The sequence below is a fragment of the Triturus cristatus genome, chromosome 8 (genome assembly GCF_964204655.1).
Source record: "Triturus cristatus chromosome 8, aTriCri1.1, whole genome shotgun sequence".
Classification (NCBI taxonomy): domain Eukaryota; kingdom Metazoa; phylum Chordata; class Amphibia; order Caudata; family Salamandridae; genus Triturus; species Triturus cristatus.
This window is the reverse complement of record NC_140591.1, coordinates 777362613-777506791: the sequence shown is the minus strand read 5'-3', so window position 1 is coordinate 777506791 and position 144179 is coordinate 777362613. Positions and strand designations below refer to the sequence as shown.

General features: G+C 42.7%; 1 protein-coding gene across 4 annotated transcripts; it reads left to right on the top strand.

Moving 5' to 3' along the window:
- The first annotated feature begins 26156 nt into the window (after positions 1 to 26156).
- On the top strand, positions 26157 to 142329 carry AP1S2 (adaptor related protein complex 1 subunit sigma 2). Of its 4 annotated transcripts, none has more exons than XR_014967785.1 (6): positions 26157 to 26275; positions 27970 to 28148; positions 34782 to 34890; positions 37081 to 37218; positions 59466 to 59564; positions 138728 to 142329. XR_014967785.1 is itself a non-coding variant. In XM_085622223.1 (5 exons), the coding sequence occupies exons 1-5, from the start codon at positions 26249 to 26251 to the stop codon at positions 138773 to 138775; spliced, it is 501 nt and encodes a 166-aa protein (XP_085478349.1). In that variant the 5' UTR covers positions 26157 to 26248; the 3' UTR covers positions 138776 to 142329. The 4 variants fall into 4 exon arrangements, 2 of the variants coding, with proteins under 2 accessions (XP_085478349.1, XP_085478350.1); XR_014967786.1 differs by lacking the exon at positions 138728 to 142329 and adding an exon at positions 95246 to 96144; XM_085622223.1 differs by lacking the exon at positions 59466 to 59564.
- The last annotated feature ends 1850 nt before the right edge of the window (positions 142330 to 144179 follow it).

The window sequence follows — 144179 nt, the reverse complement described above, 5'->3', positions numbered from 1 at the left end:
AGCGAGGGTCACCCCAGGGAGGCTGCTGCGGACGGTGAGTGATGCAGGGCGGGAGCAGTGCCGCCACAATGCCAGAAGCATTTCCGGCAGCCACTAATTAGGTTCCACAGACGAGGATGAACAGCTTATGTATTTACAGCTCCCCGCCATGCTGGAATCAAAGCAGGGTCATGCGGCAACATCAACCACCCTTCTCTTGAGACAGGGTTGACCCACCCACCCTCCTTCCTTGCACTATGCACCAGCCCAGTACTTTCTGTGCCCGCTGCCACAGCGCCCCTAGAGCCCAGTCGTGGTGTTCCACGCCAGCGGTGCACCCCTCTACCTACTTCTGGAGGCTAACAAGTGTTGCCCTGGACCTCTAATTCACCAGGGCAGCTGCTTCTTACCTCTGGATGTGACTTTGTTGTTGCCCATGTCCAAGCTCAAGTATAAGTCCATATGCAAACTCCTATTCTCTGAGGCTGTCTCTAGGGTCATGCTGCCAGACGCTAAGGAAGCAGAAGACATGGTGCAAGCACCGCCATCTTTGTTGTCTTCAGCTACTAACACTCTGGTTTGTGAGCTCTCTGATATCAAAGTTCCCATGAATTCTCCTTTTTCATAATTGTTTATTCCACTGCTAGTCTCCCGGGTCGATTTATGTACCTTGACTGTTTTGTCTTGGATGGGGCGGCCAGTGGCTGGGGTTTTGAGGTTAGTGTTCGAATTACCCTAGGCAGCAACTATGTGGGTGTGGGACTGCTTCCGTATGTACACTGTCAATTTATGAACCAGGGCCCACAGCTCAGGATCAGCGGCTTTCCTCTGACCCAAGTCTACAGCTTTTGTTGATTCCACTCCTCAGATATTGGGGTAGAGACGGCAGGAGACACATGCATCTCTGGGTTCTAGTTTAGTCGTACTCCTCCCTGTCAGAAGACTTGGTGTGGGCATCTGGGATGGTTACTAGTTCTCCCCTGGTTCCTGACTTCGGGTCCCTTCCTCCCCTTGGTACACCCCCCTTTTCCCTTCCCCCCGCCGAATCCTTACACATGTCCTTCTCACAACCCAGCTCAACCTGTGATTTGCGGATAGCCTCCCTTAAAATGAATGGCCTGACTCATTATAGTAAAAGGCAGTTAATCCTCTCTTTTCTGCGGATGCACTACCCTGATGTCACATTAGTCAGGAAGCACACCAGTCCCCCGCAGGGCACGACCAGAAATTGGGCGGTGCGGTGATACACGCCAGTAAGACACAGGGTTCCCCCACCTGACTACACCCATGGCACAGAGGAAGAGTGGGGTGGCCAGTCTGTTTCATAGATCTCTGGTGCTTCGCACAGTGTGGACATGTAGCAACCCCATGTGTAGATATGTCTTTGCCAAGATCCATATCTGCACTGAGGTCTTGATCATGGGCTCCGTATATGCCTCAGTAGGTGACAAGGTTGACTGCCTTTCCACATTTAACAAACTCCTGATTTCATTTTTAATGGCCAGGGTACTCCTGCGGTGGGGGTGTAACCTTCACAAATCTGGGAATCGCACTGTCCAACAGCCCTAGAACAGATTCCTTCTATCTGACATTATAGCTGACCATGCAATGACAGATCCCTGGCGCATGACACACCCGAGTGACAGGGATTACACTTTCACCTCTTGTGTCCATGCCACACGTTCCCATATTGACTACTTGCTGCTCTCTGTCAGACTGCTTTGTAACCTAGTGGCTGCCCTGAATAGTACATCTGACCATGGCCGTGTGTTGCTCGACCTTGACCTCCGTCTCCTGCAACCCCACCAGGCATACTGGCATATGAGCGCCACACGGTACAAAGCCCCTGAGGACAAGCGTCAGTTGCGCCACAGACTGAGTTGCTATTTGGAGGTGAACGCTAGATCCATCTCCTCCGCACAGGTACTCTGGGAGGCCGGAAAGGCCTCACTGACAGGAGATTTAATGAGCCATTCGGCGGCGTTCAAGTGATGTTGCGAGGCAAAATGCAAGTGGTTGACAGACATCACTCTTTGCCTGACTCTGGCATATAATTCTTTGCCAAGCCCCACCCTTCTTATGGAACTGCTTGGCACCAAGTACGATATGAACTCTCATTACACTGTGCAAGCAGACTCGACAATTTTCACTTGCGGCAGTGTCATTACGAGAGGAGGGAAAAGGCTGTAGGGTTATAGGTGGTGCAGTTGCATCAGTCGCAGTCACACGCAATGATACAGGCCATCAGTTCTGCATGTGATGTGCTCCTCACTGACCTGCACAACATATTGCAGGAATAGGCCACTTTTTACAAGACCCTCTACTCCTCAACAAAGCCGGAACATGCTGCCGTGGAACAGGCATTTCTGGCGGGCCTTACCCAACTGGTCCTGTCACAAGTTCAGGCACAGTCACTAGGTGCTGACATTAGCAATGAAGAAATTGCACAGGCCACTGACAAAATAGTGACTATGAAGGCCCTGGGAGACACTGGTTTTCTGATTGAATTCTACATAATCACTAAACCCCTCATACTGCCTTTTTTGTGCAAACTGTTCAGGGAGATCTCCACCATCACAGTTCCTCTCGTGAAATTCAATAGGGCGCGGATTTTCTTGATTTCCCAAACCAGGCCGAGACCCGCTTCAATGCGCCAACTATTACCTGATATTCCTCATAAATGCAGGTATGAAGATTATGGTGAAGGTTTTGGGCAAAAGACTCAAGGTCTATATTTTACTATTGATCCATCCCTCACAGGTTGGGTTTGTGCCTAATCACACTTCAGCGAATCATCTGAGGACGCTCTCCCAGCTATTGTGGCAGGAGCGACAGGACGAAGATGAGAAGGTGCTTGTCTCTCTTGACGACAAGAATGCGTTTGACCGGGTAGAGTGGCCATACCTGTTTTGGGTGATGGAGGTCATGGGCCTAGGGGATGCGTACATTGCTAAAGTACAGTGACTTTACACTGCTCCTATGGCCTCAGTGACCTGTGGGGTCTTTTCACCCCTCTTTTGTTGCTGTCCGTCTCAGTACAAGGCAGGGGTGCCCACTCTTCCTGCTGTTATTTTTTCTGGCGGCTAAAATATGCAGTGAACCTGGTATACATGGGATAGTTATGCCTGTGGATGAGAGGAAAGCGTTCTTTTACACGGATGATATCTTTGCGGTCCTCTCCAGCACCCTTAAATCGATCCCAGCTCTCATACAGGATATTAAGTCATTTTCTGCCTTCTCAGGACAACTTATAAATTGGTTGAAGTGTCAGGCCCTGCCTATGACTCTGGTGAATATGGTTGCATCGCTGAGGGGAGCGCCGTTCACATGGCCAAATAAATGTCTGAAATATCTGAGAGTGTACCTTAGTGGCGATCCATCTTAGGTGGTGCGTGATAGCATCGCCCCAATTATAGACCAGGTATGGGCGGAATTCACCTCCTGGCTGGCTTTGCATCTATCTCTATGGGGCTAAGTTCAAATTATTAAAATGAACATGATGCAGAGATTTAATTACATATTTGGGATGCTTCTTCTGAAAATATCCAGCAGCATGTTTGGGAGAGTGGCCGGATGATAGGGACTTTTTTGTGGGATGGGGCACAGGCCTTGTCACAAGACCGCTACACTACAAGCTAAAAGTACCACAGGGGAGCTACGACTTCCCCAAGCAGAGTCTTACTGGTTGTCATTGGAGTTGTTACATGCATTGCAGATGCGGAAGCCGGCTAATCAGACACCTACGTAGGACTTACACAGCTCTTTCCATGGGCCATGGTTTATCCACTAGCCTGGGCAACCCAAATATACATGCCACAACTATGCATTGTGTCGTACTCATCATCTGCTTTGCTTACCACGCCCACTCCATCTTAAGGCGCCACTATGGCGGAACAGGAATATTAAGATTGGAGTTGAAGAGGTTGACTGGTCGCAGTGGAGGAACAAGGGGATTCGTCATGTGAATGACCTGGTTCGGGACGGTGTACTGGTCCCCTTTGCGGATCCCAAATACGATCATGGGATTCTTCAATTGCACTACTGGCAGTATCGACAGCTCACACATAGTCTTCAGCAAACATTGGGTGACCCCCTGCAATATAGCGCCTGACCCCCTGTTGCAGTATATTCTGACCTTAAAAGAATTTAGGAACACTATGGCGGGTGTGTACGCCACCCTGACGGAAAACCTTTTCTCACGCCCTACTTCTCCTATTTTGCGCTGTTGGTGGCAACACAAGGTGAAGGAGAAGAGTGTGAAAGACACACACACATATACAAGACATCCTCGACAACAATCGTCAAGTGCTGATGCCATGGGCTCGAGTTGAGCAATGAAAAGGGCAACTGCCACCACAAAATAGTGCCAGGAGATAGGGGAAAAAGAAAGAGCCATGGTAAACAACAAATAACAAAACCTCAACTCGACCAGCAAGAACGGCCAAGTTCATGCAACCAAGAACAAAAAAAAGGCCCCTTCAAGACTGCAAGAGGGGAACTGCAAGAAATACATCCCCGAAAGAGTGAGCTGCACAATAAAGAACAATACATAAACATGTGGTGGAAATGAACTGTCATACAACGGTGATGAGTACAGGCCCCAGCTAGGCCCGCAGGACACAAGGGTTCGCTCTCCTGTAAAGAAATCTATAAGGAAGTTGGCACGGAAACTGCAAAGTACAAAGACACAATTTATTAACCCTTAAGGGTGGTCCTACAATCCATACAATACCCTTCAGTATTGCATAGAGTAGCACAAAGAACTTGCATACACGGTCCCCTTTTATACACAACAGAGGGGCTCATAAGTGGGAGGATACGACATGAGACGAGGAATGTTACCTTTTATGGACATTTGCAATACAAGATCGATATGTGGGCGGAGCTGACACACTCCTTAAGCCCGCGAAAACATGGTCAAGCAAGGACTAACTGATAACAGATGTGGTCAAGTCTGGGCATGCGCCAGACGGACAAAGGAACTATTTATAGACTGTTACTAGGCAGATTACAAGAGCAACTGACACAAAGATAAGACTCTTCTCGTGCTGAGCACGTGGAGACATGACAATACAAAATGGAGTCCAGACTTCAGTCAACATAACAAAAGGGGCATGTGCAAGCAGAAGAATTCATGTCTTTAGTAAATGCTTAATCACATCGAAGTTGCTATTTACAACAGACGACCCTTTCAGCATTTACTGAAGACATCCGGCTTGTTAGAATAATCATCATATATATCAATTATCATCATCTCTTCTACTTCCTTAGCTAAATGTTTCTGATAAGTAACATTGGCAATAGCTTTCTTATCGGGGATACAAAATGATACACATACGGAACAGAGCAAGGGACCACATTGAACACAGATACAGCAAGAAAACAGAACTGCTATAATTATACAGAGACCAGTCAAAACCTTCCAACCCCAAGCAGTGATCAATGCCCAGAACCATCCAGAAAAGGACCAAGTGCCGTTTTCTGTATGGATTTCAGCTGCAATTTTATGCAACCTGTTAATTGCATTATAGACTGAAGGTGTGTGGTCAGGAATAAACACACAGCAACTGCTTCCGATAATTTTACAAGCTCCACCTCGATCAGCTAACATAACATCTAACACCATACGATTCTGCAATGCAACAATTCTGGTAATCTGTAATTCTTCTGTAAGATTCCCAAGAGCAGCAGCGGTTTGGTTTGTCACAGCCTCTACCACTCGTGTTAATCTTCGAACTTTCCTACTATTTAGGGCAGCTCCAACGAAGAAAAACAATCCTAGATTGAAGTCGATATACTGCTGTAAACTGGTGTCAGTCTGATCCACATCATCAATTGATAAAGTACGTTTATACCTATTTACAGTCACATTATTTAACAACTTTAAAATCCTTATGATAGGATGCAGGTGCCAGAAATACAGGAGGTAACAAAAATGATACATAACATACTCCAGACCAACCGGCTGGCAAACGATAATAACCTTTAGTTCCACACACAAAGTACGTATTATGGGATGCTAGGAAAGTACTGTTATTCAATCCATCGATGTTTAATATGGTAATACAATCGCTAACACCGACGGGAATATAACCCACACTTTGGACACACAGGTCCGCTTGAGCTTGTGCCACTTGAATCACAAATTTATCTTTTCCCACAGTGTCTCTGGTGTTCGTAAAAACATAAGGAATCGATTCATTGTCTGGTCGATACTCTTCCCATTCCCAAATTGTCCCATTCGCTTGCGGATATCCATCTTTATCCTGATGACATTCTTTATTGAGTCTGAAGAGTAATCGTCCCACTGTGGGTTTCCGAGTGGCAAAAAGCAAAGTGTACCATGCTCTACAAGAGCCATTATGAGAGAAAGGAAGAGGTATGAATGGCGTTCCTCTTTTCTTCTGATGAGCTGGCATCATACCACATATCCAACAGTTCGTAGCATTGGTGGCAACATGGGTATGATGTAACATCTGGATGAAAGTGTTATTCAAATAGGACTGACGATGCTTCAATTCTTGATACGGAAGGGTATAGAAATAGTGCTCCGCAGGCACTGGAGTGGTCAACACAAGCAACTCTCGGGCAGGAGTCACATCCTCCACAAACCATGTGGTTATCCCAACAATAGCTACTGTGAGCATAAAACCTGTTGCACAAAGGATCTTCTTTTTCTCCATGTCAAAATAGAAAGTCAATATCTTCCTGAAACAAAAGGTTTGTCAGAACTCTTCCCCTTGGGCAGCGGTCGATTTCTTCGCCAACGGGCCAAGACGGGTGTCGCTACACTAATGCAGGGCTGATCCCCCCCCCCTTGCCTCATTGGCTCTCCGTTTCACTAACCCAAGGGCCGTTCTGACAACATGTCCCGATACTGAAGGATTCACTTTCTTGGCCTCAGATGATATCGCCTTCCTCCCGGAGTCACGTGGTCCGGAAAGAGCTCCTCAGCGTCGTTCGATTCCACAGCACGACCTTTCTCTGTGGTCAGAATCTCTCGTTGATCGGTCAATACAGCGGGCTCCACCAATCCGGGCGGTACTTTGCGGCAGTGCAGGGAATGGATCCAATTCTTTCTGTTGGAAACTCGCACAGCCGTCCTCGTTGCCAGCAAGACTTGCTCAGGGCCAACCCATCTCGGCTCCAGGCTGTTCGTCCTGTCAAAGATTTTCAGCATGACATAGTCTCCAGGCCGGAGACTATGTCCTTCGCCGGTGGACCGATCAGGGAGCGCCTCCCGGACCTGTTGATGAATGGAAACCAAGTTATCCGTTAACTGTGCCAGATAATCATTCATCATTACACAAGGTACATCATACACAGTCTTAGGTTTTGGTGGACCCCAAATATTCATTGGACGCCCAAAGACAATCTCATACGGTGTAAGACCGATTCGAGAGTGCGGTACCGATCTAATTGACAACAATGCCAGCGGTAAAGCATCTGGCCAAGTCAAAGACGTTGAAGCTTGAATTTTAGCGATCTTGAGCTTCAGTGTACCATTATACTTCTCGACTAGTCCTGCAGATTGAGGGTGGAATACTGCGTGGAACTTCTGGGTGATGCCTAGACCCTTCAGAACATACTTTATAACATCCGCTATAAAGTGGGGCCCGTTATCACTCCACAGAAGTCTACAAACGCCATATCGAGGGAAGAACTCCTTCAACAGCATCTTAGCGGTAGTCATTGCAGTATTGTCTTTCGTAGGGTAGGCCTCAACCCATTTGCTAAAGGCACACACCACTACTAGAACATACTTCAAATTGTTACAACGCTCGAGCTGAATGTAATCCATCTGTAAAACCTCAAAGGGTGCAGTAGGCGTTACGAACCCTCCTGCTGGGGTCCGAGTCCCCTTTCCTGGGTTGTACCTCAGGCAGATCATACAGGTCTGCACCACCCTCTTTGCCGTGCTAGCAATCTCTGGATGCTCCCAGACTTGAGTAAGCAATTTTACAATTGCGGAAGCTCCAACATGTGCTAGCCCATGTGCCATCTGAACCATAGGTTGTACAAAAGCTGTGGGTAATTTCCATCGATCCATCTGCTTATTTCTCCAGCAACCCTCATCATCCAATTCTCCCTCACTGGACCATTGCTCCCGTTCTTTATCAGAAGCGGTCCTCTGTATTTCTCGCACTTCTTCCTTCGCATCATGCCATCTTTCTACTTGTGACTTTACTACATACATGGCAGTAGCACCGGGCTGCATCGCAGTCTCCCGCGCCACCCGGTCTGCTAACGCATTCCCTTCTCCAACTTTATCGACTACTTTCCTATGGGCGCTACATTTAATGATAGCAATTTTCTTCGGATATGTCAATGCAGTTAAAAGATTATGAACTAACTCCCCATGCATTATTTGTACTCCATGCGACGTTAAGAACCCTCTTTCCTTCCAGAGCAGGCCGAAATCGTGCGCTACTCCGAAGGCATAGCGGCTATCTGTATAAACATTCACACACAATCCTGTACTGAGCTCACATGCTCGTGTTAATGCTATCAGTTCCGCTGCTTGAGCTGATTTCTGTGGTATGCGTGCTGTCTCCACTATTGTTTGCAATGTGGTAATCGCATACGCTGCTGAAGCCGTACCATCTGGTAGCTTCAGGCATGACCCATCCACCCACAGTTCTCCATCTACATCTGAAAAGGGCGTATCCTGAAGATCAATACGACCCTTTGTTTGTTCCTCGGTCACAAGGATACAATCATGTGCTTCTCGTGCCTCAGACCGAGTCTCGGGGTATGGTAACAATGTGGCAGGATTTAACGTCACGCACCTCTTCAACGTAATATGAGGAGCCAAAAGCGTCAGCTCATATCCCGTTAAACGGGCACTAGTCAAATGCTGCGTCTTTGTCTGATTAAGCAGGGCATCAACAGCATGGGGGACTAATACCAACAGCTTATGAGATAACACAATTCCCTCGCTCTGGCGTATTGACACAGCTGTCGCCGCGACCGAGCGAAAACAACCAGGCAATGCTCGGGCAACAGGATCAAGTACAGCCGAAAAATATGCACAAGGGCGCTGCTTGTCGCCGTGCATCTGCACTAAAACCGATAATGCACATCCATCTTTCTCATGCACATACAGCAAAAAAGGCTTGGTATAATCGGGAGTCCCTAACACTGGTGCTGAACAGAGGGCCTGTCGCAGTTTCTGAAAGGCAGTGTCACACTCATTCGTCCAAGGGAGCGGGATAGGTGTATCTTTTGTCAAAAGGGCTAACAATGGCTTGGCTATGTACGAAAACCCTAATATCCACTGCCTGCAAAAAGAAACAAGACCCAAAAATGCGCGCACGTCCTTCTGCGTGGACGGCGTCGGTGTATCCAGAATCACTTGAACACGATCTGGTGTGAGTGAACGTCCCTCCTTAGACAAAAGGTGACCTAGATAAGTCACCTTTGGTCTACAGAATTGCAACTTTTTCCGAGAAACTTTGTGATTGTGGGATGCCAAAAAGGAAAGCAAGGACAACGTACTCGTTTCACACAACTCCGGGGTGTCAGCCGCCAGCAAGATGTCATCAACATATTGAATGAGGGCGACACCCTCGGGCAGAACAAAGGAGTCCAATTGTCTTTTCAAAGCTTGACTGTAGATACTAGGGCTTTCCGTATAGCCCTGAGGTATTCTGCAAAATCGGTAAGACCTATTATTGAGAGTGAACCCAAAAAGGTATCGACTATCGGGATGAATGGGAATTGAAAAGAAGGCATTTTTCAAATCAATAACTGAAAACGTGGTCGCCGTAGGCGGGACCAAAGTAAGCAACGTCGTGATATCCGAAACACTGGGTACTGAGGTATCACGATCTTGTTTACTTCTCTCAAATCAATGATAAACCGATAGACTTTGGCATCCGTATCCTTTTTCAGAATGGGTAGAATCGGGCTATTACAAACATTATAGGGAACTTCTTCCACCACTCCCACCTTGATCAAATCCTGCACAATCTGTATAAGAGCCTCTTCCCCCTCCTGCGAAATACGATACTGGGGAAGGCGTGGTAACACCGCCCCCTCCTGGACACTAATGTGAACAGGCGGAATCACCATCTGTCCCACATCAGTATCCGAGGTGGCCCACAGAGCACGGGGGAGGGCAGCTAACACAGCATCTTCTGTAACCACACACATCCGTTCAGACAGGGGGTAATTGTCATTCAATATCACCCGCACTCCAGCAGGGGAACACCGGATCGTAGCTCTGAAGTGCTTCAGCATATCAAGGCCCATAATATTATCCGGCGTGTTCGGAGCTAACAAAAACGGACAGGGTGCAGAAAAGGAATTAACCTGAAATGTGAGGGGCTGCGAAAGAGGGCTTCGGGAGAGTGTTCCATCAAACCCTACCGATGTAACCATTAAGCCAGATGGGGGAGCCCTCGGAACCAATTGTTTAGACAGCGCACTACGAGTCGCTCCTGTGTCCACTAGAAACTGATCAGTGGAGCCCAAAACCTCAGCTGATACGTAAGGACCCCTCTGATCGACTGGCACCTCAACTGATTCTAACCCCCATCCAACGCATTCCTATGCATGCTGAGAATCATGGTACCCAGAACGGTCAATTCCCGACACTTGATACTGATTTTGTCGATCAAAAACATTAGACCTATCTCGTTGCTGCCCAGCAAGGTCAAAACGAGCGTGATCATTAGAATTCCCTCTAAAATTCGAGAAACCCCCTCTACCTCTCGGGCCACCCTGATTGTGTCCCTGACTGTGTCCCTGCCGCGAAGCATGCAACGCTGGGCAATCTCTGGCCCAGTGCCCCGATTGCTTACAATACGCACATTGATTCCTATTTAGATCAGATCGGCCCGAGGGAGGACCATAAAATCCTCCCCTACCTCTATTTACACCCCGTCGGGGCGGACCATATACTTGCGCTAACATCACCTTCGTTTTTAAATCCTTCGATTTCTTTTCCTCCTGCCCCTTCGCTTCTAGCTCCTGGCGCTCATAGTACTGAGCTATAGTCAGGAGGGCTGTCGGGGTCGTAGTGGACCAAGAACTTTCACTCGCTTTGAGGCGAGCTGCAATTGCCGGTAATAAATTCGCCACATATTTGTCAGCAAAAAGGTGCCGACCCGTATCATCCGTAAGAGACTGACCACTAAAATCATGGAACGTCTCTTCAAAGCGCGTAAAGAAATCTGCAACTGATTCATCGGTTTTCTGCTTGCACGAGGCTAGCATATTCCAGTCAATCTTTTTAGGAGGAATGATGGTCTTCAACTTAGTCAGAATAGCAGCGGGGAGATCTAAGATAATCTGAGGTGGTTTCTGCGCGGGCTTTCTCTCCCTATCCTCATCCTCAAGTTCAGACCATCGAGCCTTAAAAGTGGCAACATCATCCACCTTCCGCACGGATCGCCACATATCTGGTGGTAGAATAAGCCCAAAGAACAAATCGATATCTGCTAAGGTCATAATACAAGAATTCAAGGCCCCCTCGACTTCTTCGTAAAAGGCCGCTGGATTCTTGCGGGGATCAGGCAACGCATTCTTTAATGCCATGACGTCAGCCCTGTGCCAGGGAGTATAAACCCAATTGTACACAAAATATCCCTTAGCATCGGCGGAGGTAATATCCGAGCTAGTCCCCGCTCCTTTAGGAGGAACATACAAAGGCGCCGCCTCGCGCATTGGTTTAGCATGCACTGGATCGCTCTTATCTGATTGAGAGGTGGATGAATGGCCGCCTCCGGTACGCGAATCCGACCGCTTTTCCTCCTCAAGGTGTTGGCGCGCTTTCTCTTTAAGGTCTGCTGCCGCATCCCGCAACGCAAACAGTCGCCGAACCGCCTCAGGCGCCTTAGAGGGAGAGAAAACACCATTACGCAATGCTTTAGAATCTAATACCACATCAGCAGGTTCAAAGACACTGGAATATTTCCGAAAGGCAGCAATCACTTCATCAGAAAAGTGTCCCAAGAAATACAACCTTTCTCTATCCTGCCACGACTCCCAAGAAGCCAACAGTTCATCAAGGGATAACTTGCCCTTACATGCACGATAGGAAAACTGTCGAAGCTCACCCATTCGCTCAGCCGATAACATAGACCGCGTGTCTACCTTACTCGAACCCGATCCAGAATCTTGTGGCCTCGGGGCAGACGCGCCAACATAAGGAGGTGGAGAACGATCTAATAAATAAAAAATCATCGTCATGATTATTAAGGACAGGATAGAGTGGCTGGCGGACAGCATATTGACCCGAGACTTGTAACCTATGTTCTTTCTCTTGTTTCTCCGTCTGTTCTCTTTCCTCCCGACGCTTTGCTTCCTGCGCTCTCACATGATCATTCTTTCGTTGCTCTTTATCAAACAGCGCTTTCTCGCGTTTCTCTCGCTCACGCACTTCCTTCACCCATAGTCGCACACATTCAAACATGTCTTGACGCGCACGCCGTTTACACATACACTGTTCCACATACTCAATCTTACGTATATCAAACGACCCATACAACGGCCACCGTAACTCAGGATCCTTTTTGGTATAATTCCTCCATACTGCGCTGTACATTATGGAGGAAAGACCATGCTTCACATACATATCCCTATTAGGAGTCCCCTCTGGGGGAGCTGGAGCAGATTCCTCGAGGTTTAACCGGTTTCCAAAGCAGCAGCACCACTTACGGAGTGCGCTAAAAGCAGGCATGCTCAAAAATAATGCAGAATATGCAGTATTATCAAAAAAATGGCACTTAAACGTTGTGCTGTTCAAAGTTACACAGTTCCGGAGAAATATCTCCACATTACCTGCCTATATGTGTTGCAACGCATATATTCTCACAATAATCAATACAAGATATGACCGGTCATCACAAATCAAACTCAAATAGCCAACCCAGGCTTCAAAAACTCGGAGCAAGTACCGTACAACGGTTCTTACCAATCAAGAGTCCAGATTCCAACTGCCAAGCTCCGAAATTCGCCCAAACGGCTGTCACGGCAGAACCGACAGAAGAGGTCTCAGTCGAGGACCGGCGCCACCCAGATGGTCAGCTCGGAAGGGAAGGAAGAAAAACCTCGGGATGCCAGGACTAAAGTGCCTCTGGCAGTGATCACATCCCCGGCCAAATTCCTCACCTTCGTCGCGACCAATCCTTCGAGCATCCGAGTCGCCGATGAGCCCCACGTGACGGGCGCCAATTGATGAGTACAGGCCCCAGCTAGGCCCGCAGGACACAAGGGTTCGCTCTCCTGTAAAGAAATCTATAAGGAAGTTGGCACGGAAACTGCAAAGTACAAAGACACAATTTATTAACCCTTAAGGATGGTCCTACAATCCATACAATACCCTTCAGTATTGCATAGAGTAGCACAAAGAACTTGCATACACGGTCCCCTTTTATACACAACAGAGGGGCTCATAAGTGGGAGGATACGACATGAGACGAGGAATGTTACCTTTTATGGACATTTGCAATACAAGATCGATATGTGGGCGGAGCTGACACACTCCTTAAGCCCGCGAAAACATGGTCAAGCAAGGACTAACTGATAACAGATGTGGTCAAGTCTGGGCATGCGCCAGACGGACAAAGGAACTATTTATAGACTGTTACTAGGCAGATTACAAGAGCAACTGACACAAAGATAAGACTCTTCTCGTGCTGAGCACGTGGAGACATGACAATACAAAATGGAGTCCAGACTTCAGTCAACATAACAAAAGGGGCATGTGCAAGCAGAAGAATTCATGTCTTTAGTAAATGCTTAATCACATTGAAGTTGCTATTTACAACAACGGGAGCATTGATAAGTAGAGACAACAGCTCAGCTATATGAGTAATGATAGCTGCAAGTATAAAAAAACTCCTAGACATTGTAGGTTTCAAAGAAGTATATTTGGGTGGATTGCAGTAGGTATGAGTGCAGTAGATCAGGGTAGATTGGGGTAGAGTGAACGGAGGTAGAATAGAATGGGGTTAATTGGAGAACAGTGGAGTGGATCTGGGTAGATTAGAGTGGGATGAGGTGGAGTGGGGCAGATTGGAGTGGAGTACTTGGAGTTTGGTAGACTTGGTGGATTAGAGCAGGGTAGATTGGAAAGGAGTGGGGTAGATTGGTGAAACAGTGGAGTGGGGTATGCTGGGGTAGATTGGAGGGGAGTAATTTGAAGTGGGGTAGATTTGAGTGGAATAGGGTAGGTTGGAGTGGAGTTGAGTGTGGTATAGTGGAGTGAAGTAGATTGTAGTGGAGTAGATTGAGCTAGACTGGAGTGGGGTATATTAGGGTGGAGTGGGTTTGATTGGAGTGGAGTGGGCTAGATTGGAGTGGAGTGTGTTAGATTGGAGTGGGGCATGGTACAAGTTTAGTAGGATTGATTGGAGTGAAGTGAAGTGGGGTAGCTTGGGGTAGAGTGCAGCGTGGTAGATGGGGTAGAGTGGAGTGGGCTACAGTGGAGTAAGGTAGGGCTGATTGGACTGGAGTAGAGTGGGGGTAGATTAAGGTGGAAGGGGGTACAATAGAGTGGAGTAGAGTAGGGGTAGATTATGGTGGAATGGGGTATAATGGGAGTGTAGTAGATTGGGTGGATTACAGTATGGTAGATTGGAGTGTAGTAAATTGCAGTGAAGTAGAGTAAGGTAGATTGGGTTGCGTTATATTGGAGTGGAGTGGGATTGATCCAGCGGGTTACCAACCTCAGGTACTCCAACACATTAACTCACCTGGGCCCATAAACACACACACAATCACATAGGCTAGTAAATACCGCTGTGGGTCAATTTTACTATGTTTTATGAGATTAGTTACCTGTAAAAATGTAACTAATCTTTCACTGATCAAAAGGTTCATTCCTCTGGTCGATGGACCTATTAGTTGGAACTAGTTGATGGTGAAATGACATCAGGGTTATTTATATTCCTTACCAATCTGAAATAACCACAGACTCAGGAGAAGTTTTAAATGTTTATCTAGTTAATTCATGTGAGCCGAACAAGAATACAGTACAAACTCCGTTTCATCAGGGAAGAAAAGTCAATTAATTCTTTACTCTGTCACCTATATTAAATTAATATTTCACAATGGCAGTACTTCAGAAAAGAGAGGATAGAGAGAGAAGTACAATGACATACTACACATAATTTATAGTTACCTAGAATGGTGTGGAAACCAACCCCTTGGCCAAGGAGCTGGGAGGGTTCCCTGGGGAAGATCAGGCTACAAAGACTCAAGACAGGATTACAGGACAGGATAGATGACCTCTTCTAGATCCGACGCCTGCGTCACACCCCTCTCTGATACTATCTTCCTCCTCGATTCTTCTGCGCTCTTCTTCTAATTCTTTGCCTTACTTCCCTCCTCGATTCTTCCGCGATCTTCTTCTAATTGTTTAAGTTCAAGCTCTAAGTTCTGCAATTTGACTCTTCTTCAGTATTCGATCAGCTCTCGGAAAGCATCCCGGTCTCTCAGCATCTCAGCAACACGATCATAACTAACTAACTAAACTACCTCAATTATACCTTTCTAATGGCATGTACCACCCCTTAATGTTTCAACTTTATGAAATTCCTAATTCTGATTGGTCAGGGAAGGGAGTATGATCATTACACCATTCTAAGTTTAATAATTTTCTTTAGTTCTTTGTTCAATGTTCCCGCCCATTAATTTATTTTCCCAAGCTTTATTTCCCACCACCATTCACATCTTTATCAACAATTTGTATACATGTGGCTTTATACTTGTTCAAATTTCAGGATGTGCATCAGGTTCCCAGGACATGTTGCGAATGTGGCCTTGGACGAGTTTCAAGTACACCATCATGGCTCTGGCTGGTGGTTACTACGCCTGCGTGAGGAGTCACGTGCCGCACAAACGTTAGCATCATTCCGAGGCCCAAATACAAACTAGTATAGAGGTCAAAAGGAAACATATTAAATTCAAATAAAATGATTTCACTGTATACCACCTATCTCTACTCTAACCCGATTTACTTATAATAGCTCTCCCCGCATTAGCATTTAGTAATTAGCATGTTTTAGTTTCGGCAAAGCAGATGCCTAGCATGTGAGTTTACAAGCGGCCATTTTGAAAGCGTTTGCGCAGGTGCAGGAAATTCCCTCCAAGCGAAAGACTCGTCATACTGCGGTGATGTAGTTGCCGCACGTGCAGTACAGTTTCCAGCGTTAGCAGCCATTTTAAGTCTCACTCGGGTTATTTGTTAGTAAACCACGTATGCAAGCTTCATCTGGCTAAAAATTTAATGAGGTGCATGTTAATTTACACAAAACTTTGTTAGTACAGGGTTATGAGTTATATGAGAGGATTGCATCCGAGGACGTCTCTTTTATACAAGTCCTTGCTCCATCAGGATAGAATGCAGTAGGGTAGAATGGAGTGGAGGGGGGTAGAGTGGAGGTGTGTGGAGTGGCATGGCGAGCCTTGTCGTAGAAATTCTTTTTCTAGAGTGTCTTGGAGTGGGATGGCTAGAGTGGAAGGGCATAGAGAGGAGCAGAATGTTGTACAGTGAAGTGGTGTAGAGCGTTGTAGAGAGTAGTGGAAAGTGGAGTGGCATAGTGTCATGTCATGTTATGTTATGGGGGATTTGTAGAGCGCACGTTCCCCAACAGGTCTCTTGGTGCTGGGTAGTTTTTTTTCCCTTTGGAGGCACTGTATTTGATAAGTCCATGTCATCCTAAGTGGGAAAGGTATGAGCAGACATGAGTCCTGTACACACTGTGCCACTGAATTTAAGTTAGCCTGGCTGATGAAGGGTGATACTCCAATACGGATTCCAGAATGCTTGCTTCCAGTCCATGTAGGATCTGACCTGACAGTACGGGCTGAACTGTTCCCATGGGGAGCTTGGCCAAGACTGATTTGCACATGGTTGGGTCCAAACTGGGGTGGCGCGGTGGTGGACAAAACAATGGTTTAAGACGTGGCCACAAGCGATTGCCAGTGGCTGATATTAATTCAAGCACTCCATCCATCACATGATTGTTTTTGCATTTGCTGCCCTAAGTGCGCCCGGTATTCCAAACGTGGGTCCTGGGCTCACTCCGCCAGTGGATTCAAGCTTGCCAGGGAGGACCTGGTCTGGCAGTTCAGACTGGACCTTTCTTATGAGGCACAGGGTCACACTGGGGTGGCATTGTAGAATGGTGGGCAAAACAAACTATGATTGGGATGCGGCCTGAATGATTTCCAGTGGCTGAGATTAATTTAAGAATTTCATCCATCACCTTGTTGTTTTTGCGTCCGGACCAACAGTAAGTGATGGACAGGCTACAACCACCGTATAGTAAACAATATATATTGCAGGGACAGCAAAACTGCTGTCAGCACTGGAGACCTAAAAGTAGGGAGGGGATGACCCATTAAGACATCAGGATGTGTGCACACTCCTAAAGCCCATACATTCTTTTGGGGGCCCTGGGGCATACAGCGTCAACATGGCAAGCGGGGTGGATTACACATTTTTCACATATTTGTGTGAGGAAAAGTTACGGAGTTTGCAAAGATCCACAATACTCCTACCGCACAGTGGTACCATAAGTGAATGTTTTAACGGAATGATGCTTTATATGTATGACTTCTTAATTTTTTTATTATGTTTGTAGTTTTACATTGTACTAAATTGGCACTAGGACACTAGAATGCTTTACATGAGTATCAGATTACATTTTTAAAAAGTCGGTTTCATTTTTATTAGAGTTTTTGGAGTCATGGAGATTAAGTAATTTCAAAATTTGTTTACAGAATACAAAGAAAACAACTCTGGCTCTTAAAACACAACTGTTGGGATCTTTACATAGTGCTTCATACAAAACTTATAAAGTGCTTTTGAAAAGATGTTTCTATTGCCCAAATTAATGGTACTCAGTTTATCAAACTTTGAAAAATGGAATGCTGATTGTGCCCTGCAGGATTTGAATATGCAATTCCTCTTTCTCACCGTTTAACTTATTATAATATATATAATATTATATGTAATACATATATATATAAATATATATATATAAATATATATATATATATATATATATATATATATATATATATATATATATATATATATATATTATCTACTGGCGGTCGCCAGTAGATAGTTATAGTTAGGACCGTGTTTCCATAGGAAATCCGCAACATTCTATTTGGAATAACTTTGGCGCCGGTCGACAAATCCTCGCGAAATTTTTAAAACTAATGGGGCGCTACGCTCCGCTCCTACCCTGAAAGTCTCGGGGAGATTCGTCAAGCGGGGGCTGAGAAAAAAGGGGGGTCCCAAAACGCGTTTTCCCCATGCATTTTCCCATAGGACCTTTAGTCCGAGCTACAGCCCGAACGGCTGAACAGAATTACTTGAAATTTGGCAGAGAGGTAGTCCTCAGGTCAAGGATGTGCCTTTTGTAGGTCTGGTGTAAATCTGTTCAGTAGGTCCTGAGAAAATAGCATTTAAATCAATATATATATCTGTAAGCGCGCTCCGTGCGCTTACCGTAAGCTTACTGTACGCGTACGGTGCCGTGCGCGAGCTCAATTCTGATTGGTGGTTACATGACTGTAAACATTCGAATCGGTCGAAATCAGGAAGTGTCGGCCGCCATTTTCTGTCTCTCGCACTGAGAAACAAAGGTGGGGAACGTGAAAAGGGGGCAACGAAGAGAGTTGCAGACCCCCTAGTGTGTGTCAGGGGGTCCAAGAAGGACCCAAAAGTACGAAAAATACATTTAATAATTTTTTAAAAAAATCGCGGAGTGCGCGTACGGTAAGCTTACCGTACGCGCACGGGAAAAAAAAATAAAAAAAATAAATAAAGAAGTAACAATCACATTTATCAAATAAATTAAAGGACCCACAAGGGAGAAAAAAACAAATGTTACTGTGTAAAAAAAGGCGAGGCGCGCATGGCATGGACTGCGCAACGTGGGCGCTCGGTGCGCGAAGCGCACCGAGTGCCCACAGCGCGCGCACGGTGCGCGAAGAGCCCCGTGCGCGCAGGGTGTGCGCACAGTGAAAAACCAGAAAAAAAAATAAAAAATAAATACATAACTTAGCATTTAAAAAACCGTACAAATTCACTGAAAAAACCATAGGTTTCACACACGTTATAGTTAGGAATTATCATTTACAAAACCTTGCAAATTCACATAAAAAACCATAGGTTTCACACATGTTATAGTTAGCTGTACATTTCACTCGTAAAAAACCAATGAAATTCCACGTTATAGTTAGATCAGGTAACTATAACTTGCGCGACCGCAATCCACAATGTGTAATTTCAGATGTCATCATTGATGTCATGAGTGATGTCACTGACCATGTCATGAGTGATGTAATATGTGACGTCATCAGCAGTTTATTGTGGGCGCGCAAGTTATAGTTACCTGATCTAACTATAACGTGGAATTTCATTGTTTTTTTACGAGTGAAATGTACAGCTAACTATAACATGTGTGAAACCTATGGTTTTTTATGTGAATTTTATATATATATATATATATATCACTTAAAAAAACATAGGTTTCACACATGTTATAGTTAGGTGGATATTTCACTCGTAAAAAACCAATGAAATTCCCCCGTTATAGTTAGTTCAGATAACTATAACTCGCGCGCCCGCAATCCACTGCTCATGACGTCACATATTACATCACTCATGACATGGTCAGTGGCATCACTCATGACATCACTGATGACATCATCCTTGTGATAGAGTGGCGGTCGCGCGAGTTATAGTTATCTGAACTAACTATAACGGGGGAATTTCATTGGTTTTTTACGAGTGAAATATCCACCTAACTATAACATGTGTGAAACCTATGGTTTTTTAAGTGAATTTGCAAGGTTTTTTAAATGCTAATTCCTAACTATAACGTGTGTGAAACCTATGGTTTTTTTCAGTGAATTTGTACGTTTTTTTAAATGCTAATTTATTTAGGTATTCTAATTTTTTTTATATATTTATTTTACAATAAACTACGTATTAAAAATTGTTTGTTTTTTTGGGGGGGTTTCACCGTGCGCGCACCCCCGCGATTTAAAAAAAAAAAAATTTTTTTTTGCCTTCGGGGTCCTTCAGGGACCCCCTGACAAAGGCTAGAGGGTCAGGAACTCTCTACCCTGCCCCCTTTTCACGTTCGCCACCTTCCTTTTTCACTCTCGCACTGAAAACAAACAAAATGGCGGCCGACACTTCCTGATTTCGACCGATTCGAACGTTGACTAACATGTAACCACCAATCAGAATTACGCTTGCGCACGTTAGGGTGCTCGCACGGTGCTTGCACGGTGTGCGCACGGTGCGCACACGGTGCGCGCGTATAGATATTGATATGCTTTTAAATGCTAATTTTCTCAGGAAATACTGAACAGATTTACACCAGACCTGCAAAAGGCACTTCCTTGACCTTATGGCTACCTCTCTGCCAAATTTCAAGTAATTCTGTTCAGCCGTTCGGGCTGTAGCTGCGTCTAAAGGTCCTATGGAAAAATGCATGGGGAAAACGCGTTTTGGGACCCCCCTTTTTTCTCGGTCCCCGCTTGACGAATCACCCCGAGACTTTCAGGGTAGGAGCTGAACGGAGCGCCCCATTAGTTTGGAAAATTTCGCATTTCCCTCATAAAAAACCAATGAAATTCCCCCATTATAGTTAGTGCAGGCAACTATAACTCACGCGACCGCAATCCTCTGCTGATGACGTCAGATATTACATCACTGTATTTAGACACTTATTTACCCATGTCTTCTTCCATTCATCTTTAGCTATACATATATTACATATTTTTTTTTTCAGAAAGACACATATGTCATCATTGATGTAATATCTGACGTCATCAGCAGAGGATTGCGGTCGCGTAAGTTATAGTTGCCTGCACTAACTATAATGGGGGAATTTCATTGGTTTTTTATGAGGGAAATGCCCAGCTAACTATAACATGTGTGAAATCTATGGTTTTTTCAGTGAATTTGCAAGGTTTTTTATATGCTAATTCCTAACTATAACGTGTGTGAAACCTATTGTTTTTTCAGTGAATTTTATGTATTTATTAATATATTTTTTTAAACAAAAATTTTTCACGGCGCGCCCACTATACGCAGTTCGTGCTGTGCGCGCTCGGAGCGCTTCGCGCCCAAGGGCCAAATACATTTTTTTTTCTATAAATCACGGAGTGCGCGCACGCTGCGCGAACTTCGCAGAATTTTTTCCGTTTGGCTGGTGCACGCAGGGTGCGCGCACTCGGCGATTTTTCGAAAGAAAAATAAAAAAAAAATTGGCCCTTGGGGGTCCTTCTGGGACCCCCTGACCATGGCTAGGGGGTCAGGAACTGTCCACCCTGCCCCCTTTTCACGTTCTCCACATTTGTTTTTCACCCCCTCAGAGTGCGAGAGACAAAATGGCGGCCGACACTTCCTGGTTTCGACCGATTCGAATGTTTACTAAGATCTAACAACCAATCAGAATTGCGCTCGCGCACGGCAAGGTGCGCGCACCCAGCGCGCACGGTGCGCGCGTACAGATATATATATTGATTTAAATGCTATTTTCTCTGGAAATACTGAACAGATTTACACCAAACCTGCAAAAGGCACTTCATGGACCTTATGGCTACCTCTCTGCCAAATTTCACGTAATTCTGTTCAGCCGTTCGGGCTGTAGCTGCGACTAAAGTCCCTATGGAAAAATCCATGGGGAAAACGTGTTTTGGGACCCCCCCTTTTTCTCGGCCCCCGCTTGACGAATCACCCCGAGACTTTCAGGGTAGGAGCGGAGCGGAGCGCCCCATTCGTTTTGAAAATTTCGCGAGGATTCGTCAATCGGCGCCAAAGTTATTCAAAATAGAATTTTGAGATTTCCTATGGAAACTCGGTCCTAACTATAACTATCTACTGGCGACCGCCAGTAGATAATATATATATATATACATATATATATATTCACTGAAAAAACCATAGGTTTCATGCACGTTATAGTTAGGAATTGGCATTTAAAAAACCTTAGAAATTCACTAAAAAAAACATAGGTTTCAGGGGCGTTATAGTTAGCTGGACATTTCCCTCGTACAAAACCCTAGAAATTCCCCCGTTATAGTTAGTTCAGCTAACTATAACTCATGCCCCCGCAATGCACTGCTGATGACGTCACATATTCCATCACTCATGACATGGTCAGTGACATCACTGATGGCATCACTGATGACATCTCAAATGACATCACTGATGACATCACTGATGACATCATCCATGTGATAAATTAGTGCATCTTCTCACACCCTAATATAACCTTTGATACACCGACTCAAAATTTCAGACGGCCATTCTCAAAACCATAGATACTCCAATACCAATAATTACATACCCACTCATTGACTTTTAAGTCTACCCACACATCCACTCACTCACCTGTACAGTCACTCATACTTACAGTCACTCAGTACAGGACTATCATATGCATTTATACAACTATATAGACACTAACACACCGCCAATCATCCATAGAGGTACTCACACACCTAGTCAGTCATGCCAATAATTAATCACACACCCATTTACTCACCTATGCAGTTATACACACACAAGTTCACTTACTCATAAAAATAGTACCACATTCTTACACTCTTATACAATTACTGATACAAGCACACACTCATCCATACAGCCACTCTCACAATCACACACTCTCACATATAGCCAGTTATATACTCTTACACACATATATACTGCCTTTCACATATGTAGTTACTCACACATGTACCACTGAGATATACATTCAATCACTAACACACCCATGCATACACTCACCCAACCATACAGTCCATTACGGATGCACTCTTAAAACCATGCACCCATAGAATCAACCAATCACACATCTATGCACAGAGTCACACACACCCCACCCACACAAACACTCAGGCACCCATACAGATACTCAGACAACCAATCAATAACCCATATAGGCACTCATATAGCTATTCACAAAACCATGCAGCCACTTATGCAACAACAGAAAGACAGATACAGACATTCACACAGTTTAGTCACTAGTCTGCAGTAAGATACGTTTAATGACTCACTTATAGAGTCAGTCACGCACCTACAAAATAATCCATTCACACACCTATACACCCACTCATTCTTCCATAGGCCTTTCCCTATATATATATTAAACATATTTAAAGTTTACAGAAACACAAACTCACTGGATGACGTCATCAGTGATGTGATTTGCGATGTCATCAGTGATGTCACTGACCATGTCATGAGTGATGTAATATGTGACATCATCAGCAGTGCATTGCGGGGGCGTGAGTTATAGTTAGCTGAACTAACTATAACGGGGGAATTTCTAGGGTTTTGTACGAGGGAAATGTCCAGCTAACTATAACGCCCCTGAAACCTATGGTTTTTTTAGTGAATTTCTAAGGTTTTTTAAATGCCAATTCCTAACTATAACGTGCATGAAACCTATGGTTTTTTCAGTGAATTTCAAAGGTTTTTTAGATGCTAATTCCTATCTATAACTTATCTCTAAAGCTATGATGTTTAATGATTTTCATTGGATTTCTAAATTTTTCTATTTCAGTGAGTCAATTCCTTTAATTATGTTTTTTTAAATATTTTTTTTCACCATTTTTTAACTTATTTTTTCAATGAATTCTTTTAAAAATTAAAAATAATATTTGTTTTTAATGTTTTTGTAATAAACATTGTAAAAAAACTTAAAATATTTTTTAATATTTTTTAAAATACCTTATAAACTATATTTTCAATACTTTATTATTAATTTTTTTCATTTTTCCTTGGATCCGCGCACCCAACGCGTTAGGAACCGCGCACCCTACGCGTGAGAAACCGTGCACCCAACGCGTTAGGATGGCGACTCCTAATTTTACCGTAAAAAAAAAAAATAGCCCCTATCACTAATTTTCATTATCCCCGGGGACCCCATCCCCCGGGGCTTATAAAAAAACATTGGAGACCGTGGGGGGAGCCCCAACGCCCCCACGGTCCCAGCCGGCTCCCCGCGTCCTTTGGGAGCCGGCATTGGTTTTTCACATGGGGAGCTGCTGATATGCAGCTCCCCGTGTGGAAAAGCAATATCGTTTGGGTTTTGAAAGAGAGAGCAGGCTTTCCTGCTCTTTCTTTCAAAATCCTAACGAAGTTTGCTATGGGAGGGCGGGAGACTCCCGCCCTCTCATAGCAAAGAACAGTGTCCTGGGGGTGAGCACCCCAGCACAGTTTAGGAACCGGCCCTGGGGGGTGGCGGTCCCCAGGGCCCTCGAGGGCTCCAGGATGGGGGCCACGCAGCCCCCCTCCCCCATTAATTTATAAAGATTTTGCCCCCGGGATTTGGCCCACCCAGGGGCTAATTATTAACAAAGCGCGGAAGCCCGCGCTTCGGGTTTTTTTTTTTGCCCGGATCCGCGCTCCCTGCGCGCATTTCGACGGTTAAAAAAAAAAAAAGGGGGTGGCCCCAGGGGGTCCTTCTGGGACCCACTAAGCAACACTAGAGGGTCAGAGTATTTCTACCCTGCCCCCTTTACATCTTTCACACACTTATTTCCCTTACTTAATCAGCCTCGCTTCTACTGAGGCACAAAATGGCTGCCAACAGTTTCTGGTTTCAAATGTAGACAGACACTTGACAGCCAATTAGCATTCAGCGCGTGATCGGGAGGGTGCGCGCTCAGTTTGCAGAGGGTGCGCTTAGGGTGCGCGGATCCTCCAAGGCCATAGATATATCTATCTTTTTTACTCTAATTTTCTCAGGAACTACTGAACGGATCTACACCATTTATGCAAAAGGCACGAGTCTGAACTGAGGACTACCTCTTTGCCAAATTTGGTGTAATTCCGTTCAGCAGTTCGGGCTGTACCTGCGTCAACAGGTCCTATGGGAAATTGCATGGGGAAAACGCGTTTTGGGACCCCCTTTTTTCTCAGCCCCCGCTTGACGAATCACCACAAAACTTTCAGGATAGGAGCAGACCGGAGCTGGCCAAAAGTTTGGAAAATTTCGCAAAGATTCGTCAACCGGCACCAGGCTTATTGGGAATAGAATGTTGCGGATTTCCTATGGAAAATAGGTCCTAACTATAACTACCTACTGGCGACCGCCAGTAGGTAATATATATATATGTACATACATGTGTATTTGTGTTATTATTTAACCAAAAACTGTTTCTTATGTTTAAATAATACTTTAAACCCAAAGAATTCGTGAAACAAGCATTTTCCTTTCACATCTGCATATGTTATATTACAAAAATACAGTTAAACATATTGCTTAAAACCAGGCGCGCAACACCCATTGGACTCAAAGGGCTTCAGCCCCCCCCCCCCCCCCCGCCCGTCGTGTGTGGCAGCCAAGGGATGTGACAGCTTCCCAGGCACACACACAGCTGCACCCGAGCACTTCACAGGTCTTTAAAAGACCATTTGCATGTTAATGAGGTCTTGCTGTTGTTTCACCCCTTCTAAGAGCCCCTGCAGCTCCACTCTGCCTATTGCTTAGATTCAGCCCCCCCCCCCCGAAATCAGCTCCACTCTGCCAATTGCTTAGATTCAGCCCCCCCCCCCCCCCGAAATTTTTTCTTAGCCCCCTCCGAAACTTGGCTCTAGTTGCGCCTCTGCTTAAAACAGTGGGGCATATTAACAAGGACGGCGTTAACATTATCGCTGGTTTAGAGGCAGAAAACTGCCGCTAAACCGGCAATAAGGGGGCTTGATAATATGCTCTGGAGAATTCCCATAGAAACCCATGTTCACACCAGAACATGGGCTTCTATGGGAATTCCAAAGAGCATATTATCAAGCCCCTTATCGCCGCTTTACCGGCAGTTTTCTGCCGCTGAAGCAGCGATAATTTTTAACGCCATCCTTGATAATATGCCCCAGTATTTCTGAACCTCTTCGCGCATTCCTAGACATCCACTCTGCCTATTGCTTAAAGATTCAGCCCCCCCCCCCCCCCCCGCCCTCCGAAATCAGCTCCACTCTGCCTATTGCTTAAAGATTCAGCCCCCACCCCCCGAAATTTGGCTCTAGTTGCGCCTCCGCTTAAAACAGCATTTCTGAACCTCTTCGCACATTCCATAACATCTCGGAGAGGTATAGACAGACGGACAGACACAAACAGACTGGTAGCAGGCAGCGGTATTTTAAGCTTCCGCTCCGCCATCTCTGCGTGTGACGTCAGCGCGTCCTCGCCTCTCTTCGTCAGCACCGCCTTCTCTTTCTAGTCAGTCGCAGTCGCAGTCCGTCAGCCGCAGTCGCGGTCTCCGTCCGTCAATGGTCAGTGGAGGAGAAGCACCAAAGGTTAGTGGAGAAGCTGATATGGATAGAAAGCTTCAGTGCTTGGTTGAACAACAGGGTGTGTGCTTTGCTCAGTGATCTACCGCACTTATCTTGCTTTGCACAGGATTTGTAGGTAGATCCTTGTATCATGCTTTTTCCTTTGTTACCTTGAGCATCTTGCTTCGAGGGAGAATTATTGAGGTGAAACGAGTGGACAGTACTGCTCAGATATATTGTAAAGGCGGCGGCTGCTGCTGCTTTAATCGTTTCACTAAAACTTTATTTTGCATACCTTGCCGCTGCCTTTCTAAGGGGACATTTTTACTTTTTGATATGTATATTCCTCCTCACCGTCCCGACATACATAAAATAATACCCCAGCAGCCCTATCAAGAAAAACAATCCCAGCCAGCATGATTCGAGACTTCTCTATCATTAGTTGAGCACTGTTTATGCAGGTTGTGAAAATCGGTGATTGACCAAACATTTTGCTCTCACCTCAACCCAAAAACGGGGGTGTCTAATGAATATGAGTTCATGCAACTGTTGAAACTAGGCTCTCATCACACTACCCGGAGTGTTGCTCACCTGCCAATCTGTTCCATTATCTTAACCTCTTCTGTTTTTCTCCATACTTAATAACAGTATATCGTTACTTTATATTTCCTTGTCGTAAAAGCTTTAAACTTTAAGCATTTCAGTTCTACTTTTCCAAATGCAATGTCCTCTTTTTGCCCCAACCATCCTCCCTAACTTCTAATTGTTTTGGTGAATGCTACACACTGTCTGCACACTATCTAATGCTGTCATTTCCACATTGGCTTTCACTCCGAGTATTTCCGTGTCAATTTTTTGCTATTCTTTTGATTGCTTCATACCTCCTTTTTTTTGTTATGTACTTCAAAACGAGTTCTGCATTATGCATCACTGTCCTGCTGGAAATGTCGGCATAGAGGTTGAAGATGTAAAGTTCGAAGATGTGGAGCCCGAAGTTTGATTTCTTCGCTTACCAGTTGGATCTAATTTGAGGCACTTTGACAGGAAGTGTGAGAAATGAAGAAGCTCACTCTTCTGTTTGCTTAAGTTTCTGGAACTAACAGTCGCTCTACTTGGAAGTCTCCACGTTTACACCATTACTTCCACCTAGTTCTTACAGCCATTACATTTTGCTATGTTTACTGGAAGAAGAATCCACTAATTGCATCACCTGTTACATCCCAGCCCGTCCAATTGACCCGCAAACCTAATGTTTCCTCACCACTGTAAATCTCCTTTACCATTCAGGCTGAAGTCTGGTAACGTTCCCTCCTCCCAATACACCTATGTTGCGCTCTTCCTATTAAATGAATGGGTTTTATCTCCCTGAGCACCTTAAAATTGGGATTAAAAAATCACCTCCTTCAAACAGAAGATTCTCCTATCTCAATATCCTTCACTGCCAGTCAGGTGAACAGAGTGCATCATACATACCCCAGGATTTTATTAGATGTTTAAGGTACAGTGTAGCACCTTTAATAATTTTGTGATGTCTCACTCCTCACTAATATTCTTTTTTGTTAATTATTCATTTTAAGGTTCCTAGGTATGACTTGATGTAACCTCGTTGCACCATTTCAGTTTGACAATCTCTGTAAATCAATGGACAGAAATACAAACCATCCTTATTTGTCTTTACCAAAATGTGTTGATCTCTCACTTTTTGTTTCACTGATCAGATGCAGTTCATGCTGCTTTTCAGCCGGCAAGGCAAGCTGCGGCTCCAGAAATGGTATGTGCCATTGTCAGATAAAGAGAAGAAAAAGATCACCCGGGAGCTGGTGCAGACCGTATTAGCCCGCAAGCCTAAAATGTGCAGTTTTTTGGAATGGAGAGACTTAAAAATTGTATATAAAAGGTAATTGGCGCCTCATTTTTAAAGCTGCATCAGACTGTCTTGGGTTAAGGGAGAGAAAACCAAAGTAATGCTTTCGCTGCCAAAAATACCAGAGTAACCAAATGATTGTTTCAAATTGATTAATATTGCAAATTAGGAAGGTATAAGATCTTTCGACTATGCAATATTGTTAGATGTGCATTGTGACCTGTTGGGCACATCCTGTAGGATTCGGCTACATCATCTGAAATGTCTATTGGTTCCTGTGGTATTGTTTACATTTTTCTGCTTGAATGTCCTTACTTCAAAGTGTTTAAGAATTGTCTACACAGTTAAAGACTTGTAGGCACAGGAAATGGAGCCCCCTTCTTTTTTATTATCTTTACAGTAACACATCAAGCTTTATTTTGTTAATGAAGACCATGTACAGAGCTGTTCAGAAGGTAACACGTGGGCTGTTTCTGGATATCCAGTTTTTTTATTGCTATCTCCCATGATTGTGGGTCACATTACACCTAACAAAAAATGGAGCTGAGTAGTTAGTGTTGCATAAAGATTCAAATTTTGGTGAAACTGTCAGCCCAGGTAACTTCTGCCATGGCGAATGTATGACGTTACAATGCATACATTCACAACGCGGTTTTTACATCGTGTTTGTTACAATGCAAGTCTTTACAACGACTTATGCTGGACTTAGGAATAGTATGATTTACTATTCCAACTTTAGCCAACAGGTGTTGGAATAGTAAATCATACTATTCTTTAGTTTAGAGCGCCATCCAGAGCGAGTCGTTGTAACTCCCGCGATGTAAACATACCACGGTGTAATGACCGCGTTGTACATGTTGTTCTCCCTGACTATGTAATATATTCTTGCAAGGAACCAGCCCGCGTACATACAGAGCTCTGTTGGTTCCCATCTAGGGTTATGCTTTAGAAGTACGCACAAGTTTAGTGAAAATAGGGTATATTTTTATCTTGGGACAAAAAGGCTGCCTTCTTTTTGGGGCAAGTCCATATAGTAATTTGCCGTTCCTCTCTCCAAGATACTTGGTGGCTTTAGCAGTGATGCAGATTTAGCACAAGGAAGTGTAGTGGTGACTACTTCACCAGTCAAAGGTCACTTTCAAAGTAGTAAAGCAAAAAAACTCCGTACTTGGGTTTATAGAAAATAATCAGCCTTTACTTGGCGCAGATATGGTGCTGACATTTAATATCGTCAGGGTCTTCACCGAGGCAAAGCTCACTAGTCATTGACAGGTTTACAAGCAGTTTTGTTTTCCATTGAGATTTTTACATCATGCTTTGACTCCCCTTTCTAAACTGTCATTCACTCTTTAATGCATGGTTAGCTGATTTATAACACTGATCCGCGGGTAAGAAAGTTTAGTGGAAGGTGGGTATTGCACACAGGAATGGGTGTAAACCATTGGGGGCATGGGTTCACATTCTGAAAAGTGCCAGCTTGCATTTTCTTCCAAGGTGGGCAAAGTAAGTTCCAACTAGCTAGATAATAGTAATACTTGTTATACCTAATTCTGTAAAGCCACTGGGCCTTAGTCACAAACACTATGGAAAAATAAGTACTATTGCATTTTTATTACTAAATTTTTTTAATTTGAGGTAATTACTGCATGAATATTTAGTTTTTTTTTCTTTTCTGTAGTACCACAAAAACTTCTGAATGCAGTTGGTTAAAGAAAATTATAAAAAGGTGAAAGTGCTAAGGTACATGTGGATATTGGTTCATGAAGGAGGCCTCCCTGGCATGTCCATATTGGTTGATGTAGCTGTGATTGGGGTAGATACCTGGCGGCCATTAGCCTAGCATGTGTAGTGAAGGGTGCGGATGAGTTCTTACACCGTGGCTCTGTCCCAACCGTATCACTAGTACTCTGTCATAAAATCACAGTTCAAAAGGTCGATTCTTTTAATAGATTAGTTTTCAGCATCTTTTTCGAGAGGTGAGAGAGTTTAGTAAGATCGATGGATTAAGAGTGTTTCAGAACACAATGGTATGTTGGCATATGCTGCTATCCCAGACCCCTTTTGAGAACTCTTTATTCTTTGTGCACAATGCTTATACTTGATCAGTGAAGCCACCGATAGCCAATGAATTGGTCTTTAGTGAAGAATTAATGTGGTAAAAATTTTCTTCAGATTAAGGATAGATTTTGCAGTCTCCAAACTTCCTATTCAGATAATTTGAGAGGCATCAGCCCAGTTTATCGCCAATATAAGCAACTGTGTCCGCTCCAACCTGTGGTTCCAGTGAATTATAATACAGCTACACATTGGTCCCTATGACAACTGTGCTGATGGAGTTTTGGGCAGAATGGTTAATTATTGTATGTCAGATTTCTTACGTGGCAGGATGTGCTGTTCCCAGCAAAATTGGGTATTGAAATAGTTTGTTGCATTACAATTTAATAAGTTCTCCCTTATTCAGTGTTTAAGTGACAAGGCTCTTATTGATTTTGTTGTGCATTCCAACCGCCTTTTCCAGGCTAAGATTGATTTGTGCATTATCTGCATATATCCGAAATTTCAGCTGATGTTGCTTGAGTAATTGGGCCAGTGGTCACATTTAGATGTTGAATAGGTGTCTTTTAAAATACATGGGTATTTGTCATATAGTCCTAAAATTCCTTTTCAAGAGTAGCTGCCGCTTATCTCCTGCGGTCTTTCAGTTGTGTTTTACGTTGGAAAGAATAAACTAGCTTTTATTTGAGCGCTAAATACATTTGTAAATAAGGAGCATATCAGCAACACACGGCGATAAATATCGCAAAGCGCGCTTAGCCCTTTTATATTTATCGCTGCCTATCGCTGTAATTTATCGCCCGGATAACGCGTTATTAACAACGTGTTACTCCAGGGCGATACATTTTACATCAAAAGTGGCGTTATGTTGGAATATTGCTGTTAAACCAGCGATATTCCCATAACGATAGAAGAAACCTTGATGATAAGGAGATGTGGATTCAGCCACTGAATCCACCTCCCATTCCCTAGATAGGGTAGTCATGAAAAATAGCAGACTTAAACTACCGGCGATAACAGCGGTTAACTCTGTATTTTACATCGCTTTGGGTGTCCTGGGCCGTATTGTAAATACGGAGTAGGGCAGTTGGACATCATTTTCCCTTAGTTTTTGCAGGGAACGCCTACTTTGCATCTCATTAGAGATGCGAGGCGTGAACTAAACAGGAGCTGAATCAAGGAAACACGTGATAGCGTGTCCTTGTAAATAATGAAATATAATTATCGCCGCTTTTCGCCCAAAAACGGACGATAAAGCATGATAATTACTTCGCCAGCCCTTGTTGATGTGCCCCCATGTTCTAAGAATATGAGTTAAAGGTGTAGTGGAAAGTCTGAAGAGGAGCAAATTCAATTTCACAGTCTCCAAACCACACACACACAAATAACTGAATTCAATAAAAAAAAAGTATCCTTTCTTGTTTGATTATACCAAGAGTTTGAGACATGAAACTATAATTGAAGCTATTAAGTCTGGAATGCTGTAGTGAGATTCGGTTTTTGATAATGGTGGGTGTGCTCAGTTCTCTCTGGCACCTGTGTTGTCTATTATATTCAAGACACTGCACTGCGTACCTTGTTAGAAGTTAATGTACAAGACCTGTGACTTACTTTGGGGCATATTATCAAGACAGGCGATAAAATTATCGCCGCTTTAGCGGCAGAAAACTGCCGCTAAAACGGCGTTAATGGGCTTGATAATATGCTCTATGGAATTCCAATTGAAGCCCAGGTTAGATGTAAAGGACATCTAACCTAAGCTTCAATTTAAATTCCATAGAGCATATTATCAAGCCCATTATCGCCGTTTTAGCGGCAGTTTTCTGCCGCTAAAGCGGCGATAATTTAATCGCCTGTCTTGATAATAGGCCCCCAAGATGGTTTCTGAGAAACTGACCTTTGCCACAAAATCCTTGTTGGCACTCCAGTATTTGCAGTTGAGGTAGTTCATTGTGTTTTCAATCAGTGGTTGAGACATCTTTGTTTCTGTTTTTTTAAAGGGCAACGGTGGGGGCATATCAGCAACAACTGGCGATAATTATCGCTAAGCGCACTTAGCGCTAGGATAATTATCGCCGGCTAACGTGGATTTTTATCGCTGAGATAGCGTGCTATTAGCAACGCTTATCTCAAAAGCGATAAAAATCCTAACGCTAACTGCCTAACGTGAGATTGTCGCTGGAAACCCAGCGATAATCTCACGAAATGTGGCGTTAGCTTGTTGATAGGGCTTCCCAAACTTAGCCATGATATCCACCTTCCATAGGATATCATGGCTAAGTCAGTCCTGAAGCAGGTGTAAGGAAAGTAGCGATAACCGGGGTTATCGCTACTTTTCTTGCAGCTATGTTTCGCTTGATGATAGGAGAAATGTCGCTTAGCGACTTTTCTCCTGTCAGGTCAGGAACTCCCACTTTGCATCTCATTAGAGATGCAAAGCTGGGCGTTAGGAATTTGTGCGCTAATGCAAGGTTTCACGCGTTAGCGTGACCTTGCTAATTAGGCGATAAGTATCGCCGCTTTTCGACCGAAAACGTCCGCAAAAGCAGCGATAATTTTCTATCCCCGCCTTGTAGATATGCCCCATGGTTCTGCTGAATCTGAATGGTCCACCCAGCCATAAAGCCCTCCTTACTTTTCTTGATGCATGGTCCAGGTCTGGTGTATGTGTAGCCATTCGGTGTGCTTAGTGCAACCCTTGTTTGCATTTCAGTAGTCTTCTCTTTGGTCATGGACTTTTATTTGTTGATTGGCCGCTGTCTGTTTGCTGCAAGGGGATGGGTGGCCTTTTGAGATTGCCTGTTTAACTGGTCTTTATTGTCAGACATCTGACACCGGCTTGCTTACCTTCCTGTTCACCAGTCTGCCCACACACGAAATGTTGTGCAATGCAACATTTTCGACTCGTACTGCTGTGAACATAATTCTAAAGTCTTATGTTTATGAAATGCTCCTTCAGTCAGTCAAATTGATGGTGCATTCTACTTCTCAGGAACGATGCCTACACCCCACCATTGTATTGTGACAAGAGGGTTGCACAGGATGGGGAAAAATGGAAGCTGAATCAGATTTGTGGCACACTGGCAGCCTGGTAGAAAGTTAGAACCAAATATAACTTAGCAGCTGAACAATTGTGACTGAGCGCTGGGTTAGTCTCGTGATCCTAGACAGGAATTAATTCGGGCTCTGTGCTGCCTTCTCAGTTGGATTACCTCAAGTGGTTCTAATTGCACAGTCGGTCTTATTTTGTGTTTCGACATGCCCAATCTGCTAATTGTTTTCTGTTACAAATGATTCAACTCCTAGTTTTCTCTGGCCTTTATCCAAAGCACCTTGTTCGTACATTATTTTGCTACACTGTTGCGACATCCTCTGGTTTAAGACTTTGCAGGCAAAATGTGTAAACACCATGGGGGCAGATTTATGTTTCCTGGCGCATCCCTGCAAATCAGCAGGGATGCGCCAGGAAAGATGCGTCACGAAAGTTTACCCTTGCGCCACGATAGATGCGCCGCATTTACAATGCAGCGCATCGTGGCGCAAGGATAAACCGATGCGTGACGCATCTGATGGCGGAAGGTTGGCGCATTGCTGGAGTTGCGTCGCAAGCGCGACGCAGCTCCAGCAAGGCTCGGGGGTGCCCTATCGTTACAATGCTGCGTCAATCCTTACGCCTGCTTCAAGCAGGCGCAGGGTTTTGACCCAGCATGGCCGGAAAAGTGACTGAGTGAAATCTTGTAGATTTCACTCAGCCACTTTTCGGAGGCGTTCCTGCGCCGGTACGCCCCCCCCCCCCGTGCAGGTGTGCCCACATGTGGCGCAAGCTTTACAACGTGACGCATCTCCCTAGATGCGTCACGTTGTAAATGGGGCGCAACATGGCGCAGGGTTTACGCCGCCGCTGTGTCACAAAAGTGACGCAACTGCGGCGTAAAAGTGGCGCAAGTCCGATATAAATCTGCCCCCATATTTGAAAAACTTGATGTATTATAAAGCAGTTTACTTGCTGAAGGAGCAACAGCTACGTAGGACGTTATGAACTGATGAATAGCGAGAACTAACTTTGTGTGCCTCGATTTAAATACACATTTGTCAGTAACTACTGCTGGCATTGCAGGTGTCCATCATTCACTGAGACAGCATTGTGGCAAATTACGACTTGGATTTGTCACATGTAATTTGATGTGGTCGACTTGGTGATAACACATTTAAACTATCAGCGAATTGTTCTAAATGCTACTGACTGCCTACATTTTATGTATGTTTTCTCTGCCAATTTCGGCATCAATCATTGCTGTTTAAAGCCAGTTCTGACTCACAGGAATGTGACCAATTGTAGGATGCACAGATGTGCTTTTCTGTAATCAGTATGGGATATTAAATCTGCCAAATTAGTTATTTGTAGTTTGCCGTTCTGCAAAGGAAACAAATCTTTGCTCCTCTTCATGTATACAAAAATACAATAAAGTTGTATCAAAACTAAAATAGTCAAAAACCCATCACGCGGAAACACTGTTTTGCAAGAGATACACTTATTTTTGTGTGCCATGGCCGGTACATGAATTAAAATTCTGTCTTTAATCGTAATTTTCGTGTGTGTGCTTTTTGCAGGTATGCAAGCCTCTACTTCTGTTGTGCAATCGAAGATCAGGATAACGAGTTGATTACACTAGAAATAATTCATCGTTATGTGGAACTTTTAGACAAATATTTTGGCAGCGTAAGTGCATTGTCATTTCACCTATTTCTGCAACAATGGTGTATGTTTGTACACAAGCAACGTAACTGTAAATAAACATTTGTATTTAAAACTTTTTTTTTTTCTTCTTTTTTTTGGCTCAGACATCCACCCGCAAATAAAACCAGTTTATGAAAGGCTGCGTGGGTGTATCCAGGGCACACTGCTCTGAAATGCTTGTTGCTTTTTTCATTTCTATGGCAAAGATAAATAACATACCCTGAATTGTGGCTTCTCATATGGCCAGAAATCGGACATCTATTTCACCAATGATTCGCATGAGAGTTCACTTCTGGATTTACGATGATGGTGGTGATGAAGATTAGGGCAGTGAAGAATGCACTTTTTAATTAAATGAATAGAAAACTGGCTCTTACGCCTTTAATGGAGGAACAAGCTGTTTTCTGGCATAAATCGTAGCAAGAGGTGTTTGAGGTTCTCGCCAGAGCCTGAACGGTAATGGCGTTCTTTCACATGCAGATTCTGTTAGTTGAAGCCCTGTTTGCACTGCTGGAACTAACCGTCCTTACCATTAAGCAGCCGATTTGGACCAGAGGATGTTGGAACATTAGATTAAGCCAACAGGGCAAAAGTTACCTCTGCATGCAAAAGAGTAGTAGGGCTATTAAAAGCTGGGAGAGAAAGCACACTGTCTCTCGAGTAAAAGGGGCAATCTTTTTAGTTTGTGAGTTTTTATGTACCACTCCAGAAGTTTTCTGAAAGAAAGGACCTTGAAGTAGGAGCTGTTTGAGGGTGAATTCTGCATTGGTTGGTAATGGTTGTTGGAAAGTAAAGGCCTTTAATTACCACTTTTCCTGTTGCTGACCCTATGAGATAAGAAGTGTATAAAGTGTGCAAATCGAGTTCATCTTTTCAGCAGTGGCCCGTGCAGGTAAGGGAGGTGAGGCCGGGTTGGGAGGGGGATTCAACAGACGACCACTAGAGAAAATTATGTAATAAATGTTTCCGCGTCTGTCAAAATCCCCCACCCGGCTGCACCCATCTTACCTGCACGGGCCACCGTTGCTTCTTGCATACAGCTAGATTGTGGGTTGAGAAAACTCATCTGCACTGGATCATGGACATGGACCTACAATTTGCTTCTCATCAGGGCAGAACAGGCCGTAATGGGCAGTTGGCTGTCAGGTTGGGGGTCGGTTTTAGACCCGGGGCGGGGGGGGGGGGGCTTTTTGCTAGCACCAGGCCTCCCACCCTCGCGCTGGCCGAGCTCTTTGCCAGGGCCGATTTCGGTTCTCAGTCCGGCCCTTCTTCACATGCATGTCCTTCAATACACAGGCTTCTGGGGGGAGACGGGATATGGGGATGTGGCATCGTGGGTTACATTTCCTGCCGCTACTACAGGAACACTGAAATTTCAATGCATCTGATTTATTGAAGGTGGGTGATATATTTCTGTTCACATTTATAAAGTGTTACTCATACACTTTTTTCCTCTTTTTTTAGCACCTTCTTTTTGTACCCTCTTTCTCTCCCCCCCCCCCCCACCCCCCCTTCTGCCTCCATTCTCACCTTTCTCTTTCTCTCTTGTATTTTCTCTGTCTCTCTGTCTCTCTGTCTCTCTCTCTCTCTCTCTCTCTCTCTCTCTCTCTCTCTCTCTCTCTCCTTACCGTGCATATGAATTCCCCAGTTAGGTATTTACTGCCTTGCCTTGCTTTTCTTATCTTGTAAGCCCGTGTAGACTATAGTTAACATTTTTGATTGGACATTTGCTCATTCGGAAAGATAGTTTCATCTTTGCACCCACTCGCTAGCAGTGACCAACCCATAAGTCAGTGGCGAGCACAGTCCGAGGCAAAGAGCTAGGCAATACTTTTTCATCCTTTTTCTCCTGGCTGAGTGACAGTCTGATCGCTGTCACAGGCACATCAGCAGCAACATTCCTAGTGGGGTAGTTGGCCAAACTCGATTGTCTGGAGGAAGGGACTGCAACAGGAAAGCGATTCATAAGCGCACGATTGTGTGGAGAGGAAAATTCTCTTGTCACAGTTAATGAAAAGGAAATAAGTTCACCTGTGCCTTTTGAACAAAAGTTAAATAAAACGTGACGATCAGCTGAGTAATGTGAAATTCATCCAATGATGTAAACGTGAAGGATTTTAACATGAAAAAATGATGGCACACTGACCTCATTCGTTTTTTTTTTCCCCTCAGGTTTGCGAGCTCGATATCATCTTTAACTTTGAGAAGGCCTATTTCATTTTGGATGAGTTTCTGCTTGGAGGAGAAGTTCAGGAGACCTCCAAGAAAAATGTTCTCAAAGCTATTGAGCAGGCGGACCTCTTACAGGAGGTAAGAACGGGACTTCTTCGACCTAAGCACGCAAGCATGCAGTGCTCTGGTCAAAGACAGCTCTGTCCTCTCCTCTCCACCCTGCTACTTCATGATAGATGTGGCTTTTTTTGCATGCCTAGCATGTCTTGTTTTTGTCTCGTTCTGTTTATTTGTGATGTGTGCTGTACCACATAACTACAATTATTTTATTAGTTTTGTATTTAATGTGTTTGTCTTTGCTGGCTTGCTTAATGGCGTCATCTTTCTTTCGAAATCTTGTTTCCTGTTTCAACATCTCTGCTGTAGCTTTGTACGCTGTTTTTTTCCTACCGCAGATCACCGTTTCCTTTCTCCCCTTTCTGTTTTCCATGTTTAGCCCCTCCACCACCTGTTGAATTGATGACTGTATTCAGTTTTGCTTTTTTTTTGTCATAAATCTGATGCTGTGTGCTTCTTTACTGTTTCATTGCTGAAATCCAGAAGGTAGACTCTCTTCTTTGAGGCTTTTTCCAGGTATAGTTAATTAACACTAACCCTTCTAAGACTCTGTATCTAGTTGTGTAGGTAATATACCAAATTAGATTACATTTGCCAGCACTAAGTGTTTTGTGTAGCTCGTAGAAAATTAATTTATGCCTTTCAAAATAGAAAACGATGATACTTATCCTAACTTGCCCCCGTATGATAATGTAGTAGCCCAGTTCGTAACCTCTTTACATGTTGTTGCATTTGTTGCTGGACTGTGCGTACTCCCCATTCCCCCCCCAAGAATTTGCCTTGAGACTGTCTACACCTCTATTCTCATCAGGCCGGCAGACATCTTCCTCATAGGCGTCCAAAAGTAAACTACCATTTTATGTAGGTTGCGTATAGTGTCCTACAGTGACCATTAAACATGTTAATCCTAGTGCATTTACCATCCATAAATAAAGGGTGTCTAATTCACATTGCACAGTGCCCAGGACATAAAGTTTAGGGTCAAGGGCAGTAGGTTCTCATGCTTATTTTGCCTTTGGACAAGTAGGCCCAGGGCAGTAGGTTCTCATGCTTATTTTGCCTTTGGACAAGTAGGCCCAGCCCCCTGAAGCACAAACCCATTTAGCTGCCAGTTTGCAGTATAGATCTGTGAAAGGATTATCTGCAACTTGCGCAAGATGTGTAGTGTAATTTTTACATGTATATGGTTTAAATATGTATATATGATACATTAATGCAAAGCCTTTAGTATGAAGGCTAACGCTGTAAGGAAATGCAGTGAGCTCATTTTGCAGAACTGACAGTGGTTCTGGCACAAAACTAACAATCTGAGGCTACTTATAATGCTCCCTGATTACAGGCAGCAGCCTGACCGCAGGATTTGTAGTTCTTTTTCCAACTTAAAAGAAGCGTTTTGATAAATTTTTGTGCAACTTTAAATACCGTTTCTCTGAGTAATCTTTTAGTAAAAATGTGTTTGATTCGTTCAATATATAATATATGTGTATATATATATATATATATATATATATATATATATATATATATATATTTTTTTTTTTTAAACCCGATTTACAGTTCAGTTCATTTAGTCTTTATTCGATTAAAAATCATAAAAGACACAGCATCACAAATATATAAGCCACATCAATAAATTAAATAAAATGGTATTAAATACACCAAGACTAATGTAATAACAGTAGATCAATAATCACAGTATACTCTCATAAAACCCAATAATAGCTTTTAAGTTTGCAGATGATTCCTCCTTATAACCCAGCACGTGGACCAGAACTTCGCCATAGCAACCACAATCACCTCCTTGGTATCACACTTAAAGATACGCAGAGCTGTTTGCGCTGAACTTATGCCTAACTGTTTACACAGGGGCTTGATCCATTTCATGCGGGGAGCTCTATATGCTGGGCAAACAAATAGCACATGCGGAATAGTCTCAGGAAACCATGGGCAACAGTGACAGGAGGTATCCGTGTTTGAAGCCTGATAATTGCCCCATTTTTTTGTAAACATTTTTAGGGGTAAACATCCAACTCTAAATTGATGGTACAACTTCCTGTCAACGGTTCCAATAATAATGTCCCAATAGGGTTCCAATGAATAATCAACCTTATTTACAGATAATTAGTGCAAAGTCATTAGGGGCAACATGAAAATAAGGGGCCTAATTCTTAAAGCCACGAAATTGCATATGCCGATATTTCCTTGTATTCGTGCAGATTTTTTAACTTTCAGAAATTTGCAAACGTTTAATGAAGTATTACTGAAAACAATTCTCCTAGAAAACTTTTATGGTTTCCTTTTTGCATAAGCAAATGCATATACATTTCCACAGGTTCAAATCCCAGATGATCCACTAAGCCTTTCTTCCTTCCAAGATCAACAACATGAGTATTGTTAATCTGGGTAACAATAAACGCGCTTTTTCTACACCCCTCCCACCTTTTTTCCCACCCTGGGAAACCTATCTCCTCATGCCCATGTCAGGAGAAAATTTCCAACCTTTTCTAGTGTGGGAGGAAATTGGAGAGGAGTTGGTGAATACCTTTTAACATGCAGTTCGCTAAAACTGACCAAACTAGCGAACTGTATAGCCTCATTTGCCCAGGCATTTGTCCTCCTGCCTTGCAATGTAATGAATGGTCTCTTTTAATTACTTTTGATACTGCGGGGGGGCGTGCAGTGCGACTAATCCGCACAGACAGCCGGGTTGAAACTCCTGTTTTTACACTTACTGTGGTTTATGAAGATGGGGCCAGAATCCACCACCATTAAGATATTTAAAACACAGTGGCCTGATTGGTGCCTTCAGCTGAGTAAACCAAGCAAGAAACATACCTTGTCAATTGGGTACCCTCTGTAAGAGAGATCCGTCACCTGACAAGCACGTGGCTGCATAGCTACAAGGAATCTGGTTCCAGAACATGAAATGTAGACATTTTTACCGAATTAAAATAGTGCTAGCCAAACAACCGAAAAACAAATGTATATAGAAATGAGGCAGATCACACATGTTCATATTCAAGTGTGCTCTATGGTGCAGCTTTGTAAATTCGCCCTAGCTTGCAATTTTTCATAAGTGGAATACATTTTGTTTGTGTAAGGATAAGGTTGTGTGCCAGATTGTTACTTTTTAAAAATTATTTACAAATATTATTTTTCTTCAAGAGGTCTAGTATATGGTTGTAAACCCTGAGTTCTCTCTCCCTGCATGCCTTGATTTCTTTCTCCTTTTGTCTTCTTAATACGATGTTCTCCATATCTTAGTGTATTTGATATTTTTCTTCCCTGTTCCAGTCATTGCTTCTCACTTCCTACCCCATATTATTTATACATTTCAGTGTCCAATGTTGCTTCTGTATAGGCCTTCACATTTGACATTCTGTTGTGTATGGCAGGACTCCAACCTTAATATCTATTTTGACGCAATCAGGTTATGTTCTATAAAGCATATGTGTTGCACATTCAGATTTTTTTTTATTAGACTACAGAGTGTAAAATGTAACTTTATCTTAATAATTTAATTTACCAAAACACTCTTTAACAAGGGACACCATCATGTTAAAATCCACCTTCCAGGTGCTTGACCTTATTAAAACTTGTGTGGAAATTGAATGAATAATCATTGAGCTACATATGCACCTTCATGGCATAAAAACGACATATCTGTAGTCTTTACAGATTGGAGCATGGGTATATAGTAGTAATCAGTCCACCAGTTCTTCTTTTTAATCTGTTTTCATTACCCTTTCCTTGATACAGAAACATATTCACTCTTCAATGAAAAAGAGTGATGTTTTACAGTTGCATTCTTTTCGGACAAGGCAATGCAACACATTTCGATTTGGTTAGTGTAATCAGTTGCTTTATGAATAGGAAGTGTAATCCTACAACATGGAATTTGCTTTAAGCATATGTTGTTTAGATCTTTCTCATTGTTGGATTGGGCATGACAGAACTCTGTAGGTTACTGTAACTTTTCCAGCCTCTTGACGTCATAGGGCTCGGCATGCTTTGATTTCTTTCTCCTTTTAAACAGCAATCCAAGCATGCAGTCTGGCGCACAACGAAATCCTTCTACAAAAACTCTTATTCCACTTACGAAGTATTGTAGGCTAGGGTGGATTTTCAAAGCTGCACCATAAAGTATAATTTATTATGAACATGTATGATCTGTATTATTTAATATATATTTGCTTTTTGTTTGATTGGTTTTCATTGTTTTAATTAGTTCCAAATGTCTGCATTTCATGTTCTGCAATCGGATTGCTTTCATTTAGCCTTTATAATGTTTGTGCAGCTGTATGTCTGGGGGCATTAGATGTCACAATCATTTTAATCACTTACCACCCCCTTTCCCCTTTAACATGACCTTTGTTTTTATGCTTGCAACCCCCAACACAATCCTTTTTTATTTCTTATAAAGCATAGATTCCTTCTCGTTGAGTATGTAGACAGCGCATATCTTTCCATTGTTGTCTGGGCCACCCCAAGATGGTTGCTTGTTTTGGCCAAGAATAGTCCTGCATGCACCCTCAACTAAAGATATGAGCGATACCTGCCCTAAAATATTTAAGACCAAGACTTACTAAAAAAATGAGCCAGGGTGCTTATTTTAAAGCAGAAGTTGTGCTCTGTAAATACCTCATTCATTTGCTGCACCATTCAAATTGTGACCCTAGTGCCTGCAAGGTAACTGTACTTGTGACTGCTTGTTTAGTAGTGAAGCATAGCAATAATCTGTGTTCAGTGGGTTTCCTAGTCCTCTTGGCCCCTGTGCCACTGCATGTGCTGCAACATTCAAATCATGCCCCTAGTGCTTGCAAGGTAACTGCATTTGTGAATTCTTGTTTAGTACTAAAATATAGCACTAATTGGTGGGTTTCCTAGACCTTTCCATTGTTGTCTGCGCCACTCAAAGATGGTTGCTTGTTTTGGCCAAAAATACGGCCACATGCACCCTCTCATCTAAAGATATGAAAGGTAATTGCACTAAAATATTTAAGACTATGATTAGACAGGACGCTTGTACTGAAGTAGCAGTTGTGCTCTATAAATGCCTCATTCATTTGAGATGGCTCACTTTGAACGCATGGAGTGCTGGACTTCACTCTCTGATTATCTTCTTGTGTAAGAAATGAAGGAAGGAATAATATTTGTATACCCTTCAGTAGATCTTTTTATTTTCTCTCTGACTCCTATTCATAGGAAAAGGAAGCAGCTACTTTTTCAAAATCCAAAGAAGGGACCCCCTTCACTTATTAAGTTATCAATGCAAGCTTATGACCGGGGTGAAAAAGACAACAAAATACAAAGGGGTCCTACTAGCCTGAACTACTTTTTCATAAGGAATAATCTGATCGTAAACCGATCCAGACCAACTCTCTATTTATTTCACAAATTTCTTTTAAAAAAACCAAAAGGTTTTAATAGTCTTTTTCGACAAATTTATAGTTAGCCTCTGTGTACAATTATAACATTTTCATACATCATTTTAATATAACTACATCTGTTTTTAAGTATTTACATTCATTTTTCCTAGTTAAACGCATTTTACACCATAAATTATCAAGTGCCCCTATAAAGCCTCCTCTTTCACACGCTCATCTAACACCCCGTTCAAACCACACATTCATCATACAGCAGTCCAGAAAAAATTAACATCCCCCCCATACACCGGCGAAATCTCTTCTCCCCTGGTGTAGTGTAGAAGACTGGACACACCAGCAGTCAATGCACGTTTTGTTGGTTCCGCAATTGTTCTACCACCTTCTGCAGGACTATATTAACTTTAAGTAAATAAAAGGAGGGCCAAACGATGAAATTCTCACATATATTTGATCAGCAGAGAGGCTTGATACTTCATATCTACCCACAAGTGAAGAATGATCTTAATCATTTATCCTTAGTCACCGAGCCTTCCTACTGGTTAAAGGGGTAACCTTCACTTTGGTTTCCACTTGGGATGCCCGCAAGCAGAATGAAATAATCTTCACTTTTGATTCAAACTCTTTTGTCTCCCAGGGAGTGTGAGCTTGATCCAACCAACAGATATCCTTTTACCCCAAACTTATAACACCTGCCTGCAACTTCTTCCACACCGCAGTCGTGGACTTTCATGCCACAGTCTCATACCTGTTGGCGCTCTGGCTAGTAGGACCCAATTGCATTTCATTTAGTTAGTAGTTGCTTACCACTGCAAGTAACTAGACTTTACCAAAACCAATATACTGTGTGACTAACTCTGCACAGCCATCCAAGGTGAGTTACCTTCAACTGAAGGGGGTAGGGTAAGTGCAGCTTGTGGGGCGGCAGGGCCCTTGATACTCTAAGCCTGTGAGGTCCGCTGACTATAATAGCAACATCTGTACACGCTGGTCCAAGGGCACATGTTTACTGTAATTCCATATGTGCATATATTTGCAATGTGTTTACTACAAATGCCAATAAAAAGAATTTTCCCCCCCAAAAAAGTGCAGCTTGTGGGGCTGTGATTCTCCAGTGTGGAGCCCCTTCTAAGACTCAAGAAGCTGTTTCTGCGGCTGACAGTTCTGCACTAGCTTTGTGGGCATTATAGAACTACTTTGCTACATCCTGAAAGCTATAATATTAAGTCGGTGGCTCGACATAGCCATTTGTCAAATGCCTTGGCTCTGCATATATTACAAGAGTGCTCGCAGCAGTCCGCTAAAGTTGCCAAAAGCCACATGCTAAGAAGGCTGCTTGCTCCTCAGCAGAGTCCTGAGTATGTGCACTGTCATTGAAGATTGTCGCCTCCCAGATTATGGGTCCTATCTGCCTCAAAGCAGTCTTTTTGTCATCCTACTGCCAACCTCTAACACAAGTTTGCAGCTATATTTGCTTCTTCGCATTCTCTTCAACACTTCTAGTCTTTAGCTTGGACATGGAGTGATCACTAAGCTCAAAGCAGCTGTTTAATGAGCATTGTTTCATCCTGGCATGCCCTCTTAATGGTTTCCAGTGAGAGTCTTGAACACCATCCTCTTTGTTGTCAATGGATGCTTTACATTCATGACACACTTTTCCTAAAGTATACACTGTTTTTTAGAAAAGTTGTAATCCGAGGTAGAAATTCAGGGGGCTGTCGCCAGATGATTATAATTAATCATCTGACAGTTTGCCATTGAACCCTATAATAACGTATGATGTTTTTGCTTCCGGGTGAATACAGAGTTAAAAATTCCTTTGCACAGTGTCGGATTGCATAAGTATGGAACATTTAACTGGAAATGTGGGCCCTTGTGTAACGTCTACCCCTGATTTTAGTTTATTCCTGAAACATTGTATTTACACTGATTGCCAGTCATACTATTGGTATCATTAGTGGTCAAAGTTGCTTACCTTCCCCCCCCATAAAACTTGTGGTGACCAGTTGGCTACCCCACCCACGGTTCTGTAATGATGTTAATAAGAAATTAATGTTTGGATATTGGGTGAATCCGACTAATAATGCACTCATTAGGTAACAAGCGTTTAACCCATCAATCTACTGTGGAGGAATGTGATGGATAACAGAAAGGAAAGATGGAGGAGAGGAAAGCACTCTCTTTATCTTTAACATCTTATCCAGGAAAATGATTATTGGATAGACGTGCCAATAGGATTTCTTTTGCAATTTGGCACTTGAAGCTTCCACTGTCCATCTATGGAATTTTGGAGGACGCGTATATTTCCAGCATCTAGTAATTGCTGAAGGCTGTGCAGCTTGAGTTCATATCTCCCTATTCTAAAACCGTGCTTGCAGCATTTTTCCACAAACTAGTTTTCTCTAATAAGCCGGCCTTTAAATCGTGTTCTTATCTTGTCACTTTTGCTTGGTATTCAAAGACCGAGGTCAAATGTCCGGCTGTGTTTTCTTGGTAGCCTGGTGTGTGTTTTGTTGTTGCTTTCGACTGATTTCAAAGTGAGAGTGTTAACAGGAAAGGGAATGCAGCGAAATTTCTCCACGGAGTCTGCTTGTGCCCCTTTATTTTTTGTTTTTTTTTTACTTTTGAGCTACCTGTTTGAGATGGCTATCTCGTTCTATAGTTGCACCCGATATTTGCACTTTTTTTTTGGTAAAATACCTCTTTGAGTCTATTTTGTGAAACTGCCTTTTTAGGAAAAAAGTACAAAACCTGATGTCACTCTCAGCGTCAGCCTAACATATGGTAATCTTGGCCAATATACACTGTTTATGGCCCATTCGCTGTCAAGTACAAGATAAGATCTTTTCACAGGAAAGAGCCAGCCACATTATAAGACATTTTAACAATTCCCGATTTTCACTTTCATGTGTAAAGCATATGTTTTATTTATGACATCTGTAGCAACTCGTTTTGTAAAGCTGTATAAGTTTAAAGGCACTTTTTATGAAAGCTTTTGTGTGTGTTTAGCTACACAATAATTATGTATTCTGTCTGCAACTGTGCATTTTTCAGAACAGACCTATTGTTGGATATAAACTATTTCCTCACTTTTCCATGCAGGCATTGGGGTCATGATTTCAATGGTGCAGTGGCACAGGGGTCAAAAGGTCTATGAAACCCACTGAAAACCAATTATTGGTATATTTTACTACTAAACAAGCAGTCACAAGTGCAACTACCTTGCAGGCACTAGGGTCGGGCATTTGCATCTTAGCTAAAATAAATATTAGCAAAGCCAATAAATCTCACTTAGAAAAGACCTATTGAAATCTCACGTAGAAAAGACCTATTGAATTTGCCAATGCTTGTTCTTTTATCCTCTATTGGACTGAAAGTTGTTAACCGTAGCTCCAGTTGTGTAATAGGTAAATGAACATCATGAACCATATATACTTGCTACAGTAAAGGCATATTATGACCTTTAATTAAGCAGCAGCCCTTTGCCTGTGCGTGTCCCCTTTAATTCCCTGAATGTAATCTTGGAGGCTCTTAGAGCAAATATACCAGTGCCCCCTGATTCTGATCTCTAAGTTAGAAGCTCCTATTATCTTTATCGAAGAGAGCGCAATTTATGAATGTGTATTATTGGGTTGTATTTCTTGTTTTCTTTTGCTATGCGGTAGATCTTTGATGTTCAATGAAACAATGCACTTGTTTCTTACCCATTTAAAAACTGAGTTATTTATGTTAATAGCTTTAAGAGCTAATATCTGCTTTCTTAATGAGGACATTACCTTGTCTCCTTTTTTTTTTTTTATTGTATTACACACCCCAGTGTACCCTCTAGTAGCTAAACTGCTCTCCTTTTCCCCCTAAACCCAGCCTCCTCCTTTCCCAGGTGTGAAACGTTTCCTTTCTGCTTTTTTCCTGTTATGTCAGTGCTCATTTCATGTGTTCTGACTGTAAGTATTGTTTGATGGTGGATGGCTCCTGTGTGGGTTCCCTGTACCTTTCTTTGCATTTATTTAGAAAGAACGTTACAAGACTACTTTGCAATCAATCTCATTTCCCCATCAAACATTTGCTAAGAACATTCTTGAGATGTAACTTCCTCTTTTGGGGTCTTACTGGAGACTTCGCCGTTTGTCACCTTATTTATTCCCTTGCTCTTGTGTAGGAATACAGGTTTTAGATCTGCCACTTTTTTTGTTACATAATACCTAGTCCAGACTTGTTGACATCTGCCACTGTGAAATGTAAGACTCCTTTGTTTGCTCATGTACTTATTACTACAGATAGGTGAATATTTTATGGATGAAACCGGAAGAGCTTCACCATTTTCGTCCGTGCCAATAATTACACCATTGCCAAATTGCATTCTTACATTTGCTTTTAATCCAAGATCTGGTGCACGTTCTTCAAAACCAGAATCTTCTGTTTCCTAGAACCAAGCAAAATGAGAATGTCATTTTGGACAAATGCCGTCAGGCGTCCAGAAAGACCAATAAATACATCTTGTATGAAGGTTACTGGGCATTCTAGTCAAATGTGGTTATTGGCATACCAGTGGTATGACACACGTGGCTTGATGGTATCTGAATTTAGGCCCTTTTGTTGAACCTTTCTTTGAACAGGTCTTTGGATGGTGCTACTCTGACAAAAGTCAACAATATTACAAGGATTTTGAGGCACAAACTAACACTACAAATGCAGTGGAGTCTTAAACCAAAGAAATAGATTTCTTAAATAGAAATTTAGGTGGGGCAAAGGATTTTTTCCAGCGTTCCAAAGCTGATAATGGATGTAATGCCAGATTAGACTAGGACTTTTTCTTCTCCCTTGAAACGGACTTTTAAAGGCAAGAATTGGTTTCAGGAGGTGATTCCTACCTAGCTGTAGCCACTGTAAGAGAAGGTACCTTCTCAGTCCCTCTCCCCCAATGCAGTATGTTAGACAGTTTGCATTCCAGACACCTTCACAGAATGTAGAACCAGCAACTAAATGAGTTCTAGGCACAATGGATCTGGCACTCATTCAGCAGTGTTAGAAAAAGCCCCCTTAAATAAACCAATGTTCCATGTCTCGGGCAAGCTACATCCGGCACTACTACAATAGTCAAGAAATATCCTTTCAGCCGTGGCAGGTTATAAATACTCTATCTAAAATATTCAGTTCCACCTTATATGTTCTGAAAATATCGTCCTGCCAAGAAAGGAGCAGGCTCAGAAAAATAACTATCCAAGAAAACTGATCATGCTGCTGTTGCAGTTCATAGACTGTTAGTTTGCCTTTAGAACATTCAGTTTATGTGATCCGTCTTTTCCATCCGTCATCTTACGTAACAAATGTTTTTATTACGTACATGGCTTATGCATTTTGCTCGGTTGTCTTGAGATGATGCTATTAAAGGAGGCTTGTAAAAAACAACTAATTAACTTCAATCAGATGATACTGTCTATCTTTCTCTCATCCTTTTGAGTTTTCACTTTTGTGAAAACCGACTCTTAAGATTTATTCCTAAGATGTGAGTTTCTAGGCTGCTGTTTGAATCTGTTCAAGGCCTTCTACAGCACACAAGCTGTAATCGGTAAAGCAAATGCAGCTCTGTTTGAAGTAGTGCCTCAGAGCATGTTTTCAGCCTTCTAGTACACGGTGTTAACAATGGCAAATAACATAGCAATGGTGAGTTTCAAGCTACTGGGTTATCATTCCATGGAATCAGCCTGTCAACCACTTTGCCACATAAAGAAAAGTAAAGTGCACACTCTTAGAATGACCTTTTAAAAGTTTGTTCTAGAGGTAGGTCAAACAAGAGGTAGTAAAAACCATTAGCTGTGAGAAGGGTTGCTCTGCAACGATTAAAACAAAAACAAAAATCAGGTCCATTGTCTGAGGAAAGAAGTCCTTATTGAACATTGAGTTGGACACCTCTGTCACTTACACTCAACATATTTTATGATCTTCTTTTGTGAAGCTACCCAGTAGACAAGATCTATTGTTGGGTAGGAAGGCGGTGCAATGGCTGTTAGCGTTGCACAGAATTACTTTGTTGCGAAGAGTCAGAACCAATTGTTCCCGAATCTGTGGTGCTAAAAAGTTTTCTACTTGAACACTGAAACTTAGTTGTTCGCTTTTTAACCTGTCATATTTTTAACTTGCCATATTTGCACATCGGGACACTTGGAGGCGCTGTTTTGGTCAGCACTCCAGTGTTTGTGGGTCTCCTCTATTAAATGAGACCTGCTATGCGGAATCACTGCTGGCGCGCAAGCCCGTCTGTGGCAGGGACCCTGCTTCTTCCCAAGAAAGTAAGATCTCTTGCAAGCAACGTTGTTTACAATCTATCTGTTTAATGAGCTGAGATTTTACTTGTAAACTCTGCTCATTCACCCATCTTCCCGTCGCAAGGCTTCTATCAAAACACAAAACCCTTTGTTTCTGCAAAATGTTTTTACTCCACTGCTGGTCACTACCAAAACATTCTTCTGAACTTCTCTCTTTTTTAGAAGAGGAGCAACCGGACACTATATTTTTTACAGATGCTTGTCTACACAACAAATCCGGCCCTGATCTTGTGCAGACCCTCTCCCTTGGCTATGACATTCAGCGAAGAGATCGCGAATGCAAGAAGGCTGGATGTTTCGCTAATATTTTGAGATACCTTCAAATGCCTCATTAAACCAGACTTGGTAACAGACTGTCAAAGTATTACTATCGCAATCACTTTCTCCTCCACCTGTATCTTGTCCGGGATCATAATATATGGACCACCAGGAGACCATGGAAAAGTCTTCAATCTCTCCCTGAAATCGCCGCCAATCTTGCCAGTTTCTCCCCAATTTCCCCCTTCTAGGGGATTTGAACTTACATCTTGATGAACTACTAAATCCCCATGCCTCTAGTCTTCAAGATTTCGCAGCCATTCAGCTAATAAAAAGAGGAATAGGCTCTACACAATGTAAGGGGCAACTACCTGATCCTATTTTTTTTCCCAATGATAAAAAAAGCTGAGTCTTGGACCCTATTCCAGTGCCTTGGTCTGATCATTACCTGATCCCAATTATCTACGATAGGGAGGCACAACCCTCGCATTTCAGAACGTAACTGGTCAGAACTATTGGTGGAACAATGGAACCAAGCCCTTTGAGACTGTAAGCCTACCCTAGATTCCAATCTTACCTTAACTAATGAAAAATTGTACTCACAAGATTGAATCTTCTCTGGATCTAGTTATTCTTAAGAAAATCGGTAACAAGCGAGTTAAAGAGAAAATGTCACCTTGGTATTCCCGTAAGCTCCGCAACCTGAAACAGAACTGCACAAGAGCGGAAAGGAAATGGTGTATAGATTATGTAGAGTTAGGCATACAGGGAAACTATAAAACTCTATCGGACAGAAATTAAAAAAGCACAAGCACTTTATTTCGAAGAAGGAAATCAACCACGCCGCCAACTCCCCTTGTGAAATCTTTTAAATCGCTAAAAGTTTACTTAAGCCTCCTTCTCCAGATACATCATTAGATGCCACGCCAGCTCGTTGTAACGAACTTGCCGAGATTTTTTTCACCAAAAAATACAAGATATTTACAACAGATTTGACTATTCTTTTTCTTCTGGCAGTCCTCCAACCGATGAGAATATTCCACCTTATTCTAATCATTTGTTGGAGGAATTTCCCTCTTTCAACTATGATAAGCTCATAGAAATCGTATCTGAAGTAAAATCAGGCTCCCCATCTGACCCGGCATCTCCACTTTTTCTAATTAAGGCTGCTGAAGTAGTGTCCCTAGCTTTGCTTGAGCTCCATTACCACTAGCCAAGATCCCTTACCTTGGAAACGGGCCATGGTTAAAGCCCAATTTGGACCCGGAGATTCTAGGCAATTATGGTCCCATCTTCCAGGGTTAAGTAAAATTCCAGAAAAAAATGTCAATCTGACTTTATCGAAGTTCCTAGAAAATCATCATTTATTTCACCCCACCCAGACAGGATTCCGACCTCTTCATGGCACGGAAACTGCTCTTCTTACAGTGGTCGAGTAATCTAAGAGACCCCTCGATCAAGGAGGATCAGTCGCCATTATTATTCTCGACCTGAGCTCCATATTTGATACATTAAACTATAACCTTCTTATAAAAAAGACTCTGGAATGTCGGAGTTATGGAATGTGCGATCACCTGGATACAGTCCTTCTTGGAAGACCAGACCTTCCAGGTTTTTAAAGGAGGCAACATCTCAGACCACCTTCCGCTTAGATTTAGAGTGCCTCAGGGCTCATCGTTGAGCCCTGCCTTGCTCAATATCTATATGAAACCTCTTGCAGATATTGTTTTACCTTACTTGATCAATATAGTCACGTGTGCCAATGATATCCAACTGGTTTTCTCCTTGAATCGCAACTAGAATACCCCATCATTTTCTCCTGATTTATGTCTAGGAAAAGTGGCAAAATGGATGGAATAGACTCTTCTCAAGCTTAACTGAGACAAAACCGAGCTGACGATCTTGGGCAATAACCTTAACCCAAAGCTGCCATTGACATCGCCAATCTACCTGGGCCCTGCTCCTTCTCCTAAATATACTATCAAAAGCCTTGGTATGTAGATAGAAAAATCCCTTAAACGTGACCAACAAGGAGTGAATCTGGCAGCTATATGCTACGCATGCTTGAAATGATTCGCAAAATTCTCCCTCTTCTAGCATTTACTGCTAAGAGACTGATGGTCCAAGCTCTTGTTCTTTCATGCCTGGACTACAGGAACTCCCTCTATCTAGGGGCCCCAAAGACCACTACACGGAAACTGCAAATAACACAAAATTGTACTCTTCGGTTGCAGCTCAATATTCCCAGAGCCCAATCGGGCAGCCAAGCATTGAAAATCCTACACTGGCTGCCTGTGGCTGAAAGAATGAACATCTCCCCTTTCGGAAATTGCTTTAAACCGGATTGTACCGGAACATCTCACTATAACCAATAAGCCATATCTCACCTGTTCTTCTCTGTAATACTTATAGCGCTGGGATGCCTTCGGGTAGCCATGCTCTCTACAAGTGCTTCATAATAAGAATAATTTTCCGTCTTTTGTTCTACTGGAGCAGGGCACTGGTCTTCATTTGTCTATTCTAAACTGATGGTTTTGCGGTACAGGTGAAGTGAGTTGTGGAAGGCGTTCCTTGAGTGTGCAAACCTACAAATTGTTCATAGGCAGTGTTTGGCAAATCCTGATAAACCCTCGGGCTAAGCAATTTGGAGATATTAGTCAAATGTTCTTAAATTGACCTCCACTAACATACCCAGCAATGGAGGTAGTAGTCTCTTTTTGGATCTTGACAAGCAGTCAAGGCCTCAAAGAATGAATTGGAATGAGTCCAGGTATGATGCCACACAATTATAACAGTTTCCTATAAAGGTATGAATGTCCATCCAGAGTTGTGGGTTTTTCTGAAAATACATCTTTAATAATATATCAGAATATATAAATGCATTTCCAGTAAAAGGCAAATGGGAATTTCAAAGAGCGTATAAGTTACAATACACAATAAGAACATTAGTGCAGCACACTTCACTAATGTAACCAGGGCCGGTAGATAGGATCTTATATACTCTTTTATCACTAGATCCTGAACACTGGAATACTCCAAAACAATAAAAAGCACAAATGTAGCATAATGCAGTCCCTGTTAAAACATGGACTGGTTTATATAATGTTTGCAACCAGACACTGTAGAATTGAAGACCACAGTTCTTTTGACAAACATTCTTTTGTTTTGAGTTTGCAAACCTTTCCCATTTACGTTCCTGGTGATTGCAGACACTAAAAACCGCTAAAACATACCAACAAATACAGGAGAAACTCTTACTTTGGTGCTTCAATGATACAACCTTTAACAAAAAAATACAGTGGTACATTGGCTCTGAAGGGACTTATTCAGCACACAAATAAGTTGGTGTACTGGTTCAGCAGCTTTCCACAATTAATTAATGGGTATTATGAATTACTTATTAAGTCTGTGGGCAGTTACCGTGCCACCTTAACTGATCTGATGTTTGAATACGTACCTTGAGAATCAGTGTACCAGTATAAGTAATTTACCCAAGGTTCACTGTGGTATTACAGGGTACCCCTGTATGAAATGAGTCTTTTTGGCCAGAGCTTGCTTGTTACTGTGTTATATGCATCTGAATCATGGGCACATTATAAGGGAGTCATCAATAGATTGTTACTGTTTTGAACATTAACGCAATATGAAGCACCCAAGTGTTTGCTTGGTAGGATTAAGATAGATGCAGCATAAGCGTTAACATATTTGCTCATTCGGGATCCTGTTTTAAATGCTGACCATGAGAAACACCAGAGTTTTGGTTTGAGGGATCCCTCAGGACCAGGGGCCCCACAAACTGATGCCAAAAACAAAGGTAAATGGGGAACTTGCAGGGATGAGGAGAAAATACCAGAGATGCCACAGATGCACAGATTGTTGGACTTTCATCTTTAAATAGTACCAAAAGCTGCTACATCAAAACCTACAACGGCAAGTGTGCATTTCTTGACGGGTGCAATCTTTGATAATGTTTTATTGTCATTGCTGCCATAATAGTAACGTTTTGTTAGTTTAGTAGGCATTGAGTTTTCCAAAACTTTTAGCTGTCATGGTGGTCAGACTAGCGACTGGAATTACCTCTACTATTCAGAAGCTGTAATGGTATTTCGAAGAATTTTTTTTTTCTGAATTGTATACCGTCTGACAAAAACGTGCTTCAGGTTTAAATCCATTTTAAAAGCTGCAAAAACAAGACTACAAGAGAAGCATTCATCTCTTCAGACATGGAAGGAACCTGCTGCTGCATTATTGGAGTTTTAGAGAGCCCTTTGTTTTTGCACTGTGCCTACAGATTTGCTATTGTGATACTTGGCGCATTGGTCTAACTGCGTAATCTGTGTGTTGCAATGAATAACACTTTCTTCTCCCCTTGGTTCTAAGTGAAAAGCTTGGTTTGGTGGATGACACTTATAAATGTCAGCACCGTAGTTGATGCAATGAGACTCCTGTGGCAGAATTTACATTTTGTACATTGTTTATATTGATTCTGTCCGTTTCAGGCTTCTGTCCAGATCGAGAGTACTTGTATTTACTGAATAGAATATGGGAACAGGACAGGGGGGTGGGCACATGTCTAGCACATAGTCTGCGGGGGCAGTCGGATCCGTTCCCACTTCATAATTGTGCTAATGCTACATCCCTTTCTAAATTTCACATGGTGATCACATTCCTTTCCCAAAGTATCCGCAGACTAAGCCCTCCCACAGTCTAATTACACTTGTAACTTGTCGAGCGTTTCCTAGGCAAATAAGTGCTGTTGGAATGTCTTGAAGTTAATTAAAGTTAATTACCTCTGCTTCCTGGGCTCGTGAAATGAAGAAAGTCCTATTTGGCAGATCGCTGTATTTGCTAAAAAAAAAAAAGTCTTATGTTCTTTTGAGAGTGCCATGGCACGCTTCTGACCACTATGATTTGAAACCTAAATACAGTATACTTTTTTGAAACGGTAGTTATGCTCGTACACCTCAAATGTCCTGACAAGACCAGGAAGAATAACCTACAACAGTGGTTAACTTTTTTTTTTATTTCAAATCGTTTTTGAGTTTTCAAGAAAAGAACAAATAAATAAAGATAAACACAATGATGAGATAATAACCAAAGGCAAAATGACCGAGTATTGACAAATCAGGAGAAAGAAACAAATGTAAAAAGAAACAAACAATTTTTGACCGCTGTGAACTGCTACTTAATCTTTACAGGAATCCAAAGACCCCCCCACTGAATCATTACTGGAACAGAGGACCCCAGAGTAAGCAATTTAGATGATTTAACCCTCAAAATAACACACAAAAATACAGAATCCATTTTAAATCTTTATTTTGGTAACAAGTCATAAAAGTACGATAAGACATGGTATAAAATTACAAAAACATTAAAATCCAGCAAGCTTACACCAAAAAGGGCGGAAAAAACAGTTTAAAATAGACCAGCATCCTAAAAAATCAGTACAGCCTTAACATTTAATAAACTCCGTAAAAGGGGTCACTAGAATGACCACAACGTCTCAAAGTTCTAGTGCATGAGGGGGAGCAGAGTTGATGGGAACACACTGTGCTTTTGTGATATAAAGTCCCGCATTTGGCTTGGACATCCTGCTCCTAGTCTTCATCATCAGGAGGCATCAGGAGACTGTAAACACAAAGCTTTGTCTCGTGTCGTATCTCCGAATACAATGGGCCTCAACGTGTTTTTTAACCCCTAAAATCCGGCATACTGAGAGTATCCATTTTTCCCTCCCCTTCATGTAAGTTGAACAGAAGAACAATGCATGCTCCACAGGTTCCTTACTGGCACCACAGTACCTGTCCTGCTCATGTGGCCGACCATCCGGAGGTGAAGGAGAGCAAGGGAAGGGTGCCGTAGCGAAACTGAAGATAGTTTCCTAGCTACCGCAGGTTCAGTCTTATCAAGGAACTGCTGTGCTTTAAACTCCTTCACAAAAAGGAAATTGCCAGGCAGGGGGGTGGCCTAAAGAGGGTTGTGACTACATTAGGTTCATTATATGCTGATCATAATTGGCTTTCATGGTGTTCTTACTAATGGACCCAGCTGTCATCGGGTTATCCCACAAAATGCCATTTCCCGACTTTACCAGTGTGTCTCTGATGCACCGTATCCACAGGATTTTGCCAGAACCTGACCCACCCAAAATTTCTTCCAACCCCTGGCGTTATGTTATAAGTTCGGGGTAGCCCAGAGCCTCTAACAATAGAACATTGGTCTCAAACTTATCCCTTATGAGATCGGCTGAATACCCATATCCAGCCTGAATGAAAGCAAAGGGGTGCTAACAGGGAGACCTGTCAACCAGCGCAGAAATCGGTTTTCCACTAGAGTAAGGGCTGCTTATGGCCCCAGAGCTCCACCTCTTAGCGGGCAGCCCCCATGGCCTGTTTAAACATTTGAAGCGCTGTTGTAATTGGACGGAATTTGAATTTATTCTGCACTTTTAACTCCCACCCCTCCCCCAGTATGTTGCTCGAGTTTAAGTCTACCTATTAATATGACAACACCAGTCCAACTGCTCAGTGAGGATCAATCTTGGGTGCTCAAAAGTGTGCACGGTAAAGAGCCTTAACCCCTTAGATGCGCATGACGGAGCGGTTCAGTCATGCGCATCGATTGCGCTGTGCGGATGACGGAACTGCTCCGTCATGGCCCCGCCCGCGCACGAACCCTTCAGCACAGCACGGTAATCCGCGCCGCGCTGAAGGGGTTAAGTCATGGATTGAGTCTGGTGGTGCCAAAGGGGTTGAGAACCATGTATTTTGTTTTTGTGATGTTGATTTCCAGTCCCATATTGTTGCAAAAAGTTGCAAAACTGTCTAGAATCCTCTGCAGCCCCTTTGGTGATTTGGATATTATTAAGAACAGTCCGCAAATATCAGGACAGGAACCCTGATGCATGCGAGACTTGGGATCTTCCTCGCACCCATTCAAACGCTCAGTCAGACCATTAAAATAAATTGTAAAAAGGGTGGGGGCTAAGACTCAACCGTCTCTGACCCCTCTTGTGACGGGAAAGCGATCTGTCAGCTCGTCTAGTTAACCACACCTCACCTGGGCATAATTGTGCTCATGGAGTCTTATGATGTTAGCCAGTAGATTTTTAGGGACCTTCATATCGGCCAGCACCTGCCGGAGTGTGAGCCTCAGGACCAGGTCAAATGCTTAGCGGAGATCTACATACAACCTTCCACCTCCCAGAACCATCATCTTCCAGAAAAGCATTTGCAGGCGAAAGGCCTGATCCAGTGTGCTGGTGCTGTTCATAAAGCCAGCCTGTAAGGTGGGGGTGGGGTGGGGTCATCACTTCCACAGCAGCTAGCCATTCTTGTAACCTTCCTAGGAGGGTTCTGCCGAGAGCAGTCAATAAGACTTATGGGCCTATAATTAAATGAAAGTGATGGACATCCTTTTTTTGTGTAAGGGAACAATTTCAGACCCCAGCCAAGTATGCGGAATGGAAGCTCCCTTCAAATATAGCATTAAAAAGAACTGTAAAATAGGGACCTCAAACGACCATCTCACTGCAATAAAGATTGTCCGGAATTTTATCAGAACCTGGAGCCTTGTTAGGAACGATCTTAAGGATTGCAAATCTGACTCCTTGTAGTGTAATGCTAGGAAGTCCCTCTCTGTCGTGCTTGTCTCCGGTCCACTAAGGTGTCACAACTAGGAGCTGCCGAAGAGGAACTAGCCTCTCCAATTAGAGTATAGGCTAGAAAAATGTGTGACCCACTCTGCAGCAGAGACATTGGTTTGCACATTGCGGAATCCCTCTGCAGAACCTGTTGACGCCAAGTTCCTAAAGGACTGCTGGTCTCCCTTTTGCACAGCATCTAAAAGTTCTTCCCACTTCACGGACTCCCACTCCCTTTTAACATGGCATATGGGCCTCTTATATGCAGCCCTCCTAGTTTTAATCTAATTCCAGTAATTGTGCTTTATGGCTTGCATCATTGCAGCCCTGGCCCGCCTACAGCAAAGATTAAACCATATTGGAGGAGACTGCCTCCCTACAGCCTTTTTGGTTCCCACTTAGAAGATTCCAGTTGCTATTCAAATTAAATCCAACCTCCCAGTATTCTGAAGGCCACTCTTCCACTACAAACCTGCTATCAATATGCAAATGGCTCCTAGTCTTTCAGCCATTTAACTTCAGCACATTGATCTTACTGGTGGGCAGAGATCCACTAGGCTGGCCACTTGATGTTTGACCATTAATGGATCCCTGTGTATGTTTATGCAATGTAAAATCTTGGAGCTAACATTACCTGACCTATGTCTTGTTCCAAAGAAAAGAAATGCAGCTTAGATGAACTCTTTAATCTGAGATTAATGTAGAGAATATTAAATTTTCAGGATGTCCACTGATCTTTTCTTAGTACTCTCTGGAATTGGTTATGCAAGCTTTAATTACCTGGGACTTTGACAGACCTGTTCCGCAGCATCTCCAAAAATTCTAACTTCTTCCTTTTGTTGCTGCACCTCATTTGACATGATGCTTATCTCTGACTCTTTAGGTCTGGCATTAACTAAGACTTTTTGATTTTACTAAAATGATATCCTATTTACTTGCGTTTTGGCACTTTTAGACCGCATTCTTCATCCAAAGGAAACTTACAGTTTGCTCCATGTAACTTATGTGACTCGATTCTTCCTTCTCCCACTGTTTGCTCTCCTTTGAGGTAGTCTACAGCATGCCACACTTCTTCCTGCAGCCCAGGAAAATTGGACTGCAGTGGCGAATCACTTGACAAAAATCTTAATTATGTTTTGCCCTGCCTGTCTTTGTTACACTTGTTACATCCGAGGGAGAGTCCCTCCTTTGAGATGGGTAACCGTCCTCACACCTTTATATGAGTGTCTTTTATTATTTACTGAGCCCTCCTCCTGCGTTTGCTCGGATTGCTCTCCTCACCCTGCTGAGCTTTTTTTTAAAATATTCTGGTGTTTTTATGGAGAATATCATGCCAGCTAGTGTTTGGAAGGAGGAAACCATGTACCGTGAGAAAGTAAAGCAACATTCAACGTGATGATTATAGTAAGTGATTTAGTGCACCACTTCATGTTAATTTCTAGTCCCATTCTTCGTACTTGAAAATTTTCCAAAGATCCTTTAATATCTGACATCCCAATGCTCAAGAAGACCAAAGCCAGATCCTGAAATCTGACTAGAGGCAATGATTGACCTCTCCCGGAATATGCAGACTCTGGTACTGCAAGATCAGAATTGATTGAGCAGTTGATGAAGGTGTATGTGAAAGCACTTAGGATCTGAAGACCTGTCTAAGACTGATTATTCTACCAGCTTGACTCCCATCTACCCCACGCCTGCAGTGTCATCACAATGGCAACTAAGCTGTTGACAGCTTGCACATTAATCGGGTTACTTCTATTCGTCCCTGTCCTCCAGAATGATACAAAATGTTTTGCGTGAAGGTTGCTTAGGTATTCCGAGATGTAGTGTAAAATGGAAGCTCAATGTTTCTAAGAGTTTAAAAAGCCTAATAATTAATTTAGCATAATGGTATTAGTGTAGAGCTTTTTTTTTTTTTTACTTCTCAGGAACTTTATGCAAATATCATATTTACATGGTCAGAGCAGAGTGTTTGCAAGGCAAAAGAAGGCTCTTAACATGAATCTTAACTAGTAAGAGTTACATATTGAGCGGTATCACTGTAAAGGGAATTACACGTAATATGAAGCCATCGAAGTTGCTACAAAATGTACCTTTACGTGACACTATTTACATAAGTGGTCATCAGGGGTATACATTTGGCAACAAATCCGGGGAACAGCCCACTACTTCATATATTTACCAACTATGCTACCAGAATTGGTCTTTTCTCTGTCCTTAAATATACTGATTTGCAACCACTTCATGAAAAGGGAGATAGCGTGGGACCAGCATCATGAAGCTGATAAGTTTGTGTGACCAAAAGCAGCAGATTTTGACATATTTTATGTAGGGTTGTGGCAAGTCTTCTGGCTTAGGTGAGAAGTATTATTTGCATGTTAAGTTGGAGGTGTTCTACAAACAAAAACGTCCAGCTTCATGCACTGTAACTCAAAATGTGTATTCGTAGTGTGTTTGTTAAAATGCTGTAAAATAAGAAATAGTTCTCCAGTGTGTTTACTTTCCAAGGCGATGTGCTTTGAGAGAGCATTTACTTTATGACTGAACTAATAAGGGATTCAGTGTTTTTTTTTTTTTTTCTCCTACAGCTTCATAAACCTTCAACCATTAATCTTGTGTTAAATCCGTTATTTATGTTGCTTCATTTTGTGTTTGTAGAGCCAGAATGAAGACTGGGGAGGTTTGTCTGAGGATATCTTATGATTAAGAACATTCTAAGGCATAAACCAATTTGACCCCCCCCCTTGAAAACTATTGGTAATTAAATCTACAATATTGGTGGCATGGGTGAGATGGGATGCTTTTCAGAAATCGATTGCACGGAAAATTACTTCTAAAAACTGCCTGATTGATGACTGGCTTTGGAAGGTGCGGGTGTTGGGGCTAACTATCTTGCAAGAGGTGCATGCAGCATTTTAAACGTGCTTTGGTGCTATTTAACTGATTTTCCTCACATGTCCACTAACTGCATCAATTTTCTTTGCCTCATGTTGGGTTTTGATGATTTCTTACTGCCCTTTTGCCTTTGCTGAGCAGGATGGTTTCAGGCCTGAAACCAATGTGTCAAGGACTATAAACAGTGTTTTTTGTAATTTTGGTTGTGTATTTGAATATTTCCATAATATTGTGTTTATTAGCAGAAATGATCTGATCACTAACCAGAATTGGCCTTAAGGTATGGTGTTAGTTGTGCCACAATCTTTTGTGACTGCTGCATGACAATATGGTCTCTGTGCAAGTGATTGTAATGTATTGAACAGCGTTTGAGATGTAAGAGAGAAACATTTGTGGCAGTGTGATTAAAGAAGCACTGGTATGAGAGTGTTTTGTATGGACTTTTTTCAGGCAGCTAGTGTATTAGACGTGCTTCAATATGTATTTGCGGTATATTTAGAAATAAGGGCTATTGATGATGTTTGCTGTGACCACAAAAAGCCATGGTTCAAACTATGGCCCTATAATGGCATATTTCTGTAGACGTTTTAGTTTACAAAATACCATCAAATATTTTTTAAACAAAGTGGCATTGTCTTATTAAAAAAAATGAAAATGAACTGTTAGTCCTTGAATTCATACATTGTTTTACGTTTTTTTTCACTTGGAATTTTTTTAGAAAAAAAGTGTTAGACTACTTGTATATGAATAGTTAAACAAATTTGCTAGGCTTAAAAAGCAATAGAGCATGCATTGAACTCTTTCAGGACCATAGGATAAACCTGAAGGATTACGATCTAGTACATGATTGGCTATTTTTTTAATAATAAACTCTTAAATATAGCATGTGCAACTAGTTCAACACTGGTGGCATTGAAATAGTTGGCTTTCCTTTTGTATGATTCTTCTGTATTTCCTTTTCACATTGAGAAACAAGAACACCCATTCCAATGTAACATTGTTGAATTGGTCCAGGACTTGGAGAAGTTGCTTTTGGACTTCCGAACACTCATTTTTGATGTAGCAAACTTTGGATTTAAAATTGCACACTGCAAACGCCCTTTTATCGAAGATAGAAGAATGAGGAGCGACAAACCCTACCCTTATAATTTGCAAAAATAAGTAGAGGCAAAAATTACCATATATGAAAAATGTGCCGCAATCTGTGCCAGCATTTGCATCCTCTCCCTCAAATTTATTTTATTTGTAAACTGCGGCAGAAATGAATTGTTTTATTATTGCTCCTAAACTTAGATCAAATTGGGTACTCTGGGTTTAAGACACAAGTTTTCTAGTTCCAAGTTCAATAACTAACAGTCGAGGAAGAAATGTAAACCTTTCCTTCTCCTTCCTCAGTGATACCTTTTATTTCTTGATGGTTTTTCCTAATCCCTATTTTTTATTCCTTCCGTCCATTACTCACACTTTATTTTCTCCTTCACCCTATTTTCTTTTTTATATTTTCCATTTCTTACTTTGATTGTGTCCTTCCTCTTCTTTCCTCGTTCTGTCCCTCCTATTACTTGTTCCTGGATCACTTTCTTTACTAATTGTTTCACCAATCTGTTTCTCCTGTGATTGTCTATCTTTCTTCTGTCGATTCTTTATTCATTCCTTCCCTATATTGGTCCTTCTTTATAACTTGTCTTTTTTAAGCTGTTCCTATATCTCCTCATTCCTTCCTGACTTTTTATTCATACATTCCTGTCTTCCTTCAGACTGTTTTCTGGTATTTATTTGTTCTTTCTTTCTTACCTTACCCTTCCTTACTTGATCTTCCGCCTTCCCTCCTGTCATCATTTTATTTTTCTTCATTTCTTTGCCCCTTTCTCAACATCTGTCCCTTCATGAGTACATTCATTGTTTCCCCATAGCTTCTTCTCACCATTTGTCATTTACCACTGGTTGTCGTTCCTTTATTCATCCCATCCCTTGGTGGTGCCTCTTTTTGCCTCCCTTGATGTCCCTTTCCTTCTCTGCTGTGTCCTCTTCTTTCCCTGTTACAATTCACACAGTAGGACCAATTGGTAATGCACTGGAATAATCTTTTAAAGCATTTTGGACAAGCTGTTAATACACCTGCTGCAGATATCTGCTTTTCCTTTTGTTTTTCTAACCATGTTTTTTATTGTTTCCGACAAAAATAAAACATTGACTGTGTGATAAGAGCAAGTATCTGGCCTTCCAGGGCATAAAGTGGTACAGAGATATTGTATTATTCGTATCACATAAGAGAATTTTATATGCACAAATTATGGTAAAATGCTGGTGACCATTGCCGGAGCATATGACCAGTGACACACAGACATAAAAACGTTCCCTCCCACCCGTCACCTCCCGTTTGTGTAGAACATTATCTCAACAGAGTCCATTCTCCAGTTAAGTACTGGCTTCCCACACATCTGAGGAAACAGCCCTATGCTTCCAGTGCCTTTCTCATACATTCGGTTGGCTGTTTGGTCATCTCCGAGGGCATAATCTGTATGGAATTGTCAGGGAAATCTGTGTGAGGCGCTCGCAGACATTCCACCAGGGTGTCCCAAGCTCTGGCCTTATCTACTGTGAAGCGCCCCCTTCTCATTTCCTGAAAACAGGCCTGCACCTTCATATCCCTCCCACAGCATTAGGGTCTACCCCCACTCAGGGATTTGAGGGCTGTCCATTTCATTGTTATCTCACGTTTTGCAATATTAGGGTGAGCTCTATCAATTTAGAGGCGATTTAATGTTTGACAGGTGTAGGGAAGCCTCCCAGTATACACACTAGTGGCCTGCATGGTAGTGTCCTATCTGTGACTTCAATTATGCAAGATACAACTCCTTTACAAAAATCTCGTTGAGTGGGTCATGCCCACACCATATAGACCATCTCAATAGCCTTATCTGGGGCATGCCATATCCAGTGCTCCAAAGGACCTACTCATTTTCGCTGCAGTCAGGTGATGACCTAAGTAGGATATAGAAGGTGACTAACGTAAATCTCGTATTTCTGGATACCTTGTATGTATGGGTCAGAATTATGGACCAGCTCTAGTCTGAGATCGGGACCCCTAGGTCTTCCTCCCACTACTCTTGCAGTTCTCCCAGGGGCAAATTGATATCCTCTCTTCTTGCTTGGTAGGAGAGGGTGAGCGCTCTAATCCTACCTGTCGTGGTGCACTGGATTCAACTGCTGTGGTGAGTAGAGGGTTCCCGCGGTCTGGTGCGCCAGTGGCCTCTTATGGTTACTACTACTGCTCAATGGAGCAAGAATTGTCCCGGAGGTAGCTCCTATTGTTCAGATACCACTTCAAATGGCATCAGAATGCCCTCTTGGTACAGGTCTCCTATGCGGGTAATACCTCATTCCACCCAGTCAGAAATCCTCTCCAGTGCACCAGTGTCCCTCAGGTTGGCCAGGCATTGCACTGGGGTGTCAGGCGAATAATGTCCGTGTGATCTAGCATACTGCAAGCAGCACCGCTAGGCATGTCGTATAATGCATATTTCAGCAGAGCACTCCGGCATAGGGCTTGTGGTTAACAAGAGGATTTGGGAGAGCAGAGAGAGGTCGGGCACACCCAATGGAACAATCTATGGGGGATGCAAGCGAGAGTGTAGCCATTGGTTGAACCACTGAATCTGGACCGCCAGGTAATATGATGCAATCTCTGGTGCCGCTAGGCCACCATCTGATGTTGGCCTCTGCAGTTTGGATAATGCCACTCGGCATCTCCCCGACCCCCCCCCCCACCCCCCCCCCCCCCCCCCCCCCCCCCCCCCCCCCCCCATAGATCAGCTCCAACCAATAGTGTATCAGTTTCAACAAACATTTTATGGGAATTAGGGCAGGCATGGAAGCATCACCATCTTTGAGATCGCAATGCGACCCATGACAGACAGAGGAAATGTTTTCCAGAAACCCATGTTGGCCCGCAGTGCTCTAATTGCTGCACCTATGTTGACATCTAGGACATCTTGCTTATTGTGATATGTTTTGACACCTAGTTATTTTATGCAGAAGCCCTCACATGATAAACAAAGTAAATCGAGTGGGATAGGCATATTATGGATGAGGGGAAAAATGAGTGACTTCTACCAGTTAATACAGAGACCTGAGTGGACTCCAAAGCGCCTCAACAAGTAAATCGCATCCGGAAGGTCTACCTCTGTTCTTCAGAAAGAGGAGTAGTTCTGCACAGAAAGGTATTTTATGAGAAGTCCCTTGGCAGTCCAGCCTATGGTATTGGTTCCCATGCTTGCTCCACTGGCTAGTGGCTCTGTCGCAGTGGCAAACAATAAAAGGGAAAGAGGGCATTCCTGCCTGGTGCCCCTACCTACTGTATATGTGTGAGATATCACCCCACCACTGCAGACTTGTGCAGTAGGATTGATATGGAGTCATTTGATCCATTGTATCCGGCACTCGATATAGATAGACCCACCGCAGGCAATCAAATGCTTTCTCAATATCGATCTCCATGCTAACCTCCTACGGTGGGTGTGTCTCCATGATCGACATTAATCGGCAGACATTTATAGTTGTGTTGCGCCCTGGTATGAAGCCACACTGATCAGTGTGAATAAGCATACATGTGTGTGATAGAAGGCCTGTGGCCAATATTCGACTCCGGATCTTGCAATCCATATTTGATGATGATAGTCGTCGATAGCTACGTACTTCTCAATGGGACCTGCCTGGCTATAAAAACAGTATCACAAGCGCCTCGCTGGATGTAAATGTGAGTCTTTTTAGCTTCTCGGGCAGAGGCATATAGGCAGACAAGTTTGGGGACTAGTTCTTCTAGGTATGTAGTGTAGAATTCCACTGGGAACCTATCTGTCCCTGGAACTTTGCCATGGTCCATGGCTTTCACCGCTGCATGGATATACGGGAGGGTGATGGGGCCCCCAAGGTCCTCATTGGCGTGTCTCTCAAGCTGCAGATGTTCTATAGGGTTCAGGAATTCCGCAAGAGACTTGTTCCGGGGGAGGCAGAGGTGTGTACAGGGCTTCATAGTAGTCTTTAAAGGTATTGTTAATAGCTCCTTGTCCCTAGTGGGTTTGCCAGGTTGGCGAGTCAACGTAGAGTATTGGGGAGCTCCTGGGTAGGGGACTAGCCAGCCACTCCAACTGCGCGCCCACCCTGTCGGTTCCACATGGGCCCTAATCATATTCGCAATAATAGAAGTAACGGAGCTTCTACGTACAAGCCGCCAGACATTCTCACGCCTCCAAGAGTGGGTGCTGTAAGTCTTGTCGCTTACGGCGATATTTTTCCACCATCTCAGATATGCATTTACCCCTAATAATGGTTTTAAACTCATCCCATCCGGTCAGGGCAAAAGTCGTGGAGTGGGCGTTGTGTGCAAAATAATGGGTGTTATCCTCACCTATTGTGTGTCGAAATACTGGATCCTCCAGGGTCTCCTTTTTGAAAAACCAATTGGGGATCAATGGACGCTCCCTGTGCCAGTCTAATGTCATCATCATCGTTTTATGATCATATATCGTACGAGAGAGATACTCCGCATCTTGTACCCGCCCTTGTACGTCAGGCGAGCACAGAAAGGTGTCCAATCTGGCACATGCAAGTCATTTCCTTCCCCCCCCCCCCCCCAAAAAGGAATAGTCTCGCTGACCAGGGTGCAGTTACCTTCAGCAGTCCACTAGTCCCCATCTCTGTAGCCAGTCTCTAAAGTCCCTGGCTGCTCTGATCATCAGGAAGTTGCCCAGGGGCGGGTGGGATCGGTCAATGACCGGGTCAGCTACTCTATTGCAGTCTCCACCCAAGAAGATAGGTGCAATAAGGTGCGAAGCCAACTTCTCAGATAAGTCTGCAAAGAAACCCCCGTGATTTGTCTTGGGCTTATATATCCCAACTATGGTCAAGTCACGCCATCTAACCTGTTGGACACCATTACCTACCTCGCATCGGAGTCGAGATCACTTGTTTTTTTTTTTGAATGGGACACCTAGGCAGACCCATACGAGTACCCTCACCCATGCAAATGATGAGTACGTGGTGGCGAACACTTGCCCTCTCCATCGTTTATGTATTGCAACCTTCTTGGGGCCTGTTAAGTGGGACTCCTGCACAAGAGCTATATGGGCACCTCGCTGTTTTAGGTATACATGTACTTTTATAGTGTTTAGCGATACTATTTAACCTCTTGACATTCCAGTTGATAAACGTATAAGTTAAGAGGAATGCCATAGTACGATGAATATATGGCATGTCGTGTCGACTTCCAGCGGGTGTTTATCCCCAGTGTGGTCTAAGCATGTGTATCGCCATATGGGGAGAAGTTCCAGCCTGCGTAGGGGTGTAGTAAACAATCCCTGTAAACGAAACATTAACAACCCAACTCCTGAACCCCAGGACAAGATGTGGATTCACCCGCATTCAAACCAGTCAACATTCTGACAACTTTAGAATGATTCTCTGCCACACACCTATATAGTGTTGGGGGTGCCTTCAGACAGGTCCCTCCAGGCTTCGCTTCATACCATCCCACTCTATATTAACAATATTCCACAGCATTGTCATCCCACACCCCGGATAGAATTTAACAACTTAAATCGTCAATCCATGTGGAATAGTAGTTCTCCTTCATGGCATAGCTACAGCTCACCCAGTTTGATGTCATCCGATCAGCTCATCCAGAGATCCAGGCATTACATGTGGGGCAGGTTTGTCAGAATTATGGGAGGAAATTGAAACATGATCTTAGTCAGAGTTCTCCTGCTACTCCTTTCGTTCTGAGGGATGGTTCAAGCTCCTCACACTCCAGTCGCCACTTCGACCGCCCTTCAGCTCTCTTTGAGAGCTGGGGATGCGACGGGGATGCCGGTAGACAAGTTTTCACCCTTTTCTCGGTGGTCTGTTGGTTTCCAGTTGAGCCCCTTCGGTGGAGGTAGAGTCCTGTTGAGGTAGTTGATCCATCCAGTTGCAAGCCTGGTCTGGGGAGGTGAAAAAGTGTCTTGCCCTCGTGTGTGACACTAAAGGTATCAGGAAATTGCATGGCACATTTGATTCCCATTTTGCAGAGTCACTTTTACGCTTTAGTAAAGGATGTGCGTTGTAGTTGTACTTCCCTGGTGAAGTCAGTAAGTATCATCACTTTTCTATTCTCTACTGTTGGTTCTCCTTTGATTCCTGTCTGAGGACATGATCTCTCTTTGAAATGGAGAACCTTGGCAACTGAAGCTCTGGGGCCCGCTCCTGGTTGCGGGGTCATGCTGCCACACGGTGGCACCGCTCCAGCGCGAAGAAGGAGGAGAGGCCCTCAGGGGCTATTTCAGTGCGGAACCATGGGCCAGATGTACGACCCTTTTTTGCGGCAGCAAACCGGAGATCCTCCCGTTTGAGGCCGCAAAAAAGGGTAATGGCATGTACAAATAAGTCAGTGACTCGCAAAATAGCATTTGCGACTCCCGCGATTAGGAAGGGGCGTCTCTTCCTATCACCATGCCATGTACAATTTTTTTGCGGCCGCAAAACACTTGCAGTTTACCACCTACTTCAAGTAGATGGTAAACTACTTTCAAATGGGAAGGGATCCCCGTCACTTTGTGAGTATGTGAGAAAATATTTTTAAGAGCAGCCAGTGGTCACGGACCACTGCCTGCCCTTAAAAAAAATGAAACTGAAAAGTTTAATTTTTCTTTTTAAATGCATCCCGTTTTCCTTTAAGGAAAACGGGCTACATTTAAAAAAACAAAGACTGCTTTATTTAAAAGCAGTCCCAGACATGGTCGTTTGCTGACCCTAGCAGGTCACCATCCCTGGGAGTGCTAGCCATTCCTAATGGGGGTCGCAAAGTGCTCCAGCCTCTGATATTCATGAGGTATATAATATGCGACCCCATTAGGAATCGCAAACAGTGTCTTAGTCCTAGTTATATATCCCAATTTGCGCGTCGCAAATTGGTGAGTCATACATCTGGCCCCTAGTTTCTAGCTAAGTGGTCAAATTGGCAACAGGCCCCTACATGCATTCTGGCAGTCCAGTTATGCAGATAGTACTGCGTCTGGCTTTGTTTTCGGCATCTTTGGCTCATATTTCTAAAGTCTTTACTCTGCGTTCCATTTTGGACTGACTCTTATGGCAGTGACTTCTGATTCTACATCCCCTATTGTGTGCTAGGCAGTAGTCCCTCTTTCCGCCAACCTTTTGTGGTCATCCCTCAGGAGACCCAGCTCTGTTATCAAGGTGTCTAACTTGAGTTCAAGTGTCTCACGTGACGCTGCAATAGTTTGCAGGATAGTGTCCAGGGTTGCTCCCACATGTCTGTCCTGGGACGATCGTCGCATTTTGGTTTTACTTTCTTATGCACTGGTGGAGATTCATTTTTCTTCGTATTTTTTCCATGATGATGTCTCCTCTCTATGATTTGGCACCATCAGGGCCCGATGTCCCCATTATGTCATCTTTAGGTGGGTCTCTGTTCCGTCGCCCCTCACAACCATTCAGGCAAAACTGCTCCCAGCTTTTGACCTACCTTCCACTGTTATAGGCCCTGGGGCAATGGGAGAATTGCTGTTATGAGGAAGCCCGTGTTGTTATTAGGGGGGGGGGGGGATCACACTCCCCTGTCTCTCATGGGGGGGGAGGGGTCTCCTAGCGCTGGTAAGTGCACCGACAATGCTCAGTTCACCACGGTCAATATTAGGCCTTTGTAAGCACGAAGGTAGAAAAGTATATGTCCCCTGGGTTCAATAAGATTCCGGCCTCCAGGTCTTGGGGCACGAGGATGCTGTCATGTGGGAACAGAGAAAGGTCACCAGCGCATTATAGGCTGCGCTTTGGTGTTCTTGTTCTCACTCCTACAGTTCAGGTGGTCAGGGTTCTTAGAAGTATGGCCTGCTTACTCGTGGAGCTCCACGTGTGCTCCCCCCCCCCCCCCCCCCCCCCCGAAGTATGGGGCTTCAATGGGGTCTGCACTGCAGCCGCCATCACCCGTGGCGCGCAATGAAATGAGCGTGATCTGAAATAAAGTGATACCCCTACCCCCCGGTGGGTTTTATATCATAGAAACATCAAAGAGGGTGTGCAACCTCTCCTGTTCCTCGTAGTGCCCTCTGGTCGCACCGCAAAGGTGCTGAACGTCAGTGGATGAAAGCCCCCCCCCCCCCCCCCCCTTTCTTCTCTCAGCGGTCGGGTGTCAGCTGACCTCCGGTGACTTTGCTACTTTGCTATTCAGTTTGCGACCCACGTGTACACGTGTTTCACAAGGGAGAGGTGGACTCTGATAAATGTGTGCCTCTGCCTGCTCCTGATGCAAGGGAGAGACCCCCTCTGCCAGGTATTGTGGTTCACAGGGGGCGGTTTGTCCTTTACTCTGGCTGGGTATCAGGGCTCACTAACTGCTTTCACATTTTTCTCAAGGACGATCTCCGGTCCTCCTTTGTGCGGTCGCCCGGATGTCCTCCCTTGGCGCCCCTCCGGCGGGTCAGCTTCATGTGTTGGGGGGGGGGGGGGGGGAGGTTGGCGATGCTAGCAACACCACCTTTAATAACCCGTGTGCGAGGTTGGGGTCGCCACAGCTCTGCCGCTGATCCGCCATTTTGTTCAGCAGCCACTGTGGGCCGTGCCGGCTCCTATAGTCTAGTTTTGGAATAGTTTGTCCTGGGACACCTCTTGCTCACCCCCAGGTATTTTTTGGGGTTTGAGCTCAGCTTAGCAGCTCACGATGGGGTAGGATGGTGGAGCTGTACGGTAGTGCTGTAGCTGCGCATCTTATCGCATTGGTGTTTGGTCATGCCCCCTGCAGAGATCTGCATGCCAGCTGGCACAGTCTTGAGTTCTGGTCAAGCTGAATCCAGCTTTCATTCCTTTTAGGTTGCTAGATGTACATAATTAAATTGCCTTTATTACAACTTCTTTGATTTTCACCAAGTGGTAACTGCATTCTCAGTCAGCATAATAGAAATCCCTGCTGGCTGTTTTACACCAACTGTCATACCTTCCTGAAGCATCTGATCTCAATTAAACAATATGTACTATATATTTTGATTGGGAAGTGCCAAAATAAACAGACGAGGCATCCTTTTTTTTGTTGAGATAGAGCCACGTACTGGCTGTCACATCCCATCTCACATGGAGAAGTGTCAACCAGATGTAGGAGGCCGATTGGGTGGTCTTGTGTCCCCTTTAATGGGGCAGGACAGGTGTCTCTCACTGAGGCTTGCGGGAGGGGAAAGGGGGAGGAGATATATTAGTTTGCTGGCCAAGCCACAGTAGTTTGTTAGAGTGATGGTGTGCGAGGGGTTTATATGGAATATTTATACACCAGGTTAAATTATGATGTTATGATCTTTACTCCCTTCTTACCCTTCATTACTTATTGAAGAGCGAAAAAGACAAATAGGTGGGGAAGTAGATGGCGAGGAGTTACAAGTAGTATTCTTTCCCTGTAGTGGTGTGAAGTGGTAAATGCACATGTCACGATGCACATATAAATACATAACTACTTAACTGGTAGAATGAAGAGAACAGAGGCAATAATCTCTTACACCTTGTAGCTCTGGTTACAGATGTTTACATATGTTTTCTATAATGGTCTCCTGTTCTTTGGTATGTGCAGTTCGATCTGTCGTACTGTGGTGTTTATTGCCTTTATACTGAAGTATACTGCGTGGTCTACCCTAAAGTATGATGAGAAGTTTGGGCAGTCACAAAGCAGAGGTACTACGCAACTGGAAGATTTACTTTCCATGGGATGAAGTTTCTAATAGGAATGAAAATTTGCCTAGCTGAAGTGAAGGTAAGTTTCCGTTCTATTAAGGACATGAGGGTGATGATTATGCTGTTTCTTCCTTCGCTTATATTCACATTTCAAAATCACAGCAGCCATCAAAACACTACAAAAACGACTTTTCCCATAAACATAGGGGAAAAAAACACAAAGTTCAAGCAAATCAGGGGTCCTTCTACAGTGTCCACAGCCGATCCAACGTGGTCCTTCTTTGGTGTCCTCTTTCTTCACACTACTCACGTCACCATCAGTTTTCACAAGTTCTGTTTGGAACCATCACTTCCTGCACAGAGAGGCATGATCAGTTACCCATTTCCAGTGTGTGGGGCAGTTAGAAGAGACAGTTCAAATGGCACAACAGTTCATTCCAGGCGTATACAATACAGAACACCATTATCCTTGTCTGAGAAAAAGTATAACAATCTGCAGCAAAAATGCAATTACTTACTCCAGTACGTTGGGAGGGAAAAAAACTGTATGTGCATCAGTTGCCGGGTGGGATAATCCTCGCTTCTGTGTCCTTAATAGAATTGAAACTTACCTTCACTTTAGCTAGGGAAATGTTCATCCTGTTGGGACCGGAGGCGAGGATTATGCTAGTTTATAGCTTGTTGGACACCAATTGGGCCCATTCCAGCACCATAAACCTCCTGAAGGTTGAGTCCAAGGACCAGTCTGCAGCTCTCATTAGATCCTCCAAGCGTGGCCCTAGACAAAAAGCTTTTGAGGCCATAGCACCTCTTCTGGAATGAGTGCCAAAGATATTTTTATAACCCAACAAACCCAGCGGGCTATCTTATGAGAGGACACTGACTTGTATGGCTTTCTTACTGCAATGAGCAGTTGGTTTTTACCTGGAGGACGGACCTCCATTGTCAAGTCTTCGTATGCTTTAAGGCATTGTACCAGGCACAGTTTAGGGGAGTCTGGGAACGCTGGATAGGAAATTAATCGAGTATGGGACTTAGTTCTTGTACTCACTGCGAAAGTCACCCCTTCTGGGGAAAAAATACTGCCTGAGATGTTCAGGCAAAATAACGGCCAATTTGTTCGAAATCTCATTCCTGGACAAGAACCTGTTTGGTTGCCAGGATAAGAAAAAGTTAAGCACCAAATTGACGTCCGTAAGTGCAGAGTAACGGTGTTCTGGGGGATGCGAAAGGCAAATCCCTCTGAGCAGTCTGCACACAAACTGGTGTTGCCCCACTGGGGCCCCACCAATGGGGCATGGTCCGCTGAAATAGAGAGGAAAGCATTAATAGAGGGATATACCATTCCTTCCTCTGTCCAATCGGCAAGGAAATTAAGAACTTGCACTAAATTGAAGCCCACTGGATCAGCCTCCCTTCGCAAACACAACAAACCCACCTGGTCCAGGATGAGCGATTATCGCTTTGTAATACTGTCTTGCCAGGCCTTGGAGAGTAAAGACACAGTATGTCCTGAAATGCCTGGGAGCGACCAGAATTGGCAGAAATCTGCTAAGCCAGGAGGTTGAGCGACCCTTCTTGTACCAAGGGGTGTGGGCATAGGTCTATGCTTAGAAGAATGTGAGGAAACTGGGGGAGTTGGATTAATCCTAGGAAAGTTGCTGAAAAACTTGAAACCACACTTGAGAACTCCAGATGGAGGTGATCATCACCAAGTACGCCAGTTGCCTGTGCAATTGAGCTGATGCCCGGGTGATCATGGAGAAAGGGGGATTCGCATGACCCTGCTCTCTACTCCAATCCTGGATAAACGCATCCATCGCCTCCGCCTTTGGATCTGGTCTCCAACTGAAGAACTCCTGTAACTGATGGTCGAGGCAGGAGGCAAACAAATCGATGGAGCAAGAGCCTTATCAGTCCATCAGAGGGGCAAAAATCTGTGGATCCAACTTCCAGAGACTGGAATCCCGGAGGTAACGAGAGTACCAGTCTGCCGCCTGATTCGATTAACCCGAAAGATATTCTTCTGTAACCGATACCGGAGTCTCCAGGCAGAAATATCAAAAGCTCTTTACCAGGTCCCGAGATTTTGTCCCACCCATGTTGTTGATATATCGGACCGCCAGAGTATTGTCCATCTTTAGAAGGGCACAGAACTGGACCCGGTCTTTCGTCCAGCATTGGACGGCGAACAACCCTCCCATGAGCTCTAAACAGTTTATATGTAAGGTCTGTTCTTGGTAGACCAGGTTTTTCCTGTGGAGAATTCACCACACCTGGTTCCTCAACTGGGACGGCTGGCTTCGGATTCCATCACCAAGTCTGGGGTGGAACCGAAAATTGCTCTGCCGTTCCAAGCCTCCATGTGGGTTAGCCACCACCTCATGTCTTCTCTGTCCTCGTCGGATAACGGTGCAACCTGAGAATGTTAGGCCTCTCCTTAGATGGTGGGCCTTGAGACGCTGCATTGCTCAGTAATGCAGAGGGCCGTGTGCGACTTGGCCAAGGTTTGGCGAAGCTCGTGCCTTATTGTCATCTTTCGTAATGGAGGGCTCGGGGAGGAAGAGAGGAAATCTACAACCCAACCTAACAAGGTTGCTCGTTGGACCAGGGTAAGAAGCGATTGCCTCTCAATTACAGAACCTGGGCCCTGCAACAGGTTCACCGCTGTCTAAAGCTGTAGGCCTTAACTGGTGGGGACATTGGGCTAGGAAGAGCACATCGTCCAGGTAAACAATCATCCGAATGCCCTGTGCTCTCAAGACCACCACTGCCGGCTTGAGAACCTTGGAGAACCATCAGGGGGCCGACAATAGCGCAAAGGGAAGGGTGGTGTACTCAAACTTGTTTGTGCCACTTTAACTGCAGGAACTGGCGGTGAGGGACAAGCACTGGAATCATGAGGTAGGCATCCTTCAAATTTAGCCGGACCATCCAATCCAAAGGACGAAGGACGTCCCTGAGCAGGTGAACGCCCTCCATCTTGAAGTGGCTGTAAACTAACCACTCGTTGAATTCCGTCAGATTGATCACCATTCTCCGACCCCCCCCCCCCCACCCACCATTGCTCTTGTCGACCGCATGCACTACAACGCATGAGATTACAACGCTGTTGCGACCGCGTTGTTGCCACGCAAAACATTACATCGCAAGTCGTTTCTATGGTTTGCTGTAGGGGGCGCGCTGGACTTAGGAATAGTATAATTTACTATTCCAACTCCAGCGTGTGCAACAGTAGGGAAGCTGTTGGAATAGTAAATTATACTAATTCCTAAGTTTAGCGCGCCCCCCCCTACAGCAACTCGTAGAAACTACTTGCGATGTAATAGCTTGCTGTGTAACAACACAATCGTTGTAACCGCATGTGTTGTAGCGCATGCGATGTAAACACTGTTTCCCCCAGAAAAATATTGCTTAAAAACTCAAAGGGCGGTTCCTCCGTTATACAAATAGCCCCTTTTTTGAGGAGGGCAGCCACCTCCTTGTTGCAGAGGCCTGCATCTCGACTGGAGAAAGAGATAGGCCAGGGGCATACTCTTTGAGGAGGGCTGCTGTGAAACTCTACATAAAACCCCTGTATTTGTAACACCCAAGCATCTTTGGTGATATCTGCCCAGGACGAAAGAAAGTGAGGCAGGTGACCCCCCCCCCCCCTCCCACAATAACCAACTGTATCTGAGCTGAAGGTAAAGCACGCACCGCTGGCTTTCCCTCTCTAACCTCCACAACCACAGAACTTCTTCCTCTCATTGTGTTAAAATGTGGGTTACGTTAATACTGTCCACACCTGGAGCCTTGTCCCCCTGGGGGGGGGTTGGATAGGAGGGATGGACGGTCGAGCGGGGGGTGAACACTTTCCTGCTATTGGATTGGGCCTTATCTAGCGACATGAACATCATCACAAACTGATTGAGTTTTTTGACTAATGGTTCCCTGAATAGGTCCCCTTGCACCACCACTCCGGCTTCTGAGGAGGCAAGGTCTCCCAACTTTGAATTGACCTTAATTAGTAAGAAGCGGCACCACTCTGTACAATGCACAGTTCGCGTTTCCGGCAAAGAACAAAGATGATGGTGCACTGAGCCTATCCCGATAAGACTTCCGGGGATATAAGAGAACCTGAAGACTTGGCCTCTTCGACCATATCGAGAATTTTGGTGAGGGTCCCAACCGTGTCAAGGAGTTTGTCCTGGCAAGAACACCTAGACATGTCAATATACTTTTAGGGGTCCTTGACTTTCACGTCAGCCAGCTGTGTTGTGCAATCACCTAGTGACTGCATGAGGTTGGAATTCTTTATTACTTATTTTACCCTTTACCGCTGCGTAACCGGCAGAGTATTAGTATTTTGTTCCAACTGCAGGCTGTGCAGAACCATCAGTATAAATTATGAAGTCATACCGATCTAGAGGCATTATTTCACTGGGCAGAGAATATTCTTGTTCATATTGTTGGTATGCTTGTGTTTGTAGTGTAGAGTCAAAAACATAATCTACATATGTTGCTGTAAGTGAGTTGGCCCATTGTATCCATCTAGGATGTAAGACTTTTGTGTTAGGAATGCTGGCCTTTGTGACAGCGTCTAAGGCTGGAATCGGGATTACCACAATTATGAGTTTTCCCTGACCTAGTGACCTTTCTTCCACTACAACTGTATGTACTTCAGTCAGTATTTTTTCTGTTGATACAAAACGCATCTCTGTATTGGAATATACATGCGATTTTATATGCAATTGGTACAGTCACCCTCTTCGAATGGGACATGTGTCCTGTGGTCCCTGCAGCTGTGGATTGCCAATTGTGTTGCGTTTACACATGTGTCTAAGTGTTTTGCAGCAAGCCTGGTCAGCTTGTACTGAACGCAAGATCTGTGTGTGTTCTGGTGTCCAATGGGTGTGTGAGAAGTCTGGACTAATCAGTTCATAAAATGGTTTAACCCATTGTGCATAATCAGGTATGTATGTTCTACCAAAATTCAGAAAACCTAAAAGCGATTGTAGCCTTTTTATTGTGGGTGGCGGTTGTAAAAGTGTGCACTTCTCTAGGAAATGTGGCATTAACTTTAACCTTCATTTGACAACTCGTATCCCAATAACAGGACAGTGAGTTAGGCAATTTTTGATTTATTTGAAGTTAAATTTGTAGCCTAAATGCTTGAATTATGCAATCTACTCTGGCCAAGTGTGTTGCAAAGTCGCCATCATCTGTTAACTATATACCATCGACTTAGGACAATGCTTCATGGTCAAAAGCTTGTAACAATTCTGTTACATGGGCTGAGAACAACCCAGGGCTATTCTTATACACTTGTGGTTATCAACAAAATTGTTTTTGAGAGCCTAGGGCGGTAAATGAAGTCCGATACCTGCTTTCAGGCTCTGTTTTGGCAGAAAAAAAGCAGTTGAGATGTCGAACGTGTTTTTATATTTTATATGCACTATAGTACTCAGTACCGTGCCATGAGCATTTTGAACTTCAGGTGTGCTTCTAGCACTGTTGAATTGTCTATAGTCTAAGACTAAGCAATATGAATGATTTGATGTCATCACTGAAAACAAAGGATTGCTCATTGGTGAGGTGCAACTTTCTCCTACACCCTGATATTAAAGCTGTGTGAGTATTACTCTAACCTGTTTGGCTTCACTTTTGATGGAGTATTGTGGTTGCACTTATGGCCTGGACCTTATTGGTATTATGTGGTAAGGTGAATCTTCATCACAACCCACATGTATGCGGCTTAATGCGGAGGCTTGTGCAATGGCCCACTCCTTGGTGTATGCATGTGTAACTGATTCTTGAACGAGGCTGGAAGAAACTGGTAATTTTATGCTTTCTCTGTGTGGGACTTACCTGACAAACTCAGTTGGCCAATATTTTTCAGCCAAGATAATGTCATAACCAAATGAGACGTGCCTGCCATGGGGTGCATGTATGAGCTTCTGTTGCGGCCGGTTTACAGCCGTAACACTAGCTCGTATTGAGAAAATGGAGCATGCGACTGAACTGTGTTTGGTCACATTGTAATGGGCCAGTCTGGACCGCCGTCCTGGTGTCGGACCGTCCCAGGACCGAGTCTGTGTCGGGTACAAGCAATTCCGCCCGACCTCGAAATCAAGCCCTCAGTCTCTGCTCCAGTGCTTCCACGTGGACATAGTCACTCGTTGCTACTGTTGCCAGACATTCCATGAGATTCTAGTGTGACTTCTGCCATGCTGTCTCCGTGCAAAGGCACCCTCTACTTGTAGTTGTAATTCATACATCTCACATTGGACACTTTGGGGCGGATTACGATGCATCATTATGGGCCTCGCGGGTTACTTTCCGACCGCCTCATTATGATGGAGCCGGACAGAAAGTAAACCGGCCGGTCAATCTGGCTGGCTTCCAACAGGTCTCAGATTCCGTGAGCCTGTCGGAAGCCAGACAGTAATCTCAAGGGTGGCCCTTTCCGCCCTTGACATTATGATGCACGGTTTCCATGCTGGCCTGTCGGACATGGAAACCATGTCGGAAAGCGTGTTTGGGCCCCCAGCAGGGCCCCCTTTGGTGCACAGCCTCTGGTTGGAGGCTGAAGGGGCACCAATGGTGCCCCCTGTTGATCCCTGCTCCTTGTCGCAGGCACCTTGACGTGCCAGCCACGGGGTGCAGGGGTGAACTGCACCTCCCTTTTCTCAATAGGATCTTCTGTTGCGGCCGGTTTATGGCCGTAACACTAGCTCCTATTGAGAAATAATAGTCACTGGACTTATTCCAGCCATCGCCAATTGTGGCTGTGCAGCTTGAACAGCCCTTGCTGGGGTCGCTGTTATGGTTTGCATAACTTATTGTATTAGCCGTCTGTATAGTGTAACTATATCTGTGTAGAGTATACCAAGTTCTGCTGCTGTGAGAACTCCTATTTGCGGATATGGGGTAAAGCCAGCTAGGACTGACCATGTTGCTCCTTCATTACTGAGGGGACGTAGTCTGACATTTTGGGGTTGTGCACCCATAGGAACCAATTCATGTGTTCCTGATATGTCAATTGAATTTCTAAATCCTCAAAGCTCTAAAGTTGTTTGATACTGCTGCTTCTGTGTATGTTTGAAAATTCCCTGTGTTGGCATTTCCTGCCTAGAATGTAACCCGCGAATAGAATATTTTTGCTCTATACGCTTCTTTTTTTACCAAGAAGGTAAAATGTATTTGAATATAAGGAATTCGGAGAGGGTAACTATTGTGGGTTAATCCTTTTTCAAAGATTCAAGCTTGAGCAACCTACGGCTAGAAGTAGGAGATTCTTACTTTGCTGGGGAGGATTTATCCCTAAAACCACGGACGTCTATGGTTAATTGGTGAGTAGGGCTTTGGGCTCATGAAAGAAAAATTACTCTGGAGACCCATAAAATAAGTACCCAAGCTAGAACATTGGTGGCGCCTTGTCATACTGTTCATACTATTTCAGTAAGACAGTGTTTGGACTACATCAACTTCAAAACTATGCAGAACTGAGTTTCTGCTTACCTGAATATGTTGACCTTAGTCCTGGCTAGCTCACAGTGCACCATCTGGACCCATTAACCCTATACGGTACTAGATGGCATGTGCACCACAGAACCTGACAACTCTGACTCCCCAAGGAAATTGTGGAAACTGATATAACCCTTTTTATTAAGTTACTTGGGCATGCTTAAAGGGTAACACAAGACGTACTCAAATTGTCATTTCAAACATATATTGAAGCAATAAGTTTCTTGTGTAAAGTACATGCGGTGCAATGGTTAATAGAAGGATTCAAAACGGAGTAATCCGCATTATGAGAATGGTAAAGAAAATAAACAGTTCAACCATTGTACTGTTACATTGATTATATGAATACATATCAATTATACATATACTCCTACCTAGCTTCCTATCCTAATATGCATAGTGCAGATCTACCAGAATGCCCCAGAGGGGTCTAACTCCCCATTTACTCGAGGGTATATGTCATCTGGGAAGCCCGTCTTGGTGTAGAACTGGGCGTCATCCTTCTTAGGATGGTAGCGGGATTCAGCTTGGCTGGAATTCTGGCATGGGGCGACCTCGACAGTGCCAGCAAAATGTCCCTCTCTCAAAACGAAGGGTTGGGAGTTTTTTTTTTAATAATAAACTTCACTCGTATTCTCTTGTCAGAGTTCTAGTCTAGCTGTTATTGTTTATTCTACTCTTGCAGAGCTGTCGCTGAACAGGCAACAACTTTTTGCGCAGTGAAGTTACTCCTTGTACAGAATGTTCAAGGGCCTGATAATATGCCTACGAAGAAGTGTATGTGTAAGCAAATCTATTTCTGACATTATTCCATAGGGGTGCACAAGCAAATGTGTGTTAAAAATAGTTATTTATAAAGATGTTCCCTTTAAATGTGTTCATGTAAAATGGTGGTATTCTGTACCCAGGGCGTAAGTAACTACATGACCCCTCCCTTCACAGCTGTCCTGCCGCCCCCAGGTTAATCATGACCACACTCTGTGATCTCGCCCCGATGAATGGGCCTACTCAGTTCATGGGTTTTATTCTTCACAGCATCAGCCTTCCACTGCTACCCCCACCACCTGCCCTCCCCCTATCCCATTTCCTATTTTCCCCACAGTTATCAACTGCAGGATTTAGACTGAACTCCTTGATATATGATGACATTTACCCCACACCATGTAACCTTTAGTATGCAAGGTGAATAGCACTGTGTATTGCTGCGAGACCAATTTTTAATAGCAAAATATGATTATTAGCTCTGTTGCTGTAGTGGGCTATATTTGTAAAGCCCAATAATGTCTTTTTTTTTTTTAAATAGAGAAAATAAATGCTTGACTCCACTAAACACTGTGCTGTTTCACACTCCACTGTGTAGTTGTCTATTCTCGAGGCCAAAGTGAGAAGCGAGTCAATCTTTGCAGTATTGTATTTTAACTACTCTGTGAGGGGGGACGGGTTTAGTAATGAGCTTGCAAAAGCTTCTTCCAAAATTACTATTCAGTTGTATAGACAGAGCAAAGCATTGTCATTCGTTAAGGATCTCTTCAAAGTACAGCTCTGAAACCTGCTGATCAAGCAGTGAATGTGCTCACCTGCCAGAGCACTGCATTTCAAATAGAATTTTTTTTGAAGGCTTGTGGTTCATTAGTCACAACAACTGATCACTTGAGTGTTCTCATCGCCTTAATGTTAGTTTGTCTTGCCACACTGCACTGTCTGAACACTAACTTATTAGCATTTTTTTCAGGTTCATAATCCATGTGGAGGTAGACGGTAGACAATACAGTTGTTTTAGTGGCAGTAGGATGAGATTTTCAGCAGTGCACCAGATGTCTTCCACAAAGTAATTTAACATTATAAATAAGGCTGGTATTAAAGCTGTCTGTGCTTGCCTCGGAGCAGCTTTCCTGTGCTGCTAACCTCCATCCCTTATAAATTAATTTGTCACATGCTGTAACAAAAGAAAAAAATACTCTTGTCACTATTCTAAAGCCACTGGTGAGACTTTCCAATCCCTATAAGCACATTAACGACTTCTGAAAATACAGAAGGACAGAGGTAAACGATTTGAATGAAACATTGAAAGGATGGTTCCAAATTCTGACTGAGCTATTTTTAGTCCATAGTTTGTGCTGGCGAGGTCGTATTCACAAAATACCCCATCATCTATTGATCTCTGCCTGCCATTGCCTCACGTTTACACCACTAACAGGACCATTGGGTTTGGGAAGGGGGGGGGATTGAAGCCTACAGATAATCCTGCCCTTAATGTCCTGTCCTCCAACCAGACGTGCAATAGGCCACTGCAGAAGAATAGATTTCCCAAGTGTTTGTCAGAAAGTATACATGCATGTACTTAAGTCTTGTGTAGGTAGGGAAGAAGCAGTAGACGCAGGGTGAAAATTCTTCCTCTAACCACCACCGCCACCCCATAGAATATTATCGAAAAAGAGAGGAATCAAAACATGCATTTTAAAACCGTTTTCACATACGTTAGCTAAAAATACATAGGCTCTGAAGTAACATCCATTAAATATTCAAGTTCTTTTATGGTATGCCATGCCATTGAAATCTGATGCTCCTCAGAAGTCTTCCTCTTTGCAATGTTTTTCGAATTATCTGTGGGTGCCCCCGTTTGCCTAAAACTATGTATGTGGTGCCAGGGCAAGTATTTTAGCATGTGCTCCCCTTTTTGCATGGGTCTCCTTTGTGGCAGAAATTGCATACAATATGCTTGCCAACATCCCCCACATCTGAAGAGCCATAGCTGGCAGGTGGCCAATCTCTTACCCAGCACCTAAAGCCTGTAACAACCTCCCACGGAACATCAGAGCCGCCAGCTCAGTCCTTGATGTACACAAGAAATGGAAAACTTGGCTCTTCCACTAGTCCCCAGCCAGTGTGCCGTCCTCCTTCAGGCGCCAGGCTACCCTCCTGGATGATGCACACGCTGTACAAATACACATACGGTAACATAAGATAAAAGTGACAAAAGTTTGCAATTAATGCGGTCCATAAAACATTGGCTAAATGTATGTCCAAAGTGTTCAGTATGTCAGAGCCAGAATTATGCCACAGTTGTCCACCCTTATGCCAAGAATTGTCTATAATATGCTCATGGTACCATTTTGTAACTGGTGGCCCATTTGCTAAGAATTTCCTCAAAAGTGCCTGCGTTTTCTATGAGTGCCCATATGCCAAGAATTACTACTTGTATGCCAGTACCAGTATTTTGCCATGGGCGCCCAATATGCTAGGAATTACCTCCAGTATTTTGTGATGGAAGCCTCTATAAGACCAGAATTACCTTCAACTATGTGGTTGCTGTCCAACCTCTCTTTAAGAATTCAAGAAAGGACTCAAGACCTGGCAGTTCCACTGACCCCTCGGAAGTAGCATAGCACTCGGCGCCTGAGTGATTCGCTGCACTTCACAAATCCTGATTGATATATAAATGACATCCATGTGTTAAGGCCTCTGTTTACATGAGTTTGCATATTAAATTAGAGCTATTGGCTTTGACAATGCTGATAGGTCTGACTTGGTAGTGTGGCTGTCTGCAATCCTGTTGTTTCCAGTACTTTAAGAAATCCACCGAGTTGGCTTTGGCTCTGTTCCATGTGAATTAACCAACTCAACTCCATGCTGTTAGCTTTTTAGAACCATCCTTCGCCCTTCCAATGCAAGACATGAGGGACTATTTTACATGTAAAAAGCACATTAAGGCATTCTATCCCGACATCTTTGCTGCTTATGCATTAAGTAAAGTAGTTAATGTTGTTATTTTTTCAGACTTCTTTTAATTGTCTTCCACAAACCAGGTAGTAGTGTTCCCTGAAAGGGAAAACCGCACATCAACAAGAAATGGTGTAAAATATGTGACGATGAAAGGCATGGATATTATGTGAATTTTGCTGTAAGTACAGCAGGGTGCTTGGCTGGCTTAAGTCACCCACTACCCAAGGGTGCAATAGGCATGTAAAACATGCACATAAATAGCAAAACAAGATAGCCAATACAGCACACAAATACATGTATTCAAATAGATCACATAAATAAATCTTTGTTACAAGTAGACCATATTTTGTTAACCAATTTAGTCAGTCCATACAATTCTGCAACTTTTCATAACCAGTATATAAGACACAAAGGGCATTCCACAAGATTCTTATCGTAGAAAGCGTATCATTTTATTGGTTCACTTTTCAAAATCAATTCCCAGCAAACAAAGCAGCCAACACGTGTTTCGTCTGTACATATAGGTATTGAGACTTTATTTCAAGGCTGGAAAAACAGACATACAACCAATCAATTGACTCAATATGGGTCATCAATAATACAAAAATGAATACAATTGAAATATCAATAAATGTCTCAATGATATTAACAGAGTTAAAATATCTCTCCAAACAAGACCCTCAAAAAATCAACTCGTAACATTAGAATGAATTAAAAATATGTGGTAATTCTTATTAACACTGTATTATAACTACAAATCAAAAAACAGGAGCCAATTAGAGTAAAACTACATATAGTTTGCACATTCGACCTATATCAATAAAAGGGAAAAGAGAAAGGAGCAGAACAGGAAACATGACATCGGAGTGTTAGACACCAAAAAAAATAGAAGTGCACACTCCCTAACCAAAAAGTTATAACATACAGTCACACCAACACCCATAGAGTGAGTTGATTTAGAAAAACCCAAAAGTTAACGTTCTTCTTGGGCAGAATGCCTTCTCAGACCTTTTGCAAGATTTCTTGGTAGCCTACAAGAACAACATGTTGCATGTACAGTCTTTGCTCTGATGTCTATTTGACAATGGACAGTAAGTTTTTTGTAACAGTCAAGTGACCGGGAGACTCGTACCGTCCCCCATGTGCGCACTACCTCGGTGAACATCTTAACTGATGACCGTGACTGACTGTGAAATGTAGTTTGCATTTCACATGATCGCAATGGAATGCTCAGTGCTGCGCAAAATCAGCAGCACTGTGGCTATTCCACTGTTGCACGCTCTGTTCACTTTCCCTGTCCAACTGCCTTGGTTACAATTGAAACAGGAGATGGTCCACAACTCAACCTAATATGATCTTAAGCACCATATTTTCCTTTAAAATAAACCTTTCACATCTGTTTTTTGCGGTGTATAAAGTGTGGTAATTGTTCTCTGATGTTGCACTACCACAACTCACATATATTGTCTCTTCACTTCAGTTAGGGTGAAAGTTACTCTTGGGTATTCTACAATGGGTATCGTAAAAAGAGTTGACGTAGTGTAATATTTTTGAAAATGAAAAGACTGCGTCTCTTAACAGTGGAAAGTACCTCCTCACTACGATGTATAAACTAAGTTATTTTAAAAATGCTATAATCCAGGACCTTTTGAATCGGCCGTGTTAATGAATTATTTTTACATGACGAAGGCAGGTTGTCGAAATTCAGCTGATAACTTTTAGATCAGTTCATTCAGCTCAAATGAAGTAAATTTGGCTGTATATTTGAAGACTGATTAACAAACTTTTATAAAAGCTTCTGAATAGATTTTTGGAACACGCAGTTTATGAATTATTGTAAGCTGTCACATTATTTGGCAGGCTGTTGCCATGCAAACTACTGAAGCATGGCTGCATGTCGGCTGCCAAGAGGAGGTGCTTTGCAGGGGAGAGCCAGTTCACCACATTCTTTCATCTTAAAATACTTGTGTGACAGAAGTTAATGCTAGGCAGTAGCTTTTTTGACCCATTTCTTTAGTCACAGCCCTCTTGAGTTTTGTAGTATTGGAGATCTCTTAATTACCAGCTTAAGCCCTGCCCCCACTCATAAGCAGCACACTATCGCCAACCTATTTACTGCAACTTTTAACCCAAAGAATCTTGTGCACAACCGTGCTCGTGCGGAAAAGTGAGTGGCGCAAATAACAAGTGAAACCAGCACCCAAGGTATGATGTGCAGGAAACCCAAATTGATGGATGGAGAAAGAGGCACCATCACCCTGGTGTGCAAGTGGAATTCCGTTTGAAGAAAACAATGGAGCCAGTGTGCAGGCCCTGGCATCCAGATGCTGCTCTAGTGTCCTTGCACTTATTGAAATAAACACGTTCAAAATACACCAGAGCCGCAATTTGTTTTTCCTTCAGTGTCTGCTAATCCGGCCAAAGTATGGATGCATATTTTAGTAATGCACCCTCATATTCAAAATGGATGCAAAACCTGTCTAATCATCCAAAATGGATGCAAGAATGCACTTCACATTAGAATGTTGGGCTAAATACCAGTTTTGCTTTTTGCGCGAGTTTTTCAGAATTTTACACAATTGTGGTCTCGCAGATTACGATAATTTTAAACTCCCCATTTAAACATTCACATTAATAGAAAGTGGTCTTCACCGTATGCGATGGAGGCACTGATAGATGGGGTCGGTGCTACAGCGTAGCATGCCTACACTACTGTTAATTGCCACGAGAAAAATAAGCATCTTCCAGGTTTTTTCACTAGGTAAAGTAGTTAATTCTCATGGGATTAGCCTAGCGCTCATCCGCAACCTTTAGACGAGTTGGAATGAGCAAACAGGTGAGTGAGAATAAATGAAATATTTATTACATCCAGTTTTCCAGTCCCAGCTGAGTTCAGAATACAATTTAATTAAACCTTCACTCTTTAAGTTGGGCGTTGGCCAACATCCAACACTCTCACTTCTTCCCCAGTTTATCTGTCCTACATTGGCCGATGCTGGAGAGGGTTTAACATGAGGGAAATCATTTTTTTATTTTCTACTCTGGCTGCTCTGGAAAAGTTTCCTGAGCAGCCAGAGGCTGTGTTATTATTATTATTTTTTTCTCATTTGGTAATGACGATTAGCACAAGGACTGGTGTCATTACTTGAAAAGTGAAACTAAAACCAGCCCGATCGACTTATTTTACTTCAATGCTCGAGAGCATATCTCAGCCCGCTGAGCACTAACTGAGTTATGGGAGGTATCATTGTAAAGGGAAGAATCTCTTGTTTCCAATGGTGGCTCTACCCATTAGATATCCACTTGGGGATCGCCATAGTAGACCAATCCCAAAGCAATGATCCACCCACTAGGGATTTTGGGCAAGCAGCACCTTGGTTCAGGGTGTGTGCCCACACCATACTCGCTATTTGTTTCCGTTTTTCTGCCCCCCTTAGGCATGGATGGGGGTGGGAGGGGGCAGGACGCCCAGACCCAAAAAAGGGTTTGGTAGTGTTTCTGGCCCAAAATATAATATGGAGACATCCACATTTCCTGTTAAAAAAAATTAAATTAAAAAAAAAATCACTGATCTGACTTAGCAATGGAGTACCTGCTTTAAATGAGCTTGGGCTCACTCAGCCACCTACGGAAGCCTACCAGACCCAGATGTTTCTAAAAACTAGACACCGGTACGAGTCCAGGGTGGTGTCTTGCATGTGGATCCCACAACTTCTGCATTCCCACAGACCTCAAATTTACCTATAATCAAGAATTGTCCTTGCATTTTATAATTAATCATCTAGAATCGGCTGAAATCCACAAAGGTTTCCATCACAGATACATAAGGAAAGTGCATGAGATGAGGCAACAATTTAAGGTTTGCAGAGCATTGTAGGTAGAAAAACCTTGTGGGATCCACACAAGGCAAACCACCCTGGATTCCCCTGGGAGTCTGTTGGTAGGTTTCCATGGATAGCGGCTGAACACAGCCCGAAGATTTGCAGCTGCACCAATTGCTGATCACTCCACGTAACACTTTAGGGCCTTCTATGGCATGTTCTCTTGAGAAACGTGTGGCTGCCTGCTAATTTCAGAACTTTCAGTCACAGAAATAAGTGGAAAATATCTGTTTTTATTCAAATGTTGAGGTTTGGAAGGGCTTCTGGATAAGAAAACCTTGTGAGGGCCATCCAAGCCACCCCACCCTGAATTTCCCTGGGGTGTCTAGTTATACAAAATGTTCTGGTTTACCTAGGTACCAGCTGATGTAGGGCCCATAATTCAAAGCTATCCACATTGCAAAAAAAGTTGTTTTCAGTGAAAAACTGTTATGTGCCCATGTTTCGATTTGGGCCTTTAATTTCTCGGGCTGTGTCCTACCCACACAAGTGATGTTCTATTTTTATCAATGCACATGTGGAAACACAGAATAGTAGAACACTTGTTATCACCGATTTTGATTCCTCTGCATTTGTACGTTCCAAATGGGAGCCAGTGTGTATGAAAAAACATTTTGAAAAAAATGCGCTCTAAATCCCATGCTAAAACGGCAACCCACAAATTCAGAGATGTACACATAACCACTGCTCCTGAACTCAGTACCTGGTGTACATTTCAGAAATACATAGGTTTCCTTCATGCACATTTTTCACTCTTTATATATTAGTGTATGACTTGCTCTATCTTTGGCATACAATGAAAAACCCTTGTAAGGTGCAGCTCAGTTGTTGGCTCTGGGTAGCTCGGGTTCTTGGACAACCTACGAGCCCGATATTTCCCTGCAACCAGAAGTGTCTAGCAGACTTAATGGTATATTTCTTTTGTAAATCGGCTATTATGACAAGAAGTTACAGGTGAAAACCTTGTTGCAAATTACTGGGGTTTTTTTCCTACTCCATTTCAATATTTTTTTATTTGTTTGTTTCATTGAGGAAAATCTTGAGGGATCTACACAAATAACCCCTTGCACAATTCAGAATTTGGTCTACTTTCCAGAAATCTGTAGCTTTCGGGATCACCCAGGAGTTTCACACCAGTTTCCGCTTCAAACTGAACGTAGGTTGAAAGCACAACATAAGGAACAAGCATATGCAATGCAATAGGTCTCGCATTGGTAAGAGTTTGAGCTATTGGCATTATAAATGGCAATGCCTTTTATTTGTGTTTTGAAAACCTGCAAGTGGTGCATAAACATGCACTTTGTACTTATTGTCCTTTCTTACAAGAAGCACAGCTGGCAGTAAAAGAGGCGCAGTTACTGCCAGCCTTGCTTCATATAAGCAACGACTATAAGTACAAAGTCTGTGTTTATGCACCGCTTGCCGGTTTTCAAAACACATAAATAAAAGGCATTGTTATTTATAATGCCAATAGCTTAAACTCTTGCAAATGCGAGACCTGTTGCATTGGAAATGCTTCTTACTGTGGCCTTCAACATGGCATAATCCATCCTTGATTAGGTATCTGCCCTGAAAATCTATTTCCTCAATACTATATCACAACCTTCACAAAAACTCAATCTCCCTCTATCAAATCTACTGATGAGAGGTCTGCCCTCATGAGGATTTATGGCCTGTACAGTGATAGGATGAACCCAAACCAGCCCTCATTGACCAGGACTACCACAAATGGGTTGTTACAACAACCTGTATAGCTGAAGCAGGTCGTAGCCACTTTGAGAGCACATTAATGAGCTAGAGAGCACCGCATTTCACCAACACAGCTTAGTTTGTTTCGTTACGAAGCAGAGATTCCCCAATCTCAGAACAGGTCCACTAAGATCTATTTGTTTGGAGTTTCAAATCATCATAAATGCTTAAGCCTGGGTCCAGCAATGACACAGTGTGGGACCCTGGATTTCACTAATGGAAGTCATGTTAAGAACCTCTGCTCTAATCTACTGCAGCAGACCAAATGCCAAGCACTCTGGAAAATAATCATGCCTTGGCAAGTGTTTTGCTTAAAACTGACAAGAATTCTTTAAATCCTGACAGTTTGCAGATTAAAACTATCTGGAAATTTAAGCCATGTAATTTATAAAGCTAGAAAAGAAGGAAATCCATGTACTATTGTGAAATACATTTAGAAATACTCTTCCTCCAGTATCTTGAAAGGTTTCTACTTTAAAACAAAACGTACTGGCAAATGCTATAGCTTGCCCCCTTTTCATAAAGGCAAGGCCTATTTGGTTTTGGCTGTACTAGTTTTTCATCAAAGTCTGACCCAATGCGAATGCAAGAAAGGTAAAAATAAACTGACTAAAAAAACAAGGATGGCAAGCGTGAGATAAGGAGACATGTAGTGTGTGGGGGTAGAAAAAAGAGGCCTGAGTGGAATCTAGACTAGGCTGCTCTGGTAGTAATCAACCCTGCCATTCGACAGCACCAGATGGGCACCTAAACTAACGCTTGAGCGCATGCACTTCTAGATTAAGCACTGCAATTATTCAAAAAGTCACCCATGCACGACTGTCCGAATGGGGGCTCAGGAACCCTACCACCCTCCTGGGAGCGACACTGCCATAGGCCATGGATTCTGTAGTATTAGGTCTGGCCTGAGAGTTGTTAGGTGTCTCGCTTACTCTGTGCCTTTGCTCACAGCACAAATCACGGGCATTACCATTGCCACTGCTGGCCTATCTGGAATGGCATTTTGCGGATCACATCTACTTCAAAGGTTGGGGGGTCTTAATAATCTGCTGTTTTTAGGCCTGGAGATTCTGATCAACTGTGCTACTATTAAAGCAACACCTACTGGATGGTAAGGTCAAGTAAATGTTTGTTGAAAGTCTTAAGTAGGTGGTCAATTAAATTGTAAATTAAAGGGAAAAAAATTGTAAAGTTGAACACCTGCCATGGTATGAGGCTGGCTGAGCCCGTTCTGGTTTTCCAGCATCAAGCACCTTGGGAGCAGTTTCATTAGTGCACTACAAAAACCAGAATGCTTTGTGTTACATGAAAACCCATGCCTGGATATAGTCATCAGGGCATGGGGTTGGTGGATCGCGAGGGGTGTGTTTACATGGCCCCACACAACAACAAACAAAAAATACGTTAGTTTTTTAAAAATCATATGGACCTCGTACTGAAAGACGGCCTGCATCCTGTCAGAAATAGGTTTACATTTCTCAACAGCAAGCCCCAGATCTACAGAGCTATGCTGCTGATGCGCACTCCTTGAAACCTGTCCATTTGCAACAGCCATCGGGAGCTAAGGTAACGTCACTGATGTAGTTACAGGATCAACCAATGAATCTTCAGAGGACCTTCTTAACCTCTCCCCGACCCTCAAAGGGCACAGAGAGACCCTCCTCTCCCCCAAGCGAAAAACACTTTAAGGGTTTCAGCCAGTACGTAGATAAAGACAGTGCTAAATTTGTAAAAGAAAATGCTAGTGCTACAAGATGTCAGTGCACCAAATGGCAAGGTTATGTAGTCTTGAAACTATCTTGGGCATCTTTAACTACCAGGCACCTTCTGCCTCACTCCTACATTTTACTGCGTTCTTTTTTCTGACGGTTTTTCGTCTCTCTAACTCCTTCTTTCCGCTGTTTTCCCTCTCCTACAACTTTTGAATGAAAATAAGAGCCAGTCTGCAGGAGAGAGCTGATGGACCCCAGCAGCCACCGGCTCAAATTAACCACCAGGCCCCACCCTCAGCCCCGGCTCAAATAAAGTCCTGCCTCACCAGAGCTATTACTGCAAGAACAAAAAAAATACGCGAGCCACCCTTGCACCGCACAGCCTGTCTGCCTGATGTCACCACAAACTATTCTGGCGTATTGTTCAAGGCATTGTAGCAGCTTACGTCACAGTGGGAGGAGAACATGTTGCAGATTAAATGGTATAAAATTTACATATATTAAACAAAGCCCAAAATGCGCACAGAGGTCCTGTAGAAGACATTTTTGTTTTAGGCCACCGACCTTAGTCACTCGGAAAGTTACAGCCTATTCACGGTGTCGTTAGCACAATATATTTGGCGTAACCGGCTCGACCAAACCTTTTGTAGATGCTTCTTTCCCGAGGTGCTGTTAGATAGCAGGACAGGCCCTCCTTCAGATGTGTTTTTAGCTACATTGTGAGAGTACATATTTTCTGAGTGCGTTGAACGAAGGCAAGGCCTTTCTTCCAGTTCTGCAGTGCTCACAAAACAAGCATAGCGTAAACACACGATGCACGTGAAGCAGGCGCTATAGTTATTAAATTAAACAAGATATCAGTGGACGCATGCTCACAGACGAGAAACAGTGGTGACTTAGTTTTTTACACATTTGCTCTCACACAGTGACAAGTCTCACTCTGACGATCTACTAGCTGGGAGCCCGTGGATTACAATTAGAGCTTGTTTTGGATTAACACACCCCGAAAAACAGGCAGTGAAGCATGTGCTCTGGATAAGCACCTCAGCAGGTGCGAGAAGTGCTAGAGGGCAATAAGAAAATAAACTGCAGGAGAAGTCACTACTCCCCGCAAGGTGCTGGAGGAAGGCGGACCCCGCCGGGTCTCCCAAGGCTTAGGCGGGGCTGCGCAGCCATAGCTCTACTTTCTGTTTCCAGCACGACTGCTCTGCAATGTTGCCAGATTGGGCTATTTCCCGCACAATTGGGCGACTTTTTTTCCAGTTGTGCGGGAAAAAAACCATGCCTGGCGGGGGGCTACTTTTTGGGCTTGTTTTGGATGCTTGTGCGCATTTTTTTGGCCTGGGCGGGCGCCGATATTGGATGCGCATTTACTACAGCCGACCACGAGGAGTCCGTCGCGTGAGTGCGCAGGCCAATGTGGGGGTCCCCCAGGGCCGTCAATCCAGTAGCGCGCGAAAACGCTACCAATGACTGCCCTGGGAATCATTTTTTGGCCAGCCCGTGCGTGCGTCACGGTGCGTGACCTCAGCGGACCATCATCCATTCCTCACTTAAAATAATTTCCATTCCTCTCTGAGCACGGTCTTTTCGGCGGCGGCGATCTACTTGAATTGAGACTCAGAGAGACTCTGTGACAGACTCAGTCTGAGTGTCTGTCTGCTGAGTGCTGACTCTGCTTGCTTGAGGTCGGACGACGACGAGTGACTGTGCGGAGTCACTGTCAGTGCGGGTGCAGCGTGCAGCACTTCACAGGCAGCAGTCACCGACCTCACACAGTACTGTGCAGTAGCGGCGTGCCTGCAGGCAGGCAGTGAAGACGTGTGAGACTGAGGAGAGCGAGACAGATGACGAGTAACGACGACACGAGTCCGCAGGCCCAGGCCCAGCCGCCCAGGCCCACCTCGCTCCAGCGCCTCCAGCCCCAGTCACTCCGCCCCCAGTCACTCCAGCCCCAGTCACTCCGGCCCCAGCCCCCAGTCACTCCGGCCCCAGCCCCCAGTCACTCCAGCCCCAGTCACTCAGAGTCCAGCCCCCAGGCCCGCCAGCGGCCAGGCCCAGCCACTGCCACCGTGCCTGCTGCCAGCCTGCCAGGCAGTGTTAGTGTCCAGTCTGCCAGCCACCCACCACCGGTGACCGCGTGACTCACCAGCGACCAGGTAAGTGACAGTGAGTGAGACATCATGACACACAAAATCGTGTTTTAGCGGCGCGCTAGTGCGAAAAGTCTTTTTTGGCACCTCTTTTTCAGCAGATACCATTGCTACCAACCTCCAACAGTGCCTTCATGTCTCTGTGTTTTGCCCCCTATCATATGCATTTTATTTGTTGTATAGCACTATTCACATCAGTGTAGGGTGTCACACACACAATATACAGAGACAATGAATCATACAAGTATGTGTCATTCAGTCTATAGGGAATGTCACATAAGTCAATGAGGATTACAAGGTGTAGGAATTAAATGTCATCCATACTGTTGGGCAGTATATTTTAAGAGGGTTTGGGCTGGGAAAGCACAAACTCTGGATTTAAAGCATACCCAGTGGTTGGGGGTTGGCTTTACTAATAAAAATGTATATCGGCTCAAACTGATTTGAGCAACATTAAAATAATGAAAGACTGGGGAATTTCTAACTATATATAGTAACACAAAAAAAAGTTCTAATTATACCATCCATGTTTGTATGCAGCTCTTTGATGACAGTTCATAGGTCACTGTCCTATGTTAGGATTGTAATTTCTGAACTGCAAGTAACACAAGAATCTCTGTGACAAAGGCAGTAACCCACTGAGCTATCCAAATAAAATACAGCCTATCTGCATTTCAAAACTACAAACTGGCAAAGGGCTGCTCTCCAGCAGGATCATTAATCACCAGTTCGCTGGACATTTTTTATTGTTGCCTTGCATCCATGGCCATGTTAATGATAAAAACAATTTAAATGAAGCATATGCAAAGTATGTGCCTTGCTGGGCTTGTGCAGATTTTTTAAATAAAAACAAATAGTAATACATTCGATTACCTACTCCTTGTGTCACCGCCTGATCTGATAAGCAGTTGCAGTAGTCCGGAAAGGTGAATGAGAATAAACAAACTTCTTTTCTCAAATGCTGAACAGAAATGGAAATATCCACGCAGCACAGGACGGTAGGCAAAAGTTACTCGGTGTCAAAGAATTTTGTTCCCTTCGCCATGCCCCTATTGTACTCGACATGGACCACCTGAGCCTAGGCCCAATAACGCATCTCCCAGAATATGAAGAAAAACAACGTTTGGAGGAACGTTTTAAATTAAAGCGCCCATTTTATATTGCCCTTCATGTCCTCACTGCGAGGGCCAAGGCTCATGTTTTGGTGGGCCAGGCTCATGTTTGGGTGGGCCTGCCCCACCCTCTAGAACCGGGCCTGGACACAATGCACGAGTTCGGAAAGCTCTGAAATGCGCCTACATGTTACAGAAATGCATTCTTTTAACTTTAAAGACATTTGATCATGTATTTGTTTGTGTCACAGAAACACGTAAACTGAAAATCTATGTTTTCGACTATTGTATTCTGAGCAGTGCCTGTTTCACATGACAAAGTCACAGGGAGAACTGGTCTTAAAAATGAGTAGCATTAAGGCAGGTGCCCAGTTAACACCCTCACACCATCTGTATATTGAATAGAATGTATATTTGTTGTTAAAATTGGTTCTGATGTCGATTTGCGCTTAATTTGACACTTGCTAATTTGGGCTGGTTTTTGGGCTGGAACTGGTCTGATAGGGCTTATTTTGGGCTTGTATCTGAGCTGCATTGGGCTTGGGACGGGTCTAAAAATCTGGCAACACTGCTGCTCTGGTAGGACTGGCAGCTTCACAAAGAAGTCTGACTACACATCGCTCCTTGCTCGCTGTTTCTGCGCGTGGAAGGACTATCCCTTAGCTTGCGAGCAGTCATTATTGGGACCCCTTCAGATCACCCTTCCAAAATGCGAAACACTTCAATAGAATTAGTGTGCCACCCAGCAAATTAATTTCCCCGTTAATCCTGGCTACAGCGTGAACTGTGCATGTGCTGCAGTGAACTTTACGTGCTAAGCTAATGTTGCACTCCAGTGGAATTTCACTTATAGCTCTATCGCGTGCTTGCTATTTAACACGCATGCGCAGAAGGTATGGCTCGAGTGTATGCTGAGAGGCGAGCAAGCCTCTAGACCTGGAAAGGGCTCCGATAGAGCACAACAGCTGATATTTTCCAGCTTGGGAGTGTTAGTCGTTTGGAAAAAACATAGTTTGTTCAAATGGAAAGCGCGATGGGCGTGCAGCTGTGTGGTGCAGGCGCAGGGAAACATAAAAAGAAGAAAAGTAGTCCCCGAAAAACACACAAACATTTGAAGCATAAAAATACAGTTGTTAGTCTGTGCTGCATCCTGGGAAACCGGAAACATAAAGGAGGGACAAAGAGGAACAACGGCCTATTAGCAAGCAAGGATTTGTAAAGGAGGTGAATAGAGACAAATCAAAAGCAATCGGCTACAAATGGGCGGAGTTCAATTCCCAAAGCATATGCAATAGGTCACTTAGCAGCAGCGCAAGCGCTGTTTTGCTGGACCTAGAAATGGGCTCTGAAAAATGCCAACACTGGTTAAAAAAAAATTTGCTTTTTTGAATCAGCTCTGCATGCTCCTGAAAGCTGGGAAGATGGTTACTTTATGGTGACTTTAGTGCAGCAAACCTTTTGTTGATGCCAATTTTAGGGGGGGGAAAGATACTTTTGTGCCGATCACTTTTTTTTTTCCCCTATTTTTCCCAATATTTAGCTATATTTTACTTATTTTTTTGGTCCCCTCTTTTTAAAGCCATAACCCATTGGTGCTTTTCATATCCCCACACATTTGCCGTGTACAACTTATGTGCAAAATAACCTATTTATGCCTAAGCGCAAAGTACCCCAAATTGCCAAAAATGGGCTCAGAACTGGGGTGAAAAAGCCTCCACAATTAAGGAGTTAAAGTATATGCTTCCAAATATATAACCACAGCTAATAAGATGTTTTATGGAAAGTGCCTTCCATTCCAAATCTTCAAATCATTGACTGCCTAGTTTCCCAGATCTGACACAGTCAAAATATTCTGACACACCTTGTTTTAAAAAAATATATATTTTATTGATTTTTCCAAACATTATGAAACATGATCCACTTATTCTGCCACACCTTGTTGGTGTTTTTTAAGTGCTTTTGTAAAATTGTTTCCTAAAACATGTTGCAGATTTTGGAGTTCTGCCTCGTAAAGATAAGGGGGAAGAGGGCCTTCTGTGGGGTTATATGTGTATTAGTGGTGATCCTCACTGGTCTACTTGGAAATAAGTGGTAGTGGATGTGAAAACCTTGTTTGGCCGCATTTTCTTTTCTACTTGGATAATAGATGTGATTTTAAATTGTGGATCAGGCCTTAGTGCCTTTATGAAGACTAAATGACATGTCTGATTCGTAAACTATTTTAAAAATGCATCCCTCCCCCTGTATGTTATGAAACACAAGTTAACAGTTGCACTGTAATGCTGTGGCTGTCATAAATGTATCCCTATACTATAGCTATATAGAGAAGGGGACCTTCTCCGGAGCCGTAAGGGCAGAGAGGATTATCCTGGTGGGGATAAGTCCTCCCATACTTAATCGTATACCACAAAAAGTACCCCACAGGCTTACAAACAGTCTATAAGCTCATAAATGTATGTCATAGACGGGTACATATAAAAACATAACGTCTTAAGCATGGTTTCAAATGTGGTATCTCTTTTCAGTGGCATTGCATCTCAATGTGATAAGATTCTAGCCTTTTGAGAAATTATGAAAGCTTCTGTGGAATACTTAGGCCCTCATTACCAGTTGGCCATTATTGCATGCGACAAGTATCGCCTATCAGCAGTTTTTGTATAATAAGATGTAGATGCTGGTGCTTACCTCATCAAAATATGTATGTTCCAGCATTTTCCGAGCATTGACAATCATGCTTTACAAATATGGGCAAGTTATACTTGCCTATGTTTAACACAAAACTCATAATTCCGAAATGTGCTGTAATTTAAGTTGCCATACGTTAAGAATGTATCGCCCACTCTTAGTTGGACCCTTGTCCTGCTGCACACTCCTGACTGGGCGACATAGTGTGTTTTAAATGTGCTTGCTGTTTAACAAATATTCTGTGTGTATTAACTGTTGACTGCATGTGCATTTCATGTATCGTGTGTAAGCATGTGTACGTTTCTTTTGTAGCCACGCCATGAATATTTTAATGTCCCTGTTTACTAAATGACTCCACTCATCATGCATGCAGAATTTCAGAGGAGATGGAGCCGACATACTCATGGCAGAACATTATCCTCACATTGGTGAATGTACTCATCTCCAGCTTTCTAGAATGCCTCAGTCATTATCATCACTGTTCTCTTCGTGTACAGTAATGTCGTTTCATCTCACTACACACTGTTAACTTGAGTGTTTTTAAACGGTGCATATCAGTTTTTGTTTCCATTGTCTGTTGCTTAAACTTCTATGAAGGTACTTGTTTGTGTAACGATTTGAAGTAAAAATGTTTGGTAACTATATTTGAAAGAGGTACGTCTTTAATGACTTTCGAATAGTGTCCTCCTGCCCTATTTATATTTCCGAGATGCTATATAAATGAAAATGTTACAGTATGAGGGAGCTCGTAAGTGTATTTGCTTGAAATGAATAGATTGCTTATAAGCATGTACCGTTGTGGAAAGCCATTGTTCGCTCCATGGTGACATTAAACCTCGTACCGCTCAAACCTTTCACATAACTATAACTTGCCAATTATGTATGAATGCCCTCCTTCATATTACTGAAGCATATTTTGGTTGCCCTACATGTGTTTTTTAAATTCAAGCCTACTACGCCTGCGTATCTTGTATATCTCAGTAAGCATATGTCTTGCACTCCTTTGGACTAATGCACAAGTAAATGGGTAACCGTTTAGTTTGGCATTCCAAAATCAGGCACTTTTCTGTTGACTTTTTTTTCTATTTATTTATTTTTTAATAAAGAAAGACAAGTGTTCCTCAAACATGTATTTCAAAATCATGCCAAGCTGAAAATTCCACACTAAAGCACTTTCTCTCTTTGGGGGTGAGCAGCATTTCCATTTCTGTAAACAAAAAAAAAAGAACCGTTCTACAGTAAAAAGGTCCTTTGTTGTATTTATTTGTGTTATATTTCCATGGATTTTAGGGATATGGTCAGGCTCGATGACCCAGCACTGTACGATTTGATAGGCCGTGCATATACAAGTGTGTTAGCCATAGCTCTGTGTAAAGTCAGGCCAGCTAATGACATCCCTTGGGTATATGCTGCAGATGAAAGCATACTTTGCACCGTTTAAGTCCTAAAATGTATGAATCTTAACCCCTTGAGTGCCCCGCCCTTTCCACCCCTGTGCCGGGCGTTTCATTAGCGGGCGGGGCTCATGACGAGAGAGTCTCGTCATGGGCACAGCGCAACCGCGGCCCATGACGAGACCATCTCGTCATGGGCACTCAAGTGGTTAAAGGAGAATCTATGAAAGTGTGCATGTACAAAAAGGTGTGTTAGGAAGGAAGAAATCCCGTTCTACAGCTCTGAACTGTTGAACATGAGCACTCAAATTAGTTCGAGCCTTTATGCCAGAATTTCGGTACTATGACTTACCAAACAGATACCAAAAATATTGTGCAATTGAATCTTAGCTTCTCTAATGGCTGCTGCATTTCATACACAGTATTTCTAGGCAATTTTTATTCAGTTTCAAACCTTCAAGACCCAGTCTAGTTTGTAAAGTGGAGGCTAAAGTATGCTTAGATGCAACTTCATGGTGCGGTTTGTATTCTCATCCAAATCAGTTGGATTCAACTTGAGGCAAGTTGGGCTATTGTTAGTGGAGGAGACATTCATTTTATTCAGTATTCATATAGTAGGTTTAGGAGAAAAGAATATTTGAAATGATTTCAGTGGCCAAAATAATCTTTGCTCCGGTTTGGATGGGCAGCCAACCTTCTTCGCCTTTAAATGAAAGGCAGAAATGCCACAAGTCGCCCAACAGCACCTATTAAGGACCGGAAGATCTCCATATGAATTTTTGGGCACCTATTATTGATTGCTGTTTAGACTATGATTCCGGGTAGCTGTTGTCTGAGGATCACCCGTTTGACCTTTTCTGAAGCAGGACTAGTCACTGGTCATTTACTGAAATTGAAAAACTTCTATTACAGCAATAGACTAATGACTAATTCGTGTTTCTCAGTGAGGGGGTGTGGTAGTGTTTCACCAGTCTGCATTCTATGATTAGTCTTTCTCAACCAATATGAAGCGTCTGATAGACTCAGGAACATTTATGCAAGCTTAGCCGTGCCCGACTGCGCATGATTTGTTTGGACTAGAGAGAATATGTTGAAAAATTTAAACGTTTTTAAAATTACTGTTTGTAATCCCATTTTCCTCAAATGTTAGCAAGAGCATTTTGCCTCTGAGAATATCTTTGGAATTTTGGATCTGATTTGACAAATTATTGGCAGTGCTTCTAGTTTTAAGGACATACAACTAAAGAGTTTGTGCAAAGACGGACCAATTTCAGTTTTTTCTAGTAATCGGGAAAGGCAGGAATGAGCTGCACTGTCCTATTTTTCAGTTTTGGGGATTTCTCTACCAAGAGATTTTTAAAGTTTTTAACTTCTTTCATTTCAGGAAGTGGCTGTAGCTTGAATCTGCCTCAGTGAGGAGTTCAAGTATAAGAATCAGTTTTCTGTTTTCTTTACTGTAGTGTGCTACTGTTCCTTAAGGAACTTTCACACTGTTAATCTGTTGAAGATGCGTTTATATGCTATGTCAGACAGGTAATGGCAGTGTCACAGCATATATTGTGCCACGTTGTCCTAAAGTGTAATAAGAACAGTTTCGAGATTTGGCAGTACTTCACCATTAGAAAATTAATAATTTAGGGTACAGTTTTTATTCCACGCACATCATGTTAATCGTTAATGGCCAATCATTGAAGCGTGTTGATGGCAACATTAGGATTGAATTTAATGTTCCTTTTAAAGGTCAGCATGACTAATGTTGGTTAATAAGCCTAAAGGGTGTTGCGCCTCGGTTTTTGTGGTGTTAGTTCAAATTCTGCACATATGTGTACTTGGATTGTAGAATAATTTAAGTTTGGCAGTGAATAATAATTTTATAAGATAAAAAAATAGCTGATCACATGCCAATGGCTTTAATTTTAATGATTTTTAAGTAAAAACTATTTGTGTAGCTATCTGAATTGTTGGACTCTGGCCCCCGATCGTATACTTGCTTTAGGAAAAGATGAAATGGAAACACACTACAGTTTCATGTTATCAGGCTTAAGATGTCTTATCTATGGTGTATTTACTTATTTAGTCGAGAGATACCAGGGAGCATACTTTACATGCCGTAATGAGCCAACCATGAAGATCCAAAGCGAATGTAGTGAGTGGCAGAGTTCAAGACCAGGACTTTTTTTTGCTAGCCCACCCTGCAAACTTCAAAACCTGGAGGCAAGTGATCAGTGCCACGCCAAGTGAATTTGCATAGTTTGTTCAGGGAATGGTCATAGGATTGACCACTTGTGCTCTTCTGAAATCTCATTATGTGGGATGTCCTTAGGCAGTAAGCCAACCTAAGCTGCCAGTAGCCCTTGGTTGTGCCTTTCTCAATCAAACAAACATCTGTGCTCTTGGCCTTTTTTAAAACGGGACTAGAGAAAACAAAGATCTTATTGTAAAAAGAAAAAAACAAATTGGGACTTTAAGCATTGCGTTAAAAGTAGCCAAGGAGAAACGCATCCTAAATGTAATAAGACCAAGCTTGTGCACTCGCTGCATTTGTAATCAGAGGTAGTCAACATGATCCTTCCATTTTGCCAAGCTTTGATTTGTTGTTATGTTGACTCTGGTCTTCTCCACCAATGCCCTGTTACCGTCCTAATTTTCTTAATACTGATGATGACGCTTTGTGAATGGTTTACTTTTTTAATTGAAGGATAAAATATTTTTTCGAGTTAGTGTCACTTTATTGGCACTTGTGTTTTTGAAGCTGATAATTCATACATTCACATCATAACTTGTATACACCCAAACATTAAAATAGGAAGCATTCCAGTTTCCATTTCTTTTTTTAAAGTAACCTATGTTGCTACACTGAAGCATTGCCTTAACGACTTACATTTGTAGGGGCCAGGGATAGAACCTTTTCCCACCAATGCTATAAGTATCTGCAGATTGCCTCTAGTCAATAACTGCTATGTTTTGTATTTCATGTTGTAATGTCAACTACATTTTAAATATCTCCTTTATGTTAATAATAGTAAATAATAATCATGTATAGTATTATATTTAGTTGGCACTGTGTATATGTAATGTTAGTATCTCTGTATAATAGTTTTAACAGTATTATGAATATTTATTAATGTGTGTTGAATTGTATGTTAACCTGATTGCTCTATTCACTTGTATTGAATTACTTTATATTATTATGTATTGTATGTTTCTTACGTGTATACAGCTACTTGCTTTGAAGTATCCGCTCTCTGAAATAACTTTTATGTGCACATCAGCAATAAAAAATATTGCATGCACTTGGTGTTCTGTGAATGGCTTTGTTTTTAAAATTGCATCAGCTGATGAGCCACTTCATTTGCAAGGTCCCAACAACTTGTTATTGAGTTGATAGTAGGGGTGTGCGAAAGTTCCATAATTTGCTTCTCTGTAATTACATAAAATTTTGGAATAATTACACGTTATTATGTGAAATGCAAAACCGACATTTGTCACTGCTTTAGCACCAAATGTATTTTCTCCTCCATTTTGCAGGAAATTATTCTTATGATTTTGCAATTAAAAACAAAAGTTAAAAAAACACCATCACTGCAAAATGAAGATGCTTACGTTTTGGTTGTTACAGCATGCATGTACTAAGTTTTTGCAGAAAACTTAGTGTAGTTTGAGGATTTTTACAGAACCATAACACAAAATTATGCGAGATTATGCAGACATAACCTCAATTTGCCTGGACCTAGATGAGATCTCTAAGGTTGAATTAAAAATGTAATCTGATCCTTTTCCCTTACAATGTAAGTAGCTATGACTTTCAGGGGTGTTCCAAGAAAGTAGAATGCATGTAAACCTGAAAATATTAAAGCCATACCTGATTGCGACTAACTCTGAACCAGATTATTTTCTTTCCGTGGGGAAAATGACTGGGCTACTATTTTTTTTTTTTTTTTTTAGCACATGTGCACCTTTGCTTTGTATTCACAGTAACGTGTTCTTTATGAAGAATTCCCTTTTCTCACATGTCGTGTGCATTTGGAGGCGTTTGGTGATTTTTCATGTCTTTCTTTGCACGAACTCCTATCTATTTTTGCAGTATGTTTCTGTGTAAAGGGAATGGAAGATCCTTCCGAAATTTTGGTGAATGATCACAAAAGTACTCCTTTCTGGGATTTTACTACTTTTATGGTTTACATTTCTTTATTGGTGTAATCGGCAAAGACAAAAAATGTTAAATCAGCATTTTAGGGACAGTTGTCTCCGGGGCACTGTGTAATGTTATGCGTTCTATCCCTATTATGTGCCACAGATGGTGCAGCCAGCCTAAGTTTGTGGGAATCTGCCCTGCACCCCAGTGGGATAGCATATTCTGTAAGGCTGTGCCCAGGGCTAGGCCAATCTGTCTGCCCCGCCGTGTTCGAAGAGGAAAGGTATGAGCATTAGGGAGGCGACCCAGGACTATGTAAGGTGGGAATCTGGGAAGTTCCGTGTCGAAGTGGGTGTCAATGTCTGTAAGTACCAGCGACCAGTAAGCCTTGAGTTTCAGGCTGTCCCACAAGATATGTAGCAGTGTGCCAGGGAGCCTGCATTGGCGCCAACACTCTGGAGATTTGGACGGGTTATATTTGTTCAGTCTGTGGGGTTTATAGTACCAATAGGTAGTGATTTTCGTGGCTGTTTCAATACTGGCAATGTTATGGGGGATATGCCGTGCCCAATAGTAGATGTCTCCCCACTCCTTTACCGTAAGTTCCCAGCCTATTTCAGTCTCCCAGCATATCTGGCTCTTGGATTTTGGGACCTCAGTTGTTGGACCTGTCAGTCGATACACTTCTGAGACCAGGCGTTTGTCACAATCTCCACCCCAGCCGACTTGGATGGGAGGGACAAAAAATAATGATGGGGGAAGGCCTTAGAGCGAAGTCTGTGTTGGTCTTTGGGGAGCAGATGCATCTCCTGCAGTAAGCATGTGTGCCCCTAAATTTTCCGTGTAAGAACCAAGCTCAGTTTCAGCGCATGATCGAGGCCTTTGACATTGAGGGTGAGAACCACTAATTGGTTAGTCATGGCGGTTTCCAGTGAGAAGCTGCACTTGGTTTTGCCCTGTGCTGCCTTACCGCACCACTGTATCGTCCAATCACAGGTGTTCGTTTCATTTGCGTGCGGGCGGTGTCGAGAGGTGTGTGTGTTTTTGTCACCAGGTCCAACAAAAACCCATAACTAGAGGCCCAACTGGCCCACATAAACAGTAACCAACTAATGTCAAGAGAAATATAATTGTCCAAGGTGTAGATCTCCATGGAGTACTAGTCGGAAACAAAAATGTCAGTGGCCCCGCTCCCCACCTAGCCCCATAGAAGTGAGAGAAAAGCAGAAAAGTACGTAGATAAGGTGAGGGAGTGCTGTGTCTGTTATGCTGTCATCGGCCCAGGTGGATCTCTGGCCAGTGTGACTAGGACCACCTGTCTCTCTGGCAATGGTTTTTTGGTTTAGTTTAGCTGGGGAGGATCTCGTGCTCTTCTGGTCGCAGTGTTCCTCCTCCTCGCGGCCGCATCGCCTCGCTCGGGTCTAGTAGGCGGCTTGCCTCATCCAGAGAACTGAGCTGATGATTCCCTTCCAGGCGGAAGACTAGACGTAAGGGGTTCCTTCAAGAGTAGGACACCCCAATCTCTCGCAGATGCGAGATAATGGGTCAAAAGCTTTGCGCTACTGGAGGGTTGACACCGCCAGGTCTTACACAGGACTGGTGTATGACCTTAAAATTGGATGGGTTGCTTTACTCTGGCGCTCTGTATAATTTTTTTCTCCTTCAGGGTAAAATCATGAACGCAAGTTAGTATATCTGGTGGGGGGGAGGTGGGCCCAGCCGGGGATCTCCTGGGGCCAACTTTCTGGGTGGGTTGGAGCTTGACCTCTGTGTCTGGAGAAGCTTTGAGGAAAGATATGATCGACTCTGTCACAAAAGTAGCTTTGTCTGCTCTCTCTGCCCCAGATGCAAAGCCTCAAATGCGAATGTTATTACTCCTGGAACTGTTCTCTAGGTCCTCGGCCTGAGCGTGCAGGCCCGGATGTTGATCTCTGAGGCACAGGATCTCTTGTTGGAGTTGCTCTATCTCCTCATCACGCCACTGTTCATGGTTCTCCAGAGTAGAAACCCTATCTCCCAGGTCTTCTACGTCCAAGCGAACCTCCCTGAGCTTCCCAGCTAATTCTCTCTTGACCGACTGGAGGTCTTTTCACAGTGAGGTGAACAACGCCCCAGGTAATGACTGGTAATTGTCGCTTCAGTGAGTCTGAGGGCTCCTTCGTGATCTTTGTCGAAGCTAGGTCCCCGCCCTGATCCCCAGATTGTTTGAGGAGCATTTCTTTAACTGTCCTGTCCTTCTTGCTTTTTCCTGAGGCCATGGTGGGAGGCTGAAAAGGGCCGCCCCCAACCAGCAGGTGTCCAAGATTTAGGTGGTACCGGGAGTCCAGATGGGTGGCAACAGGCTTCCGGGTGTCAGATCGTGGTCCTTCAGGTGGGCCAGGAGCTGGGGACAGTCCTGGGAGAGATTACCCAGTCAGCGGTCAGCAAGGCAATCTAGTGGGGAGGGTCGGACTTTCCCCTAACCACCGCTTACCGTTTCTCAGCAGTAGGAAAGCGGGTGTGTGGCGCTGTGACCTCCGATAAGAACAGATAGTTGAGGCTAAAGCATAGGCTGGATAGGCTAGGTGGGCGTTGAGGCCAGGGTCTGTCCAATCTCCTCCTCTGGGGCAGGCTAAACACCAGCGACAGCTGGGGTCCAGGGGATCAGCAGGACCTGCTCTCCATCTTAGTCGGGCTCGGTGGCCCCCAATCTGCTTTTGCTGTGGGAGATGTCCCGCTATTCCCTCTGTGTGTGGCTGTTAGGGCTGGGGTATCCCAGGCAAGTGGGGCCACATGCGAAGGGTGAGGCGACTACTGCCCCCCCCCCACTCTCCTCACCTCTGTGCAGCATCTGGTCCTCAGCAGGAGGGGGCTCGACCGCCCGATGAGCGTCGCAGCTCCTCCATCCCGTAGAGTTCCAGCTACGGGCATGGTCTCTAAAATTCACCAACCTGCCATTCTCCATGTGTGGGCGGCTTTCTTCGGGGGTGAGTGGAGCACGCCAGTCTCCTAGGCCCGTCCAACTGGTCCACTAGGGCTGATGCAGAGGGAACCCGGGCCGCCATGTAGGCCCAATGGCTGCGTTGCTCAGGGGGACATCCCAGAGGCCGCTGCCCCCGGTCTGTTCACCCTGATCTGTGGGGGTGGGTCAAGACCGCTCGCAGCCCATCCACATTGTCTCCTTTAATTCGGCCTCTGCCCACGGGCCCGCATCTTGAGGGCAATGCGTATAATGGCCCGCACCAGACTGCACCAATCGCCTCCCTTGGTCTCCCAGCGGCGATCCCAACTCCGCTCAGAGCTACATCTGACTGTGGTCCAGCCGCCAAACAGACTCAGGCAGGCATGCGGCCTCCAGAGGATCTCCCCAGAGCGAATCTAGTTCCTTGGAGCAGTAGAGTGGGGCGTGTGCGTCGCTATTGCTCTGGCAGGCCTCCAGGCTGCTGTCCGTCCGGTCTACACCCAGCCTTCTAGAGCTCTGGGTGGGCGTTAGAGGGCTGGAGTTGCTCTCAGGATTTGCCCCTCTCCTCCAGGGGTCACAGCACACTAACTGGGGCATGACTCCACATGAAGGGGCTGTTTGCAATGGAGTCTGATGGCGAGAAGCGGAGAGAGCTGAAAGTGCGCCTCACCTGTCTGCCATCTTGGCCATTTCCCCCGTCGTCGTCCCCGCCCCCCCCCCCCCCCCCGTTTACTACTTTTACAGAAAACTTTCCTTGAGTGCCCCCAGCCCCATCCCTGAGATTATGATAGTGAAAGTCTGCCCTGTTAGAGCATTTTCCTGGAGTGTCCATTCTTCATCTTCTGCTAGTCCTGATTCTTTGAGTCCGTATGCGGCATCTGTTAGCATAAATACAATGTTGCCCATCCCTTTCAAATTAAATTTAGGTGTACAAAAAGGTTTGAAACCCACCCAATGCTTCTCTATATTTTTAAAATGCCCATTTAAAATGTATCCTGCTAAATTGCAGCACTGCAGAAGAGGATTACCATTTAAGCCATAATATTAATATCATTGATTTAACTAAGGACAGACTGTATGGATTGATCTTAGTTAAGAAGGTAAACCTTGCGGTCCTTCCAATTCCTTTCCACTAAGTACTGCATGTAAAAATGTCCTTTACTGTCATTACAGTGAATCTTTAGAGTCTGTTAGTAGATGTCTTTTTATTTTTCAAATTTTCCTTCTCCTAATTCTCACCTGTCTAATTTATTTTCACATGCATGCCCTATTTTGATCCATTTTCTGTCCTCCAAATGTAGGGTTGCTCTTTTCACACGTGACCAGTGTCCGATAGTTTCTTTACTTTTGGCTAAGTTTGCCTCTGTGAATGCTCCAAGTTGTAAAACACACTACCATCCCGTTTCTTTACTCTACTTCCTGCTTTCACTGGGATCTTTGTTATGGAGTCCCACGTACTTTTAGCCTGTTTACTTTAGTGTGTTGTATTAATTTAACCAACTCTTTTGCAAAATCAAAAGGGCACTCTGCAAGGCAGGCACCATTTTAGCACAAATCTACTTCTCTTGCCTATCTTAGCTCTAACAGACTATACAAATCTGTGATGCATAGTCTAACAAGTTGAATAACATCACTTCAAATCCCATCGAGCCTCAAATATCTTAATTGACTTTTTTCAACCTGATTTTGCTTCTTAGTCTAACCTTCAACATAATTTAGTCACACCATGCATAATTTCCCAAACCTCTGTTTCTTAATTCAGCATCTTGTATTTCTCCAACATCCAGCTTTACTTCATGGTCTCTGATCGCCACTGGGTGCAAGAGAGCACATTCATCGCATGACAGTCCTTTTCAGAGCCTAGACACCAAAGGCACACCTTGCGAGTCTGTCACTGACGTGTTTTAAAATGACTGGATTCAAATGATGCTGTGACTGTCATAGAGGGGGTGGGAGGCATCGTTACCTTGCACACTGGAAAACAATTTGAAGAACTTTTAAACCGAAAAAAAGGCAGCGAAGCTTCAGATCCACGTTCGAAAGCGCTGACAGAAAGGAAATGACGCTCCCTCAGATGGCACATACATTCAACTCTGCTCTGTCACTTCTGAGGTGCACAAATTCACTGCAGAGTAGCACATTACCATTTAGCATTGCTTTCATCCTGCAGGTCTAAAACTATCATCCAGCCACCCGAATCCAGGGCAGATACCATCTCGGCCATTCAGAGCATTTCAAATCTGTCCTTCCGCATGGATAAAGATCTAAGATAGGACGATGGTCTCCATCTTTCTTTAACATGAGGAAATAGCAAGAGTAACAACCCGTCCCTAATTCTGAGACTGCTATGCTTGTGATGGTCACATGGGTGTCAGCCTCACACCTCTTACAGTAAGATGGATATGTGCTCCTCTTAAGTCATACCTGACTGCTTTGCAGAGGTATCCTTCTTATAGGAGCAGTTTTAGACACTATTCTGTCTTGCCTCATTACAATAAGTTCAGGACATTCGGGCTATGATCACAATGTTTCAGCCTCTGTCCTGGATCTCGGTGAGACTAGCTCTAGCGCTTACTGTCCTGTTGGCCTCCTGCTTGTCCCCTTCTCCAAGTGGCATGTGTGGACTTTACAGTGGGATCTGAAGTCTGTGGGCCCAGCGCCTAGGAAATGTGCCAAATGTTATCCAGGTTTCGGAGGGCACTGCACAAGATCTGCAGTGGTGGTTGTCCTACTGCAACCTGACCAGCAGCAGACTGCTGTGTCAAGTAGGCAACCAGGGACAGGTGGAGATCAGAGGACTCCGCTGTCCAGCAGAAAACTTCCTTGTTATCAATCTGTTGAAGTTGCGAGCCATTTGCTGGTCATTGGAGTTCTTCCGACTGTCCATCAAGGGTTGGTACAGGTTCCCACAGACAAAACCACCACCATCTGGTACTACAACAATGACCGATTGGAGTCATGGGTCCTGTGCCAAGAAACTCTACGACTGTGGAGGTGTTTGGAACATCAGGATATCTTCCAGATTATGAACATCTTGGTGGGATTGTTGAACACCAGGGTGGTCAGCTCCACAGCTGTACCTGGCAGATCCTGAATAGCGGCAACACCCCGACATGTACACCCCCGGTGTTTTTTCCGACAGTGGAGATAATTCAGTCTAGATCTTTTTGCCACTGCCGAGGACACACCGTGTCCTTAACATTTGTGTGGCACAGACCCTGCCAAGGTCCTCTGTAAGACATGTGATTTAATTGGAGAGGGGCAGGAGTCCTATATGATTTCCTGCCTCTGCCTCTCCTGCCCAGAGCTTAGCAGAAGTTCAGGAATAACAAGGTCCCAGTTTTCGGGTTAGCGATTGGACTAGGAGCATGATACCCCAAACTGCTGACCATAATCTTCTTCCATCCAATCCTTCTACCTCTTCGGAAAGCTCTTCTCACACAACAGCAGGGCAGGGCTCTCCACCTGTACTTCTGCACTTCATGTGTAGAGATTCAGCGGAGGCAGTTGACAGTGTTTGACTTGCCACCTGAAGTTGTGGATGTCTTCCTTACTGCCAGACACCCTTCCACAAAGTCTATATATGCTTCCACCAGGGAAGAAGTTGTGGCCCGGTGTGGAATCCGCAGAACAGATCCTTTGAAAGCCAAGCTGTCTCACATTTATTTTTGTCCCACCAAGGACTTTCAATGGGCTGTCACATGGCTCAGTTAGGCCCGGTAAGAAACACTGCCATTTTAACTTGCCCACGTTTCTGAAGTTGCCTTCTCTTTCACACAATGACGTTTGACACTCACGCTTGCATAACAATGCAGGATTAGTTTCTCCATAACCACTTTGCTTACAAAACCACTTTGCAAGAACACTATTGCAACACCTTGAACATTTCGTCCAAGGTCCCCGACACACATTGTGGAAATGTTATTAGTTATTTCGTATAGCAGGCATTGCTATCAAATAGACAATAAACAACGTCAGCTGAGCTGAGCCATCCGCACGGTAGCATGGATGCCATTGTTATAAATGCACATGCACGTCCATGCTTGGCTGTCTCATGCGAGGTCATCGTTGTGTTGGAGTATCAGCATAGCTGGTTCATGTTGATCCCTCTGCGAGGAGGGATGTCCAGCCTGTGACCAAGACATGGACCTACATACTTTGCCTCCAGGTAAAGGGGAGTTAGATCATCCTATATGAAATTGTTGGCAGAACACACACACCTAGACAATTCGGTTAGGGAACGCATAGTAGTACACTATACTCAGTACTTGTATGCCAGCATATACACACTGTCCTAGCACGATGGTGGAATTGTTCATTCTCTTTACCGTCCTGATACTTTTATCTGCTTTTGTCTTTTGATCTTTGTAGTACATATATTTTATACAAGAATCACAATGGTTCAATAAATATTGAAAACACCCCTTTGTGTCCTTCTTGTATATCTATCTGAGAGCGTGCAAGTGACTGAGCGAAGAGATGATAGATTTGTTACCACGATTCTTGAGCGGGATTCGGTTTGTCATATTCTGAGGTTGCTCAAACCATTCGCTACCCATCTAGGTTATGGGGGCTTATGGTGGAACTGTAAACTAGCTGGCCCCTAGGACAACATATCCCAAGGAGGTTCATAGAATCAGTTTGGCACCAATGCCAACGTTTATGTTGCACAACAAGTGCGCAGTTCCTACTGGAACAGTGGAAACTATACAACATGGCACCGCCAACGATGGTAGTTTGGGTTCTTATTTAATGGATCGCCTTAGTAGTTCTCTTGTGCACACTCGGAGACCCCTGCTTATCTCTTTACGGAGCCATCTGTGGTGGTAGGGACTATTCTCCTCAGCTTAGTAGATAACACCTATGTATTGGGTGTAGGTTGTTCAAGCTTGAACTCTTCAAAAGATTTGTTCCCATTGTGTTACCCTCTCTGAAATTCATACACAATGATATCTGCAGACAAACGTGATACAGCACTTAACATTGCTGAAAACTTGACATGTGGTTACTAAAACTATTACAACATACTTTCACACTTGGGGGTGGAGATATTACCTTTGTGGCGGAGGTAAACTAACTATATAGGACATAGGTGTTCTATTTATGGGTTACATTCCCGAAAGCAGACAACACAATAGGGTTATTTCACACCTATAAACAGAATGAAGTACCAGATAATTATACACCACTGGGAAGAGGTGTGGCGCCAGGGCTACTGACTCCGGAATCTGGGGATCACGGTTCGATCCCCGGCGCCGGTGGCAGATTAGCCCAGCACCATGTGACTCTGGGCAATAGCTTGCTTAATCTTCCCGACTGCCCCCAGCGCCTAGAGACCCTTACGGGTGATTGTTTGCGCTTTACAAATGTGGATTATGATTATTAAAACACTTACACATGTGTAAACTCAACAATCCGGGGGGGGGGAGGCGCATCAGGATACACCTATGCAACCTTCAATGAAGGTGACACTGTACCCCCTGCATATAATTTACATTTATACACCACTGCTGAAATGTGTTTGCCACCTACTGAAAGAATATTGATGGCGGTACAGACTGCTGTTGTGAGAGAGAGCACTGGCTCAGCGAAAATACATTATTGCCATTACCCCAGTGCCGACTCTAGAAGCAGTCACCATCAAGCGTTTCAAACGCAAAAGCATTTCATCCAAGTTGGATACAGTGGTTTAACTTAATCACCGCAACAGATGTAGACCTAAGATTTGACTCAACACTACAAACACAAGATTTTCTGCAATATGTCCAAGAATCCCCTCTACCTAATGAAATATTATCTCTAGAACACTATGATAACATTATATACACGAAGGGCTCTGCCCAGCCTGCCGTAAGGACAAAGCGCCAATATTCCGCACGTGCGCAGTGGTGAAAGGCTGCATGCATGGTGGAGAATTACGTCCTGAGAAAACCTATATACTGCACCACACAGCTGGCTGAACTCAAGGCTCTAATTCTGGCACTAGAGAATACAGTTCCCAGATTCCCCACATTGTCGTGATATATGCAAGAGGCACGCTATAATCCCAACAAGGACTGATGTTTAGCCCTAGCTTACAAAATGGTCATCAGAGGTTTGGGTGGACCCTGTGTTACTCTTTTCCCCCGTACCATCCCGAGGGAAACACGGTTGTGGAGAGGAAAAACCAGGACTTAAAGCAGTCTTTAGCAGCTAGGGTACTAGGCTCAGGTCGCAGTTGGGCCCATCATCTATATGGAGTCCAAAGGGCACTGAACAATCTGCCTAGAAAATCCCTGGGTTGTCGAATTCCCTATGAAATCCTGTTTGGGGTAAAGATGTGGGTCCCAGACCTTGACAGTCCCAGCACAGCAGCGTCGGAAACACCATTTGATCTAAATGAATGTCTGGCTGTTTTACAGGAACTGAACAGTTTCTGGGATGGACAAATCAACGTCCAAATAAAACGCACCGCTACTGGGGAAGTGAAGGATGTACCGGCAAGGCCTGGCTGGATCCCGTAGATTGGGTCAGGGAGAAAATTGTGGACAAGAAAGAATTTGGGCCGGTGCCTGTCCTGGCTGTTGAAGGTATTCGTATTTTAGTTCTTCTGCCTCTTGCCGGTCATAAAGAAGAGATTTGTCTCCATTGATCTGATCAAACGACCTTATGTGGCCGATTCTCCACAGTAAGACCCGTAGGCTCCTGGGCAGCTACCTGTCTCTTCTCGCTACCATACAAGAATTTCAGCTGGAAGTGTTAATAACTGATGAAGCATCCCCACTCCATTGTCAGAGAACAGTAAACAACGACGAAGTATCCTTTCTGCCTGTTACAACAACTATACAATCGTCAAGTACAGAAACAGTTTTCAATTCGGAATCCTGACAAGAATGCTGTGTATGTTAATGTACCACAGATCGAGTCCTCTCCCAGTTCTTTAAAAAAAAAAAAAAAAAACCTGCGAGCTGCCAAAAATAGATCGAACTGCCTATGGCTGCTTTATCTACTTTGATGACTTCTCATTCGATTAATCTGGTCCACCTCTGCCGATTCGACTGAAACTGTGTGTTTTCCATCCTTGACTGAAACAGACATACTTAGTTTCTCCATGGTTGTATCTTTAGATTGCAATTACGTTACTTTTTCTGGTCCTTTGGATTGGTTTAGTGACTTGTCTTTTTCCTGCTTCTAATTGGTTTAGTGACTCTTTTTCATGCTTCTTACACGGCTTGCGGATTCTATCTCCCAGAATGCTCTGCAGTACAACTGGTGAACTTGGTTCTCAAACCACATTGACCATCACACCTAGAACAAAGCGACCTTTCCCTGGTGAACAATTCAGCTGTTCCAGTTCCTGATGGTATTGTTTAGCGTAGGGTATTGTATGATGTGTATGGCCCCACTGAACATTTCCATATTTGTTTAAACTTTCTTCAAATGGCATTGCCACCCCTAGCACTTTGTCCGACTATTGGGATGTGGAACAAGTATATAAATGCTAGAAGATCTGGGTCATTCTAATGTTTTTTCGTATGATGAACTGTACAAAGGTACGTCTAATTGTCATTAAAAGTTTTGTTTCCAACATTACAAGAATTATATTCTGCACGTGCTGTTTTGGATTACACACAGTTGGAACATTGCCCTACACCACTATAGGGTAGTTAAAAGACATTTGCGCAGAAGTTTGCCTATATTTCTTGATGATCCATTAGACCCAGTATCTTATTATTATAGGCTTGCACCATCACCTGCAAAGTAAAATATGCTGACCAACACCAAGCTGATATATGCTGCTTCCTTTCTTTTCCAGCTGTCCACACAAGGGTTTGACTTTTGGAGGGGTACTATTGATGTAAATACTAGGGGACAAAGGACTGGCAGGTTCAGGGGAACAAGGCTTTGTTTAGAGCTTGCCTGATACCACAACAAATGATTTTCCTGAACAAAACTATGCATCAAACTTTGTCTTGGTATAGCTAAGATAAAATCTTTGAAGACCGCACGCCTTCCTACATTTGCACGTTTTGAAAACTGGCAGCAGTTTTCAAAATATAGGGAGTAAACATTAGATACCATGCTACGCAATGGCACATACGTTCGTCAGACACCAATTGGACGGAATGGTTAGTATGGGCGTCAAATACTAACGAATGTCAAGCATGCTTCCTGGGCTACCCCAAAGGCTTTAAAATTGGCAGGCCTGACAGCATGATGCGCAGACAGAAGACTCGGGGGTGGCAACATCTTAGTGTTGGGAACTTGTGATTAATTGGCTAAAAACCTTGACACTGTCCCAGGTGAAGAAAACTTGGCCCTTCTTTCTGGCGACCTAGATTTGTGGGACTTCTTGTTAGGCCCTCGAAACGACATCAAACACTCTTCTTGTATGCAATATATAATGAAATATGAAAGGTTTCTCAGCAAAAAAGCTGCTGAAATACTGTGTGAAATTGAGAGGGCTAATTTAGAAAACACTTGAGCGGTAGAAGACAATAGGATGACAACTTCATCTTGTAGAATATACTCCCTGGGAAACCTAGTGTTGTCAACAATTTACATTATACAGCATGACCTGTCCACTTTATAACATGGGCAATCACAGATCCATGTTGCTACTTAATTGGACGCTTCAGATACTTCGTTCTGGTTGCGTACCATGGCGACATTTTAATTCCACAAGCTTGTTTTGACCAAACCAACTAACAAAACTGCAAATACTCATGGCATGCAAGAATGTGGCATACACTATGTTACTCAAAGAGAAAAAAAGAGTCTGCCATTCACTGTTGCTGAAACACCTTCCGCAGATTGGATAATCCACGGGTTCATTACTCTGCCGATTTCTACTTTTTATATCCAATACTGCTTACAACACCAAGTAGGCAGATATAAAGCGTTAGGGGAAAGGTATGTACATGAGTATTGGGAATTACCTTTCAAATTCTGTTGCTGTGATAACAATTCTGAAATCTTTCTCAGCGTCTCTGGCTGCGAGAGGGCTTTGAATGGCACCTTTGTGTACAAGAAGGTGTCACTCCACGGTGCATGTAATGCTTCCGTAGCAATTTTATCTTGCTACTAGAGGGGGTCCCCTGCAGCTGTGATTTATCCGGCTTTCAGAGTACTCTCGAATGGGTGTTATTTGATGTTGAATGATCAAGGTTGCTGTGGAATGAGACCTGGCATTGCTTATCTTGTCACAGTTTCTTCTGTTGTGACTTGTACACAAGTATTGTTTCCTCCTGCTCTTGCAGTTAGGGAGGTGGCATTATGGCCTTTGATAACATTTTCAAACGTGCACTGTGACGCCTTGAGCAGACTGAAAGCCTCACCGTTTCAGAAAGATGTGACCTCAACATCTGCCAAGGAGATATTTGATCTTCAAGTTGCAATGTCCTCTTCAGAGATATAGTCGCTACTTCACACTGATTTTACACAACACTTTAGAGTTGGTGCACCAAATTTTTAACATTACTACACAGAACGGATAGCTGGGTATCAACTGCGCAGAGTTGTGAGTTATTCAAAAATCAAAATTGTGGTAGTTCTAAGGATATGGTAACGGCCACCCACCATATAACCGAAGGTATAGAAATTCTACACCGTTTAGACAAGAAAAAAGAGATGTATCCTGAGCATATTTCACAATCAGTCAAAGTTCTTAGTGAATCAACACAGAGAGGTCTTCTTAATCTTCTTTTATTTCTTTAAAACTTCTCCAAGAACAGTCCTAGCCGCCAACACATGTTTCGTCTTTTTGTGATGTGAATCAGACTTCCTCAGGGCTAATATTACACAGTGTTCCAAGTTGACCAGCAAAGTTCCAATTAAGTAGTAGCTATAGTGAATATATAAAAATACCCAAATTTTAATCGTGGTCCTGTTCCACGAGACAAGATATATAGTCTCTCCAGTTATTCTCTATGTAGCAAGAAAAAAACAGGTACCCATGAGAAACAGCGTCGCGAGTAACGAGGTATGAAATTTGGCCTCTCTGTGTTGATTTACTAAGAACTTTGATTGTGAAATATGCTCAGGATACATCACATCCCATACCATGGGAGTAGTGCACTTTAACCCCTTGGGTGCCAGGCCTTTCCCCCTCCTGTGCCTGGCGCTTCACTAGTGGGTGGGTGTCATGACGAGATAGTCTCGTCATGGGCACAGCGCGACTGTGCTCCATGACGAGACCATCTCGTCATGGGCACATAAGAGGTTAAGAGTCTGGGCTCTTGTTCTGTTAGCACCTTCTAGGCAGTCTTCTGAATCATTCCATCATTCATTCTCTCGGTGCTTGGAAGCGTCTTTGGAGGTCTTTTGTTGGTCCTCTTCCTGATTGTCTGGACTGTGATTTAAATTGTTCTGCTCCGCAACGAATGTCCAATTTCGAGATCGAATAAAACTGGCACTAACACGTGTCCTCCTGTGCCGTGAACGCATTGTACAATGCTTCAGCACACCGTTTCCTCAGGAACTGAAGGAGTATTGGTTCCTGTCCTTTTGGCCTGTTTGACTCCACAGCGTACAGCCTCTATTCTGGTGTCTGATGTGCGCTTTCGAGGGTGCCTTTGACTTGTGCCTAGGAACCCAATTGGTTGCCCCCTTAAAGGCCCATTTGTATCTTGGTGAAATGGATCTTGAGTCCGGTTCTGCGAACCTTCCACTGGCCTGGAACATATTTGCTCCATAAACTTGCTCCGAGGTGTGCCTTTGGAATCATCATCTGCGGTAGCTGGGAACTAAAATGTTTTATCTACTTATCGGAACACATTAACAATTGGCTATTTTGTTTGGTGGGAACTTTTTAATGTCCTAAATTGTTTTTAATTTTGCTTTATGAAGCTACTTTTACAATTTTAAATCTTTCTGTATACTTTGGCTTTCAAAATTTACGATTGCCTTTTTTATATAACGTGAATAGCATTTTTTAACATCTTTTTAAATATATAAGCTATAGCATTCTTATGCATAGCTTTCTTAAGATTGGATAGCTTTTAGTCGACTTATGTCAGTGGAGTAAGTGTCACGTGGCTCAGTTAGGCCCAGTAAGAAACACTAGCATTTTTACATGCCTACGTTCCTTAAGTTGATTTCTCTTTAATGCAGTGACTTTTAACACACATTTGCTTGTATGATAGTGCAGTTAGTTTCTCCGAAACCACTTCACTTACAGAACCAATTCACAAGAACACTATCACGACACCTTGAACATTTCATACAAAACCCCGACGCGCATTGTGCAAATGCTATTTGTTATTTCATTCATGAGGTAACCTTGCTATCAAAGAGACAATACACAATCTCAGCTGAAAAATCAACACAGAAGTATGTATGCCATTGTAATAAATGCACATGCACCATTGTGCTCGAGAGAGAGGAGCACATGGCTGTCACTTGCGAGATCATCGCTGTGTTGGCGTTTTCAGTTTAGCGGGTTCTTGTTGATCTCTCTGCGATGATGGATGTCCAACCTGTGACCAAGACGGGGATCTACATACATTGCTTCCAGGTAAAGGGTAGTTAGATCATCTTATAGGGGATTCTTGGCAGAACACACACACCCTATACTATTAGATTAGGGAATGTATAGTAGGAGCACTCTTTACTCAGTGCTTATATGGCAGCATATACACTGTCTTAGCACAATGGTGGAATTGTTCATTCTCTTCACCGTTCTTATACTTCTGATCATTTATCTGCTTCTCTCTATCGATCATTGCAGCGCATATACTTCATACAAGAATCACAGTAGTTCAATAAATATTGAAATTCCCTCTTTGTGTCCTTCTATCTCTCCTTTAGAGTGCATGAAATACTTGGTGAAAAGGTGCTAGATCTGTTACCATGATTCCTGGGAGGGATCAGGGTTGTCATTTTATGCGGTTTTCCAAACCATTCACAACCCGTCTAGGTTATTGGGATTTATGGTGGAACTGTGATCTAGCTGGCATGTAGGACAACATATCCCAAGGGGTGCATAAAATCAGTCTGGCACCAATCCCAACATTTATGTTGCCCAACAAACGCCCAGTCCCTATTGGAAAAGTGGAACCCAATGACAAGGCACTATTAAAGGCTGTTTATCAGGCTTTTCTGGATTTATCGGACAACCCATTCTTGGTTAAATAACTTGTTATGCAGTCTAAAGGTTTAACACACGTTCCCTCACAAACCATTTGTGGGACCTTAATTTGGTTCTGACATTACTTATGTGTACTCCCTTCGAGCCAATGCACAGGTGCTTGCTGCGTATTTTGATACTAAAGACCGACTTCCTCAATACAGTAAATTTAGCTTGTATCATGAATGAACTCCAAGTTCTCTCAGTAAAACAGCCCTACACCACTTTTTTTTTTATGGACAGAATGGTACTGTGGACCAGGGAGGCCTTCTTGCTAAAAGTCGTGACTCCTTTTCAGGTTGGGCAATCCATCACTCTCCCAACATTATTTGCCGTGTCTCACCCCTCAAGAGGAGAGACTCCATTCGGTTAGACCTCAAAAGACGTTTAAGGTTTTTGTGGTGTTCTCTGGGGCAAAGAAAGGTAATTTAGTACTTTGCATTAAGATTTCCTATGCATTGGCCAAAAAGCAGCCACAATAAGGTCTGAGGGCCCATTCTTCCAGGGCCAAGGCTGCCACCACTGTGCCGGCACAAGGAGTACCTATTCTTGAATTGTCTCAGGTCACAACATGGACACCAGTGCATAGGTTTACACAGCACTACTGCCTTGAAAGCCAGGTCTGACGTGAAGTGCATTTCACCTGTTCAGTCCTGCAGGACTTTTTTTTTTTTTTTGCCTGTGCCCACGTCATCGAACCTCCAACGCGGGAGGTGCTGCTTTGGTATCTGTTCTAAAAGATGAGGAATCTGTGGTTAGAATTATCCCTCCGAACAAGAAGTTACTTACCTTTGGTAGCACTCTTACAATGCATGTTCTCTTACTGCAGATTCCTCACTGCGCTCCTTCCTCACCGTTCTCAAGAATGGTCTCTTTACCATCTAAAAATGTACCTCTACTAGTTTTGTGCTCCGCGTCGGAGGGTATTAGGAGTCAAGCAAGAAACTCATATCAGCATTCAGGGGTGGCACTTGTACGGTGCGCTGCTTTCTCCTTTCCCGATCACAACAAAGTCAACATGGAGCAGCATGATGCCCCCTAGCTGTGCGGTGAAGCACAGCTAAGAAAACGTCTGGATCCAGTATGCTCCTGGGAAATATTCTAAAGTTAAGGAATCTGTAGTCGGAGCATCCACCAGGCAGAATGTCACCAAAGGTAAGTAACTTGTTAATTAGTCAGTTGGCTCGGGTCACTGTCACTTGCCCCCTTTTGTAACCTTTTTGGAGCTTCTAACAGCACTGCTGTGCCCTGGTGGCTATATCTGCACCATCGAAATTTCTTTAATATGTAAATAAACAGGGTATCCTGTGGAGAGGTGAATTCCAAACAATATCCAGGACGCCCGAGGGTATAAATTAGTAACTTAAACAAGGGTTAGTACCTGTAATAATGTAAGGAATATACACATTTGACTATTCAGTATTTCACCAACAAAAATATTTCTGATGGATACTTCGAACTGCAAATTCCTCACCTTTAGAATATCCCCACGTGCCGGACTGAATAAGGAAGATTTAAACCAGATTAATCCAGCACCCTATGAAGTGGCGCTGTGTGGATCTGCGCCAACTTCATTCTTCCCTGAAAGTGATGACTGGAACTACTCCTATGTACCACCGCAGCACCCTGGCTTCTTTTCTGTACCTTCATATGTGGGTCTGGAGCGTCCTCAGTTGACTAATTTTTTTTCTTCAAAATTCTTTTTTCCAGTGTGCAAGGGAACAACTGGTTAAGCCTTGTAGGAGCTGTAACTGATGTCCGTGACAAATCTTCACACAGTCTTCCTCTGGTGTTTGGTTCGGTACATTACTCCAAGTTCTGTGGGGAGTGCACCCTTATGAACCTGAAGCTGATCCACGAATGTGAAGCAAAGATGTAGATCGTCAAATACTGAAAGAAGCCTTAAAAGTCCCAATCCTGCTCAAAGAAAAGTGTGCCAGCCTGTTCCTGCTCTTAAGACGCACCTGCGACAAGTCGCCACCCTGGTCCAAGTTTTGCAGTTGTTGAAATTAAAGCAGAAGCACAAGAAGGGCAAGTGGGATTCGACCTCCACTTTCAAGGATGTCATTGGGCTTTGCTCCCCCTCCGGTGAGCCTGTCCTGCAGTTGAATTGAATTGTATGCAATCCAAGTTTACGCGTCCATTGGTGATGTTGCAACAGATTGAGACCTTCAGAAAGGCTATGTTGCCTCCGCGGAGGCATCCTATCTGGGATACTGCTGGCGGGTCCTACCTCAGTGTCATCTGTGCCTATAGAACCCACCTATTGTTTCTCTCAGACATTGGAGCTGACTTTCATTCTGGCACCAAAATACGTAATGGTCCTGCGACATCGATGCAGGTCAGATTGCACAGGAGGATGACCACGTTCCTTTAGTCCTTTCCAACTATGAGCTGAATCCCTCTCTCTCCCGGACTTATGTTACGTCTCAATACCATACAGACTCACCCAGCCTCAATTCATTCCTATTCGCACAGAACTCTTCTATTGTCTTGAAGCCGCACCCTAGTCCTCAGCAACTTTTCGGTTCAGTCTCTGATTGGAGGCAACCAGCTTTTGGGGCATAACGGTGATGAAGGGGAGTATTTTCCACAACATTAGGATGCTAATAATTTTTATTATTTTTATATCTGATAAATGTCAGTGGATTATTCACTTCCCTGGAGACTGAGTTGTGATCTCCTCCTGGGCTACCAATAGAAGAGTACCCACTTTGCCATGGTAATATGATGCACAACGGAGTTTTTCATTTAACAGCTAACTATGGAAGTCAGAACCGACTAATGGTTGGTACCCGGATAAACTTACTCAGAACCACAACTTCCATTTAACGAAACCCTTACTGACACTTATGGGCACCTGGTCTAAGCTGTGTTCCTGTCTTCCAGTGAGCAAGCAGATTGGCAAACCCCTTAGGCTTGCACCAGGTGGTCTGGATGATTTGACTCGGAACACCAAATTCTCTGGTGTAGGGTTCAGTGCAATAGTAGGGTGACCCCCCCCCCCCCTTCTTTTCTTATGACTACTTCTGTTAATTGAAACCTCTTGAGACTTTTGCTGAGAAAATATACCTATATTTTATGGGACATCTTAGGTGAGATCTTGCCTGCGATCCCAGAGGAATTTTGGGCCGGTTTGGTTTAAGCCATCCAGGATGGTCAGGGCACCACAAGGTACATCATCCGCTCAAGACTGGACCCTACTGACTATTTAGGTAGAGCAGTTGCCACTAGTGTGGTGCTTCGGTGTCATGCTTGGATGCATGTTACAAGCTTCTCAGGAGACTTGCATGCCACGTCAATTAATATGTCTTGGGAACAAGTGAGCAAATTCGTTTTAGTTACTGTTGTGATTTTTAAGCAATATTTTGCTATTTTAAAAGTTGACACTTAGAAACTTTTTCTAATCAAATTACCAATGTTATCCTACGGAAGGAAATTCACTTAGCAGGTAAGTGGGGTTAGAGTTACTTTTTCTAGGTCAGTGTTGAATCATAGATCCAGCACTAGTGTACCACATGTAAGCAGTTGAGAAACTGCGTGTAAGAAGCTGCGTTTAAGTTACACAGGCGATTTTTAAGGAATATTTATAAGTTTGTAAAATCGACACTTGAAGAAATTTCAAAGAAAAACAGTCAATGGTTTCCTATGGGAGAAAATTCAAGTTACGGGTGAAGTATGTTCTCGTTACTTTTGTAATCCAGTGCTGGGCTCCTAGGCTCAGTACTGGGGCATCTATCTAAAACAGGTAAGTAATTACGTTTTCACAGTTGGTACGATTTTTAAAGAATATTTGTAGTTTGCAAAAATCGACACCGAAGAAATTTCACAGAAAAACAGTCAATGGTTTCCTATGGGAGAAAATTGAGTTAGTGGTAAGTACAGTCGTGAGTACTTTTCAGGGCCAGTGCTGGGCACCAAGATCCAGCACTGGGATCTCTCCTAATAGCAGGTGAGTATTTCCGTTTTCGTTACTCGGTTGATTTTAGGTGAATATTTTAAAGGTTAAAAACTCCACACTTTGAAGAAATTTCAAGAGGAACCAGTTAATGTTACCCTATGGTGTCCCGTACCTGTGAGCCTTTCCAACGCAGCCTGGCCAGCCCAGAGTTCTGAAAAGATCAGAAATAGTCCAAATGATCCTAGTGGCTCCTGATTGAGCAAAGAGAATGTGGAACTTCTGGGCATAAGCACCTGTCCTCCGATCAGGCTACCACTTTAACAGACTCTCATGTCACAGCAGAAGGGCGTTTTCCTGAGCCTGTGCAATCTGCACCTCCTTTCATGGAGATTGAGCAGCAGCAGTTGATCTTCTCCAGAGCTTGTGGTTGTCATCCTTGCTCCACGGCGCCTCTCTTCACTCTGTCTACGATAGCCATTGGAACTAGTTTGTAGGCTGTTATGGCATACAAAATACCGACCTGTTGCACGCCAAACTTCAAATGTTTTATTTTTTTATTTTAGCCCTAGGCAAGCAAAGACTTGGTAGCGGGCACCGGAAAAAGGTTATTTGTCAACATTTTCAGCCTTTTTTGCGTTTACCGAACCAGTTGCCCTTATTCAAATCACCTGTTGTGATGAAGTTTCTAAAAGGTTTGACTCCCAAACCCTTTGTGATGCCGCAGTGGGATCTTAATTCAGTCTTCACTTTCCTCGTGCCAGCCATTCAAACCCATGCAGAACTGTACTTTACATCTCCGGACTCTCAAGAGTGTTTCTGGTCATGGTGGCCTCCGCTCATTAGGTGAGTAAAATCCAGGGATTGAGGTCCCTTCCCACCAGGGCTAAGGGTGCTGCTGCTGTGGCATACAGAGTGCTTATCCTTTACGTCTGTTAGTCTGCAACATACGCGTCAGTACACATGTTCACAAAACACTACTGCTTGACCGTCTGGTCTGACGGGAAGGACATTTCACTAATTCAGTTCTGCAGGACATTTTGATCCGAGCCATTTCCACAGACCCACCACCTGGAGAGGTACTGCTTTGGTATCTATTTTAAATTAGAGAAATCTGTGGTTAGAAGTATCCATCATAAAGTGTTACTGAAGGTAAGTTACTTGTTCATTTCTTACTTACCTTAAGTATTGATCCTTCTTGAAGTGCATTTTTTGTGATTTACCCCATCAGGTGACAATAGACAACCTAATTATTCAGTACAGTTATCTAAATCATGCAGCAAAAAGGCAAGTTATGCTGCACATTTTCTGGCAAAAGTGGTTTTAACCATTTGGGCTAGAAGCTATATTTTTATTGAAATCTGCAAAGTATGAGGTGAGTTTGCTGAATCCATACTTTGTCAGTAAATACTATGGCGACAGAATTGCATAATTCTAAAGGCTCTTGTGTTGTCCATTGTTTTTTCAACAGTTTATTCATTAAAGGTGTACACAACCTAAAAATGTTAATTCTAATTACTGTCCTTAGCAGAATGTGTTTATCTATGCCAACAGTATGCCTGGAGTTGGGACGTTCCAAACATTAAGCCAATCATTAATTGAAAACAGACATTGGATATTGACTCATGAAATGTTCTGCAACCTAAACAAATCAGCGGTACACATTACATACTTTTAACAAGGTTTTGGATAGTGGCTTTTTGTGAAGGGGAGGAGGTTGTGTGGCCTCTACTTCCTTAGGCCTGGCTGCTTATGTGCCAGGGGATTCAGGCGGCGTTTCCTTCTCCTAAGATTTTGCAATGACGTTATAACTCCTTACATGAGAACTTGATTTCAGGCAGCACCTTTTCTCAGGAATTTACACGATTGAGGGCAAACCAGATAGAAAATCAGTGCTTATTAATTTGAATTATCAAAGCAAAATTTTGGAATTCATGTGTGATAAAGCCTACAACCAGCGTAATTAATCCTGCTGGAAGGAAAGTAGTTAAAGGTAGCTTTCATGCTTTCTTGATTATGGTAGACATTTGGCACATGTAACAAGAGAGAGGAGGGGGGGGGGGACTAGGAGCTAGTTGTGGTCCAATACCTGTGCTCCCTGTGTTAATCTCAATTCCAACATAGAGTAACTGTTCGAAGTGTTGGCGCAATAGTCATCCGCATCAAAGAGAAAAGAAGCGGGAACAAGAGAAACCTAGGTCTAAACCCCACAGACTAGAGGCAAGCGCAAGTCTTGTCTCTTGATGCCCTCACACATCCCGAGGGATGTCATGCTTAATCATCAGGCATTGCTCCTCGTCGGGCCAGCACTTCAATGCCCTACGGGTCCCCCAAAGGGTCGCTTTAGCGGAGATCGTTTATTGTTACTGTCGTATGATGACTGAGGGTGTGAGATATAGGGTTCTGAAAGAAGGGTACTCACGCCAGGGATCATTCTGACCATTTAGACGGTGCGAAACATGTTGACCGAAAGTTACTGAGGCACATTATACCCGATCAGTAACTCACGACCTACTGGTTTTTTAACCTGGCAAGGGAACCTATGCATTAAGCTTAATTCTCCCTGGTATCCCTTAGCTAGTTTTATCATTCACCCACTCACTCACCCTTCTTTTCTCTTTGATGTGGATGACTATTGGCGCCCCCACTTTGAACAGTTACCCTTTGTTGGAATTGAGAAATTTGGCATAACCTATGGGATGAATGTATGATTGTTGCATGCGGCGTAACCTATTGTCTCTGTCAAGAATCTAATAGGACTCTCTGAGCCAGGAACTTAAACACTCCAAGAAGCCTGGAGTGAAACATTCACACCCTAAGCATAAGTTCTAGTCTGGTTGGCTTGATCTGGGTTTGTTAATTCTGGAACAGTTTTTAACTTCTCGCTAGCACTTAAAGTTTTAGACATGAGACTGTTGAAGCCTGTCCATAATTCTAAAATCCAGTTACCAATTTTAACTGGTGAAGTCTTTGGGTCCAGTATACACTCTTGTGCTTCTGGTGCCCTCACTCGGAAATCTTCGGTGTGAACTGCTTTCTTGAGCTAAGGACTTTTAAAGCTTGTAGCTTCCATGGGATATCATAGTGGGTGGTGACCAATTACTATATGGGCTCCCATTTAGAACAGCTTAGACACATCAATGTGGAAGCCATCTTGGAATGGTATTGTACACAATGTGGATACAAAACTGGAAAGAAAAAAGAACGTAACTTCGCCATATTCTCCATATCATACCTTAAACACACAGAAAATGCCCAGGCCACTAGAAGTTTATGGTTGCCCTACAGGAATCCAAAAAGAGATTGAGGAATCGTGTCACCCACAACTTAGTGTCATTCTTGATCATAAGCGATTATAAACACCTTGGTAGGTGAATACTACCATGACAAACTGCCATTGTTGGGAGTTTTTAAATAAGTAAATACTTGATTATAGCAGGGATGCAGATAAAAAAATACAAAACATCTTTGGGTATATCCAGGATTTATCCTTTATTGTTAGGTACCCCAGATATGATTAAAATAACATTGTTTCGAATATCAGATCGTATTTAGACAAAATATTCAGTTTTAAATATCAGGAGTCAGAACTTTCCAGAAAAAAATATTATGATGCAGGAATGTCATTGTCAAGAATATTTGTTTTTCAGGTAAGTTATATCGTTATTAAGAATATAGTTTTCAGGAATATGATTTAAAAAAATATCATTTATCTTAATGTGTTTTAGGTCATATATTAACTTTGTGTTACAGTTTGTATAATTGTTTACTTTTTTAATATTGTTTGCAATTTTAAGTAATTTTGAATTTTTAATATTATTGCTAATAGTAATTTATAATGTAGCAGATTGTTGGGGTTTAGGGGGAGAAGTTAGTTAGGTAATAATTATTAATTAATGTTTAAATATGTGACTGATATTAGGTACGTATATTATGAAATACTGATTGCTAGGTTTGTAGAGGTATAGGGTGGAAAGTTAAAAAAAAAAAAAAAAATCAATGAATAATTAAATATTTAATTGATGTAAATTGTGTACAAATTATATATTTTAGTTAGTTATATTAGGTTTGGGCTGCTGGGTGTGTATAGTTGTTGGATGGGAAGTTGATTAAATAATTATTAACCATTATTAAGTTATGTAATTGATTATCATTCATGTAAGTTGTGTTATAATATTTATTTTAGTTATATTGTAACTATGGGTTGCTAGGTTTGAAGAGTAAAGGATGTCAGGTTAATGAAGTAGTAATCAAATAACCATAATTTTTTTCATTGTAAGTTAATTACATTGTTTATGAATTTTGTAACTTGGTTAATTGTTTATATTTTTAATAGGTGAATGTATATGTGTGTGTGTGTGTGTGTGTGTGTGTGTGTATATATATATATATATATATATATGTTAATATTTAGAGCTTATATATTTTTAATTAATACGGTTATAGAAATATCTAATGTGTTTGAAGTTAAGTAGTTTCCCTACTGTTCCTTAGACTGGTGGGGGAATAAAAAATGTAACGCCTCCAAAGTGCAATGCTTTCCCTACTGTTGCACTGCTTGGAGGTGAGAATAATATATTTAACCCCTCCGAAGTCCTACACTTTCTCTACTGTTGCATAAATTGTGTGGGAATAATATATATGTATTATTCCAAAATTTGAAAACATTTCTTAATATTGGTAAAATGTATTTATTATTTGTTTTATATTTTTACTTTTATAGTATTTGTTTATTTTTTTTTTTTTTTGTAAATATCCTTTTTTATTTTTTGTTTAGTAATTTATGTAATGTTTTGAAATTGAATTGCTCAATTTTATGTTTCACGTAATATAGTAGTAAATTGAAAGAATTAAACAACAAAAAAGAATATATACATCTTTAATGATGGTTACTCACACAGAAATGTTTGTGTTTGGAAGTATATATTTATATGTAATATTAAATATTCGTGAACTTTAACATTATATTAAAGGTATAGATTACAGTATTTTAAGATTTACTAGTTTAACCTGTGTGTGTGTGTGTGTGTGTGTGTGTGTGTGTGTGTGTGTGTGTGTGTGTGTGTATATATATATATATATATATATATATATATATAGCTAAGAAACACTATTTTTGTATGTTTTTTTAACAGTATTAGTGTGAACCAATATTTTTTTCTGATATTTTTGTACTTATTGATGTAAGGATAGCAAAACAATATTTTTGACACAATATTTTTCTTATTCAATATTTTGATTCTGATAGTGTTAGTGATCCTGTCAGATTGGGTGCAATGGCACATCCATCTGTATAATGCTATGTTAAGTTGTTGGTGAGGCAATTTCTACAAAATCTTTTTGGGATTCCTATAGGACAACTAAAAACTTCTGCTGATCTGGACGTTTTCAGTGTATTTATTTTATTGTACACAATGTATCTTTGTTTTACTATTCTAATCTGTCCGCCATATTTATCATCAACATGTTGCCTGTCACAGTTTTTCACTGTGCATTTTCACACGTGCCTATCCAACTATTGACTGCGAAGTACATATTCTCCACATATTCATTAGGCAGTGAAATATTCAGTATGTATTGTAAGCAAGTATGATTTTGCATGTTTAATAATGGCTGCCATTTCGGACTGAAGTAAGTCCTATGTTGATGTCTATGACATAAGTAAAGTATTTATGTCCATTGAAAGTCGACGCCGCTTGCAATTGACAAAGGCGATAGCCGAAACGCGTTTTGCTGTGAATTTGTCCTGTTAATAAATCTGGACACTGTTCCCGTGAGTGCTGGTGTATTTGTGTACCTGGAGCTTTGACTGCACGCGGTATCCGTCACCGCGTTGAAAGCACCCGATCGCGAGTGAAGGGACTGAGACGGAAAGTTGAGCTGGATTTAAATCTCCCTTCACGGCTGCAACGGATTTTGCAACATTGTTTCACCGCGCTGAGAGCCTCAGTAACTGTAGCCGAGTGGAAGAAAAACATGGATTTCCTTCACGCGAACGGACTCGTGCTTGGGGAAGAAAACAAAGACTCTCAGCAACCGGTAGGAAATTTGACATTCTGTCTTAAAAGCAGTATATTTAAATGCGGCAGATCGAGGGAACAGCATAGCACGTAATAATTGAGTACCACTCCAAGTGATATGTTTAATGAAGAGGCGCGACGCGAAGTGGCCAATGAAATTTTTAAAAAGAGAACAGACACTCGCTCTGGGGGCAGCGGCAGTGAAGGTGGACAGGGTGCGGCCCGAGGGGCTAATTTACTGAAGGAACAGTTTGCGCGACTAGAAAGAGTTTACGAACGAGAAATCCGGAAATGGTGGGAGGCCACCTCGTTGCAGCATTACATTGATGTAGACAGAGTCCCACGAGGTCTCAGAATTTATACCATTCCCGCGTATGAAAAGCCTAACCCCAAACTTTTGGAAGAATGGGCGGAACATACGGCGGCCTCATCCAAGGGAATGTTACTTGTATTGATTAAATTCGCCTGGAGCGATAGGGATACTACGCTACAGGATATCAACGCACTGGAGAAAGAGATCGAAAAAGAGTGCGATAAGAGTAGATTGGATGAGTTCAAGGAGGGTATGAAAAAATGCATTGCAGCGTATGAACAAAAAATAAGGCAAAGGAAACAGAATAAGTTCGAGCGCAACGAGAGAGACTACGAGCAGGGACGCGTTCTGACCTTCGCCAAGAGATACGACCTACCCAGGAAACAATTACTCAGTGGCAGGAATAAAGCAGCAACCGAACAAAGGGATACATCGGAATCTGAAGTCACTGATGCAGATTTAAGTAGTGATGAAAGGGAATCCAGATTCGCTGAAAACGTAGTGGCGACCCCTTTTCACGAGGAGTTTCGTATTATCCGAGAAACGTGGGGCATAGGTGGAAGAGGCAAACCACCGTCACAAAGGAGAAGAACAAACGTAGAACAAGGAGAGGCGGCTGGAGCAAGCAGCAGCATCGCATCTCCGCGGATCACCCGGAGCAAACGGGGGGTGAGACGGTAACATCAGAAACACTTACCGTGGTAAATCTAACACCCATATCACTAACCGAGGCGGAACTTAAAGTGCTCCAGTTTGGATTAGGTTTCTGCCCCTCGAGGAAAATCAGAATACATGCAAACCAAGATCGATTTATTCAGATTCGCAAGAAAAATGAAACTTATGAAATATTTCAAAGGGAAGAAACCTATACAAGGGAAAGGAACAACAACAATGAGTGACATGGAGAATCTCACAGCTGGCGACTTAGAGGTATTGGCGGTCATGGAAGATCTCCAACATGAAGGTGATCCCAGACTATTGATCCCAAAGAGAGTGACGGATCAACCAGAGATAATGCAAATTAATCCTGACAGTCCATTCAAACCTATATCTAGATTTGTTCCGATGATGCCGGCTGATTCCATCGACGTATTTACTGAGGTAGTGACGAAAGATCTGGTCAAAGTACGAGGAAGGAACAATCACAGTAGAAGGATGGGCAATATCACTGAGAGGCAAAAACAGGCGATTAAGGATCTACAGAATGACAAATCCATTGTCTGTAAACCATCTGACAAGGGAGGTAATGTCGTTTTGATGACATTTGAGTATTATCAAAAGGAAGCACTAAATCAACTCAATGATAAACTCAGTTATACTAAGATAACACGCAAGGAGTTCGAAAGCAGCATAGTGTCTTATCGGAATCTTTTAAACAAATGGTATCATAAAGGAATGCTATCCAAAGAGGAGTACGGTTTTTTGGAATGCAAACATCCGAAATTACCGACATTTTACCACCTTCCTAAACTGCATAAAGATCCCTCAAACCCTCCTGGTCGCCCCATTGTTTCCTCCCTAGACAGTCTAACTGAACATATGTCTAAATTTGTAGATTTTTTCTTGTCAGAATCTGTCACCAAATTGGCTTCCTACATCAAGGATACTAAGGACTTTTTGAAACAAGTGGAAAATATACATTGGGAAGATGACTATGTGATGATGACTCTTGACATATCTAGTCTGTATACTAGTATTAATCATGATCAAGGAATCGAGGCTGTTCAGTATTTTTTGGACAATCGTTCAATCAACCTGGCAGAACACAATATCATGTTAACCGAGTTTGTAAGATTTTGTTAGTGTAACAATATTTTTTTGTTTCAGGATGTCTTGTTCAAACAAATACAGGGTACTGCGATGGGGACCTGCTTCGCCCCCAGCTACGCGAACTTGTTTGTGGGCTGGTGGGAGGAGCAGGTGGCCTGGGCGGAGACCAATGTATATTGGACTGAGAAAGTGATCAGTTGGACAAGATACATTGATGATTTGTTTATTGTCTTCAAAGGTACTGAACAAATAGCAAGCGATTTTGTTAGAATACTTAATAACAATAATCTTAACCTCAGATTCACAGGAGATATAAGTAAGGAATCTGTGAATTACCTGGATCTAGTGGTGTTCCCCGTGGAAGGTAGACTGTGCACTCGCTTGCATAGAAAACCGACCGCGGGTAACTCCGTGCTACATGCCCGAAGTTGCCATTCGGAAAAGACCATAACTAGTATCCTGTATGGCGAACTTCTTAGGATCAAGCGGAATTGTTCTCTTGATAGTGATTATCAATTGGCAGCAAGAGAGAGCATGAACAGATTCAGGATGAGAGGTTACCATAAAGATATCCTTGACGAAGCAATCAAAAAAGCGGAAGCTAAATCTAGATTTGACTTGATTAAAGATGAAGATCACAGTACTAGACCAGAGAAAGAAGGTGACAATAATTTCAGGATAATTACTGATTACTCTGAGGATGCCCAGGTCATCAGGAAGATATTCAGAAAGAATTGGCACATTCTGAAATCAGATCCTGTAATAGGTAGAGACATGCCCAAAGCACCACTCTTGACATTTAGGAGAGCGAGAACATTGCGCGATGACTTAGTACAGAGCCACTGTAATAAAGAGAGGACAACATCACCGTTTGGAAAAATCACAGGGTTTTATCCATGTCTCAAATGCAGGGCATGTAAAAACAGTAAGAAGACCACTCACTATAAAGTTCCTGGTCTACAATATCCCAAAAAGATTAACCAGTTAATGAACTGTAACACCTGTTTCACTGTCTACTGTCTGGTCTGCCCTTGTGGCCTGCGCTACATAGGGAGTACCATACACCCCACAAAGGTACGCATTCTAGAACACATGAGGGCCATTAATAATAAAGATGTATTGTATCCAGTGGCAAGACACTTTGAATCATTCCATCAGAGCAACAGGGATCTGTTGAGTTTCTTCTGTCTGGATCATGTACCATTGAATGTCAGAGGGTGTGACAGACAGCTACAATTGAGAAGACTTGAATCCAGATACATTATTGATATTCAGACCAAGATGCCACTTGGCTTGAATAGTGGGGAAGAGTTGGCTGTCCACCTATAGCTGAAATCTGTGTGTATGGAGCTTCTGTTTTCTGTTATGTGTTTATTAGACATATGATTTTCAGCACATGGCAGTATTTAAATACCCATCCAGGGTGAAATGTGAAGGTTAAAATTTCTGTTAACCATTATGAATGCCCATACAGGGCGTGATATGTATTGTAAGCAAGTATGATTTTGCATGTTTAATAATGGCTGCCATTTCGGACTGAAGTAAGTCCTATGTTGATGTCTATGACATAAGTAAAGTATTTATGTCCATTGGAAGTCGACGCCGCTTGCAATTGACAAAGGCGATAGCCGAAACGCGTTTTGCTGTGAATTTGTCCTGTTAATAAATCTGGACACTGTTCCCGTGAGTGCTGGTGTATTTGTGTACCTGGAGCTTTGACTGCACGCGGTATCCGTCACCGCGTTGAAAGCACCCGATCGCGAGTGAAGGGACTGAGACGGAAAGTTGAGCTGGAGATATATATATATATATATATATATATATATATATATATATATTAAGCTAAGAAACACTATTTTTGTATGTTTTTTTTAACAGTATTAGTGTGAACCAATATTTGTTTCTGATATTTTTGTACTTATTGATGTAAGGATAGCAAAACGATATTTTTGACACAATATTTTTCTTATTCAATATTTTGATTCGGATAGTGTTAGTGATCCTGTCAGATTGGGTGCAATGGCACATCCATCTGTATAATGCTATGATAAGTTGTTGGTGAGGCAATTTCTACAAAATCTTTTTGGGATTCCTATAGGACAACTAAAAACTTCTGCTGATCTGGACGTTTTCAGTGTATTTATTTTATTGTACACAATGTATCTTTGTTTTACTATTCTAATCTGTCCGCCATATTTATCATCAACATGTTGCCTGTCATAGTTTTTCACTGTGCATTTTCACACGTGCCTATCCAACTATTGACTGCGAAGTACATATTCTCCACATATTCATTAGGCAGTGAAATATTCAGTCATTTAAAAAAAGAAAATGAACGGATGCATCCTGCAGCTCCAGTCAAGTGTAAGAATTAAGTTATTCTCTTCTTACGGGTAGCTCATTGGAATTTCCGTAACATGCAAGATCCGCCAAAGAAAAGAGTCAGTATTGCTCTTATTTGACGATGAGTGTTTAAAAGGTACGATTGGAAAATTTGAGAACTATGTAAGCGAACATTAAACATTTCCATGTTTTATTTGACCTCGGCAGAAATAAAAAAAGAAAAGCGTTTCAAAATCTGTTGGCCTAAACCAGTCACTGCTTGCTTTCAGAAGTCAAGAAATCAATAGTTTTCTGTAGAGCACCATTTTAACTCCGAAACTGCTAATAAATATATTTCAAATCTACAAATCCCAAAGTTAATTTAATGATAATTCTATTTAAAAAAAATAGTCTGTTTCGTGAATCCAAATTTATACAGGATTAAATACGTTTTTGAGATTAATCTTTCAGAAGCACCAGACTATTGGAGGCTGTATTTTTTTTTTGTAATTTTTTTTTTAGCACTGTCTTTTATGGATGTTAATGATTCTGCTAATGGCTTTTTTTTGGATATTCAACTAACCGTTTCATTAATATTTAATATATCAACCTGGATGTCTGCCTTCTTTGTCTGAAAAAAAATAATCGGCGGACCTCAAATTGAGGGCAGACCTGTTTGGAATTTAAAGAAGCAACATAGGCAAAATCAATTAGACTGACTTGAAGTTGCACTTGTAGATGAGCGTCTGGTTTTGCCAGTGCTTAATTTTGATGTCAGTGTTACAGGCAGATGGTGCTTTAACTGGCTATGCAGAGAAACAGGACACCTTTCTTCTCATGTTTGCTCATCTTTGAGGCATCTTTCTGTCAAAGCATTTGTTCACACATGCATTGTATTTTGAAATGCCTACCTCTATTATTCATTACTCTGTCTTCCCATAAGTTGTAAAACAAACCATTTTTTCCTTTGCCAAAACCAATCATTATCAAAGGTTGTCAATGTTCCTTTTGTGCAGTGTCTCTTGGTGTTTGTGTGTGCATTATCTCTTTGTCTGCCAGTTCTCACTTTTACTAATGAATAGGCCCATTCTTAATGTAGAAAAATCAAATTGCATTGGATTCCTAATTAAAAATTGTTAACCTTTTTCAAAGAATCAAATAGGTTGGTAAATAAGATGTTGCTATTACGAATCCTATGTAAGGCAAGATAGTAAAGAGACTTGGACACACTTGTAAAAAAATGAATGTTATCAAATTATTTAACAGTGAGGCTAAATTGGTTCATAACAGTGGTAGAAGACTTTTTGGCTATTTGAGTATTTTTAAATCTGAAGATCTTTAAAAAAAATAAAATACTCTTACGGTTTTGTTTAATATAATCTTTCTTTTCTTTGCTTTGTGCCTTGCCTTGAATTAGGATGCTAAAGTAAGTTGTACTTTGTGGTGCTCTAAACTACCTTTTTGTTTTTATGAAGATGCATTCTCCCTTTTGTGTATACACTATGGCAATTCCACTAAGAACAGAAGCACCACTAAAGTACCTCCATATTTAAAAATATATTGACTACCAAATCAAACTGTGAGGAATATGTTTTATTATACCTTCTTTAATGTCTCCGTTGCCAGCTGATGTTACTCTGTTTAATGCATTAAGCCATTTTTTTCAGAGTGGCGTCTAGTAGCATATTCTGCGTTTCTGACTTGGACGTCTCGTGGTTTAGAATTTTCTGGTCTCTGACTAAAGAGAGGTGTTCCTGCTTTTCCAGTACATATTCCATTATTTTAAATGTCCCTCAATGTATCCATCAGGTGAAAATGTACTTTGTCCATCTATCATCGTGCAGCATAGCATCCATAATTGAATGTATATTACTGTTTGTTCTGCTAGCTAATTTGTTAACTTGCATCATTGTTTCTACTCCTTTTACACATCCTTGTACATTATTGGAGCACTACAGCATCATTGTACAGTTGTTGTATAATTATGCAAGCATACTCAGTCTATTTTCAAATTTCATAGTATTTAACATTGATATCCCCAATAAAAAGGGTAACTGAATTGCAGCTATACAACTCTTATAAATGCACTTAATTGGTATGAGGTGCTTGTTGATGAGTCTTTTTAGGCCGAGCTTAGGCAGCGTATACGCTGCTCTGCGAGCCATGCTGTATTCAGGTATGACCTTGAAGCTCCGCCCACTCTACCCATATTTTTCATTGACTTGTGTCATTGTCCTTTGGAAACTGTGGCTTTTCATTAGTCAATAGGCTTAGTAGTCGCTCCTTAGTAACCGCCTTGTCTCATTTTGTAACCTCCCATAAGGATACCCCCTTTACATGTGGTGTTACTCGGTAGGCTTTAATTACAGCCTCCGAGCACTATCTATTTGCTTAAATGGTGTTGTGCCTGCCTGCTGTTGCCGACAGGACACACACTCCCCCCCCCCCCCCCCCCCCCACTGCTTACATTTTTTTTCTCCATAGCGCGGCACGCTCATACAGCAGCGACCGTGACTTTGGTTTATTTGCGGCGCCGAATGTGGTCACATGTTTTTTTTTGTTGTTGTATAAAAAAAAAATTTTTTTAACTGCTCCCATGCCGCACTTTTACTTTATTGGCAGCCACGCCCCTTACCTTACATGAGCTGCATCTAAGGAAAGGGGCGGGGCTGCCATTAAAGTGAAGCGCATGTGATTGAATAACATGTGGGTGCTACTTTATCAATAATAACTTAAAGTAAACATATCATGTAAGAGTTTTTGTTTCTCACGTTGCTGTGGAGTAATTTCGCCCCAATCTTCCCTACAAAACTGCTTAAGATCTGTGATGTTTTAGGGCTTTTATTGATGCACAGCTGGTTTAAGGTCCCTCCCCCGGGACTCTGTCAAAAATCACTGTTATAGTTTTGTAGCTTGAATGCTTTTGTCTTACCCCGGCATGCAGTGCCCAGCAGTGCAATCTACATTCAATCTTCAAAATAGTTTGAGATATAGAGCATATTACCAAAAGAAATCTGCAGTGACTATATTAACTAGTAACTAATGAGCAATCGGTCATGGTCCTACAGTAAAGGTATAAAGGTTTATTCTAAGTCCATAAGGGTCAATAGAGGTTGAAACTCTTCTCTCTATTGAGGATTTGACTGGAATGTTGGCCATATCAGGCATGAATTTCACCTTGTGTATATTGCATGGGTTTGCCTGAACAAATCTAACTTTTATTCTTAGCCTTTCCCAAATTTTAAATAGTGTACACTGAATACCTGACCCATTGCTGATGCAAGTTCTGCCATTGAGCAGAAGTTGGTTCCAATTGACCTTTCTGTGGTTTTGTTGCTCCTGGAAATATTTTAAGCCATGGCTGCTGTCCAGGCTCTCAATCAAATATTTTCTCTGCCAGCATGAGTTTCACAGGTTTACTTGACGCCCAGTCACACTTGTTACCTGGATTACTTTTCAGAGGTTCTTCTGGTTCCGCCTACTCCAAAACACCAAAGTAGGATGCGCAGTTTAATTTCCTTTCTGGAAGGGCAATGCTTAGCCCAAAGTTTGGAATCTCACAATTTGTTGGAATGAAAGACATTGCCACCCAGTGACAAATTCCCAAACTGGAGTTGCCAGTACCAAGAATGGTTGTTCCAGTAGTGCTTTTCAATTTCATGGAAAGCACTATAATCATTATTGTTAGGTCTTTAAGTTGCCTGCAGAAAATGACACCGGCAGAAGATCCATTACCTGAATAGGGTACCCTCACAAGTTCCCAACTAATGTGGCTGTTTTCTCAAGAACATGGCATGTTAATCTATTGAAGTACTGTTCCAAACACCCTTGAGCATACATGCCAAGATTTTGCTGGTATAATCATGGATATGATTTTGAGAAAAAATATTGGGAAAATTAAATTCTCTCAATGCATTGCAAGGGATATTATGCAAGTGAATGATAAATCAATCATTTTAGTTCAAAATTTGGAGTGTTCTTCATAAATCTGGTTCTGGCATGTAGCCTTGAGTCAAGACACTATCAGGACTGTAAGGAAACACGGCGACCTTGAGCTGTTGCTGTTAGCGAGACTAGGAGATAAATCAGTCTTAGCATTGAAATTTTCTGTAGTCCATTGAATTTCACAGTGTGTCTTTCTTGCAAAGATGCTAAGCTATTGCAAGAGTATTAGGGATTTGTGGCCCTATGCTCACAAACCTATAGCCTAATGGGAATGTTTGATTGTGCAGTCTTCAAATTACAAAGTAAAGTTGAACACATTTTTTTCCTGGGTCAATTGATGGGGGTGAAGGGATAGACTAATTTATCAAAAATGTCTACACATTAGTAATAGACATCTATATTTGCCTAGCTGACAATAAAGCAGATTGCAGGACTGTGCTGCTGCTGGTTTTATTTCAGTCTTCCCACAAGAAAAATAAACAAGCATCTGCTACTCAGGCTGAGTTTTCTCCCCATAAATGTTACAGAGCATAGTCTCAATAGGTTTGATGGAGGTTTGATCGTCCGTCTAACAAAGTCCAGCAGTTTTCGAATGTTGTATTTACATTTGATGTTAAGTATACAAAGTAGGCCTGTCGGGCATAGCTGCTGATTATCAGTGGGATCTACTGAACTGCTGCTGGAGCTTCTTTCTGCAGTCTCCCTTACAGTGGAAGGGTGGTGTGCTGGTAACTGCTGCAGCGTTTGACCCCACCATTTTCTCTCTGCTTCTACCATGGCCACAACTGTGTGATGTGTCCAGGTACACCAGGTGTCTACAATAAACGGTGCACTTCTAAGTTCTGAATAGGTACCTCTTAGCTTTTCAAAGTCGGTGTCACCTGCTGTTTCAGATAAAGTCTAAAGCTCATGTTCATTTTACATCAGTGAGTGGTTAAAACCTTTTCTCTGCCTTTTTATATTTTGGTAACTTCTGAGAGGAATGCACTTCTAGTCACTACTATTTAAGGTGTCCAAATCATTCAAAATTAATTCACCCTGATAAACACAAAGGAGCGGGGGATTCATCATCTTAAGTGTGTCGAAGTGTAGGTGTCATCTTGACATGGTGAATTCCTTACTGCCTGTACATTGATTATTCACCTCCTGTCAAACATGCATGCTTGAGTTTCTCTGCTGTATAATTATTGGTGTTCTCTCACAAAACCCAGCACGGTATTCGGAGGGGCTGTGATGTGATGTGATGGGGTGGTGGATGGCAGGCGGATTGCAGAGCAAGGCCTTCATCACTCTAATGGCAAGGAGGTGTCATCTTTTTTTTTTTTTGCCCAACTTTGTTTTCCATTTTCCTCCTAAAGTATCCCTCATTGCAATGTAAGTCTCAATGAAAACCTCTATCAAGATTGGCATCAATATTTATTTTAGTCCGGTTCGGTAAGGCATTTTTGTTTTGGATTTGTTATTTGTGGTATGTGTACCAAGTCATCACAATGTGTGTCGAGCAGAAAGCGCTACCTCAATGGGACACAATGTTCCAAGTCTTGGGCTCTGATTTCATAAATATATATATATTATTTTTAGGTCTGGCTGTACACAGCTTTATCGGTGTGCTGGATCTGAAATCAGCATAACCTGCAACTTACAAAAAATAAGCAATTGGCTTCTTGGGAAGGAGCTGCCTCAAACTGCCCTGCTGGGTTGCCCGTCACACTTTGGGAGCAGACCACAGCAATTCACAGATGTTCATATCTAGTTTTTCCATTTGGTAATTAGTATGCAAAGTAGTCCTTTCAGGTGGTGTGGCAGATGATCAGTCATGGCAGCTCCAAATCCACCACTGTGGATACTAACTGCAGTTTTGGCTTTCCTGCAGGTAATGTGCTAGGTAAGCTGCTGCCATGTTCCATCCCATCTCACCTATGCTCCTTCCATAACCACAATAACAGAGGCCATATTGTTCCTGGAGCAGTGCTCACCAAGAAGCTACCAGACAGCATAACGGATGAGGGATGCATGCTCTGGCTGCAATGGATTGCCCATGCACATCAAGAAGGCCCCATCTGTTTGCTTTTCTGTTTAATTCCTCCTCCCCCTATAACCAAGTCTATAAGCCTGCTGAATATTTAGTGATACGGATCCCTCCATCTCCAAAACATTTGCTGAAAAACATTGGGAGAAAAAGGATAGGGTCAGAACCTTCCAGCCCTTCTGGCCAGCAGTAGATCTTGAGGTTGTTCTGCTGTTTTGTATTTTGAGATCTTCTGTCCGTTTTTTGAGAAGTGACCCCTCTGTTTGCAATTTATTATTATTGTATATTGAGTCTTGGGGATGCCCTACATGCTGCTCAACCACAGTAACTGTTATCCATGTGTGCCCATTTTTCTTCTAGGGTTTGAAGTCACTTTTTAGTTTCTGCAATAGAAGGTTTAGTGCTTGGTTTCCAATAAGGAACAGTTCCATTGAAACTAGAAGCATGTTTTACTGGTGAAGGAGTGTCCTTTTTGCCTTTTATGTGTAGAATTGCTGGAGCTATTCGCTGTTTTAGATCTAAGTTTGGATGGCACAGTAGACGGCACAGTAGTTGAGAGCAAAGGTAATGATGTTAATGTTAGAACAGGGGATCCTTGTGTAAAAGATGCTGATTCTTCCATGCTGTCTGAAACTGAGAGGATGGATTCCGGAGATCAATGTTTCCAAGAATGTGACCCTAGATAAAGAAACCAGCCTTGGACTTCTCGTTCTGCCCATAGAGGAGATGCATGAACCTGAGCAGAAATGTGTCTCTTGTATACTGATCATGACAGATGTTGCTGGGTACAACTCTTGAGGCTCCGCAGCATGCATAGTGAACAACCGTTTGATAATCGGGCACAAATATTGTAACGGAGGAGTTGAATAATCGTGCCAAGGCACTAGTTTGCATAGAAAGGCCACCTAATTTGATAGTGAAATAGAAGACAGATGCACATAGAAAATGTCCAAAATTCAAAATAAGGTAGGCCAGTTTCAGGATAAACGGCAATAAACAAATGACAGTATTTTAATGTTGAAACTTTCATAGCAGTAGGTGTAGAAAACCACTGTATCATTAGAGCAGTAGTTTATCATGTGATTGCTTGTTGGGAGATCAAAATGGAAATTATGTTCAGATATAAAGCCATGCATATGGTATTGTGTAAACTGTCCACCTCCTAAAACTACTTTTCAAGGTGGAACGTTTTAAGGAAGTAAGGGGGGCATATTTACAAGGCGGCGATAGAAAATTATCGCCGCTTTTGCTGCAGTTTTTGGCCGAAAAGCGGCGATAATTATTATTTTTTTTTAAAGACCTTTATTCAGAGATACACAGTACACAGCTGACAGCCTACAACTCTGCGGGCTGGCCGCGTAGGATATACGGTTATATGTCACCAAATCACACAGCCCTGTGCCGTCAACCCGGGGGTACGGCGGCGTGAATAGATGCGAGTGTACCAAGTTGTAGAGAAGGATATTGCAGGTCTCAATTTCTCTGTGAACAACCATACAGCAGTGGCATGGTGCCTCAACAGGCGTAAAGGTACCGAACAATCAAACTCCCTCCCCACCCCCCCGAAACTACCGGTCAACACTGTGCGTAAGGTATGTATTCCACGTCCCGGTGCTGCGACCTCCGCCTCTCTCTCCCAGCATTCGGAGCAACAAGAGCGGTGGGATTCTATACATCTCCGGGGTCTTCCTGTGCGACGGAAGGAGGCTCGCAAATGCCCCCCCTCAAATCATTCCACTTGGACCATACCTCAACCCACTTACGGGGGCACCCCCTCGCCACATACACAGTTTTTTCCCGCAGCATGCACCAGTCCATATCACTGTTCCAATCTGACAGTTTGGGAGGAATAGAACTGCCCCAGAGCCTGGCTATGTTCCTCTTCGCTACCGTTTGACCGAGCGTCACCCAGAGCCTCCCTTTTGGTGGCAGGTTCGTTGGCTCCCATATATTGAGGAGGCACCTCTTAGCCTCCGGGCGAATCTCCACAGCAGCGATAATTTTATCGCCTAATTAGCAAAGTCACGCTAACGCATGAAACCTTGAATTAGCGCACGTATTCTTAACGCCCAGCTTTGCATCTCTAATGAGATGCAAAGTGGGCGTTCCTTACCTGACATGACAGGAGAAATGTCGCTAAGCGACATTTCTCCTATCAAGCCCCACGCTATGAAGCATAGCGGCAAGAAAAGTAGCGATAACCCCTGTTATCGCTACTTTCCTTACGCCTGCTTCAGGACTGACTTAGCCATGATATCCTATGGAAGGTGGATATCATGGCAAAGTTTGTGAGGCCCTATCAACAAGCTAACGCCACATTGGAAACCCAGCGATAATCTCACGTTAGGCAGTTAGCGCTAGGATTTTTATCGCTTTAGAGATGAGCGTTGCTAATAGCACGCTATCTCGGCGATAAAAATCCACGTTAGCCGGCGATAATTATCCTAGCGCTAAGTGCGCTTAGCGATAATTATCGCCGGTTGTTGCTGATATGCCCCTAAATCCTTACTTGTTATTGAAACATATTTTGCAGAGCTGTGCTGAACGTTTCCCTTTCCTCCTCTGTCTGCTTGAAGCCATTTCCCCCCACACTGCCCAAACTACCTCTTGCCCCACCTCAGCAACTTAAGTATCTTTTTGGAGAACAATGCCTTTTCTGATCTGGGCGATTCGTAGTCCATATAATGAATGTTTGTTCTCTTAACTACGGAAAAACATTGATCATTTTACATTGTGTGATTTAGTCTATGATTAACCTTCTTAAAGGTGTATGAAGACACCTCTTTAAAATTTGCAACCATTTTAGCCACATGGAGTAATACAAATGGTGGTGTACTTCATTTTCCAATCTTTAATATGCACAACTTTCTAAAACTGATTTCCTGACCGGTTGATTATGTTTTCATATGTTTGCTTTGCAGGAAGCAGAGACTCCCCGAAGCGTGCTTGAAGAAATTGGGCTGACATAAATCGTTTTGTGCTGATGTCTTTTGTCACTCCTCTTAACATTTCACTGCCTTCAGTTTGTTGTTCAGCTTATTATGTACTACGCTGTCTTGTCAGTATTACTGTGCTGCTAAATTGCTTCTGCCAGGCCTCCAACAAGGAACGAAACAAAAACAAATGTAAATTCCTCTCATGATCAGAGAACAAAGTATTGCACATTAGGATTGAAAGGGACTTTTGTTCTACATTAGTATTTTCAGACAATGTGATTGTATAATAATCACATCCGTAAATAAACGCAAATCGTTTTTTAAAACTTTTAAGTAACAGTAAAGCTCTTGACAACACTGCCCACAGCATTACATAAGGGAACCTGGGTTTATGCAACCAAAGAGGTATTAGACAAAAAGAACATGTTTTTTTTGTTTGCACAGTCGAAGTTCAGCATTGTTTTGAAATTGTTTCCATTGGGGTAAAGGGATTACAGTTTTATCTGTTTACTTCTGTTTTTAATTGAAACCAAAGAGTTGTACTGCCATTATACTTGCATTTTTAATTTGATCCTGCACACAGCTACAAATGTATCTGTTAAAACCACACTCAAACTAAGGGGAATTACTAGCAATGTTTATTGTCTTGGTATTTCAGATATACCTTAGCTTTTGCCAAGTAACATATGGAAGATTACACCTTTAATATTATTAGTTGCAGTTGATTTCTTGAAGTGGCAGGACAAAATTGCACAATGAAAAATCCATCTGTGGATTTCAACAAAACTCGAGAGTGAGGAAGAGATGTTTAGGATGTTTGTGGACAACGTATTTTTTTTAAACTGTACATTCAAGACCTATAGTATGGTGTGATTCCTTTTCTCAGCAAGGCATTAACTATGCTTAACATAACCACCCATTGAACTTAATTATGTAGCATGATGAGCTCTCTCTGGACGAAGTAGGGGGTTCAGACTGCCATGGGAGCCCTGCTGCAGCCAGGGATCCGCGATTCCCGGTCCTGTTGCAGCAGCCTTGAGGCAGCAATATGCCTGGCAGGGCCACTGCGGCCTGCCAAGCATATTTTGAGTTTCCTCTCCACCACGATTTTCATGGCGTTGAGCCCACCATGAAAACAGTGGCAGAGAGGAAATAAAGGGGGCCTTACAGACCCCCTTATGCCTCTGGGTGCATGCGGGGAGCGCTCATGGTGTGCCTCCTTGTCTGCATGCATGCCCAGATCCTGCACGGCATGAACTTAATAGTCCATGCTGTGCAGGAACGTGCTTTGGTGTTTCCTTTGTAGTGCCCTTTTTGATAGGCACCGCGTGGCAACACCAAAGGACTGCCCTCCAGAGTCGTAATCTGGTAGGCGGTTTCTTATGGCTTTGGCAATAATGGCGCGGGTTGGCGGTTCCGCTCCAAGACCGCCAAAGTCATAATAAGGCCCTTAGTGTGACACTGAATTTAAATTAGGTCAATGGTGGCGGATGTAAATAATTATTCCCTTAATTTTTCTTTCAATCTTGTTTATAAAGTAAAAATGTGCGTAGTCTTCTCTTTTTCTTTCATTCTGAATAGTGGACATCATCATAGGGGATCTGTTTTTTTTTCTGCCCCCAACAGAGTAGATGTACATATTTTTTTTTTTTTTTTTTTATCATCAACACATAACCTGATTTGTAAGTTTGAACTAAAAAAGGTTGCGAGATTTTACTTCTTTTCAGCCATTCATTACATTTCTATCTTCCCACAAGTTTCTGGTGATAGTACATTGACATATGTCTTATGTAGACCTAGACCGCACTGGTGAATGGTGAAGACTAATACAATTGTAGATTTGAGAGGATCTGCATTTAAATGTAAAAAAAATATATTCCAAAGAATGTTGGAATGAAAAGCATCTTGACATTTGACGTCATGGTTCGTTTTCTATCTCATTCCTGATAATTGACCCATTTTGAACAATAACCCATTTCCAGGATAAGTCCTTTATTTTGTGAAAGACTATTGCTTGGCACCCCATTCAACAAGGAGAGTTGTTTGTCTTTAAAGTACTATGTTTAGTCATCAAACGAGGTCCAATGTCAGGTACCACACCAGTACTTGGACAAAAACTACAGTGCTTATGAGAGGATAGGATTAGGGTTAGATGGAAGGTTAGATTTTCAGAATGATTTAAGGTGAGAGATAGAGTTAGTGTTCTGTTTGAGGACGTGTGATATTAAATGTGAACTATTGGTAAATTCCAGCTAAAGAATTCAAACGATCTGCTATTGAGCAATTTCAATCGATTTGCAACCACACCTTTTCAGTAGAACTAAATGTGTTTTCATGAATTCATTTCAACTCTTAACATAGAATCTATAAACGCTTAGACCAATAACTGATTAAACCTTGTACATGATGGAAATGGTTGGGACGCACATGTATCAGAAAAAATAATGAATCCCTGATTATTCTTGTTGGTGTCAGTAGTTTCCTCTAGTGTAACAGTCAAACCACATTTATGGCCTTGCAGTTTTTTTTGTCCAAGGTTAGAGGAAAGGAGTCCGAAGTGCCTGAAGAGTTTTTGCCCATTTCATCCAGTAGTGCAAATTAATCTCCGTATAAATAAAACCATCTACTGATCTTGAACAAGAACTGGTTTCTGGCCTTTGTCATCTGTAGAGAGCTATTGTTTTCATTTTTGTATCTGAGGTAATGAGTACAGTTTTTGCGTAGATCCATGGTAAATTACGTAATAGTCATGCCGTTTATTCCCTACTGTGCATTGTATTTCCAAAGTTCCTTGATTAACCGATTAAAGGCTCACATAATGTGAGTATGTTTTAGTTTACTACAAATGCAAGACTATAGCCTCTTGGTCTATTCATCTAGTATATAGTGTGTTTCTTTGTATTTACTTTTTATGTTTGGTCGGATTTCTTTCTTCTTTTCATAGTTCGCTTACTGGTACCAGTCTTTGTATGTGCAAAACGACACAAGATGCATTTGCATTTATATCCAGATTATATGTTTGACTGATACTAGTCTGAGTGTAATGTATAGTGTTGAGTAAAAATAAAATGAGTTTGCAATCCCTTAACTAAATGTTGTAAATAGTACATATTAAGAAGAAAAATAAAATAGATTCAATGAAAAGCAACACATTGTTAAATGGCAAAAGATAAGGTATACTGTAAATCTATGAAGAGAAACATAGAAAGTTACAAAAGTGCTAAATGCTACTCAAGTTAATGTTAACGCTATACAGGTTTTTCTATACTTTACAGGAATTACATTTGTATGGAATTTCTCTTTTTTGGAATTACATGATGTCCCACACTGAGTACTTGTTTGTTCTTGTCATTTGCTAAAATTGAATAATTGTTCTGTCTTTTTTCAGGTGTATGATACAATGCAAGTAAAGTCTCAGATTCATACTATAATGTGTTTATATGTAGGTCCTTGCCTCAGTGGTTTACACATGTTTGTGCTTAGCTAGATATTGTTGCGTTGTAAGGTTGAGCAAACTCCTATGTCCTGTGGCCATTGTCTCTGGATTGCGTTTGAATTCATTTGTAATAAATGTAAATTGTACACCACGTATGTCTCATTCAAAATGTTTGCCTGCCATTCAGAAACATGAGGAAAATACACTGACATATACTGTTTCCTCCATTTGCTGTGATTTGATAAAGCTCAATCTTGCAATTTGTACGTAAAAACGTGTCCACATTTATTTATCTTACATTTTTATATTTGTAATGATTGGGAACAGAAGATAAAAAAGCCTAAGTACTTAACATCAATATGAACGAAAAATACATTCGGATAATCCATTTATATATTTTCAAAATACTGTACATTTGTTGCTACATATAGCATGGGAGACTGATCCATACCAATCTCACTATTCAGATCAGAACATTTCATGTTTTCTGTTCAGTCACACACATCCTGTCCTATAGTAAAATAATCGAAGCACCACTGTGTAGTTTTGCATCTTTTCATTTCATTATTGACTTCACACTCGTTCTGCTAATTTGATTTCATTCTAGCTGGTAAGAACTCGCTCTTCTAGGAAGGCAGAGGATTGAGAATCTTTCTTTATCTTTCCACTGAAGCATAATCACCTTTTTGTAATTTTGTGCCTGATTCAAACACAAAATGTTAGACCTATTGTTGTAGCTACGTAGCACAACATCGCTACCTGTGGATTTACTGTTTAAGTCCTACTCTATAAAAAAAATTAAAAGGGCAAATTCTGTTATTAACGAAGACTTGCTACCAACCGAGACTGTACCAACTCCTCAGTCAGTTTCTAAAGCTCATGTAGCTAAAGTATTCATATCCTGCCATTCATCTGCAGCCTTCTTGCATATTACCCTGAAATATGTGTTGTAGACTTTTTTCTAGCCTACAATTTCTTTGTGAGTCAACAATTGCTCGTTGATATGATATATACATTAAGACATCCACCTCCTTAAAGTCATGTAATGTGGTATATATACCTTAGTGGGGAGCGATCCAACACAACTTTTCTTAGAACGATCCACCTGACTGTTGATGAGCAATTCCCTAACACTAATCGAGTGTGCAGCTGTATCTCGCAAGAAAACATTGAAGTTGTATAAGAAATATTTTGGGTTGCTGCAGGCTAATAGAAGCCTGGAAGAGAGCACACATCTTTTAGTCATGTAAAGCCAACCTCCTGTATAATGTTGAATGTTCTTCAGACCCATCATTTTGCAATAGCTTGTATCTGCATAATTAAACAAAATATATAAAACGTCTAAGGGATGATCTGATATTGAGTGCACTAAAAGCAGAGAGGCCTCAGTTGAGTTTATATAGGTTTTTGTTTTTCCTAGGACATCCAATTAATAGTTATGTTTGGTGGAAATAGTCACCCCATCTGAATTTCCCTGGCTCCAGAAATGTGTTATATATAATGAAAATAATATACTGACCTGAGAACAGGATGCTAGTGAGGACTAGTAACTTTATAAGCTGTATCGCACAGTTGTCAGATGCAGCCTTCTGCAAGCAGCAGGACCCAGTAATCTTATGTTCTTAATTAACTTGCATAGCTTTAAATTTGAGTAATGTTTACCCCCAATATCTAAAGACATCCCTTTTTCATTACCCTGTTGCTTGGATATGAGTTTACCTTAAATAAATGAAAAGCCAAGAGGCGCCTGACAAAACATGAGCAAGTTGGTTTAATTAAATGCTGCTGCCTGGGAGAGCCTCGACTGAGTACGTCTGCTCAAAGTTGCTGTACAAAGTTTTGACTGCTGTTCTACAGTTTACGAGGTACAGTAATGCAATTTTCTACATTCCAAAAAAGCATCTCCGTCATAAATTAACAAATGCGGACATCTGATAAGGACACAGATGGATCTTGAGCTTGGGGAGAGCTAGTGTGGCCCAGTGTGTATGTGTCTAGATG

Excerpts from the sequence above, each read along its gene's own strand:
- AP1S2 (XM_085622223.1), top strand. The coding sequence starts at position 26,249 with ATGGTCAGTGGAGGAGAAGCACCAAAG. Across the intron at positions 26,276-27,969 it reads GTGGAGGAGAAGCACCAAAG|ATGCAGTTCATGCTGCTTTT; the intron begins GTTAGTGGAGAA and ends TTCACTGATCAG. Across the intron at positions 28,149-34,781 it reads TTAAAAATTGTATATAAAAG|GTATGCAAGCCTCTACTTCT; the intron begins GTAATTGGCGCC and ends TGCTTTTTGCAG.